This window comes from Silene latifolia, chromosome 2 (assembly GCF_048544455.1).
Source record: "Silene latifolia isolate original U9 population chromosome 2, ASM4854445v1, whole genome shotgun sequence".
In the NCBI taxonomy this organism is placed as follows: domain Eukaryota; kingdom Viridiplantae; phylum Streptophyta; class Magnoliopsida; order Caryophyllales; family Caryophyllaceae; genus Silene; species Silene latifolia.
This window is the reverse complement of record NC_133527.1, coordinates 24,897,731-25,041,909: the sequence shown is the minus strand read 5'-3', so window position 1 is coordinate 25,041,909 and position 144,179 is coordinate 24,897,731. Positions and strand designations below refer to the sequence as shown.

The window sequence follows — 144,179 nt, the reverse complement described above, 5'->3', positions numbered from 1 at the left end:
CATCCTCCATAGAATTCTTTCTTGTTTAAAGGGTATGCCTCAGCTCTAAAAACATATCATATGATGGAGCACCATATATACTTCAATTTCTTCGTCGTCTCTTTCTTCACCATTGATACTAAACAACCCTCTTTCTTGCAATTCTTCATCATATAATTTGTCTCGAATGACAATTGCTTCACATAGCGCTATACTTCTTCGATTAGGGCATTCACTTTGATAATGTCCTAACCCTTGACACTTGAAACATCGAACTTTGGTCAAGCTCTTCTCTTTAGACTCCTGAACAGGCTTAGAAACAGCTTCAACAACAAGGGCTGCTGAAACCATAGATTTCACACTCGTGCAAGAACTAGTTTCTCCAGATTCGATCACATCGGGTCTTTCCCAATGACTTGGCCTAGAACTAGTGTAATACCCCCATACATCGAAGTACCTTACCAAGGACCACCCCAGCGTATAAAGGTGATACCATATTGGTTACCCAATGTAGTATATCAAATAAACAATAGTAAAACATATATTAATTAGCTTTACACTTTACATCGTAGAACAACGTGATAAGATACAACATAAACAACTACAAGACTACTAAGCGTGACTGACGGCGACATCTACTTCGGTAGCGTGATGACTCAATTCCCTTCCAAGCCCCGCAAGCATCAAGACTAGCTCCACCTGCTAAACCAACTACTCACCATCCCTGAATGGATCACCACAGTTTTGAAAACACAACACGGGGTCAGTTCACTGCATAAACAAAATAACACAAGTACGATAAAGATAAACAGTTGTTCACAATACACCACCATCTTCCAATCACTTCTCATAACCGACTACACACTAAAGTGTGTAGCCCTGCCAGGGGGGACCGCAGCCTTGCCCACCTAAGCCCCCGCTCAACAATGAGCGGTAACCTTTTTCATTAATGTGCACATCCCCTCCTGTGGCGGGTTCCACAGAGGACGAAACTAGGGCGTGAAGCCACTCCCGCAAGTGACTTCACTCAGCCGAGGACGCACCTCGCGAACATCACCAATCATCTCAACACCAACACCAAACCCTAATCCAACAACAGCAGTTAATCACAATATCAATCGTACAAACAATCACAACACATATCTTAAATCAATTAAGCATTAAATCGAGTAGGGAAACCAGAAACCCTACCTTATCGCTAATCCATGAAAATGCATCCAACAACTAGTCAAGCAAGACTACGAGGCGAACCCTACAAGTAGTAACCATATCCTATTACTAGACTTCCCCAAAAACCTACTGAAAGAAAACAAAGAAACAACGACTTACCTTGAGACGCGGACCGAAGTCGACAACAATGACATCCCGACTTGAAGACTCCAAGCAAGAACCATTCTCCCTTCTTGGGTTAGTGTCTAGGCTAGATGAGAGAGTGTAGAGAGGTGGGTGATAGGTAGAGGAGAGAGAGAGAGAGAGAGAGAGAGAGAGAGAGAGATTAGGGTTAGAGAGATAAGTAACCGTCGAAATGAAATAAAATAAGGTTTATGATCTCGCGTTTTATAATAACGCGTTAACAGCCGAGAAACTCGCCCGACTAAGCCATACTCGGTCGAGTGTTACCACTATTCGGCCAAGTAGTCCCTACTAGATCGAGTAAACAGATACGTAGGTCCCTGATCCTCTCTCCTATCCCTGGCTACGGGTCTTCTTTGGTCAAACGGTCAGTCAAGGGGTACTTAAACAAGGCAGGTATTACAACTAGTTTCACACTCATTCTTTAGGTTACATATCAACAAATCTTTACATATTAGACCCCCTATTCTATTTTCATAATATTGTTATCATTATTCTTGAGGTTCTCTCGAGTTTTCTTATTATTACGACTTAATCTAGGGAATATCATCACCTCTAGTTAAGTCCTTATATGACCAGACCCGAGTCTGTAGCCTTCGATTGTAAAGGCCATTATCCTTATGTTGGTATCTCCGTTTTGGTTGTGTTATAAAGTGGGAAGGTCGCACAAAAGGAAGAACGGAATTCGCTGTTAGTAGCCCACATAGGTATGTTTCTTCTAATCCCGTAATAGTGCTTCATATTCATGAGTTGTGTGTGATTTAATGAGTTACATGGCTCACTTATAAAATCACTAAATCTTATATATTGATGAAGGTGATTTGTTTTGCTAAAAGAATCTATATATTTAGCCACCTGCGGAAACAAGCTTGATCGACATTGTAACCGTCTTATTTTATTAGAAAGGTGTTCCGATATGAAAATTTGTAGTTTCCCAATTTAGAAAGTAATCTTCTTCATTGTTTTTAGGAAAGACGGAGTTGAGCCACACTCACAACTAGATGTAAATTCAGCCGAGTTAAATTCGAATCGTCTCAATTCGGGTGTTTTACATATTGCAGGTTGGATCAACTCGTGTCATGTCGTGTCATTTTAATATTCAAGTTTTACGTGTTGTTATTATGTCATTCAGATATGAGTCACTTAAGGAGGGGTCATAATTAGTAAATGTTCACAAGAGATTTAGTAAATTTGAGATAAAATCGTGTTTTCCGAAATCACCTTTAGATAAGGGAGAGCACAAGAATTAGCCGTCCTTTATTTTAATGTATAATACTAATATGAGTCGTTTCATGTAGAATCAGATCATTCTCATTTCATATTTTACCATATAACCAACCATATTTCAAGAGATTGAGTGTTTGGTAAATTGTTGTAGGCTAAGACTCTATGATCGACATGATAATCCAACAAATGAGCAATATTGTGGGAGGACCTTTGGATTGAAGTTTGATATGGGAACATGCGAGCTATATACTGCTGATTCAAGCATCTATACATTGTTGATTCAACAATGGGTTTGATGAAGGTGGGTAGTAGGGGTAATGTCCCCACGTCAATTGATATGTGCATTTTATATAGTCCTTTTTGGTCTCTTATGCACGCATTTTCATGTAATTATCGTAATATTAAGCTACGAAATGCCCCGAATAGTCTACTTTGGTTCGTTTGGCTTTTATTGCAGGAATGGACCGGGAAGTAGCAGAATCGAGCCTTTTACTATCCTTTTAGCTTGCGTTTTGGAGATGAGTGGATTTGGAGCGGAAATGCTAATGCCTTGGGATGCGCGGAGTCATTTTTGGAAGCTAAATCAACGAGTCATAGATGGCTGCAGTGCTGAATATCGATCGAGAGCTTTTGCTGACCAAAGTAATCGATTGAATGGTTCCCTTACTCGATCGAGAAGTGCATATTTGAGGTTCTTCGATCGAGTAGCATGTTTACTCGATCGAGAGGTTTCTTCATGAAGTTGTTCGATCGAGGAGTTATAAAGTACTCGATCGAGTAACTAGCTATTAGACGCAAGATTTTCGTATCTTGTTTTGTCACTTAGGTCAAATAATTGTCTTTCCTATAAATAGAAAAGACGTCAATTAGGTCAAGCATCTTTTTCCCTACTATTTTTCCCTTGCTTTCTACACTGTTGAACGTTCCTTTGCTCTTCCTTTGCCGGATCCTAAGCTTCTGTAATTCCGTACTTATTTAATATAATTCTCTCTACATGTTTTATATCATGTTTGTTCTTATTTCCTTCATTGTTATTGCTTCACTTATTTTCATGAATAGCTAATACCTTAATGCTAGGATTAGGGGAGCCATGATAGTTAATCGATGATGCTTTATTTGGTTTAGAAGGTTTTGTTGTGAGAATTGTTTCATTGCAATATAATTTTAATTGTTAGGTTGAATGCATGCAACTGAATCAATTAAACTGGTTAAATTCAGACCTAGATCGAGAGATTGGAATGAATAGACCTGCTATGAACACTAGACTACACTAATGAGGGCGAAACTAAGTTAGTAGTATTTTAGGGCGGATAACGGACCGAGAGGACCTTTCCACTACCCTTCTCACATCAGACCGACTGACCTAATTTTAGCTGATTTGTGTAATATCATGGTGAACCGACATCCTGACATCTCTCTCTCTCTCTCTCTCTCTCTCTCTCTCTCTCTCTCTCTCTCTCTCTCTCTCTCTCTCTCTCTCTCTCTCTCTCTCTCTCAATCCTTGCTTTTAATTCCGTTCTTTAGTTTAGTTTAAACAACTCAAACCCCCGTTTTATGATCGTAGACAGACCGAATAACGAGTAGATAGTAACCGCCTCTCTGTGGATACGATACCCAACTTACCTCTGCTGCATTAGTAAAGCCAATTGATTTTATTTTTGATAGGGTGCCGTGTCATCAGTTTCTAGGGGTATCGCCGGAGTTTCATTCCGATTTCTAAATGCATTGGATATTAACTCCAACACCGAAGCTATTTATTTCACTAATACTAGTACCGATGGTAATTACTCCATATCTCTTTCCATTACGTTTGATAATTGATATTTTCGTATATAGATGTGGTTCAAACTAATTACTCCGTAGTAATGTGTCGCTTGTAAATTAAATTAACATAAATAACCTTGACTTGAGAAAGTTTTGTGCCATTTATTTTATGTATTACAATATCGACATAATGTATGTCAAATAGTTTGATCCCAATCCTAATTAAATTACCTTATTAGCATTAAAATTATCATTATGGCGAATTTCCCTTGTAGAAAAATATGTAATTTGTGTCGTAGGGAATATGTAGAACCAATGAACAGCTTCGATCACACAGGACGATTACTGAAGTATGATCCAAGGACCAAATGTGTCACCGTGTTACTTGATGGTTTGGCTTTTGCAAATGGGGTTGCCCTAAGCGAAAACAAAGACTTTGTGCTCGTTGCTGAAACAACTGCATCTCAAATAAAAAGGCTTTGGCTCGCTGGGTCAAAAGCCGGAACGTCTGAAATTTTCATAAAATTTAATGCATGCTCGATAATATTAGCCGGAACAAGAAAGTTGAATTTTGGGTAGTCAAGAATCCCTATAAGCTAAATTGAATCAATTCGATGAAATTATTGGAAATCTGGACACGCCAATGATCGTTGATTCAAGCGACGACATAGAATTTCGCAATAGCATTTGGATTGGATCTGTTGTTCAACCTTATCTTCAATATAGTTTAAAGTACTTTGTATTTAGGGTCCATTTGACATGTAAATTTTGTATACATCTGCATGGACGTTTTAATTTTGAATAATCGTTATCATTTTCTTCGCTCTTTAGTCATTGCAGCACTAATAAACAATAGTCATGGAGCGCAGTGAATAAAATAAATATCTTAATGGTGCTAAATTTTTAATTTGGTGTCATTAATAATGGCTAATGAGATATAAGATAAAAAAACCTAATCCTAATGTTTGATACTCCGTATAAGAAATCCTAACAATATATTTTGAAGGTGTAAAGGCAAAAACTTAATCCTAATGCCACGACCTAATTTGTTAATGCCACGAATTTTATTTCTGTATGAACAGTACATATTTTTTTTATTTGAGGCACTAAATGTCTTGGTATTAAAGGAAATGGCAGTGCAATTATCAATTCCCTATAATTAAGACCGAAGTTTGTTACCTATACTTAATTTAGACGTTTAACATTAACCAACCGACCTACACTAGGCAAAAAAATTTACTTTTTAAAAATTTTAAATGTTCACCTGAATGTATCCAATTTTACTTTTTTATAAGTGAATGTAAAATTGAGATTCTTGATATCTATTTTAAACTTTTTAATTGAAATGATCTTGATTGTTTTTTTTTTTTTTTTGTTTCGTTTATTAGATAAGTTGCCGAACTTCTATAATGTTTTTTTTGCGTTAATGAAGATCTTGTTTTTGCGATAATTTTGTATATCTATTGTTTTCTTGCTATTATTAACGCAAAAACAAGATATTCAATAACGCAAAAACATTATAGATTTTCGATAACTTATCTAAATAACGCAAGAGTACAATTAAGATCATTTCAATTGAATAATTATCCTAAATCTAAACCTAAACCTAAACATGTTAGTTAGATAAAGATGACATAATAAAATAATCACGGCTAAAAATCCTAATTATTCAACATTTCAATAAACATAATTCAATGAAAATAATGAAGGAGATGATGCGCTCTATTTAGGTCAGAAAAGAGTGTGGAAGCCTAAAATGAAATTGTTGTTGGAAAACTCATCAGTTGAAATTGATGAATGAATGTAAGTGATTAAAATCTTGGGTTTTGGAGTATATATAATAGGAAAAATTGTGAAGCTGTGGGGCTTAAAAATGAAAAGAAAGGGAGTGTTGGTATATAATCAGGAACTAGGCAAAAATATAGTGGAAGAATTGGAAGTAACAATATTTACACAAATCTTTATAAAACTAACCAAAAAAAAAGAAGCATTGTGAATTCACATTATACTAGTTTTAATCCCGTGCACGAAATGCACGGGTTGTCTTTTTAAATATGTTTTTGAGTATATGGTAGTCGATTCTTTAATAGTAAGCCGTAATTTTTTTTATTAAAATTTGAATGACACTGAATTAAAATGATATATCGTCTTATAGTTTCAAAGTTGTCCAAATCTAATTGAACATGAATAATTGTCCAATTGTTCATCTAAATAAATAAGTATTCAAGAGTTTTGTTATAGTGAATATCAACTGTTTAAATATATTACAAATATTCACATATTTATTTGTAAAAAAGATTTCCTTGTTGCTTATTTCGATAATAAACTTGAATTATAATATGCATAGTCTATTTCTCTATTTGTCCTCATCGTTTGTTTGTTTCTTTTATTCTTTGTGAGGTGTATTTTAAGCAAATGCAAATTCTGAAACGGAGGGAGTATATAATTTTAATGTCACGTCATTGTTGTATGATTAAATTTTTTATAATTATTTTTACAAAAGATTAAATTAACGAAACTGAAGTCTTAATTTGTAAACCGAGTAAATGATCTAGCCTCGTAACTAAATCAGCCCAAATGTCAACACCGTATCCGCTAAATACCAATCAAATAAAACAAAATCATCACAAATCGAGTTAATGAGTATAAAATTTATCCGAACCAAATAAAAACACATACTCCTTTGAGTAAGTCTCCTCTAAAATGGATACATCTTTTTAATTATTAAAACTGGTAAAATACCATCTCACTTGTGTATATAAGACAAATCTTATGTTATTCCCTATGCACTCTAGTCTCTACTTTTGTTTTATTCTAACTATACTTGACTCGTCTTAAGATAAAAACGGATATTAACCGTATTAACTGAGAAATTTGTGTAAATCTTTCACTCACTAAAAGAGCGCACATATATTTGGGTCAACTCATACATTTACGGTCCATATATTATATGATAATATTTAAGTCGACTCATTCATCTCATATAGGTCCATATTATATACCCTAAATTTTTGTACAATATATATACACTCCCTCATTCACTAATTGCCCTAAATTTAACACTTTCGATCACTCTCTTAGTCTTTCCACCGTTCCCCCTCTCAATAATCAATTTTATCTCATATTTTCATTTATTTGCTCCCTCGTCATTTTTAGTCCTTCCTCATCTCGTTGATTACCACCACCCGTTTTATTTAGAGATCTGCAAAGTTCTAATCTTATCATTCAATTTAATAGATATAACTATACTCCCTCTCAATATTTTGATCAATTTTTCATAAAATTATTTTTATCAAGTTTTAATCTTATCACCTGTTTTGGATGGCCATGCAATTAAGTATAGTTTATATATTAGCATGCATACATTATAGTTATAAAATTCTAGTTTTCATTGCCGGTTATAGACTTAAAAAGTTTAAAATAGGTATCAAGAATCTCAATTTTACACACATAAAAAGTAAAATTGGATACATTTAGGTGAACATTAAATTTGTAGGAAGTAAAAATTGTTGCCTAGAGTAGGTCAGTTGGTTAATGTTAAACGTCTGAATTAAGTATAGGTAACAAAACTTCGGTCATAAATTTAGCGAATTAATAAATTTCCGTCTTAAAAAAAATCAAAAACTGAAAAACACCTTATGTGAATACAGTATCTTTTTGAAAATCTTGATTTCATAGACATGTGTGCAGGTTGTTGAACAACCATTATATTTGGAAACATGCCTCCATTTAACAATAATACACGATTTAATTAAACAAATTACAATACATAAGCCATGTTCTTTCTGGCTTATTAGAGCTGAATAGAACTAAACTGTGCTGGACTAAACTAAACTGAATTAAACTGAATAGAGCTTAATTGAATTAAGCTGATTTAACATCTTTTTGATTGTTTGAGCGGAGTTGTTGTTGCTGTGTCGGATGATTTGATCGCCTTAATCACTCGGTGGTTAATCTTTTTCTAAAGGTTAGATGTTTGCAAGTTCTCGGTGAGTACATTGCTAGTGCTCCGTTCACCCCGCTTGCTAAATCAGGTGGCGGTATTCGTCTTAATGCCGTGGGTACGATTTCGAGACGACTTGTCTCTAAGGTTGGTGCTTTTTTGATTGGTCCGTCGAGCGGTTATTTTACCGGTCTCCATTTCGGAGTCGGCGTATCCAGTGAAGAAGAGGCTATTTGTAATACTACGATTTTCTTAGGCTAAGTACTCGACCGAGTAGAGCCTACTCGGTCGAGTAGTGTAGATTGTGTAGTCTGTTTGGCTACTGCCGAGGAATACTCGGCCAAGTATGATAAATACTCGACCAAGTAGAGGATACTCGGCCGAGTATACTCTATACTCGACCGAGTATCCGGTCTGGCGAGTAATATTTCAGCGGTTTGATGCGGGAGTGTTTAGGGATTATTTATTCGATAATCAGTTTCTAAAACATCATTTGCAAAACCTAAGCAAGCTTACGACGCTCTAATCACTCCCAAATCTCTCCTCTGTGTGTGTGGACGTTATAACAATCGTATCCAATCCTTCACCCATTCGCCGGTAAGTCTTTATCCCTATATTGTTGATGGTTAATTCTAGGGTTTGCCTTTAATCATGAATTTGGGGAAATGGGGTTTTGCAATTAGTAATTGTGTTATGTGATTATTGTTTAGGCGAGGACTTCGTAGAGGAGCCGTTCTAGTGATTGATTCCATCGTTGTTGATTGTTTCTAAGGTAGGGTTTCCCTACTCAGTCTCTGTTTGTTGATTTAAGATGTGTTTGCATTGTAATTGTTGTTATCTGCTGATCATCGGAGTGTTGGTGTTGTGGTGGTGGTTGTGATGTTGTGGTGTGGTGATGATTGTGATGGAGTCACTTGTGGGAGTGGCTTCACACCCTAGTTCGCCCTCCGTGGAACCCGTCACGGGAGGGGATCTGCACATTAAGGGACAGGGATATCGCTCGTTGATGAGCGGGATTTAGGTGGGGATTGGCTGCGGTCCCCCACTGGCGGCGAGGATTACCTATTGCGATGGGTAATCTGGCAGGGCTACACACTTTGGTGTGTAGTCGGTTACTGTGTGAGGTAGAGAGATTGGGGTTGGAGGATGATCAGATGGTTACCTCGTGTATTTGTCTTATCTTGATTGAACAGTACTGACCCCGTTGTTGTTGTTTTGTGGAATCTGTTGTGATCCATTCGGGGATGGTGAGCAGGCTGTGATATGTATTGCTTTTGGTGAGCTCGGGCGGTCATGGGAGAGTCGTCACACCAGTTGTAGTATCACAGTTGCGAGTCCTAGCTTATGATTGTGTAATTGTTAACATTTGAATTCACTTTTGTTGGATTTTGGATTATTGTAACCATTTACTTTTACATTACTTTTAATAAATGTGTTTGGGACAAACGCTTTTGATATATACTAACCTCGGACAACCGAGATGGTAACATCCTTTCATGTTAGGGTGGTCCTGGTAAGGCACCTTGGTATGAGGGGGTGTTACAAAGTGGTATCAGAGCCGACGATTCCGGCACCTAAACAAATGAACCCAATGAACTTAGGGAGTCTAAATAAAATGAACCCGGGGAGAGTTGTTTGGAGCTACCGCAAGGACTCGGGAGACGTCCCAAAGTCGCAATATGGCCCTCACTAACTCAAGCTGGTCACTGGGGAATGTGTTGAGAGTTGTGTAATGCACGTGTATATATGTTAAAGTCTAATGGTTGGAAGATGTGGTAGAAGGGGAATGTGTGTGTGAAATTGGTGAAAGAATATTGAGAATTGGTAACGAAGTGAAAAGAATTGTTATGTGAAATCTTGGAAAATAGTTTTAGCATCTAAATGATTGACATGATACATGTTTATTATGTGGCATTCAGATTACAACGTAATGTGTTTGATTTATGGGTAGAGAGCATGATAGGATGTATTCCTTATTGTTTATAGCTCGTTTTGGCATGACTCGGCCGAGAAGGGCAGGTACTCGACCGAGTAGGGGGTACTCGGCCGAGTAACCAGGCACTCGACCGAGTGTTAGTTGTATGGCAGTGAGTAGCTTTGGCTACTGGATGTGTTTACTCGACCGAGTAGGGCATACTCGACCGAGTATGGTTTATACTCGACCGAGTATGTTTCGTGTGAATTTGACGTTGGCTACTGGAGTGGATTACTCGACAGAGTATCAGTGATACTCGACCGAGTAGTCCTTACTCGACCGAGTATTGCTGCATACTCGGCCAAGTGCTTCTTTGGCGGAGGGTCATTACATTTTGAGCCATAGGCTTTTGTGCTTACGTTTCCTTCCTTCTTATCAGCTCAAAATGCCGCCAAAAAGAACAGCCGCGCAAATTCAAGCTTCTGAGATGACCATAGATGAGATTGCTCGTATGATCGAGAAACAAGAGGCTCTTCTTGAGGCTCTCAAGAATGTGGGAAAGGGGGCGGAGAAGCCTGTGGATGCTACTAAGCTTAGCATCATCATCGCCCGCTTCAACCCACCTACCTATGAGGGCGTTGGGGAACCTAAGTTGCTCGAGAACTGGCATCGTGAGATGGAAAGTCTCATGGAATTGGTCAAGTGTCCGCAAGACATGATAGTCGAGCAGGTAGTGTACTACCTGAGGGGCGAGGCCGCTGTTTGGTGGCAAAATGTCAAAGAGGACGCCAGAGCTTACTACCAAGCTGAGGGTTTAGGGGCTATACCATGGTCGGGTCTGAAGAGTGTTATGAGAGAGCAGTTTGTGCCGGAGCATATCCGTCACAAGTTGAGATCAGAGTTCGATTCCTTCACCATGACCGATGATATGACAGTCACCGAGTACTATCACCAGTTCCTAGAGTTGTCTCGTTATGCTGAGGACATGCAGCTGGTGTAGAGGAGTTTGGCTCTTCGTTTTGAGAGGGGTTTGTCCGCCAAGATCATGTACTGTCTGCCAGCTGGAGTCGTCAATGATCTTAAGGATGTGTACCTGAGAGCGGGTCAAGCTGAGAGAATGGTAGATCTCTCAAAAGAGGTTACAGAGAGGACTGCTGCTGAGAAAAGGAAGGCTGATAGTGGAAACAACAATCAGCCGGGTAACAAGAAGGGCAACTTCAACCATGCTAAGGCTTTTTCCGGTGGGGCTGGTTTCTCCGGGGGATCTCGTGGTTGGGGAAGAGGTGGTGTTCGGAGTATGAGGGATAACTCCAACCTTACATGCTTCAACTGTGGTGGCGTAGGCCACAAGAGGAGAGAGTGCACGAGTGCCAAGACTGGAGTAGGCTCGGGAGCTTATCAGGGGAACTTCTCTCAGGGGCTAAGTCAGAGCTTTGCTAGCAACCGGCCGAGTGGATCATGGGGCAATCGGGGAGGTCATAGCAGCAATGGCGGTTTTAACCGTAACAGTGGTGGATCTTATCAGCGCCAGAACAATAGTGTCACCCAGGATTCGGCAGCCAAGCCGAGGAGTACTTCCAATGCTTCGGTCCAAGGAGAAGGGCAGAAAAGCAGTGGAAAGCTCTTCATGATGGATAAGCAGGAAGCTCAGAATGATGCACATGTAGTCACCGGTACCTTTCTTGTTCATAATGTACCGTCTTTTGTTTTGTTTGACTCGGGGGCAACACATTCTTTTGTGTCTAGGAGTCATGCTTTGTCTATGGGCTTGGGGGAGTTTGAACTTGTAAAGAATGATATGTTCATACCTTCTGGGGAGTCTGTGTCTTGTGTTAAGTTTTACAAGGGAGTGTCTATGTTAATTGGAGGGGTAGATTTACCGGTAGACCTGTTAGAGTTTTCTATGGATGGGTTTGAGGTGATTGTCGGGATGGATTGGCTGGGTAAGTATGATGCCAGGATAGATTGTCGACAAAATAAAGTGTCTTTAAAGGGTCCTAAAGGTATAATGGTGTCTTATAAGGGGTTTGTTGTGGGACCTACGTGTAAGTTCATAGCTGTGATGACTTTAAAGTCATGCTTGAGGAATAAGTGCCCCTTGATTCTTTGCCAAGTAAGAGATCGTCGAGTAGAGCCGCAGACAGCTGTTGATATACCTGTGGTGGGAGAGTTTGAGGATGTTTTTCCTGAAGAGATACCGGAGTTTCCACCAAAGAGAGATGTTGACTTCAATGTGGAGCTTAAACCAGGAACAAGTCCTATATCCAAAGCACCATACTGTATGGCACCTAAAGAGTTATCTGAGTTGAAGAAACAGATACATGAGTTGTTAGGCAAGGGTTATATCCGGCCAAGTGTGTCACCTTGGGGAGCTCCAGTTCTGTTTGTAAAAAAGAAAGATGGGAGCATGAGGTTGTGTATCGATTACAGGTAGCTTAACCGTGTCACAGTGAAGAACAAGTATCATTTGCCTAGGATTGATGACTTGTTTGATTAGCTGAGTGGAGCAGGTGTGTTTTCCAAGATCGATTTGAGGTCAGGTTATCACCAATTGAGGATAGCAGATGAGGATATTCCAAAGACAGCTTTCCGGTCCCGTTATAGTCACTATGAGTATGTGGTGATGCCTTTTGGTTTGACCAATGCACCAGCAGCTTTCATGTATTTGATGAACCGGATTTTCAGTCCGTTTTTGGATAAGTTCGTGGTTGTCTTCATTGATGACATTTTAGTCTACTCTAAGACTAAGGAAGAACACGAGGAACACCTGAGGATAGTTTTGCAGACTCTGAGAGAGAACCAGCTTTATGCCAACTTATCGAAGTGTGAGTTCTGGTTAAAAGAAGTGGTTTTTCTGGGTCATGTCATATCTAAGAAAGGAGTGTCCGTGGATCCTAGCAAGATTGAGGCTGTGACTAAGTGGGAGTCACCGAAGAGTGTTGCTGAGGTTCGGAGTTTCTTGGGCCTTGCAGGCTACTACAGGAGGTTCGTGAAAGACTTTTCTACCATCGTACGACCTATGACTGCTTTGATGAGGAAAGAGACCAGATTTGTTTGGGATGAGAGTTGTGAGACGGCGTTCCAGACCTTAAAGGAACGTTTGACCACAGCTCCGATTCTAGCTTTGCCAGAGGGATGTGAGGACTTTGAGGTATATACCGATGCTTCAAAGAATGGTCTGGGTTGTGTTTTGATGCAGGCAGGAAAGGTTATAGCTTATGCTTCAAGGCAACTGAAGCCATATGAAGAGAATTACCCTACTCATGATTTGGAACTGGGTGCAGTTGTTTTTGCTCTTAAGATTTGGAGGCACTATCTTTATAGGGCAACCTTTAAGGTATTTTCAGATCATAAAAGCTTAAAATATATCTACACTCAGAAGGAGCTTAATATGCGGCAGAGACGATGGATGGAGCTGATCGGAGATTATGATATGGAGATCATCTATCACGAGGGTAAGGCTAGTGTTGTTGCAGATGCTCTGAGTAGGAAGAGCGTTCATTCGCTATGTAAATCTATGTCTTTGCCGAAGCTAAGGGATGAGATGTCTCCGATGGGGATCTTTATGATAAGGAAAGGGGATGCCATCGGGGATTTGACGATCGAGCCAGATTTGTATGAGAACATCAAGAGCAAGAAAGAGCTTGATCCTAAGATCCAAGAGTGGAAGTCTGGAGTGGAGAGTGGCTCAGTTTCCAGGTTTTCTATCCACACGGATGAGAGTGTTCGTTTTGATGGGAGATGGTGTGTTCCTGAGGATGCGGATTTGAGGAGAGTGATTCTGACAGAGGCTCATTGCACTCCTTATTCAGTTCACCCAGGTAGTGATAAGCTTTATAAAGACCTTAAGAAGACTTTCTGGTGGCCAAACATGAAGAGGGATGTAGCCGAGTTCGTGGCTAGGTGTTTGACCTGTCAGAGGGTCAAGGGTGAGTTGCGGAGACCACAGGGTAAGATTCAGTCTTTGGAGGTACCCGAGTGGAAGTGGGAGTCGATCTCTATGGATTTCGTTGTGGGGTTACCTAGGTCACAGCAAGGTAATAAGATGATCTGGGTAATTGTTGATCGGTTAACAAAGTCAGCTCATTTTGTTCCTATGAAAGATACCTGGTCTAAGATGCAGCTGGCATGTGGTTCGGTTACATGGTATACCTAAGGATATAGTGTCGGATCATGATGCAAGGTTTATATCCAAGTTTTCGCAAGAACTGTAACAGTTGATGGGTACTACCTTGAAGATGAGCACAACTTTTCATCCTGCAACTGATGGTCAGACGGAGAGGACCATCAAGACCTTAGAGGACATGTTGAGAGAATGTGTCATGGAGTTTGGGGGTAGCTGGGAGGACAAGCTTGATCTTATCGAGTTTTCATACAACAACAGTTATCATACGAGTATCGGGATGACACCTTTTGAGGCTTTGTATGGTCGGAAGTGCCGAAGTTCAGTGTGTTGGGATGACAGTTCTGAGACAGTGGTTTTAGGACCACAGCGCGTTGGTACAGGATATGGTTGAGCAGGTTCGGGCGATTCGGCAAAAGATGAGAGCAGCTCAAGATCGTCAAAAGAGTTATGCCGATTTGTACCGCAGAGACATAGAGTTCGCAATAGGTGACAAGGTTCTTTTGAAAGTGTCACCTATGCGAGGTGTGATGAGATTTGGAAAAAAAGGCAAGCTGAGTCAGAAGTTTATAGGTCCTTATGAGATTTTGGACCGCATAGGCGAGGTAGCCTACAGGTTAGCTTTGCCACCGGCTTTGGATAGAGTCCACAATGTCTTTCATGTTTCACAGCTTCGGAAGTATGTGAGTGACCCGTCACATATACTTGAGTTTGAGAATATCGAGCTTGATGAGTCCTTGTCATATACTGAGGTTCCTAAGGAGATCTTAGATCGCAAAATACGCAAGACACAGAATGGTGAGACCGTCTTACTCAAGGTACATTGGTCCAATCACAATGTGGAAGAGGCCACATGGGAACCAGAGGAGGCTATGAGAGAGCGTTTTCCTAACCTTTTTGATCAGGTATGGCTGGTTACGGGGACGTAACCGTTGTCTTTTTAGGGGGGGTAGGAGATGGTCGCATGTCTGCTTTCTCTTAGTTGAGTCGGGTTAGTTGGGTCTTGTAGTGCCTTGTGTTAGTTCTTTGGTGTTTATGTGTGTGTCGGGAAGTCGTTTTGGTTGTGTTTGTTTTAGGGTAGAGTGTGAACTTCGGGACGAAGTCCTTTTTAAGGGGGGAAGACTGTAATACTACGGTTTTCTTAGGCTAAGTACTCGACCGAGTAGAACCTACTCGGCCGATTAGTGTAGATTGTGTAGTCTGTTTGGCTACTGCCGAGGAATACTCGGCCGAGTATGGTGAATACTCGACCGAGTAGAGGATACTCGGTCGAGTATACTCTATACTCGACCGAGTATCCGGTCTGGCAAGTAATATTTCAGCGGTTTGAGGCGGGAGTGTTTAGGGATTATTTATTCGATAATCAGTTTCTAAAACATCATTTGCAAAACCTAAGCAAGCTTACGACGCTCTAATCACTCCCAAATATCTCCTATGTGTGTGTGGACGTTATAGCAATCGTATCCAATCCTTCACCCATTCGCCGGTAAGTCTTTATCCCTATATTGTTGATGGTTAATTCTAGGGTTTGCCTTTAATCATGAATTGGGGGAAATGGGGTTTTGCAATTAGTAATTGTGTTATGTGATTATTGTTTAGGCGAGGACTTCGTAGAGGAGCCGTTCTAGTGATTGATTCCATCGTTGTTGATTGTTACTAAGGTAGGGTTTCCCTACTCAGTCTCTGTTTGTTGATTTAAGATGTGTTTGCATTGTAATTGTTGTTATCTGCTGATCATCGGAGTGTTGGTGTTGTGGTGGTGGTTGTGATGTTGTGGTGTGGTGATGATTGTGGTGGAATCACTTGTGGGAGTGGCTTCACACCCTAGTTCGCCCTCCGTGGAACCCGTCACGGGAGGGGATCTGCACATTAAGGGACAGGGATATCGCTCGTTGATGAGCGGGATTTAGGTGGGGATTGGCTGCGGTCCCCCACTGGCGGCGAGGATTACCTGTTGCGATGGGTAATCTGGCAGGGCTACATATTTCGGTGTGTAGTCGGTTACTGTGTGAGGTAGGAAGATTGGGGTTGGAGGATGATCAGCTGGTTACCTCGTGTATTTGTCTTATCTTGATTGAACAGTAGTGACCCTGTAACGCCCCGTAAATTTCGGACCGTTAATATATTTCGAAAATAATTAATTAATCAAGTAAAATTTGACAATAATGTATTCAAAGTAAAAATAATTCAAAGAAATATAATTTTATTATATTTTGAAGAAAAGTATTTATTTTGATAGTTTTGAAATGTTTAAAAATAGTTTAAACCGTGTAAAATCTTTTATTTCGAAATAAGGGCGTATCGGGGGGAAAATGACAATTCGTTTGAACGTTGGGTAAACGAAATTGGAAATGGGTCGTATGACTACTCAATTTTATTGTAATCTCGTGTTTAAAAACTTTGGACTTGACGGAATTTGCATTTGACTTACGGATTTAATTATTATCGAAACGAGTCAAAACCGACTCGAAAAATCCCGACTCAAACCCGAATCCCGTCCTTTCTTTTCCTCTTACACGGCTCCCCTTCCCCTTTACTCTTTTTTTTCAGATTTTCCTGTGTTCTTCATCCTTATCTTTCCCAAAACACAATTTTCACAAAATTTCAAGCTGTTTAGGCCATAAAATCTTCGTTACTAGTCCGTTTTTCGCATAATTTACCTTTCCGGAATCCCCTCGCCACGATCTACAACTTAGTATGTTCTAATTTCAATTTTCATTAAGTTATTTTAAGACCAATTTTCGGAAATTCGGTATTTTTGCTTAATTTTTGTGTTTTTATTGTTTAATTTGGTGAAGGATTGGAAGACGAGTTCGGGGACTCGTATTTTGTTGAGGATAGCGGCTAGTTGTGGTTAGGGTTTCGGTTTTGAGGTGCTAATTGCTTATTTCCTAGCTTAAGGTAACATATTTCGAGTTACTCGACGAAAGATCGTCACATGTTTTTGATTTTTGTATGTTTGGTGATTTTTGTTGGTGTAGTAATTTTCACATGTTTAGTATAGTTGCATGCATGTCAATTGTTAGCTTAAATTATGCCTTTTGTTAGTTTAAATTATCAAAATTGAATTTGGGACGATTAATTAATGTTCAGACGGTCTTATAATGTATAAAAATGAAAAAAAAAGAAAAAAAAGAAAAAAAAAGAGGAGAAATGGTGCGGCAGCAGCCGGCAGGCCCACAGCAGCCCCGGCCGGTCTTGGGGTTGGCCCGGGTTGGTCCGTGCTTGTTTCGCGGGTTTTCGTACAATCTTGGTCTTTTCGGGTTAATTAATATTAGAATAGAATAAATAACAAAAGGGTAGTAATTTGAATTGAAGCATGCTAGTAATTAAAAATTATGTTAATGGAAAAATTGTGCTTATATTAATAGTTATCACATGTTAGGGTAGTTTACAAAAAGAAATTTGTAATTAATAGGCTCAAAATGAATTTTATAGCTATAATTGAAATGTTTTGTTGATTGTGCCGAAAACTGAGCCTTGGTCCCTTTGACTGATGCGATGTCAGTTAATTGAGTGATTGGTCACCGCAATTTGACCCGCACTGCCGCAGGGTCAGGGGTTGCGGGTAAAAATTCGGTTGAATGAATTAGATAATCGGCCTTTTTCTTGTTTTAGGCCATTTATTATATCTCTATTTCACATGTGTAATTAGTTGAATTTAAATAGTTTCTTATTTAGTTAGTTGAATTTAAATAGCTTCTTATTTTGTAGTAATGGCCCTAGTTTCCCCTAAAGCCTTTTATATTGTTATAATTGCTAGGATTGGAAATTAGTATTGAATTCTTATTGAGGAACTGTTGGGATTGTATGCTGTAAATAGACATTTATATGGCTTTCACATGATAGAATGTTAGAATTTATGTTGGTAAGTAGGACTTTTTGCCCTCTTAAGGTTAAGTGGGTGTCTTACTTGACTTGTGTGGTGAGTCTTGGGTGGTGTGGGCTAAAATATTCAAGTCGGGACTAGCCGTGACTAGGTCCTAGGTGAGTATTTCGGCCTTCATCATAGATAGGTCTTTATAGTCTTTGACGAGTATATGTTCACCGCTTGATAGCCTTTGTGTTCCTGACTAGTGGATGTTTATCCAAGTTGGGGCATGACCTCAGGTACTAATTTTGATAGTATGGGGTCAGCTTAAGTACTAGCCGACCCTTCGGTGGTGTCCTTAGGGTACTCACTTCACTTTGTTTTAAAAAAAATTGTGAGTCTTGGGTGCGGTGGTGTGTATCCGCATGTCTAGGTCTGCTCAGATTTTAGCTTAGGGTTGTGTTGTCTCTTGGCCATGTTTTCTTAATAGTAACCGCTGAGCCAAGATACCGGTTCGATTACCTTCCCTACCTCGTGGTATAGACTTGAGTTACAAAGTGACTATTGACCGTACTAAGAACTTATGCCTGTCTTTGATATATTGCCCTTTCTTGTATGGTGATTTTATGAACTGTAATAGGTGAGATGTAAGCCGGTTACAGTTGATAAAGTTTGGATTACTATTTGTTATCTGATTCACATGATAGTTTAGTTTGGTCAGTTTAGGGGTCATTTGTTAGAATACATGATAAGTAAATGGTTTATCAAATTGTTTACATGTTACATTACATGTTACATTAATTTTGACGATTCGTGGTCGGGAGGACTCAAGTTACTCCCCACGTAATTGTGGCTTTCGTGTTTGTATAAAATGCGATTGACAGGTTGTTGATGCTTAGTTGGGGTCATAGACGGCTAGTGAGCAAGGAACCTTGGACCTAGTTTTGGCTATTCTATTAGTAAACCTTTTATACTTTTGGTTTGTATATAATTTGAAGGGACATATGTCTCCCTTTCTATTTTTGGTTTGTATCCATATAATTCCGCGTCTTTAGTTATAAATATAAGTTAGTTTATCAGCTGTTGCAGGGTTATGACACTCTTCTTGAGTTGGAATTGGTTGTGAATGGTTTAGTTAGAAATTTTTTTTTGAAATTGCAGGTTTTTGGACTAGTTGAACCATTTACAAACATATCCTACCAGTTTTTCTGTAGAATTTACGTATATAATCAAGTCTAGATTTAAGGGTGTCACAGTTGGTATCAGAGCCTATTGCTCCCGATGCACGTTTGTGCACCCCACTTAGGATCACTTGATCTTTAAATAATAAACTTGAGAGATGGGTAGGATGGGTAGATTTAGGATTTTATGTGGTAGTCTGTTTGTGATTGCTAATTGTTAGGTTTGTTGATTGTTAGTTATTAGTTATTAGTTTTGGTGCCACTAAAGGTTGGTTATGCCAAATGTAGAATGCTTCCACTTTCTTGATATTTCTTTTCGTATTCAGTGTATCTTACCTTAATCTTCCATTTTCGTTGGTCATTCGTCTTTCAAATTCCTCTTATCTCGCCTAGGTAACTACCTTTCAATTCTTTCTCCCGTTTCATTTTAGGTTCGTTTTCTTCTTATAATAAAGTCCATGTGGACACCTACCTTTTATACCGTAGGATAGTTCCCTTGTTCAAGAGAACCCAGTTTTGAGAGAGTGTATCATTGGAGGGCGTGAACGAGTGGAGAAATTGATTGTTTAAGGTTTGAGTTGTATAGGAGAATATAATTTGGGATCCTTTGGTTAGTCTTGTTAGTTGTGCTTGATATGAGAATTTAGGGAATTGAGAAATACCTTGGGATTTATGTCTATAGAGAGCTTGTTTGTTATAGATGATTCAGTATGGGTACTACCTTAGAACATAGGATGGAATGAACCTAAGCTACTTCATTTGAGAGTCTCGATATTTCTTGTGGAGAATTAAAGGTATGATAGTTAGCCCTAATCCTTGTGGGCCTTGAAAGGAATACAATAGGACATTGATGTTGATTAATGGATTGGTATTGTACTTTGGAATTAGTTAGTTTGTTAAACCTTTTAAGTTGACCAAATCTAGTATAGAGTAGCCCTTGTTAACCTTATGAAACATATCTGAATTTGGGAATTTTGGTGGAATGTTGTTCGATATAGTTCGTGAGTTCAAGGATGTGATTCCAATTTATGGTATCGGAGACTAGAAGTATTAAGTGGTGAGATGATGGAATAGACAAGCCATGGTACTTGGGGATGACATAGTAAGTGAAGTTCGATGATGAGAATGGTAAAGGAGATATTTTGGGACATGGATGGTAACAAATGAATTTGTGTGGTGAATTGATTTTGACTTTTAGAATCAATTGAGTTGAGGAATACTTACCATTGTGGAATCCTTGTTAGTCCTACGATGTAGTAGACATTTAGGGCTTTGTTGAGCACCTTAGTGAAGTAACCTTATCATATCGATCATAAGCTTTGATGAGTGTTTAGTAAGCGGTAACCCTTTCATTGTGCCGCTTCTATTCTCCTTTCCTTCTCTTTAACGATCGTTGAACCTTGTCTTTATGCTAAATTTTACGTATCTTCTTCTTTCCCGAGATATCTTCTTAACTCGAATACCTCTTATTTTTGTCAACCGTTATCTTTACGGTCTCGACTCCTTAGTTTCCTAACTTGCGAGATGCATGCACCCTTCGTAAATGTTTTACTTTTTCTCTATTCTGTTATCACTCCTTACCTCCTTAGTATAGTTGGTACCCTGTTGACCATGTTTACAGAGTTTGTAAGATGTGATTTGAGGATATAGGTTTGACTAAGTAGCCGAGTTTGGGTTGGGCTTCCATAATCATTTTGGATATGAGGGTTTGATAGTGTATATGTTATCATGTGGGATTATTTGTTGGTGTTAGAGGGTGATATTGATTACTACTTGAAGTATGTTATGAGAGTGAGAGTAAGCTACATTGTTGGGAAGTCTTAGCACTTGTTTTGGTAACTAGAAAGGGTAATGGTATGGATGACACCAATTGTTAGGCTAAGGAACCTAATTTCAATTTATGGTTTTAGAAACTCTGAGGTGATAAAGTGTTGTTACAATTATGACCTTGTACCTTGAGAATTTGATGGTAAGTAAGTTTAGGATATCAAATTTGAAAGAATACTCCTTGGGGATGTTGATGACCAGAATAGTTTGGTGATGTGATTTGGCATTCTAGTTGACTCTTGAGAGTTCTTGAGTTTAGAGAGACTTAGTGTTGAGAAGAATTTGTTAATCCTATAGTTTTATAGACCTTGAGGTCGCATTGAGTGCTTGAGATGATGAGACAATGTTGGAGCTGGGTGTAGTTCTGCTTTTGAGAATCCTTAATAAGTAAAAGGATAGAGAAACTTGAGATCCTATTGATTTTTCATAAATTGAGGTTGGTATGTTACTACCTTGTTTTGAAGTGAGAACCTTGTGGAATTTTTGAGGAACCTTCTCTTGGAGTTTAGAGCATGGTATTGGGACTCTTGATTGAAGGTTTACTTTTTGAGGAACCCATAGTTGATACTAGTGGGATACAAATACAGCTTTGTTGGAAGTCTTGACCTTAGGCTTGTGAAGGTCGTTTCGGGATGTTTGAGAATTTGGAGCGTTGAGATCACACTTATAGTGAAATATCTTGTTCCAGGGAATATGTTAGGAAAAAGTAACATAAGCGATTGAGGAGACTCTTGGGAGTGATGTTGTTATTGGAGATATGAGTGTCTGGCGTTTCCTTGGTGTCTAATCTCCCTTCTTCCTTGATCATGAGCGTTACCGCTCATATCTCTCTTCCTTACATCATCATACTCCTCTCGTAAGTTTGATGTTGGTAACCTATGAAACTCTATCTTTGACATCCTTGTAATTATGACTTCAATTCTTACCCCATAAAATTCATCATAGCTCTTTTTGATCAGTTAAGCTTGAATCTTTTTAGCAGACCTGCTTCTATGATGTCTAAATTACTTTTCACTTCGGGGAATTTCTAAATATTTCAAGCTACTAGTTCGATTCATTCTTGAAAGTTTATGTCACTTCTGCAAACCTAACCTATTTTTAAGGATTTGAAAATGAAATTTTGATTTATTTCCGTAAGGTATTATTTTTCTTACTTTTTCCGAGTTACTAAGCCATATTTAATCACAATTAGTAAAGATATTATTTTTATTATAGAATTTTAAACTAAAAGTTTGAAAATGCTTTCATGATTTTCAATGGTTTTAACATTAGTGAATGTTAAATCTCGTTGTTGGAGACGTTCCAATAATGGGTTTTCTCATTTATTGGTGTAGAAATATTTTTATATCTTGATATGAATATGGATGTTCTTGTCTGATCAACAAGAGTATCACCGTTTCATTGAAAAGATACCTATATTTTCTTATTGCTATAATTTCTCCTTCTAAGTTTCGAGGGCGAAACTTTTTAAAAGGAGGGGTGATTGTAACGCCCCGTAAATTTCGGACCGTTAATATATTTCGAAAATAATTAATTAATCAAGTAAAATTTGACAATAATGTATTCAAAGTAAAAATAATTCAAAGAAATATAATTTTATTATATTTTGAAGAAAAGTATTTATTTTGATAGTTTTGAAATGTTTAAAAATAGTTTAAACCGTGTAAAATCTTTTATTTCGAAATAAGGGCGTATCGGGGGGAAAATGACAATTCGTTTGAACGTTGGGTAAACGAAATTGGAAATGGGTCGTATGACTACTCAATTTTATTGTAATCTCGTGTTTAAAAACTTTGGACTTGACGGAATTTGCATTTGACTTACGGATTTAATTATTATCGAAACGAGTCAAAACCGACTCGAAAAATCCCGACTCAAACCCGAATCCCGTCCTTTCTTTTCCTCTTACACGGCTCCCCTTCCCCTTTACTCTTTTTTTTCAGATTTTCCTGTGTTCTTCATCCTTATCTTTCCCAAAACACAATTTTCACAAAATTTCAAGCTGTTTAGGCCATAAAATCTTCGTTACTAGTCCGTTTTTCGCATAATTTACCTTTCCGGAATCCCCTCGCCACGATCTACAACTTAGTATGTTCTAATTTCAATTTTCATTAAGTTATTTTAAGACCAATTTTCGGAAATTCGGTATTTTTGCTTAATTTTTGTGTTTTTATTGTTTAATTTGGTGAAGGATTGGAAGACGAGTTCGGGGACTCGTATTTTGTTGAGGATAGCGGCTAGTTGTGGTTAGGGTTTCGGTTTTGAGGTGCTAATTGCTTATTTCCTAGCTTAAGGTAACATATTCTGTGACACCCTTACTTATCGCGGAAAAGTAAACACGTAATTCTACAGAAAAACTGGTAGGATATGTTTGTAATTGGTTCAACTAGCCAAAAACCTGTCATTTCAAAAATTTTCTAAACCAATCACAACATTTCCAACATTCCCAGAAGCGGGTGCCAAAACCTGCAATGCTAATGAACTACTTTACATACATAGCTAATGATAAGAAAAAGTAAAGATACAAACCCAAAATAGAAAAGGGAGACATATGTCCCTAAAATGTATGTGACATAAAAAAAAGTTTAAGGGTCACAATGAAATAAAACCAGTCTAGGTCCCAAGGTTACTTTGCTCGCTAGCTCGTCCATGTACCCCATATAGGCATCACCTACCTGTCATTCGCATTTTATACAAATACGAAGTCCCTTCAAATTATATACAAACCAAAAGTGTAAAAAGGTTTACTAATAAAATAGCCAAAACTAGGTCCAAGGTTCCTTGCTCACTAGCCGTCTGTGACCCCAACTAAGCATCAACAACCTGTCAATCGCATTTATACAAACACGAAAGCCACAATTCAGTGGGGAGTAACTTCGAGTCCTCCCAGCCACGAATCGTCAAAATTAATGTAACATGTAATGTAACATGTAAACAATTTGATAAACCATTTACTTATCATGTATTCTAACAAATGACCCCCTAAACCGACCAAACTAAACTATCATGTGAATCGATAACAAATAGTAATCCAAACTTTATCAATCAGAACCGGCTTACATCTCACCTATTACAGATTCATAAAATCACCATACAAGAAAGGGCAATATATCAAAGACAGGCATAAGTTCTTAGTACGGTCAATAGTCACTTTGTAACTCAAGTCTATACCACGAGGTAGGGAAGGTAATCGAACCGGTATCTTGGCTCAGCGGTTACTATTAAGAAAACATGGCCAAGAGACAACACAACCCTAGCCTAAAATCTGCGCAGACCTAGACATGCGGATACACACCACCGCACCCAAGACTCACAACTTTTTTTAAAACAAAGTGAAGTGAGTACCCTAAGGACACCACCGAAGGGTCGGCTAGTACTTAAGCTGACCCCATACTATCAAAATTAGTACCTGAGGTCATGCCCCAACTTGGATAAACATCCACTAGTCAGGAACACAAAGGCTATCAAGCAGTGAACATATACTCGTCAGAGACTATAAAGACCTATCTATGATGAAGGCCGAAATACTCACCTAGGACCTAGTCACAGCTAGTCCCAGCTTGAATATTTTAGCCCACACCACTCAAGACTCACCACATAAGTCAAGTAAGACACCCACTTAACCTTAAGAGGGCAAAAAGTCCTACTTACCAACATAAATTCTAACATTCTATCATGTGAAAGCTATATAAATGTCTATTTACAGCATACAATCCCAACAGTTCCTCAATAAGTATTCAATACTAATTTCCAATCCTAGCAATTATAACAATATAAAAGGCTTTAGGGAAACTAGGGCCATTTAATATCGAGACTCTCAAATGAAGTAGCTTAGGTTCATTCCATCCTATGTGCTAAGGTAGTACCCATGCTTAATCATCTATAACAAACAAGCTCTCTATAGACATAAATCCCAAGGTATTTCTCAATTCACTAAATTCTCATATCAAGCACAACTAACAAGACTAACCAAATGATCCCAAATTATATTCTCCTATACAACTCAAACCTTAAACAATCAATTTCTCCACTCGTTCACGCCCTCCAATGATACATTCTCTCAAAACTGGGTTCTCTTGAACAAGGGAACTATCCAGCGGTATAAAAGAAAGGTGTCCACATGGACTTTATTATAAGAAGAAAACGAACCTAAGATGAAACGGGAGAAAGAATTGAAAGGTAGTTACCTAGGCGAGATAAGAGGAATTTGAAAGACGAATGACCAACGAAAATGGAAGATTAAGGTAAGATACACTGAATACGAAAAGAAATATCAAGAAAGTGGAAGCATTCTACATTTGGCATAACCAACCTTTAGTGGCACCAAAACTAATAACTAACAATCAACAAACCTAACAATTAACAATCACAAACAGACTACCACATAAAATCCTAATTCTACCCATCCTACCCTTCTCTCAAGTTTATTATTTTGAGGTCAAGTGATTTTTAAGTGGGGTCCTCAATAAGTTTATTGTTGTTGTTTTGTGGAATCTGCTGTGATCCATTCGGGGATGGTGAGCAGGCTGTGACAGGTATTGCTTTTGGTGAGCTCGGGCGGTCATGGGAGAGTCGTCACACCAGTTGTAGTATCACAGTTGCGAGTCTTAGCTTATGATTGTGTAGTTGTTAACATTTGAATTCACTTTTGTTGGATTTTGGATTATTGTAACCATTTACTTTTACATTACTTTTAATAAATGTGTTTGGGACAGACGCTTTTGATATATACTAACATCGGGCAACCGAGATGGTAACATCCTTTCATGTTAGGGTGGTCCTGGTAAGGCACCTTGGTATGAGGGGGTGTTACACTATTTTCCACGCCTTTAATCAGTTTGTAGAGGATCGTGGGGATGATGTGGGCCTTTTCATGTTGCTGGTTGACTTTCAAAATGCTTTTAACTTGGTCGATCGTGAGATCATGTTACAAGAGGTTCGTCGTCATTGCCTTTTCTTTCCCGATGGGTGAAGTTTTGTTATTCTTGTTCTGCCCGTTTATATTATGGTGAGCACAGCTTGTAGTCTTGTTAGAGGGTCCAACAGGGTGACCCTTTGGGTCCTTTGCTTTTTGCGTTGGTGTTATATCTTTTTGTTTGTAAGATCAGGGACTTTTTCGACTTGAGTTTATCGGCTTGGTACTTGGATTATGACAATAAACTAATTAGACAAATATTAAGATGGATTAATAAAAAAGGAAGAGACTTTGATGACAAGTAAACTAAGGATTCAAATTTTGCTAGAAGAACTTAACTCACAAGCATGAACAAACAAACAGGAGAGAGAATTACTCTATTTTAGCAACAAACAAGACAATTTCCAACAATTAAACTAATATGCAAAACTAAATGAACGACAAATGTATCCAAATGAACAAGGGAAGGAAATTATATTAACTAGATTGCAAAAGTATGAAACTTGGATTGATTGGAAAAGTGAATCACTTCAATCTTCTTACAACCCAAAACTAGATCTAAAACTAGGCTAATTTTAGAGAAATTAAAGGCTAATTATGAAAGAATTAAGGAAAGATTAACAAAGTTCAAAACTTGGAAATGAAAAACTAGATCTAGGTTTTTTTTGCTCAAACATTATAAATTGGGGGTATATATAGTGTTTATGTAGATACCTCATTTCTACACCTCCCACCAAACACTCAGTGCATGTTTAGCGTATGTCGCGATTTTATAACGATTCGTAAATCGGTTAATAAAAGTTAACTCATACACTTGTGTCTACCTAGACCTGGCAAAACGAGTTAACGGGTCGGGTTCAGGTCAGGTCAATACGGGTCGGGTCAGTTCGGGTTTCTCATTGATTTCGGGTTAACTCGGCTCAAGACGGGTCATTTCGGGTTTCGGGTTTGTTGGTCGGGTCTGTTTTGGGTCAAGCAGGCCGGGTTGTTTTGGGTCGGGTCATTGAATAATCGAGAAATTGCCATTTCAAGTCTTTTCGGCTCAATTAGAGTTATATTTTGACGGGTCATTTTCGGGTTTGGTGGTTTCGGATCGGGACATTTTAGGGTCAGGCCAGTTCAGGTCAAGAAATCTCGGGTCATATTCAGGTCAGGTCGGGTCAATTCGGGTTTTCGGGTCACATTCGGGTGATGTAGTTCGGGTCACTTCGGGTCTTGGGTCAGCCTTTTCGGGTCGGGTTAATCGGGTCGGGTTGCTTTTGCCAGGTCAGCGACTACCTCATGGTTGTCATCTAGGTGCCATTACAGTCGTTTTGACAGTAATTAGAGTCAAATCGGAGTCCGGGGAGGGGGAGGGCAAAACCGTCCTTTATTGTCCCAGAACCGTAAATCCCGAGTCAAAGCGATATGTAGTCGAACTGTTAGAATTCATAATCACATTAATTTGACATATTCATATATGTAATAATTTATTTAGTCATAAAATAAATATTAGATCTTATGCATGCAAACTACAACAAGATAAGTGAAGAAATCGTCTTTCTTACTTTGGGATTTCGGATATAAGGGCACCAACAAATTCACCTATTTGTTAGTTCTTGAGCTTTCCTTAAAATGGATGAACAAGGTTCAAAATAGAACCTCTCCCAAAAGTGTATACCCAAGGAAACCTCTTAATAACTAATATTATTATGATCTAGTAATAATATAAGTCTTACTATAAAAACTGACACAAAAATATTAATTTGTTCTCTTGAACATTTCGGTCAAGAGAGGAGTGATTTGTGTGGTTTTTGTGGTTTTTGTTTCTCTAAGTATTCACAAATTATCGAGAGAATTCATTTTCTTACACTAGAAAATATAAGTTGAAGTTGTGAATGAATGATAGAGAAAAAACTCTATCTTTTCTCTTGGAAAAACCGGTTGGAGGAGAGAGTAGAAGCCAATGCATGAGCTTGTTTTTCTACCCAAGAAAAATAGGCATGCAAGGCTACAAGTAGGGTTTGATCATTGTGTTTTCCACTTAAAAATAAAAACACAATATAAACCTAATACTCCCTCCCTTTTTCGGCACACTTAAATAAAATGGGTAGTCCATTTTATTTTGTCATTTGTCAATTGTGACAAATGTGACATGTTACTTGACATGTGAAATTGTAATGTATTTTTAACATATTAAAAATCAACATAGTCATAAAATATGTCATACACAAAATCGACTAGTAATTCGTAATTACTTGTACCAAAACGGTTCATCAAATTATAAATTACAACGTCTTGTATTTATAATAAATCATTTATTCAATTTCAATTTTAATTGTTTCGTAAACAATAATTTTATCCAAGTAATAAAACAATTCGATTACTTAAACCGTATCCAATTTAATCGAATTATAATAAGACACGTTAATCTTACTCACAAATCATCCGTCAATTTTAAGCAGTTTAATTAACTCGTATCGACATACGATTAATTAAATAATCAATTAAGAGTATTTCCCTATAGGTATGACCTAAGGGGATCAACTGATCACCACCGTCGCACGACAGTAATGTCAAACTCTAGTCAGCCAATCATTAACGATATGTGTGGACCAGTTGACTGTAAAATATTACATCCCGCATGTACTCTTAAAATGAGATTTAAACATGTGATCATCATGATCGACAGTTGTGATCGCATTATTGTCGGAGGACACATATTCCAACAATCTCCCACTTGTCCTCGACAAGTGTGCGTCACCAATTCTCTTGTCCTATTACTATCTCCCACTCAATGCAAGGTGTCTTTCAGGTCGTACTTGCAAGTGATCATATCAAGAGTGGTTTCCTCGATCTGGAGAATAACTAATTGACCGGAATTATCTACCATAGATATCTTTCCGAGCGTGGCCACGCATTTCCAGTTCATTACTCCTCGAGTGGCCCTGAGATATTGTTATAATCCTGACAAAGGGGTGGACAATTCCTATCGCACTATTCCCTTCGACTAGCCACAGCCATCATAACCCAAAATATGCCCATTTGACCCCATTTACGAAGGTCGTAGTAACATAAATCAAAGTTAATCTGAAACTGTGCCACCTTGGGCGAACAGTCTTTAGTCAAAAGAATCGACTCATTAGAATACTATAGTAGCTCTCGCCACGACCAAGCTATATAAATTTGCCAGAACTCTATAAGCGGTCATAAGGCCCGACAAAGTGTTCCTAACAGTCTGCCTATGTGATCGACTAGTCATTTCACATTACTCTATGGCACTTGAACTTGCCATCAATCGCATCACACTCTAGTCACTTCGAGACGTCACCTCATACAAGTGACTATGGGCGAATACCATGTTAATCCGGATTCACTTTAACGGGGTTCAATGTTGTCTCTACAACCCGTTTGGATGTAACAAAGTATAAAAGGAGTTTTATAAAAACTCGAACGACAAATGTGATTATCACATATGAATAGTCAATGCCTGATTACTATTTCATATTCTATAATCTAATTTGATCTTGTATGTAGTTATTCATCTCAATCCAATTGAAATGACATGACTCATCATGTTAAGCCTATGAAAAGGCTTTGGTTAGTAGGTTTTATCAACTTCTTGTACCTTACTCAAACTTACTACATACTCGTTTTCCTTTGTAATGTAAACATTTGCATTACAAAACTTTCTGAGTACGTGTCTAGATCCAATCTAGACATAGGCCCTATAGCCTTAGAATAGCTCCCACTGTTTTCACAGTGTGCGGGACCCATCCCTCTCGCACATCTCATGATTGCAAGTGTACTCAATTTCCGTTGTGAGCATCCTCATTGTTCTTTATCGCTTAGAACGATTCTAACAAATCCATTTCTTAAATAACATAGCCACAATGGTTCCTTAACCATCTTTAGGTGTTTTGAATACGGTTTTTGTCCAAAACCTTATGCAATCTCAACAGTCATTAGTGTAAGCCCTTACACAAATTTGTGAATTTCAAAAACACTTAACTTTGCATTTTTAATGCTTCTTCAAGCACTTAAGAATAATCAATATGGCTATTTGGTAACTATTACTTAAATTCGATTTGAAATAATTCATCATACTCAAAGTATATGAAGTGCTATACATCATCACTCATTTGATTTATCCGGCAGCGGAAGCAAATGGAATCAATCAAATATGTTCAACTTGATTGAACTAGTCATGAATCTTATCAACATAAGACTTCTTATTTGACGCTAATATCATGTGGATTTATCTACATAAATCTGGATATTAAAGATGTATTATATTACTCCAAGTCTTAAATCATTCCCAATAATTAATATGTCATCCACATATAAAACTAATTAAAATTTTCGTAACTCCCACTAAACTTCATGTATAAACACAACTTCTCGACTCATCGAGAAAAGTTTTATAACATGATCAAAACATTGATTCCAACTTATTGATGTCCTACTTAAGATCCTCTCTTAAGTTTCACATTATCTTAGGATTGCAAGAATCTACAAAACTCAAGACATGTATTGAATACATTCCTTCTAATTGAAGAAGTAGGTTTTAGATTCACTTGCTATATGTATATCATAATGAAACACAATCCCTAAGAAGATCCAAATAGACTTAAACATTTCAACTAGTGCAAAACCCTTTGCTACCAATCAAGCTTTGATATCTAACAATTCACTTGGAATTTATTTTGGATTTTCATGGCTCTAAGCCTTGTATTGAGTTGTGACTTAAACACTCTAATGTAAGTCATATGTTCATTACTTTCCAGAAGTAATTTGAATCAAACAATTTCTTTGTAAGTTGCAAACTCTTTACTTTCTAAAAGTAACACTAATTCATCAACTTCAACAAGTGATGACTTTAACCTCCTAGGTTTTGAAGAAACAACGTCTTACACAAAACGTCTCATGTAGCCAAGAAAGACCAGTTTCTTGCGACATAACATTCTTTGTGGCTCTTGAATAATTTCTCCCACTCTGTCTTCTAGAAATAAACTTGTATTCTAGAAAGACAGCTTCACGAGCCACAAACCGGTTGTACTCGTGATTATAGTAAGGAAAAATGAGCATTTGTTTCTTTTGAAAAACTTACAAACATGGTACCCTACCATTTCATATCTCATATGATTCGTTTTAGATTTAGTGGAAAAATAATTTAGACAAAATCATAAAATCCCCAAAAGGATCAAGTAACTCAAAGTAACTTGATTGAAGTCCAAACCATATCGAATGGCGTTTGACTTCTTTATCCAACCACACATTATCCCATAATGCGTGGTAAGAGAGATTAATTTGTGATACTATATCACATTTCCTTTGGCTTATATCAAAGTCTTCACTTTGATAATCCCATCACGACTAAATCGTGATTCTTTGAACTCTTTGAACTTCTTCAAAGATTTCTCTATTTACCTTATTAAGTGAACACATTAGCGTCAACTTAAATCGTTGGTAAAAGAAAATGATCAACCTATTTTGGATCAATGATTTACAACCTCGATCTCCTTTTCAACCAAAAGGCACGAGACATCTTGCTTTGAATACAAGATACACATATACCATAAGATTAACAATCTAATGGTTCCAAGAGTACTCGATAACTCTTTGCGTTCATCATTCCAGAATTTAAGGTTTAATCTTTGGTTACCAATTTGAGTCTTGCATCATCTACATGATGTATCATTCTAGTTTGGTTTAGAATATATTCACCTTGATAATGGGCTAGACATACATCAAATCGTGGTGTATAGGGTCACAAAAGTGAAACCTCTTTTGTATCTTAACCAGTTTATATTCTTATTTAGAGTTTATGCACTTAATAGTCATAATTAAGTACAACTATAAACCCTAAACTAGATTGATTACACAATGACTCTATCTCTCGGGACATTATTTGATGCTAGTCGTCATATTCTAATCATCCTATGTATCGCATACAATGATGAAAACCACCATCGGTTTCTAATATTGACGAAATGGTACTAGCAAAACTTATGTCAATCAAATAAATAAAGAACTAAGTTTTTATTAGATGTCCCACAACTAACTTGCTTATTCTTTAACAACTTGGGGTAGTTTCCTTTCTACTGTCCAACACTTCCAAAATGGAAACTTTTATCGGTCGAAATTGATAGGTTTAATAATGTTATTCCCAATAACATTACTTTTGCCTTTATCTTGTCAATTCCTTTCCAATCTTTACTTCCTGAACCTCGTCCTTTCTTAACGATTAAGAGAATGCTCCCACTCATTTCAATGAATCTTTGCTTAGAGAAGCAAAAATTTAATTTCATGAAGACTACTCTTCAATTTATTCGTTTAGTCTTAAAACTTTCATTGAAGTGGTTGGGTTATTTTTGGTCAATTACGATTTCTTACAAATCTAATTACCAAAACAATTTAACGTTTCAAAGTACTTAATTCAATTAAGTATATGAATAACTATCCATTGTAATTAGACATGTTAGTCAATAATCAAAAGCCTTTTTGATAATGAATAACTTCTATCTACACTTTTCACAAAAAGATCTTTAGCAATGGTTCATATGAGGTTTTAGAAGCAAATTCATATTTGTCTTTAGTTACGATGTTTTAATGGAGATTTGAATCAAAAATCGAAATGATATCGTATATGAATTGTGGTAAAGAAATAGAACAATATGATAACGGAATAGTGGAAAACTTAACATTTATCGTTTTATTAATACTTGTAAATAACAAGTAAAGCATTTACATAGTGACCTCTACCCAACTATGATAAATGATTCCAAGATCCAAATTCATATTAACTTGGACATCGGTAAAGCCGAATACAACCCTCATCAATATAACTCGGTGGATTAACTCTTTAATCGATTCTACTTTTAGAACTCTTGGTCGATAAAATTACATTAATTTTTATCTTTAGCCCGAAACACATCCGGCAACCGTCGAGAATACTTTCGTTGAGTTCAACCCAAATTTCGAATAAATGTGTCCATGATCCAATTTACATCAACTTGGGTATCGGTAAAGCCGAATACAACCCTTATCTTTATAAATTCGGTGGGTAGACATTTATCACCCACTTCCCCTACGTAGCAAGGTTTGTACCCCGATAAGGCCGAGCGCACTCCCTCACGAAATAGGTTTTCATGGTTTCTAATTTTTGGTAAGGCTAAGTCTCAATTGTTTATTTAGCGAGAGGTCATGTCAATTTATTATCTATCACGTTTTAAGTGAACTAAAGCGGTGAACTACGATAATTGTAACTGACACGGTCGATTAACTCGATTTAAAATGCATGTTTAGTTATGGCGATTTAGCGATGCATGCAACATATAAATAAAATGCAAAGCATAAAGATAAAATCCTAGTATGGCCTTCCTAAAATAGTAAATCTAATAAACTATTATAAATTCGGAAACCAACTCCATTGGTCCCTTGAAATTCGGTCTTGGCACGCATTTCAAGGCAATACTTTCATTGATGGATCGCCTTCTCGAATGGCACCGTCTTCAAGGAACTCCGGAATAATTAAGTTACAAAATGAATTACATAATTTCCTATTATACATTTGTAATAAAATAAAATAAATCTATTAAATTACAAAATAGTAATACGAGATCACAAAATTACAACCGAATCGATATTCCCATACATTTCGGGTAATATTAATTAAAACTAAGGTCATACTAAGTAAAATTACATAATTCAAAAATTATATAAAATAAAAATATGACAATAATAAATAAAATGCAGCATTATAATATGTATGAACATGCTAGATTTTATGCTAAATCGCCTTTTAAGAGCCAATATCATATATTAATTGGTTTTTATGGATTCGCGTGATTTAACCCTTTTAAAATCACAATAATTACATAAATTCATATTTATGTACAAGTTAATTACCCTAACCACTTAGGACTCAAAATTAGTCTCCACTAACATTTTGACAATAATTAAACTTGATTTCTTAATATTGTTCATAAATGGACCCAAAATACAAAATTATGCTATAAACTTCAAATTAAATCATAAAAATTTCAAATAATTTCAAAATTTGAAATTTAAACTCATGAACATTCTAGAAAAATACCATGACACTCATAATGTTCAAAACTTAGGTTAAAAATTTCGAAAATTTATCGAGAAAAACAATGTTGCGGTTTATCGGTTTTAACAATTATGACCATAAAAATATGAGAAAAATTATATTCATTAACTTTTCACTTTTAGATCTGAAATATATGATAAAATTCAATATGTGACGTTTTTCCTTTAGTCATAAAGTATGTTTTAGCATTATTACTAATTATAGTCACTATTTATGTGATTTTTCATCAAAAAATTCATAAATCGTGCATAAAGACTTCATTATAGACAAATATTTTACACACATCTTGTAAAATTTCATGTGACAACATACTAAATTTCCATGACCAGATTCGAAATATAACTCATATTAACCTATTTACCCATTTAAATACGATTTTAATTAGAAAAATCCATATTTCGAACAAAACAACTCATTTTATCATAAATATTTATAGGCCATCAGTAGATAATATATGTGAAAACATATCCAAAAAACACTGAAAAATTCGAAGTTTAGCTATTTTTCGTCCAAAAATGACATTTTTATCATAAAAATCACATTTTAATGCCAATATTATATAAAATGAACAATAAAATCCATAAATAAACCAAAATGTCCTTAAAATCACTTAGGACCAGAAACTTTTAACATGCAAGGTTATTTTTAGGTTTATCTTCATAAAACCAAATTAATTAGTTTTGTATGTTAATCATATAACTCGGAAAACTATAAACCGATTTGCATGCAAATAACCTAAGGGTCATAATATCGCTTGTTAGAATTCATAATCACAATAATTTAACATATTCATATATGTAATAATTTATTTAGTCATAAAATAAATATTAGATCTTATGCATGCAAACTACAACAAGATAAGAGAAGAAATCGTCTTTCTTACTTTGGGATTTCGGATATAAGGGCACCAACAAATTCACCTATTTGTTAGTTCTTGAGCTTTCCTTAAAATGGATGAACAAGGTTCAAAATAGAACCTCTCCCAAAAGTGTATACCCAAGGAAACCTCTTAATAACTAATATTATTATGATCTAGTAATAATATAAATCTTACTATAAAAATTGACACAAAAATATTAATTTGTTCTCTTGAACATTTCGGTCAAGAGAGGAGTGATTTGTGTGGTTTTTGTTTCTCTAAGTATTCACAAATTATCGAGAGAATTCATTTTCTTACACTAGAAAATATAAGTTGAAGTTGTGAATGAATGATAGAGAAAAAAACTCTATCTTTTCTCTTGGAAAAACCGGTTGGAGGAGGGAGTAGAAGCCAATGCATGAGTTTGTTTTTCTACCCAAGAAAAATAGGCATGCAAGGCTACAAGTAGGGTTTGATCATTGTGTTTTCCACTTAAAAATAAAAGCACAATATAAACCTAATACTCCCTCCCTTTTTCAGCACACTTAAATAAAATGGGTAGTCCATTTTATTTTGTCATTTGTCAATTGTGACTGTTCCGGGCGTAATTCCAGAGCAAGTATTGTTACCACCCGTGGCTTGTAGAATGATGTCTCGAATTGGGTTCCTCGCGCCTCTATCGTTCCTCTCGGCCTCTCCTGCAACAATGAACGAACTGAGGGCTTGGCTTTGTGCCAAGCGTACTCACTCCGACGCTCAAGTCTGTGAACTTAATGGGATAAGTTGTTATTACTTGCTTAAGGATATATTGTAGAGAGATGAGGGAGATATTACCAGATGAATAGTGATTCTTAGGTTAATTTGTGGGATCCCCTCCTCAATGAGGGTTGAGGAGTATTTATAGACTTTCACCTTTTGTCACGTAGTGGCCAAGTGGCCAAGTGGCTAGCAGGTGGAAAGACCGTTCTACCCTCGGCCGCTGGACCCATGGCAGGCCGGCCGAGGGTCTTGGATATGAGTACGCGGATATGTGTCCCGGCTGATCGCAGCCGGCCGAGACCAGTGTGACAGCCGATGGGTTGCATCGGCTAGGCTGTCTGAGTCGTTGACTTGTTGTGGATATCTTTGACCTTGCCCAATATGTTGACTTGGTCAGCGGTGCAGAATATGCCCCATCAATTTGCCCCCAGCGTAGTCTATGCCGTGGTATGGGCTCCGATGTATGCTAAGCGTATATTCTGCGAAAGTAATTTTTGAAATTTTTCTGTATCGGCTTCTTCTGTCTCGGCCTGGTTCTTATCAGGCCGTACCATATATATCCCCCCTCCGCATGGATGTGTAAAGGACATCCGATGTGGAAAAGGAAGTGACGCTGGCCGAGACCAGGGTTGGGAGTGCCGGTTGCTCGTGATTGCCCCCATGCCGGTGCTCCTTAGCATGGTTGATCTTGTGGCCGGCGGAGAGCAGATACCTAGGAATTTGTTGAGGAAGATGAACGGGCAGAGATATGAAAGGGCGTGTTGAAGACGCTTGATCACTGTTGCGTTGATTGACGTTTAACTGTTGCGATGATTGACATTCCGTGGTTGCATGTCCGCCACGTGTCTATTCGCTGATTGGCTGACGCTTCATGGGCTGTTCCCTGATTGGTCCTTCTTTATGGGCTTTTTCCTATAAATAGGGCAGTTATCCCGTGAATTTGGCCACCAATTTCATTCTCCAAAATTTTCCTCTCTCTAAATTTCCAAGGCCTTCTTTGTCTTCTAATTTTCAGGGTTGCTGCTCCGGCGAGTGTTCTTCTTGAAGGTAAACAAACAAATTTCCTTTCTTCTCTTGTTAAATAATCATTGCTATCATGTCTTCTGCTGATGCTGGGACTAGCGCTTCGGCGATGGGTGGCTCCCCGTCGCGTCTTGATGGGGAGGGGATACTAGAGGCCATCCCGATGAGGTATGGGGGCCCTAGGTCTCCTTCTCCTGAAGTTGATCCTCGATATTTGGAGGAATGGGATGACGATGATGAAGTCGATGACGACGCAGACGATTTTGGTGGTGATGCTGAAAAGGCTCGTCCTAATGAGGAGAGGCAGTACGTTATGGATCACGGCGACGCCTGTAAGGTCCGCCTTGACCGTGCTTGGACCCATAAGCTCGCCAGTTGTTCAGGCGAGAAATTTTTCGAGGGCCATTTTTTCTTTGGCAGGGGATATAAAATTGTTATCCCTGAGGAGGGTCAGGCCGTCTGTTGCCCTCCGCCGGGCTACACCGGCGTATACATGCGGCACTTGGAGTACGGGCTCCGGTTTCCGCTGAATGAGTACGTTATGGCCATTATTAGGGCCATGAACGTTGCTGTTGCCCAACTTCACCCGTTGGCTGTGAGGACCATAGTCGGCTTTGTCTGGCTTTGTCTTTTCAAGGGAGAGGCCCCAACGGTGAATTTATTCCGCCGGCTTCACTCTCTCCGGCCATCAATCTCTGGCCGTGTCGGATGGTACAGTGTGCAAACGGAGCAGGGTTATGTCTCTGTTGATAAGCTTTCTTCCTGCAAAGGCTGGCAAGGTCGGTGGGTGTATGTTAAGGTGCCGGATGACTACCCGCCGCCCGTTCTTTTCAAAGACCAAGTTAATTTGCGGTGTGAAACCAAAGCGGAGCACGACGGATGGGTCACCCTAAGAAGCTCAAGATGGATGCCGGCAAGGTCCTTCTTAAGGAGGATGAGAAGTCAAGCGGCGATGAGGCTCTTTGAGGCGGACAAGAGTGGGGTGCCGAAAAGATGGATTCCCCCAACGCAGATCATCCTCCAGGATGAGCCGCTCTGTCATGTCGGCCTCATACCGGCCCTAGCACAGGGTGAGTGGGGTCGGTGCGAGGCCTATCGCCGCTCTCAATGTTCCTGTTTCTCGAGTTTCAATTCATTTCTTCTATTTAATTCTTTCTTTGCTTCCTTCGCAGACCACTTCGGACCGGACACCCGAGAATATTCTCCGAGAATGGGGCTGCACAAAGATAAAACCGTCGCTAACTTGCACCCCAAGGCTCTTGCCCATGATCGCAGGACGTCGCCGAATGATCTCATGGATCAGCGGCTGAGGAGCTTGAATGTGGTGGAGGCCCAGGCGAAGGTTGTTAGTAACGTGCCGCGCCATACGCGAAAAACAAAGTCTTCGGCGGCGATGGCGTCGACATCAGTTCCACCTCCTACTCCCCCTGTTCAGAAGGCAACGGTGGAGATCGTTGATATCACCAATGGGGAGGACTCTGACGAGGAGGGGCCTCCCCTTGTCCGTAAGAGGAAGGGTACAGCCTCTACCGCGGTTGCTGCTTCTGCCGCCGGCGAGGAAATGCGTCCTCCGGCCAAGAAGGCCAAGCATGGTACTGATCTACTCTGTGGCTTAGATTCGGCCGGCTCATTAGGCGCTGCTGATGACGGGTTTTTCGGCGTGTCCGTATGTTTATACTGATGCTTTCGTTAAATTTTGCAGATCAGCTGCTGTCGGCCGTCGCTCTTAATGAGCAGCAAGTGGAGGAGAGACCCGCGCGGGCCGGTGATCATAACGTCACCGTTGACTCTTCATCCCAGAAGGCTTCCCCCTCCCGGCTGCAGGCTGGTGATCGAAACGTCACCACCGACTCTTCATCCCAGAAGGTTTCCCCTTCCCGGCTGCAGGCTGGTGATCGAAACGTCACCGCTGACCCTTCATCCCAGAAGGCTTCCTCCTCCCGACTGCTTGCAGCGGAAGGCGCGAGGTTGGTCGAGGAGCTGGCGAGATGGAACAAGCTGGCCGGTGCTCGTATTATAGAGCGGGAGGAGGCCGTGGCTCGGTCCGCTTTTGAGCTTGATGCCACTAGGAAGGTGGCCACGAAGGCAAAGCTGGATCTCCTCAATGAGCAGAGGCTTAGGGTAGATGCTGAGAAAGCGCTCTTGGCTGAGAGGAAACTCAGGGAGGACGCTGAAAAGGAGATCCTTGCTGAGAGAGCCAAGGCCGAGGCTGCTGCGGCCGAAGTTGCAAAATTGCTGGATAAGTGCGACCTTGTTCAGAGGCATGCCGACCTTTATCTCCAGCAGAGGAATGAATTCAGGGGCAGATTTCAGATCCAGGGGAAGGTGATTCGGAGCAAGGAGGTCATTATTAGACAAAAGGAGGACGACATCGAGATGCTCCAAACCGAAATGCTCCCTAACCTGTGCACCGAGTTCCGGGATCTGGCCGAAGAAGCTGCCAGGGAAGTGATTGAGGAGCTCTCCCCCCTTCCTGGTTCCTTTCTGTGGGCCAAATTTGACGAGCTGTTTGACGATAAGCTCGAGGCCAAGGAGAAGGCCTTGGAGGAGAAGGCCAAGGAGGCGGTGAGGGTGAAGATAGAGAAAGAGGCGGCCGCGGAGAGTGCAGCCCTTGCTGAGAAGACTAAGGCGGCCAAGGAGGAAGCCGAGAGGGCAAGGGCAGCTGAGGCTGCCGAGGCTAAGGCTGAAGCTGCTGAAGCTGAGGCTGCTAAGAAGGCCGCTGGGTTGCCCATCAAAGAAGATGCTGCTACCGCTGCTGATGGCAAGCAGCAACAGGCATAGGGAGACGGGCGGTCGCCACCAGGCTCACCCGGCGTCTCGGATAGCTTCAGTTGTTCGGGAGCCAATTATTAAGCCTTCCCTCCCTGCCATTTTTGGGCGCTTCAAATGACCTGTGATCTTCTGTTTTTCTTTTCCTTGTATTTTGTACAACTTTGGTAGGTTGTGTTTTGGCTTATCCTTATGGGGACGGCCGTCACCTGTATTCTCCTTATTTGTAACTTATCATTTTTTTTTAATAAGAGTTCGTTTCCTTGGTCTTTGGCTTGGCCGAGGCCTTTACCTCACTTTGAGTTTCTTTGCGCTAATAGTTGAGCATATCAACTGTACTTAGCGTCTTCACTTTGCCTCTGGCTTGGCCGAGGTCTTTTTGATTAGTTGCCTTTTTTGTTTTCGCCTTGGCCTGGCCGAGGCATTCTAGAGTGCGCATCCCAACTGTGTTTAAACGCTTTTAAGGCGTTTTGACCGTTTCTGCGGGTATCGACTGGCATCTGTTTCTTGATGGCGGCCGTAGCGTCTACCACTAGGAGTGACTGCGACGGCGCCTGCTTCTTTATAACGACTGCCGCTCTTGTTGGTATGACAGTGTGAGTCGGCGTCGGCTTCTTGGTAGCGTGTTACGTGGCGTCTACCACTTGGAGTGACTGCCAAAGCGTCTACTACTTGGGGTGACTGCGACGGCGCTATATTTCTTCATAACGACTGCCGCTCTTGTCGGTATGACAGTGTGAGCCGGCGTCGGCTTCTTGGTAGCGTGTTACGTGGCGTCTACCACTTGGAGTGACTGCCGAAGCGTCTACTACTTGGGGTGACTGCGACGGCGCTATATTTCTTCATAACGACTGCCGCTCTTGTCGGTATGACAGTGTGAGTCGGCGTCGGCTTCTTGGTAGCGTGTTACGTGGCGTCTACCACTTGGAGTGACTGCCGAAGCGTATACTACTTGGGGTGACTGCGACGGCGCTATATTTCTTCATAACGACTGCCGCTCTTGTCGGTATGACAGTGTGAGCCGGCGTCGGCTTCTTGGTAGCGTGTTACGTGGCGTCTACCACTTGGAGTGACTGCCGAAGCGTCTACTACTTGGGGTGACTGCGACGGCGCTATATTTCTTCATAACGACTGCCGCTCTTGTCGGTATGACAGTGTGAGCCGGCGTCGGCTTCTTCTAAATAACTGATGGGAAAAATGGACACTTTGATGGAAGACTTGGACGATTTTTCATTAGGTATAAACATGCGTTGGGGTGTCCACAGCTATTTTGGACACCTCCGCCGCTATATAAAAGTTTCTCGTGATTACCAACGCCCTAATGGCTCATCACAGGCACACCTTCCCAGTTAGCCACTAGTTGCATCCATGAGGTCGCCCTCCTGCTGTAAGGACGGACTTTTTCCTTTTTCGGACTTCTTCGCCTCTTTGAGGGATTGCATGTTGCATCCTCTGGCAGCTATCTGGACGTTGACCACTTCATCCTTCTCGTCTTTGGAGACGAGCTTATGCGCTTCCCCCCGGTCCGAGACATACATCAGTGTTAGGGCCCGGATGGACATCACTGCGTCGGCCTCGCTCAGGGTGACCCGGCCTATGAGAACGTTGTAGGCGGACGAGCCGTCGATGACCACGAACTCGGCTAGGACATTCTTAGCCGCATTCTTTTCGCCGAACGTCACCGGGAGTCTGATTGATCCCAGTGGTACCAGGCCGGCCCCAGAGAAGCTGTATAGTGGGTTGGTGCAGGGGCTCAAGTCCTTGATTTTCAGGCCGAGGCCGAGGAAGCACTCCCTGAACATGATGTTCGTGTATGCGCCTGTGTCAACCAGGCACCTCTTGACCAGGTGGTTGGATATGTCCAAATTGACTACAAGCGGGTCGCTGTGAGGGGCGATGACTCCTTCGTAGTCCTTCCTTCCAATAGTCATGTCGGGGATGTTGGCAGAGGGGATCCCTGCGTTGGGCACAAAGTTGATGGCCTGATATAGCTCGTTCAGGTGTCGTTTGTGCCCATGAGCGGACCCTCCGTTCTCGTTGCCCCCAATGACAACATGGATCACTCCTATCCGTTCGAAGACGGACTTCTTATCTGAACCGCCGGCGTCAGTCCCTTGGCCTTTGGCAACGTACTTGCCGAGACTCCCCTTCCGGATCAGCTCCTCAATGGCATTTTTCAGATGGCGACAGTCGTTTGTTAAATGGCCGGTGTGGCCGTGGTACTCACAGTACTGGCTCGTGTCACCGTCACTTTTTGGCTTGGGGGGTCTCTCCCACTTCTGGCCCTCGTTTTTGCTCAGGGCGAAGACCTCGGCGGCTGATACGACAAGAGGGGTTTTATCACTATACCGCCTCTGGTGGTACGTTCCCGAACTCCACCCGGCGCCTGTCGAGTCCTGTTTCCTGGCGGGTTTGTCCGATCGTGACCCATTATTGTCACGGCGTCTTCCATCGGACCGTGACCCGTTGTCATCACGGCGTCTTTCATCCGGGTTGCCCTCCCGGCGGCTCTTCTTTTCTGAGTGCTCGGCCTCGCTGGGATCTACCCAGGTCTTGTGATAGTCCTCTACCTTGATGGCTTGGTCAGCCATCTTCCTGGCGGCATCCAAACCCAGGCCTCCGCTCTTGATGAGCTCATTTTTTAAGGCTCCCCTTGGGAGGCCCTTCATCAGCGCGAAGGCCGCCAGTTCGGGATTAATTTCTCGAATCTGCTGGACCTTTCCATCAAACCTCTTCACATAGCTACGGAGAGACTCGCCTCCCTCCTGTCTGATAGTCAGGAGGTCCGATGTCTCCACGGCTCTTCTCTTGTTGCAGGAATATTGGGCTAGGAATGCGTCCTTTAGGTCGGCGTAATAGTATACCGAGCCGTCGGGAAGCCCCTTGTACCAACTTTGAGCCATCCCATGCAAAGTTGTTGGGAAAACTCGGCACCAGACCTCATCGGGCTGCTCCCATACCGACATGTAAGACTCGAAAGCCTCGGCGTGGTCGGCTGGATCACTATCTCCTTTGTATGATATGGGTGGCAACTTGAGCTTAGTTGGCACCTGGACTTCTAGGACGTAGGCGTTGAGGGGCTGTCTGACCACGTGTCGAACGACACGTGGCGATCGGCTCCTCGCATTCCTAATCTGGCTCCTCCCCTCGTAGCGGGAGGGACTCCTTCTTCGACTCGGACTTCTTCTCCAACTCTGCTGAGTCGGACTCCTCTGGCTTCTTCGGGGTAAGCCTCGTTCGTGTTGCGGGGACGCTGTCCTCCCATGAGTATGGGAAGGACTTAGGTCTACCACGCCCACTTTGGGCTCCCCCGGCGACCTGACTTGGTCAGCTTCTCCTAGTGCTCCGTTCAAATTTCTCGGAGTCACATTTCGGGTCCTGGTCTCCCGGATTGTTTCCGCCGCTCTTGTCGTCGTGACAGTGGGAGCCGGCGTACTCCCAATTAGGTCCAGGAGCATTTTTAGTTTTGCTACGTCAACCACATGTCTCATGATGGTGACCTGGTCGGCAGGCAGCGGAGCGTCCGGTATTATTGGCATCCCGTACTCCGGTTGAATCACTTGACCGGCGGAGGGTTGCACAACTCCAGATTTGTGGACGGTATCATCTTGGTAGAATTCGGTTTCGTCAGTCACGAATGCCTCTTGTTCTTTCGACATCTTCTTAGCTTTTTGGGTGGGTTTTTGTGTGTGTGTGTTTTTTTTTTTGTTTGGGAATGAATGTGACTAGCTTCTAGTGTCTTTCCCCACAGACGGCGCCAATTGTTCCGGGCGTAATTCCAGAGCAAGTATTGTTACCACCCGTGGCTTGTAGAATGATGTCTCGAATTGGGTTCCTCGCGCCTCTATCGTTCCTCTCGGCCTCTCCTGCAACAATGAACGAACTGAGGGCTTGGCTTTGTGCCAAGCGTACTCACTCCGACGCTCAAGTCAGTGAACTTAATGGGATAAGTTGTTATTACTTGCTTAAGGATATATTGTAGAGAGATGAGGGAGATATTACCAGATGAATAGTGATTCTTAGGTTAATTTGTGGGATCCCCTCCTCAATGAGGGTTGAGGAGTATTTATAGACTTTCACCTTTTGTCACGTAGTGGCCAAGTGGCCAAGTGGCTAGCAGGTGGAAAGACCGTTCTACCCTCGGCCGCTGGACCCATGGCAGGCCGGCCGAGGGTCTTGGATATGAGTACGCGGATATGTGTCCCGGTGATCGCAGCCGAGCCGAGACCAGTGACAGCCGATGGGTTGCATCGACTAGGCTGTCTGAGTCGTTGACTTGTTGTGGATATCTTTGACCTTGCCCAATATGTTGACTTGGTCAGCGGTGCAGAATATGCCCCATCAGTGACAAATGTGACATGTTACTTGACATGTGAAATTGTAATGTATTTTTAACATATTAAAAATCAACATACTCATAAAATATGTCATACACAAAATCGACTAGTAATTCGTAATTACTTGTACCAAAACGGTTCATCAAATTATAAATTACAACGTCTTGTATTTATAATAAATCATTCATTCAATTTCAATTTTAATTGTTTCGTAAACAATAATTTTATCCAAGTAATAAAACAATTCGATTACTTAGACCGTATCCAATTTAATCGAATTATAATAAGACACGTTAATCTTACTCACAAATCATCCGTCAATTTTAAGCAGTTTAATTAACTCGTATCGACATACGATTAATTAAATAATCAATTAAGAGTATTTCCCTATAGGTATGACCTAAGGGGATCAACTGATCACCACCGTCCGCACGACGCAGAATGTCAAACTCTAGTCAGCCAATCATTACCGATATATGTGGACCAGTTGACTGTAAAATATTACATCCCACATGTATTCTTAAAATGAGATTTAAACATGTGATCATCATGATCGACAGTTGTGATCGCATTATTGTCGGAGGACACATATTCCAACACGAACATCCATCCATTCTAAGTTTATTGCCCCCCTTTTCCCCCAAATTTAGGGAAATAATAATGCAATTACACGATTTGTTAATACAACAACAATACAAACTAAAGTATAAAGGCATGTTACTGTTCTTCGTCTCACAAATATGAGTGATATTAATTATTTTGGAGTGACATTATGCCTTCCCCAAATTTATCTCAAAATTAGGAAGCACAAAAATACACTTGTAAAATGTACTGGGACACTTTATTTATATGCAATAGACAAAAGTACCCTTAAACTTATGTTTTGGGGTCCTTAACAAGTGGAATGACATAAGGGCACCTTTGTCTATTTCATATAAAATAGATTGTCCCAGTACATTTTAAAAGTGTATTTGTATGCTCCCCAAAAATCCTCTTTCCAAATTTAGCAAGTATTTACAATTGCGCAAATTCTTATTTTAAACGGGTTGTTTTCCCGTCTGAAATAAGACCGACAATCATTTTCACTTTATTAGATTTTCTTAAATCCACCAAAAATAGAAAGTTGAAAGTAAAATAAAGGTGAGAATATAGGTGGCAATCGCGTCACTCGGGTCGGGTTAAAGCGGGTCGGGTCATATCGGGTTCGGGTTATGTCGGGTCAGTGACGGGTTCAGGTCGGTTCGGTCCATGTCGGATCATCTTCGCGTCGGGTCATCAACGGGTGACAAGTCGGGTCGGGTCATTAGCGGGTCAGTGTCGGGGGAGGTTATCGGCATATATTTTATCTTATATATTTAGTTTTAGATGATAGTTTTATGTTTAAATAATGGGTAGGTGTATTAATTGTAACTACTATTAATCTCGTGCAATATATGCACGGTATTTACAGAATTTTACCTTTTAGTATCTTATTATTATTTATAAATTATGACATTATGTTATACCATTTTATTATTATTATCCAACATTTCTCATCATTGTGTTTTGATTTGAGGAAAAAAATTAAAAAATAAAATTAATAAAGAGATTAAAGTGATGACATGAAACATGTATTTTAATGAAAATAATTTGGGGTTTTTCTAACCTATGCCCACTAGGCATAGGATAAGAAAACAAAAATGGAAAGAAATAAATGTATTTATTGTAAAGAAAAGAATGTAACCTAGTGGGCATAGGTTAGAAAAACCGAAATATTTGTTTACATAAAATTAATGATACTAGTTTATTAGTTTTTTTACTAAATATCTTTTAGTTACGACTTATCTTATAGAGCGAATATTTCATCACAAAAAAACCTAGAGGCGAATCTTAAATAGTAAACGAATCTTAAATAGTAAACTATATCAAAATCAAAGCGTCTTGCTTGTGACGGAAAATATCCGTCACAAGCTGAAGACCTCTCACAATAAAGCAAGTGGATTGACAAGTGGGAGGGAAAATGGAGCATCCATGCATATTGCCACTTGCATCTTGTGAGAGGGGCACTATCCGTCTTCGGCTTGTGACGGATAGTGCCCGTCTTCAATGAGATTTTGTGTATCAAAATAGGAAAGTAAATAAAAGATCATATCAATTAAGGGGATTGTTTTAGGCGAAAAAACATTGACTACTTCATATTCTTTTAGTATATAGAGGATTTTAAGTGAAAGAAGTTAAGATGAATGTCAATTTGGTGTATCCATCATTAAACTAGTTCATTATCAGGTAATCTATCGGTTGAGAATATATCAGGTCACAAGTCGGATTGGGTCGGTTCAGGTCGGGTTTGGATTGGAAATAATAAGGCTGCTATCAGTTATCGGGTCGGTTCAGTTTCGGTTCGCCCAATTTTCGTGTTGTATCGGGTCGGGTTTCGGGCGGGTCGGGGGCGGGTTCCTCGGGTCGGGCTAACTTTTGCCAGCTCTAGGTGAGAATAACAGAAGGTTGTGAGATGTCTTAAAGTAAAACGATTTTAAGCAAGACTAACTGATAAAAATGGGATAAAAGGGGTAGTATACATATCTTTAGAATTGCCTAATTCCATATTTCAATCATATATCAGTTCCATAAATATCAAAATTGAGTTTTGGAACTAAATTTGCACAAAAAGTTAGAGGGAGTAATATAGGGACTCCCTCTTATCTTTTTTTTTTTTTTTTTTAGGGGAGATACTCCCTCCCATCTAAATCAAATGTAACATTGTATTTTTTGTGGTCAAACTTTAAAAATTTTGACCAAAAATATCGTTTAAAGTATGAAAATTTGAACGACGAAACTTATATTTATAGATTCGTTATGGAAAAGTCTTTCAAAATATTTAATTTTTTGTAGAAAAATGTTACGTATAAGTGAAACAATTGGTCTCCCTTGTGACGGGTTACCATTTGTGACGGATATTTTGTGAGATAAAATGGTAACAAAATGGGTTAGTGGAGAAAGGGGACCACATGAATAGTGTTGCAGAGAGAGAAAAAGTGGGTACATTGTGAGGTAAAATGGTATCCGTCTTCAGCTTGTGACGGATATGTCATGTCTTCAATGAGAATTTGTGTAAGTGAAAAACAAGTGTTACGGTGTTACCTCTAATTTGGATAGAAGACATACTTTTTTTGTAATCCAAACAAAAGAAAAATAAGTCAAAGTGAAGTAATCCGTGTGATAAGCGTAGGAACTAGGAAGACACAGATTATTGAGTAAGACAGGTTTGCAAGCTTAACTAATACGCACTCATCTAATTTTTAAATTAAAATTAACACAAATACCTTTCCTAACTTGCTACTTTTCATTTGGGTCGCCATTATTCCATTCAAAATCTTCCCTAAAAAAAAGAAAACCCCCCAAAAATCCCAGAAAAATAGGGTGAATCATCATAATTTGAATAAATTCAATCCAAAAAAATGGGGGTTTTCTCCAATAAAATCTCAAAGGATGAACTTAAACCAGCTGATCATATTTATTCTTGGAGGAATGCCTACCTCTATTCTCATCACGGTCTATTTCTTTTCTATTTTTGCCTTTTTTGCTTTTTTTTTTTTTTTTTTTTTGCTTTGCTAAAAATGCAGTATTTCTTTGTTTATGGTAGTTATTAATTTGATCAGATTTAGAAGTTTTGTAATTGGTAATTTTTGGTAATATTTGGGGGTAAATTGGGTCTTTTTAGTATGTTGAGATTCATGGGTTTGATTGTTTTAATTGACGAAAACCTAAGTTTAGGGTTCTTAGTATCATATTTAATTTGTGAACATGATTTAATCATATATTTGGTGTTGAATTTTGAATGAATTTGCAAGGATAATGAACTTTTGATTGCAATAAGGTGAAAACGACAAAGAAAATTGAGAATTTGTTTTATTTCAAACAAGGTTTTATGGGATTATTAGTTAGTTTTCGACTTGGGTTACAGTATTTGCTCAACCTTGACAAATTGCTTATGAAATGTGGCATATCGGATTAACCTCGATGTGAAGTTGTGAACCAAAATATATGGAATATGACAGTGATATGTGAGTCATTAACTCACATTTCTAAAACATTTATAGAGGTACAATGAGAATTTTCGTGAGAGAAAGGCTGTACTCTGTATTTGATAAATGTTGATTACGGTTTTGTGCATTTTAGAGCAGTCTTTTCAAATATTAAGGTAGTATAGCATTTGAAGAACTTTGGATGAAATTCGTAGTTTGAAATTGCAACTTCTTTTTCTGTGTGACGGTAGATGTAGTTTGAAATTCGTAGTTTGAAATTCGTAGTATTATCCTGTTCTGTACAAGATAATACTTGCTTTTCCTTCTTGCATTGAACTCCAAAGGTACTATTTGATCACCTTTGTATTGAATTTCGCTATCAAGCCATGTCTTTATCTGACTATCAGGTACTGAGAATATTAGTATACAGCAGTTCTTAATGCTTGTTGAACAAGTGAGATGTTAGAATGGAACATCGAATTGTTTCCTTAAAGAGTCCCGGGTTCATTTATGATCCCAGCAGACGTCTAACATTGCCTTTGAAAAATTACTGCAGAAGAGTAGATTGTTTGCCTGCTTAAATTTGGCAGGTTGAACTCATTGGTGTGATACTTGTTTCTTAGCAGTGCTCACCTGAATGACGGTTGCTTTACCTAGATCTTTGTTTAGTGAGTCTTTCATGACACGGTTTTACACTCCTGAGATCAATTCAAATCGTTTATGTATTCCTAATATGTGGATCTTGTTATATGATGATTAATGGGTTGGTTTTGTAGTTACTTATACAATACTCCATATTTATTATTTATCAGGCATATATGCTGGTGATGGAAAGGTAATACACTTCACAAGAGGACCAGGTCAAGAGGTAGGTACAGGAACCGTCTTGGATCGAGTCATCTTTAGCTCCTCGCCTTCCTCTGACAAATCCCGATCCCCATGCCCAGTATGTGGCGACCAATCAGAACTAAGTGGGGTTATCTCATCCTGCCTCGAATGTTTTCTTTGGGAAGGTGAGCTTTACCGTTTCGAGTATGACGTCTCAGCCCCATTTTTTCTAGCCAAGGCACGTGGTGGTACCTGTACACTGGCCCGCTCAGACCCACCAGAAGATGTCCTCCGACGTGCTTCTTTTCTCCTTGAGAAAGGTTTTGGCGGGTACAACCTGTTCAAGAACAACTGTGAAGATTTTGCTATTTATAGCAAGACGGGCCTGCTTGTAGTTACTGATCTTAGTGTGGGAAGAAGTGGACAAATGACTTCTATAGTGGCTGCTGTCAGTGCAGTTGTATCTTCCCCTCTAAGATTCCTGACCACTAGCTTTAGTGGTTTGGCCGTTGTGAGTTGTGGTATGTACTGTGCAAGTCGACTCGTCTCTGACATTGGAGTTAGACGAGATGTGAGGAAGATCCCTGTGGAAACGCTTGTCAGTCCATGTGTCATAGGTCAAGTGGTCGACACTTTAACTCCGGCCAAGCTCCTGTGTGACTTAGATCAGCCAGCCGAGACTGCAACCTTCAAGGAGGCTCCTGCTGAAATAACTCCGACAGCCAAGGCTGCAGGTTGTAAAGAAGACTAGTATTTGTCCATTTTTATGGATCAATGTCGATGTTCCTGTGTAATTTGTTCACTTCTTTTCCCCTTTTTTTTCTGGATAACGTGGAACCTAGCCGTCGTTATTTTGAGTGCTCGTAGCCTCGTGGTTACATATTTCTGGCTAATTGCCTTGTTAAGGATTTGAACTTGAGACTACGAGATCCATGAATTGTAATTTATCTTTATCGATCAATGGTGTTCATGTGTAGTACTAGTGTTGTGTGCTACAAATTTTTCTCACTTGGATTCTTTGCTGTTCTCTTTTCGGATAACGTCAAATACATAGCCGGTAGGATCCATAACTAATTATTTCTTGTTCTAACCCCCACCACAAAGGAGAAGCTGTCTTAACTTTTTTTTTTTTTTTTTTTTTATTGAGGAGAAGCTGTCTTAACTCTTAAGTAAAAAGTATTGCAAAAAAAAAAATGTTATAAAGTAGAATGAATAATCTGTGAGTAGAGGTGAGCATCGACCGGATCTCATCAAAGCCTGAAAAGTGAAAAGTGAAAATGTAGATTTTGTGAAGGAAAACCGGACCTAAAAGTTTCAATCTTGGACAGGATCAAAACCGAATATCTGGTCAGGTCCGATATTAGACTTACATGGACCGAATACTACTACTATAATTTATCGCTTAATAAGTTTGGTCACTAATATTATATCGGATTCCAAAAATCTGCCGTAAAAAAAAAAACAAAAAAGCCCAGAAAAAAGGGTGATCATAAACTAAATTAAATTAAATTAAATCAATCCAAAAAAATGGGGGTTTTCTCCAACAAAATCTCAAGGGATGAACTTAAACCAGCAGATCATATTTATTCTTGGAGGAATGCCTACCTTTACTCTCATCATGGTCTGTTTCTTTTCTATTTATACACTTTTATTTTGCTAAAAATGCAGTTTTTCTTTGTTTATGGTGCTTATTTATTTGATCAAATTTATAAGTTTTGTAATTCGTAATTTGTGTGTAAATTTTTTTTTTTTTTTAGTATGCTGAGATTCATATTCTGGGTTTTCAGCATTTTTACTGATTTGTGATTTGTAAACATGATGTAGTCATATACTTGGAGTTGAATTTTGAATTAATTGCATGGATAATGAACTTTTTAAGTGCGATTAGGGGTAAACGACAAAGAAAATTGAGAATGTGTTATGTTTCACAGAAGGTTTTAGTGGGTAATTAGGGTCTTTTGCCCAAATAGCCATTTAACTATTTTCCAAAATTACTATTTCTTGAATCTAATTACAAAAGTGACCATTTTATAAATCTAATTACCAAAATGACCATGTAAGTTAATAAAGTTGCCATAAAAAAGATAAACTATAAAGTTTTTCAAATTTATTATATTCCCTCAAAATAGTAAAAATATATAAAAATTATGAAAAAAATTCAACAAAACTGAAAAATAGTAATATTTCAATAGTATTTTCATAAAATTAAGAAAATTATTTAATCAATAGGCCTATGGATCTACTTTTAACTTTTGAGTGAAGATCACCTGTGATTTTTGTTTTTAAGTTTCAAATGAACATGAGATTTATAAATACTTTCATAAAATATTGTGAAAAAAAAAAAGAACACCCGGTTTTTAAAAAAAAAACAAAAGAACATGCAATTTTCTTTATCATTGCCAAAGCTTTTAATGAAGATTTTATAGATATATATTTTGAAATTGTACAAAGATTGTACAAATTTCCTTCTTTTTTCTAACTTAAATTTTCATATATAATGAAAGTGAATAATTATTCCTATATCATGATAAACTTAAATAATTTTTTACAATTAAAGTTTAGATATTCATTTACAATGTTGTATGACTATTTTGGGAAATATAATGGACATATGGTCATTATGGTAAATAGTTTTGGCCAAATGGCTATTTTGGCAAAAGACTCGGGTAATTAATTATTTTTGGACTTGGGTTACCATTTTTGCTCAACCCTTGACAAATTGCTAATCGAGCGTATTCTATTTCCTTTTTTTTATTAGAATCTGTATATTGGAGTATTAGACACTAATATACTCCATCTGTCCCGGTCATTTGTTTATCTTTAGTTTTGACACAAAGACCAAGAAAAGAGGAGGGGGTCAAATGAGTATGGATAATCAAATTACCCTCGTCCCTTAAATAAAAAGGTAAACAATTGATTGAGACACCCAAAAATGGAATTGGTAAGAAAATGACCGGGACGGAGGGAGCATCGGATTAACCTCGATGCATCAAATGTGGCGTATCATGTGTCAAATGTGGCATATCGGATTAACCTTGATGTGTACCAAAGTATATGCATTATGACAGTGATGTGTTATGTGTGTTTGATACAACGAGAATTTTCGTGAGAGAAAGGCTGTGCTCCGTATTTGATAAATGTTGATTATGGTTTTGTGCATTGTAGAGCGGTCTTTTCAAAAATATTAAGCTAGTATAGCATTTGAAGAAATTTGGATGAACCTTTAGGAGTTTGAAATTGCAACTTCTTTTTCTCTGCAGCAAATTGTTGATGTAGGGACTTGGCATTTCTTTCTTTGTTTTGTGCTGTATCTCGACATGTCAAGCCTGCAATGGGCCTGTTCTGTACAAGATAATACTCCCTTCCCCCTGTATCAATAAACTGCAACGGCACTATTTGATCACATTTGTTAAATTCTCGCTTTCAAGCCACGTCATTATGTGACTATCTGGTACCGAGTATATTAGCATACAACAGTACTTCATGCTTGCTCAACAAGTGAGATGTTAGACGACCACACATGAAAATGGAACATCAAATTGCTTTCTTAAAGGTCCCAGGTTTGTCGTTTGTCTATGATCCCAGTAGACGGCAAAGACTGGCTTCGACACATTACTGCAGAAGAGAAGATTGTTTGGGTGCTTAAATTTGGCATGTTGAAGTCACTGGTTTGATACCTGTTTCTTACCAGTGTTCACCTGAGTACGACGGTTGCCATACCTAGTACTATACTCTTTCCGATTCACATGGTTGTTGAAGAATCAAGTGAATCGGAGGAAGTATTTGTTTAGTGTGTCTTTCATGACACGGTTTTACACTTCCGAGATCAACTGAAATCATTTATATATTCCTAATTTGTGGATTTCTTTATATGACTCCATACTTCTTATTTTTCAGGCATATTCCTAATTCAAATCGTTTATGTATTCCTAATATGTGGATCTTGTTATATGATGATTAATGGGTTAGTTTTGTACTCCCTCCGTTCCAGTCATATGTTTACACTTCCTTTATTTCCCCCTCACAAAATAAAGGAAGTGTAAACATCTCACTGGAACGGACGGAGTAGTTCCTTATACAATACTCCATATTTATTATTTATCAGGCATATATGCTGGTGATGGAAAGGTAATACACTTCACAAGAGGACCAGGTCAAGAAGCAGGTACAGGAACCGTCTTGGATCGTGTCATCTTTAGCTCCTCGGCTTCGTCTGACAAATCCCGACCCCCGTGCCCAGTATGCGGCGACCAAACAGATCTAACTGGGGTCATCTCATCCTGCCTCGATTGTTTCCTTTGGGATGGTGAGCTTTACCGTTACGAGTATGGCGTCTCAACTCTTTTTTATCTAGCCAAGGCACGTGGTGGTACCTGTACAATTGCCCGCTCAGACCCACCAGAAGACGTCCTCCGACGTGCTTCTTTTCTCCTCGAGAAAGGTTTTGGCAGGTACAACCTCTTCAAGAACAACTGTGAAAGTGTTGCTATTTATATCAAGACGAGTCTGCTTGTAGTTACTGAGCGTAGTGTGGGAATGAGTGGACAAATAACTTCTATAATGGCTGCTATTAGTGCAGTGGTGTCTTCCCCTCTAACATTCCTGACCACTAGCTTTAGTGGTTTGGCCGTTGTGAGTTGTGGTATGTACTGTGCAACTAGACTCGTCTCTGAAATGGTAGTTATACGAGATGTGATGAAAATCCCTGTGGAAACTCTTGTCAATCCATGTGTCATAAGTCAAGTGGTCGAGACTTTAACTCCGGCTAAGCTCCTGTGTGACTCGGATCAGCCAGCCGAGACTGCAACCTTCGAGGAAGCTCCTGCTGACATAACTCCGACAGCTGAGGCTGCAGGTTGTAAAGAAGACTAGTATTTGTCCATCTTTTTATGGATCAATGTCGATGTTGTGTATTTGTACTCTTCTTTTCCCTTTTTTTGGGGATAATGTGGAACCTAGCCGTTGTTATTTTGTGGGCTCGTGGGTGATATATTTCTTGGCAAATTGCTTTGGTAAGGATTTGAACTTGAGAATATGAGATCCATGAATTGCAATATCTTTATTGATTGATCAATGGTGTTCATGTGTAGTACTAGTGTTGTGTACTACAAATTTTCTCACTTGGATTCTTTGATGTTGTCTTTTCGGATAACCTCAAATACACTGCTTCCTCAAAGGTTGGTATTTGTTCTAGGCCTGAGACTGCTTCGTTCCTTCGCTTTGGAAAGTAGGTACTATTTGTTCTCCAGTCTTTATTTCTACTGTTAAAGTTTGTCCTTTTGTTTTGGTTGAGTTGTTGTAGGGTTTTGTGATAGTTGAGTTTTACGGTTAGTCGGGGTGGGTATTAGTAGGGCGTCGAGTGGAGGAGTAAAGTAGGCATCGTGTTAAGGAAAAGGCTGATGGTTCTGTGCTGTCTTATGCGGAGGTGTTTGATTAAAACTCGGGTAATGACTATGCAGGGGATGTTAAGATGGGCTGTGTCTGTGTGTGGCCGAATGCTGAGATCTTTTATTGAATGCAAACTTTTATGCCCCTAAACAAAGTTTAGTTTAGTTTAGTTTTATTCAGTTTGTTCAATCCACTTCAGATAATTTCAACCAAAAATAATTTCAACTAAGAATAGAGCCTTGTCATTTAATAAAATAACGCAATTGCTAAATCCCGCACACATTTTTACTCTATCCCACACTCTGTCTCACTATTCCATTATTACCCTTCATTTTAAAAAAAAAAATTAAACAAAAACCGTATCATACTATCTCCTCACCATCCCCAACCACCCATCCCCCAGCCCCGACCACCCATATCCCAACCCCGACGACCGGCCTGCGTCGTCAAAATTTCCCTTCACCATCGACCACAACCTGTCGACCACTCATCTCGTATTAAAATCAAACCCGAAACGTCAAGCCTGCGCCGTCGACCACCTTGTCCCTTACCCTGCGGTGTCGACAACCCTCCTTCCTTACCCTGCCCTGTCGACCACCCTCATCACTTACCCCCATCCATGCGCCATAGACAAAACCCTAGCCCCGTCGACCCATCCCAACCATCGATCCAACAATCTTATCTCCTTAGCACTGACGAACCTTGTCCCTCCATCGCCGACGACCTAATAGCATTCCCCTTTCTCCGTCGTCGGTCAGTTTATGGGTGGCGGGTGAGGCGGCTGATGGAATTTCTAGGGTTTTGATTATTGGGATTTATTGGGTTGTGTAATTTGTCCTCTCTTTGTGTGTGGGAAATGAGAGGGGTAACTGCGGAAAAAGACGGAAAAAGTGTGTTGGATTAAGTAATATGTGTGTTGGATTTAACACGTCCCTAAAATAAATTATTTAGGGACTTGTAAACATTACCTCCTACGATAATATTTGAAGGGACATGCTAAATACCGCATACCATCTTCTTAAATTCCGCACATTTTTTTCCTTATTCCGAGTATACTCTCATTTTTCACTACCGCCGGCGCCAAGAGACAATTGAAAAAAACCGAAAAAATACAGTTTATAGACTATATATCAGATGTAGTACATCTGATTGTGTACTTTCTGAGTTCTATTATAAAGTTTTTGAGTTTTGCTTTAAATATTATTGTTCCGGGTGTAATTCCAGAGCAGTTATTTGTTACCACCCGTGGCTTGTAGAATAATGTCTTGAGTTGAACCCTTCTTGCTTCTATCGTCCCTCTCGGCCTCTCCTGCAACAATGAACGAACTGAGGGCTTGGCTGTGTGCCAAGCGTACTCACTCCGACGCTCAAGTCAGTAAACTTAAAGGATTAAGCTGTGTTACTTGGCTAGATATGTATTGTAGAGAGATAAGGGAGATATTACCAGATGAATAGTGTATTTAGGTTCTAGTTGTGGGATCCTCTCCTCAATGAAGGTTGAGGAGTATTTATAGACTTTCACCTTTTGTCACGTAGTGGCCAAGTGGCCAAGTGGCTAGCAGGTGGAAAGACTGATCTACCCCTCGGCCGAGGGACCTATGGCAGGCCGGCGGACAATGATGACTCACCGCCGAGGGGTCTTGGATATGAGTACGCGGATATGTGTCCCGGCTGGCAGGCTGTCATGCCGAGACCCAGGTGACAGGCCGATGGGATGCATCGGCTAGGCTGTCTAAGTCGTTGACTTGCTGTGGATATCTTTGACCTTGCTCAGTGTGTTGACTTGGTCAGCGGTGCAGAATATGCCCCATCAATTTGCCCCCAGCGTAGTCTATGCCGTGGTATGGGCTCCGATGTACGTTGAGCATATATTCTGCACAAGTATTTTTTAGAAAAATTTTCTGTAACGGCTTCTTCTTCTGCATCGGCGTGGCTCTTGTCAGGCCGTACCGTATACCATATCCCCCCTCCACATGGATGCGTAAAGGGCATCCGATGTGGAAAAGAACATGACGCTGGCCGAGTCCAAGGCTGAGAGTGCCGGTTGATTTTGATTGCCCCCGGCCGGTGCTTCCTAGCTTGGTTGATCGGTGGCGGCGGAGACCAGATACCTAGGAATTTGTTGAGGAAGATGAATAGTCGAAGAGATGTGAATGGGCGTGTTGAAGACGCTTGGTCACTGTTGCATTGATTGACGTTTAACTGTTGCGACGATTGACATTCCGTGGTTGCATGCTCGACACGTGTCTGCTCGCTGATTGGCTGTCACTTCATGGGCTGTGCTCTGATTGGTCCTTCTTTATGGGCTTTTTCCCTATAAATAGGGCAGTTTTTCCGTGATTTTGGTCACTAATTTCATTTCCTCAAATTTTCCTAAAATCTTCATCTTTATTAAACTTTCAAGGGCTTCCTTTTCTTCCAATCTTCAGAGTCTTTGATCCGGCGAGCACTTTTTCCTTTTAAGGTAAACAAACGAATTTTTCTTTTATCTTGCTAGTAATCTGTTGTGAACATGTCTGCTGCTGACGCCGGGACTAGCACTTCTGCGCCGGGGGGTTCCCCGTCGCGTCTTGACGAGGAGGGGATACTAGAGGCCATCCCGCTAAGGTTTGGGGGCCCTAGGTCTCCTTCTCTCGTGGCTGATCTGCCCCTCCTGGAGGAGTTGGAGGATGAGGACGATGTTGATGATGATGAGGGGGCTCCCGGTGATGGTGGGAGGATTACTACTCCGGATCATGGTGAAGGGGCTCCCGTCGATGGTGGGAGGATGACTATTCCGGGTCATGGTGAGGCCTGCACGACTGGCCTCGACCGTGTCTGGACAAATAAATTCGCAAGCAGCTCCGGAGAAACTCTTTTCGGAGATCACTTCTTCCTTGGTGAGGGGTATAAAATCGTTTTCCCTGGGGAGGGTCAGGCGATCTGCTGTCCTCCCCCGGGTCATATCGGCGTGTACATCAGGCATTTGGAGTATGGGCTCCGGTTTCCTTTGAACGAACACGTCGTGGCCATCATCAAAGCTATGAATCTTGCCGTGGCCCAACTGCATCCGTTGGCCATGAGGACGATAATCGACTTTGTGTGGCTCTGTCTCTTTAAAGGGGAGGTCCCTACTGTCAACTTATTCCGCCGACTTCATAGTCTTCGGCCGTCATTCGCCCGAAAGGTGGGGTGGTACATCGTGCAGACGGAGCCAGGATATGTCTCCGTAAACAAGCTTACTTCCTGCAAAGACTGGCAGGAGCGGTGGGTGTACGTCCAAGTGCCGGAGGACTACCCATTGCCTCGGTCTTTTCAGAGCCCCGTTCACTTACGGTGTGAGACCCGGGAAGAGTATGAGAAACACGTCTCCCGGGGTAGCAAGGTTAAGATGGACGCTTCTTTTGTCCCCCTTACTGCGGATGAGAAGCGGGCAATGCGGCTATTTGATGCTGAGGAGGGATGGCTGCCCCCGACTCAGATTATCCTTCAGGACGAGATGCTCTGCCGCGTCGGCCTCATACCGGCCCTCAGCCGTGGTGAGTAGGGTCGGTGTGAGGCCCACCTTTGCTTGTTATGTTCCTGTTTGGAGCTTTCTTACTTCTTTCATGTAACTCTTGTTTGATTCCTTGCAGATCGGTTTGGTCAGGATCTGTCAGAGAAAGACTTGGAGAGGCTGGGGCTTGATAAGGACGGAAAGGTTCTCATCCGTCATCCTACGGCTGAAGCGCGTGATCGCCGACTGTCCCCTAACGAAGTCATGGAAAAACAGACGAAGGCGTTGGATCAGGAGACGGCTCAAGCACGGGTTCTCGGCAACGTGCCGAGAAGATCGAAGAAGGCGGCGTCCAAGTCGGCGGCTGTATCAATGGCAACTCCCTCTTCGACCCCAGTGGTCGAAAAGGATCGTGTGGAGGTGATCAACATTTCTGAGGGGGAGGTGACCGTTGCTAAGGTCCCTTCTCCGAAGAAGAGGAAAGACCCACCGTCTGCTTCCACCGTTGCCGTGGAGGAGCCTGCTTCCACCAGCCCTCCAACTAAGAGGGTTCGAACTGGTACGGATTTAACTTGTGGTTCGGATTTAGCCGGCTCGTTGGGCATTCCTGATGACAGGCTTTCTGACGTGTCAATGCAAGGTGACATGGATGCTCTCTGTAATTTTTTTGCAGTTCCATCGTCGGAAGCCGCCGTCCTCACTGAACGGCAAGCAGGGAAGCAGCCTGAGAAGGCGATTGAGAGAGCGGGTGACAGAAATGTCATCGTGGACTCCTCACCCCAGAAGGTTACTCCCACCGAGCTCGTGGCGGAGGGTGAGAAAATATACAAGAGGTTGGGGAGATGGAGCCGTCTAGCCGCCTCCCTCATCATAGAGCAAGAAAAGGCCACGGCCCAATCTGGGCCGCTGATTGCAAAGCTCAAGCTTGATCTTTTTGCTGCGAGGGGGTAAGCCGGGAAGGCTAAGCTGGATCTTCATGCTGCTGAGAGGCGTGCGGAGGAAGCTGAGAAGTTGCTGAGGGGCGAGAGGGCCAAAGTTGAGGATGCTGATGGCGCCACGGCCAAGATGATGGAGGAGCGGGACAGGTATAAAGGTGCCTACGACGCTGTGGTTGCCAAGAGGGACGAGTGGGAGGATCGGTTCCAGAAGCAGGCGGAGGTGCTCAGGGACACGCAGGCTATCCTTGCTCAAAAAGAGAAGGATATTGAAATGCTTCAAGATGATCTTCTACCTAAAATGTGCGTCCAGTTCCGGGACCAGGCCGAGAAGGCGGCCAGGGAGGCGATAAGAAGACTTGTCCCCGAGGGCTCTTTCCCGTGGGATAAATTTGAACAGCTTTTGGACGAAATGGCTGATGCTGAGGAGGCAGCGGCTGCAGAGAAGGCTGAGGCAGCGAAGGCGGCTCAGATAGCTGAGGCCAAGGCGGCCTATGATGCGAAAATGAAGGAGGGTGAGAGGCTGAAGATGCTCAGCCTTCCCCAACGCCGGCCACCGAGGATGCTGTCGCTACTGACGGAGGGGAGCATCAGGCATAGGGAGACGGGCGGTCGTCACCGGACTCACCCGGCGTCTCGGATAGCTTTAGCTGTTCGGGGGCCAATTATTGAGCCTTCTCTCCCTGCCATCCTTTTGGCGCTTCAAATTCCAAGTCTGTACCCTTTTGTTTTTCTGTTTCCTTGCTTTTTGTAAAGCTCTGGTAGGTAGAGTTTAGGCAATCCTTATGGGGACGGCCGTCGTTTGTACAGACGGCGCCAATTGTTCCGGGTGTAATTCCAGAGCAGTTATTTGTTACCACCCGGGGCTTGTAGAATAATGTCTTGAGTTGAACCCTTCTTGCTTCTATCGTCCCTCTCGGCCTCTCCTGCAACAATGAACGAACTGAGGGCTTGGCTGTGTGCCAAGCGTACTCACTCCGACGCTCAAGTCAGTAAACTTAAAGGATTAAGCTGTGTTACTTGGCTAGATATGTATTGTAGAGAGATAAGGGAGATATTACCAGATGAATAGTGTATTTAGGTTCTAGTTGTGGGATCCTCTCCTCAATGAAGGTTGAGGAGTATTTATAGACTTTCACCTTTTGTCACGTAGTGGCCAAGTGGCTAGCAGGTGGAAAGACTGATCTACCCCTCGGCCGAGGGACCTATGGCAGGCCGGCGGACAATGATGACTCACCGCCGAGGGGTCTTGGATATGAGTACGCGGATATGTGTCCCGGCTGGCAGGCTGTCATGCCGAGACCCAGGTGACAGGCCGATGGGATGCATCGGCTAGGCTGTCTAAGTCGTTGACTTGCTGTGGATATCTTTGACCTTGCTCAGTGTGTTGACTTGGTCAGCGGTGCAGAATATGCCCCATCAATTATGATTTCTAGTATAACGTTTTTGAGCACGTTTACTTTAAACATTAAACTAAAAACATACAATATTGTTCAAAAACTGTACATATTAATTCAAGTATGCTTAGTAAAAATGCATGTATGCTCAATAACTAAAAGGGTTTGAGGTAATACATCAGATGCGTAATCTTTTTTCTCCAAAAAAATAGGAGAACACACCCCATTCCTCCCTTCATCCCACCGCACAAACACCGTCCGAACAAACAAACGCCGGAGCCAGCGATGAATTTGATTATGCCGTCCGAACAGACGAACACCGTATTCCGGCGATGAATTTGATTGTGTGTATGATTAAAATTATAATTGAAATTGGGGAATAGCCTTAGTTCTTACTGAATCTTCAATGCACACTTATAAATCTTACTCCCTCATATTCTCCATTTTGTTCCCCTTTGTTGTGGGCACAAGATTTTAGGAGGAGAATAAAGTATAAATTGTGTGGGTTGGGTGGGGTTTGGTGAATGAATAAATAGGAATTAAATAAGGAATTGTGATTTGGGTGGATTTAGTGATAGGAAAGAGGAATGGATAAATAAGAATTAAATAAGGAATTGTGAGTTGAGTGGGGTTTGGTGATAGGAGAGAAGAATGAATAAAATAAGAGTAAAAGTTTTCCAAAAAAGGAAAGGGAAAGAAAACCTGAATAATCCGTTTAAGAAAATAGGGAAGAAAATGGTGAATAGGAGGGAGTACAATCTAGCAAATGAATCTGTCAAATGCTTCTGTACTTATTAGACGAGTTATTGATGCCTTAGTTTGTAATACATTTTAGGTGTAATCTTAGTAAACAATGTGCAGTTAAAGGAAGATGACAAATTGAGAGGAATCCTAATTGCATATTTCCTTTTTCTTTAAATAAATATTCATTAAATCAATATTAAAGCGTGTATTAATAAAATTGTTGATAAAACAACAAAATTACTTCTAATATGTGCGAATTAAGATTCATAACTGACGAATTATTAATGAACTAGTATTGGTGCCCGGCTTCGCCCGGGCTACCTCTACTCACCAATATTTTTTTTTTTCATTAAATAAAATTACTTAAAGTTGCATAACCCATAAATTTATCATTAATATATTTTTTATAACACATCCTAAAATTACGTTGAAATAAATTTTGAGACAAATTCACTACTCCCGCTATTAATATTTTTCTCTTATTAATGAAACAATAGTAATAATATTTCACTACTTGCCCGTAATCATTGTTACTTTCACTACTTCCGCCGTAATTATTGTTACTGTCAGTCTGTCACTACTGCCACATTAATATTGATAATTTCACTATTCTCGTCGTGATTATTGTTACTTTCACTATTGTCGCATTAATATTGATTATTTCACTACCCTTGTTGTTTCTACCACTCTCACTAATCTCGTTGATAATATTGTTACTTTTACTATTCAAATGAGTGATTATTATTATATAACTATATCCAATGTTACTACAATTCTTTTCTTTACTGACGAAATTACTTTTACAACTTAGGCATGCAATTTTAAGAGGATTATATATTTATATAAATATATTACATATATGCATTATTAAATCGAAAGAATTATGCAATATTATATATTATGGATTCTAACTTGAATTATTTATAACCTACTTATTATATTTTTGTATGTTAAATAATTAACATCTTTATACATCTAATAAACTATAAAATTTAATAAAATTGCATAGATTTTAAGTTTAATATATAGTTTTATGATGATAATAATTAATGCCATAAGTGTGCATGTTTATACCAATTAATTATTTTATTTTAAGGAAATTGACCATCTTCTAGTCTTTTATAAATTTAGGAAAATTACCAGCATCTTCTTTATTTTAGTTTCCTTGAAATTGACCATATTAATTATTTTATTTTAAGGAAATTCACAATCTTAATTAATTATTTTATTCTAAGGAAATTGACCATGTTTAGGAAAATTGCCAAACTTCTATATAATTTAATTTTAACCCAAATTGTGTAATATTTGCATTGAGATCCCTTAATCGGGTCCATCACACGGTGCTAGTGATTTAAAACTATATAGTATAATTAATTTGTATAACTTTCTTTAATTACATTGAAGTCCCTTGGTTTCTGGATTTAATATATAGTATTGATTGATTGGTTCAGTTTTGCGAGGGAGAAAACATTTTAAATTTGTTTTTAAGAGAAAGGGTAAAATTGGAATACTATAGCAAAGTGTGCGGGATTTAGTAAAACCTTGTGCGGGATTTAGTAAAACCTTGTGCGTATTTGAATTATCTTCAAAAGTTAAATGGTTATGGCCCTCTTTGGTAAACAACATATTGAGTGAAGTTAGTAGATTTCGATTTAAATAATAGTTTGACCAATCTATCTATATATATATATATATATATATATATATATATATATATAGAAGTAGGATCATATGAGTTTGGTCATTGTTGGTGAGTTACCTCTCTAAACCTAGACCATTGATCTCATCTAAAATGGATGGTTGAGATTAAATATTGCCCAACCTATAAATACTCACTTTTCTCTCATTCCCCTCATTATTAGAGAATCACTCTCTCTCTCCTCTCTCTCTCCCTAAAAGACAGAACAAAAAAACAGAACGGCGTACATCATCTCTTCAAATTTGTCAAATTCCGTCTTCATCAAATTCGTTCAATTTCGTTCAAATTGCAGGCTACAAACTCAATCTTCATCATTCTCGTTCAAATTTGTCATCAATTAAGGAGATTTCGTTGTCTATTTCGCTTCATCTTCGTATGTCTCTTCAATTTCATTATAGGTAAGTACTAATTTTTTTTCTAGATCTGACTGGTGCGTTTCCATTATCGTTCTTATCTAATATCCTTTTCATTTTTGTTGATTCATTGTATGTCCGTCTGCACTTATGTTTTGTTGTTAAATTGCTTTTTTTCTCATTTTTTTCCCAATAATTTATAGGATTTTGAGTTTGATATGAGAATTCTAAACGATCTTGTGCATTTTCATGTTGTTTGTAAGTTGTTTGATAAGTTTCTTCTTATTCAATTGTGTTATTTTGTATCTTTGATAATTTTTAGGGTTTTTGTTTTAGTGTGTTACCACCACGAACTTTGTCTGCTGCTGTTAGTTATTGTATTGCTTTAACCGAGTTATTGTATTATTCAAACTCAGTTATTGTATTTTGTAGTTATTTCTTGTTTATTATGTTAATCAGAAATAACTTGATTATTGTATTACTTTAACCGAGTTATTGTATTATTCTAATTCAGTTATTGTATTTTCTAGTTATTTCTTGTTTGCTATATATGTTAGTATATATTCTATTAATAATAGTTATTGTATTGCTTTAACCGAGTTATTCTATTATTCAAACTTAGTTATTGTATTGTTTTAACTTAGTTATTTCAATTTGGAGTTAGTGTTGTGGGCTTATATAATAATTTTTTATAACTTACCTCCTTTTTTTGCTTTTAGATCTTTCAGGGAGCTTTTATTTTTGCGGATTCAGCCCTCATCAATAGGCAAAATATGGTTCTCGTCGGGAAGAAATATTGGCGGACAAATGGTGAAAACAACGACAAGACGTGATTTTCGTTAGAAGAAATATTTTTAGACGTAGTATCGGAGATAAATATATGTAATATTTGTGATGTTACCATTGTTAGATGTATTATTTAAAACGCTTAGATGTAATGATAATGATGCTTAGATATAATTTGTTGGAGATGTTTAAATGTAATGGGTTGGAAAGTTTTATAATGAAAGTAAGTGGTTTTTTTAACCTTGTTATATATTATTATTTCATTTTTCTGATTTTGCTATTGCATTAACCAATCTCTATTATTAATTGAATAAAAATAACTAGTTATTAAATTAAACAACATGAAAACAAACACAAGATAAAAATTTGATTATATTTGAGTTTCATCTCAATACAATAACACGATTTACTCATTACAATAACCGAGTTTCTGCATTACAATAATTACAAATATCAAAGTTTTACATTGCAATAACTGAGTTTCTACATTACAATAATTGAGTTTGTACATTTGAATAACTACAAATATCAGAGTTTCTACATTACAATAACTGAGTTTCTCTACATTAGAATAACTAAGTTAATCAATTAAACAAGATGAAAGCTAACAAAAAATGACCAAGTATATACATCAATTTTTCCATTAAACGTCAATTATCCGCGTATATCGTGACTCAACCTGCAAATCACCAAAAAGCAGAATATTACTTACCATAACATCCAAGAAGTAACTACGAGATACAATATCTGAGTTTTAATAATAGAATAACTGGGTTTAAGTAATACAATAATCGAGATGTAATGTTACAACAACTAACGAGTGAACAAGAAATTTGAATATATTTGAGTTTCATCTCAATACAATAACACAATTTATTCATTACAATAACTGAGTTTCTACATTACAATAACTACAAATACCAGCGTTTCTACACCACAATAAGTGAGTTTGTACATTACAATAACTGAGATTGTACATTACAATAATCGAGTTTGTACATTAAAATAACCGCTTTTCTGCATTTAAATAGCCACGTTTTTTCATTACAATAATTGAGTTTCTAAATTCAACTAGACATTTTAACAAACAGTTGGTGTGCTAATCTAGGTTACCAACAAATTTTCAGCATTATGATAATAAATCATCAATCAAATGTCAACGGTATGATAAGCAAGCATACTAACGGAGTAGCAATTGAAATAACTCACAAAATAACATATATTGACTTATATAATCTACTCTTACCTTCGTTTTGTCGATTCGAGCTAGGGTTTCTGCAAATTTCGAGCAAAAATTGACAATTGATGCATGTATAAATCAAATAGAACGAAAATAATGAATTAATTTGTGTTTTCGACTTGAATTACTCCAGTTTCTGTGATGATTTGATTGAATAGTGTTATTAAATTGAAGAAATTAGGAAAAAAGAGAGAAAGAATAAAGAAAATAAGATAGAGAAAAAAGAATATGAAGAAAATATGAAAAAAAGAGGGGAAGAATGAAGAAGCAGGGAAAATGTAGCATGAGGGGAAGAGAGAGAAAAAAATGAGTGTGTGTATTTTTTTTGGTCTAATCTCAGCCCTTGATCTTGTTAGATCCAATGGTATATAAATGCGGGGGTAACTCACGAAAAGTGCCAAACTCACCTGGATCTTGCCTCTATATATATATATATATATATATATATATATATATATATATATATATATATATATATATATATATATATATATATATATATATATATATATAAAAGAGAGTTTTTTCGAGCGATTCTAGAGCGTCCACATCATCAAAAATTAATTTAGGAAAGTTTCATAAATAATATTTTCCACATAAAAAATAAAGTGGAGAATCTTTTAATTATTATAATATCTATATTTCCTATTTTATATTCATGAGAAGTTTCTAATTTTTATATAAAAACTTTGACATTTCATTTGGCAAAAAAATGTTGTTATAAAAATTATGAAGATAATATAATTAGATTCGGGGTGAAAAATGCTTTCATTAGAGTATAGATTTGATATGATTTGCACATACGAGTATTAAAGATGGTGTACTTCTTTTAATATGTTATATGTCCCACATCGAAAAACAATGTTAGTGTGGTGATTATAATAAGTATAAATTATAAAATTGTCCCACATCGAAAGATTAACATAAGGTGGGTGATCCTATGATTATAAATAGGAGTCATCATTGGAACCTATATACCAACCAAAAACCTTTTGAGTCTCATAAGTATTGTTTTGGAGAGCTCTTAAGAGTTTATATCATTATCTTCACAGTATGATATATACATATTTTTTCTATATTATGTATTATATTCAAGTGATGTTTATAATCTTTATATAAAAACTTATACATCTCATTTGCCAAAAAAATATTATAAAAAAAATGTACGAATATTAATAAATAGTACTCGCTCCCCCCATTCAAGACCAAATACAACATTTTCATTTACACACTTGCCAAGAAAAATAATGTAGATGTGGTAAATATACTACATATAAATAGTTGAATTGTCCCACATTAGAAGATTATCATGAGGTGAGGTATCACATGATTATAAATATGAGTCATAACTTAGGGGTATCAACCCAAAATCTTTTGAATCGCTTAAAAATTATCTTAGAGAGTTCTTATAGGAGTTTGTATTAATGACAAACCTTAGTTACAACAATACCATACAAATATTAATCATGTAAATATTTATAAAGCGATTATATATTACTATATTAATGATATTATAATGTTTATTTTAAGACAATCGATAGTATAATAATTTTATTTAAGATAAAATCATAATAAAAAAAATAAAATGGGTGCTAAATATACATAAATTGGTTATTAATGTGTCATATAATGATAATCTCTGCACTAAAATAGAAAATTTAAGAATTATAATACAATCAAGTGCTGCATAAAAAGATCTTGAATCCACAAACAAATCAATAATGAGCTTTTTTACTTTGATAAATAGTAGAATTAAATCTTTTTAACTTTCAAATATAGGTAATATTATGCCTCATTACATTTGAGTAACTATAACACATCATAATTTTTAACCACTAATAAAAATCGCACCAGAAAAAGAAAATATTTTGCATTTGTTTATACATTCTATTGCCCCCTCAATTACATCTTAAAAGTCGTGTTAGGAAAAAATGTAATTTAAATCATATCATTTGTACATATTTTAATTGTGACTGTTCCGTGTGTAATTCCGGAGCAGTGATTAGTTACCACCCTTGGCTTGTAGAATAATGTCTTGAGTTGAATCCTTCTTGTTCCTATCGTTCCTTTCGGTCTCTCCTGCAACAATGAACGAACTGAGGGCTTGGCGGTGTGCCAAGCGTACTCACTCCGACGCTCAAGTCAGTAAACTTAGAGGATTAAGTTGTGTTACTTGGCTAGGTATGTATTGTAGAGAGATAAAGGAGATATTACCAAATGAATAGTGTATTTAGGTTATGATTGTGGGATCCTTTCCTCAATGAAGGTTGAGGAGTATTTATAGACTTTCACCTTTTGTCACGTAGTGGCCAAGTGGCTAGCAGGTGGAAAGACTGATCTACCCCTCGGCCGAGGGACCTATGACAGGCCGGCGGACAATGTTGACTCACCGCCGAGGGGTCTTGGATATGAGTACGCGGATATGTGTCCCGGCTGGCAGGTTGTCACGCCGAGACCCAGGTGACGGGCCGATGGGATGCATCGGCTTAGGCTATCTAAGTCGTTGACTTGCTGTGGATATCTTTGACCTTGCTCAGTGTGTTGACTTGGTCAGCGGTGCAGAATATGCCCCATCAATTTGCCCCCAGCGTAGTCTATGCCGTGGTATGGGCTCCGATGTACGTTGAGCATGTATTCTGCACAAGTAATTTTTAGAAATTTTCTGCATCGGCTTCTTCTTGTGCATCGGCGTGGCTCTTGCTAGGCCGTGCCGGTTACCATATCCCCCCTCCACATGGATGCGTAAAGGGCACTCGATGTGGAAAAGAATATGACGCTGGCCATGACCAAGGCTGAGGGTGCCGGTTGATTTTGATTGCCCCCGGCCGGTGCTTTCTAGCTTGGTTGATCAGGTGGCCGGCGGAGACCATATACCTAGGAATTTGTTGAGGAAGATGAATAGTTGAAGGGATGTGAACGGGCGTGTTGAAGACGCTTGGTCACTGTTGCATTGATTGACGTTTAACTGTTGCGACGATTGACATTCCGTGGTTGCATGCTCGACACGTGTTTGCTCGCTGATTGGCTGTTGCTTCATGGGCTGTGCTCTGATTGGCCCTTCATTATGGGCTTTTTCCCTATAAATAGGGCAGTTTTTCCGTGATTTTGGTTACTAATTTCATTTTCTCAAATTTTCTTCAAAATTTCATCTTGCTAAACTTAAGGGCTTCCTTTTTCTTCCAATCTTCAAAGTCTTTGATCCGGCGAGCACTTTTTCCTTTTAAGGTAAACAATCAAACTTTTCTCTTATCTTGTTAGTAATTTGTTGTGAACATGTCTTCCTCTGATGCTGGACCCAGTAAACCTGTGTCGGAGGGTCCTAGGTCTCCCTCTCCTGAGGTTGATCCTCAAATTCTGGAGGAATGGGAGGATAACGACTCTTGGGGTGATTTTGGTGATGACTTCGGTGAGGAGGAGCAAAGGTCTCGACCTAGCGAGGGGAGGCAGTACGTCATGGACCACGGTGACGCCTGTAAGGATCGCCTTGACCGTGTTTGGTCCCATAGGCTTGCCAGTTGTTCCGGCGAGAAATTTTTCGAGGGTCATTTTTTCTTCGGCAGTGGATATGAAATTGTCATCCCTGGGGAGGGTCAGTCCGTCTGTTGTCCTCCGCCAGGCCACACCGGTGTGTATATGCGGCATTTGGAGTACGGGCTCCGGTTTCCGCTGAATGGGTATGTTGTGGCCATAATTAAGGCTATGAACGTTGCCGTTGCCCAGCTGCACCCGTTGGCCATGAGAACCATAATCGGTTTCGTCTGGCTTTGTCTCTTTAAGGGAGAGGCTCCGACGGTGAATTTATTCCGTCGACTTCATCATCTGAAACCATCAATCTCCGGCCGTGCTGGGTGGTACAGTTTGCAAACGGAGCAAGGTTACGTCTCTGTTGACAAACTTTCTTCCTGCAAGGACTGGCGGGGTCGGTGGGTGTACGTTAAAGTGCCGGACGACTATCCGCTGCCCCGCTCTTTCCAGGACCGGGTTAATCGGCGGTGTGAGACTAGGGCGGAGCATGACAGATGGGTCACCTGGAAACATCCGAAAATGGATGCCGGCAGGGTCTATCTGAAGGAGGATGAGAGGCTGGCGATGAGGCTCTTTGAGGTGGACAAGAGCGGGATGCCGAAAAGATGGATTCCCCCGACGCAAATCATTCTTCAGGATGAGCCGCTTTGCTATGTCGGCCTCATACCGGCCCTAGCGCAGGGTGAGTGGGGTCGGTGTGAGGCCCATCGCTGCTCTCAAAGTTCCTGCTTTTTGAACTTCAATTTATTTCCTTTACTTGACTCTCGCTTTGTTTCCTTTGCAGACCACTTTGGACCGGATCTATCTGAGGATCTTCTTCGGAGAATGGGGCTGCACAAAGATAAAACCGTTGCTAACTTGCATCCCAAGGCTCTAGCCCATGATCGCAGGGCGTCGCCGAATGACCTTATGGAACAGCGGCTGAAGGCCTTGAGTAAGGAGGAAGCGCAGGCGAGGGTTGTTAGCGGCGTAGTGCGTCGGACGCGGAAAACGGCGTCGACACCGGCTCCAACTCCCCTCTCCTCCCCTAAGGAGGTGGAGATTGTCGATATTCCTGATGAGGGGGACTCTGATGCGGAGGGATCTCCCCTTATCTGTAGGAGGAAAAGGACGGCTTCTACCGTCGGCAAGGAAGTGCCTTCTTCGGCCAAGAAGGCCAAACATGGTATCCGTCTATCCTGTGGCTTAAATTTAGCTGTACCATTAGGTGTTCCTGGTAAGTCAATGTTGATACTGATGCTTTAATTGAATTTTTGCAGACCAGCCGCAGTCGGCTATCGCTCACGTTGGGCAGCAGGCGGTGGGTTTCTCTGCGCAGGTCGGTGATCGGGGCGTCACCATCAATTCTTCATCCCAGCAGGTTTCCTTCCCCCGGCCGGAGGCTGGTGGTCAGAGTACCACCGCCGTTCCTCCCCCCCAGAGGGCTTCCGTCTCCCAGCTTATAGAGGAAGGCACAAAGCTGATTAAGGAGCTGGCGAGGTGGAGCGTGGCTACCGGGGCTCGCCTCATGGAGCAGGAGAGGACCATTGCTCGAGCTGTTTCCGAGCGCAACGCCACTAAGCAGGTGGCTGCGTCGGCGAAGCTGAATCTCCTCAATGAGCAGAGGCTTAGGGGAGATGCTGAGAAAGCGTTCTCGGCTGAGCGAAAGCTTCGGGAGGACGCCGAAAAGGAGGTCCTTGCTGAGAGAGCCAAGGCCGAGGCTGCGGCGGCCGAAGCTGCGAAGCTGCTGGAGGAATGTAGCCTTGCTCAGAAGCGTGCTGATCTCTGTCTCCAGCAGAGGGATCAATACAAGGGCATGTTTAAGGCCCAGGCTGAGCTGATTCGTGGCAAAGAGGCCATCATCAAGCAAAAAGAGGCGGACGTCGATATGCTCCAAACCGTCATGCTCCCCAAACTGTGCGCCGAGTTCCGGGACTTGGCCGAAAATGCTGCCAGGGAAGTTATCGGGGAGCTTTTCCCTCTTGATGGCTCCTTCCCGTGGGACAGGTTCGACGTGCTGCTTGATGACAGAGTCGAGGCTAAGGAGAAAGCCGCGGTGGAGGCGGCCAAAGAGGCGGCGAAGGCGAAGATGGAGGGGGAGGCGGCCGCGGAGAAAGCGGCTCTTGCTGAGAGGGCTAGAGTGGCTAAGGAAGAAGCCGAAAGGATGAGGGCAGCTGAGGATGCCGAGGCCAAGGCTGAGGCTGCTAGAGAAGCTGCTGGGTTGCCTACTGGGGAAGATGCGGCCGCCGATACTGATGGCAGGCAGCAGCACGCCTAGGAGAGCAAGTTTACAGCAGATCTGTTTCAGCTCCTCACTAACATGTGCTGCTTGATGAGAACAAGTTTACAGCAGATCAATTTCAGCTGTCCGTGGGCCAATTACTCAGCTCTTCCTTCCCGCTGTCTCTTGGTATAACTGTAGCTTTTGCTTTTTGTACAACTTTTAGTAGGTTGTGTTTCGGATTATCCCTGCGGGGACGGCCGTCGTCTGTATTCTTCTCACTTGTAAATCTTGTAACTTATCTTCTAATAATAGTTCATTTCTTTCGCCTTCGGCCTGGCCGAGGTCTTCATCTCATCTTTGTCAGAGTTGTCTTCCTGTATTCCTAATTGAGCGCCCCTTTTATTTTCGCCTCGGCTTGGCCGGGGCCGTTTTAGAGTGCGTATCTCAACTGTGTTTCAACGCTTCCAAGACACTTCGAATACTTTTGCGAGTGTAATGTGCGATGGCTCTTGTCGGATTGACCGTGGGAGCCGGCGTTGGTTTCTTGATGTAAACTGCCGCTCTTGTCGGTATGACAGTGTGAGCCGGCGTCTGCTTCTTAAATAGCGTGTTACGTGGCGTCTACCACTTGGAGTGACTGCGACGGCGTCTACCTTTTGGGGTGACTGCCGTGGCGTCTACTACTTGGGGTGACTGCGACGGCGCTGTAGTTCTTCATAACGACTGCCGCTCTTGTCGGTATGACAGTGTGAGCCGGCGTCTGTTTTTTTGATAGCGTGTTACGTGGCGTCTACCACTTGGAGTGACTGCAACGACGTCTACCTCTTGGGGTGACTGCCGTGGCGTCTACTACTTGGGGTGACTGCGACGGCGCTGTAGTTCTTCATAACGACTGCCGCTCTTGTCGGTATGACAGTGTGAGCCGGCGTCTGTTTCTTGATAGCGTGTTACGTGGCGTCTACCACTTGGAGTGACTGCGACGGCGTCTACCTCTTGGGGTGACTGCCGTGGCGTCTACTACTTGGGGTGACTGCGACGGCGCCGTAGTTCTTCATAACGATTGCCGCTCTTGTCGGTATGACAGTGTGGCCGCGTACGCTACGATAGCGTGTTACGTGGCGTCTACCACTTGGAGTGACTGCGACGGCGTCTACCTCTTGGGGTGACTGCCGTGGCGTCTACTACTTGGGGTGACTGCGACGGCGCTGTAGTTCTTCATAACGACTGCCGCTCTTGTCGGTATGACAGTGTGAGCCGGCGTCTGTTTTTTTGATAGCGTGTTACGTGGCGTCTACCACTTGGAGTGACTGCGACGGCGTCTACCTCTTGGGGTGACTGCCGTGGCGTCTACTACTTGGGGTGACTGCGACGGCGGCTTGTAGTTCTTCATAACGATGCCCGCTCTTGTCGGTATGACGGTGTGAGCCGGCGTACGCTACGATAGCGTGTTACGTGGCGTCTACCACTTGGGTGATGCGACGGCGTCTACCTCTTGGGGTGATCTGCCGTGGCGTCTACTACTTGGGGTGATGCGGCAGCGTGTAGTTCTTCATAACGATCCGCTCTTGTCGGTATGACGGTGTGAGCCGGCGTACGCTACGATAGCGTGTTACGTGGCGTCTACCACTTGGGTGGCTGCGACGGCGTCTACCTCTTGGGGTGGCTGCCGTGGCGTCTACTACTTGGGGTGACTGCGACAGGCGCGTAGTTCTTCATAACGATTTGCCGCTCTTGTCGGTATGACAGTGTGAGCCGGCGTCTGTTTTTTGATAGCGTGTTACGTGGCGTCTACCACTTGGGTGAGCTCGACGCGTCTACCTCTTGGGGTGACTGCCGTGGCGTCTACTACTTGGGGTGACTGCGACGGCGCCGTAGTTCTTCATAACGATTGCCCGCTCTTGTCGGTATGACGTGTGAGCCGGCGTACGCTACGATAGCGTGTTACGTGGCGTCTACCACTTGGAGTGACTGCGACGGCGTCTACCTCTTGGGGTGACTGCCGTGGCGTCTACTACTTGGGGTGATGCTAACGGCGGCTGTAGTTCTTCATAACGATCGCCGCTCTTGTCGGTATGACGGTGTGGCGTACGCTTCTTGATAGCGTGTTACGTGGCGTCTACCACTTGGGTGATGCGACGCGTCTACCTCTTGGGGTGATCGCCGTGGCGTCTACTACTTGGGGTGATCTAACGACGGCGCTTGTAGTTCTTCATAACGATTGCGCTCTTGTCGGTATGGCAGTGTGAGCCGCGTCTGTTTTTTGATAGCGTGTTACGTGGCGTCTACCACTTGGGTGATCTGCGACGGCGTCTACCTCTTGGGGTGATGCCGTGGCGTCTACTACTTGGGGTAATGCGACGACGCGCTGTAGTTCTTCATAACGACTTTGCCGCTCTTGTCGGTATGACATGTGAGCGGCGTACGCTTCTTGATAGCGTGTTACGTGGCGTCTACCACTTGGAGTGATCTGCGACGGCGTCTACCTCTTGGGGTGATGCCGTGGCGTCTACTACTTGGGGTGATGCGACGGCGTTGTAGTTCTTCATAACGATTGCCGCTCTTGTCGGTATGACGTGTGGCCGGCGTACGCTTCTTGATAGCGTGTTACGTGGCGTCTACCACTTGGAGTGAGCTGCGACGGCGATCTACCTCTTGGGGTGACTGCCGTGGCGTCTACTACTTGGGGTGACTGCGACGGCGCTGTAGTTCTTCATAACGACTGCCGCTCTTGTCGGTATGACAGTGTGAGCCGGCGTCTGTTTTTTGATAGATAACTGATGGGAAAACTTTGCTTTAATCGAAGGCTTGATGGTTTCTCATTAGGTGAAAACATGCGTTGGGGTATCCACAGCTATCTTGGACACCTCCGCGGCTATATAAATTCTTACGAGATTACCGATGCCCTAACGGCTCATTACCGGCCACACTTCCTCGCCGGTTCTAGTTGTGTCCATTTGGTCGCCCTCTGCCGCAAGGACGGACTCTTCCCCTTTTCGGACTTTCTTGCCTCTTTGAGGGATTGCATGTTGCATCCTCGGGCAGCTATCTGGACGTTGATCACCTCATCCTTCTCGTCTTTGGAGACGAGCTTATGCGCTTCCCCCCGGTCCGAGACGTACATCAGTGTTAGGGCCCGGATGGACATCACTGCGTCGGCCTCGCTTAGGGTGACCCGGCCTATGAGGACGTTGTATGCGGACGAGCCGTCGATGACCACAAACTCGGCTAGGACGTTCTTGGCTGACGTCTTTTCGCCGAATCTCACCGGGAGCCTAATTGACCCCGGTGGTACCAGGCCGGCCCCGAAAAAGTCAGTATAGCGGGTTGGTGCGAGGGCTTAAGTCTTTGATCTTCAGGCCGAGGCCGAGGAAGCACTCTCTAAACATGATGTTCGTGTATGCGCCGTGTCAATCGGCACCTCTTGACCAGGTGGTTGGATATGTCTAAGTTGACTACGAGCGGGTCGGCGTGAGGGGCGATGACCCCTTCGTAGTCTTTTCTTCCAACATCATGTCGGGGATGCTTGCGAGGGGATCCCCGAGTTGGGCACAAAGTTGATGGCCTGATATAGCTCGTTTAGGTGTCGTTTGTGCCCATGAGCGGACCCTCCGTTCTCGTTGCCCCCGATGACAACGTGAATCACTCCTATCCGTTCGAAAACGGACTTTTTATCTGAACTGCCAGCGTCAGTCTTTTGGCCTTTTGCGACGTACTTGTTGAGGCTTCCCTTCCGGATCAGTTCCTCTATGGCATTCTTCAGATGGCGGCAGTCGTTGGTTAAATGGCCGGTGTGGCCGTGGTACTCACGATCGGCTCGTGTCACCGTCACTTTTTGGCTTGGGGGTCTCTCCCACTTCCGGCCCTCGTTTTGCTCGGGCGAAGACCTCGGCGGCTGATACGACGAGGGGGGTTTTTTCACTATACCGCCTCTGGTGGTACGTTCCCGAATTCCACCCGGCGCCCACCGAGTCTTGCCTCCGGTCAGATCTGTCCGACCGTGATCTATTATTCTCACGGCGTCTTCCATCGGACCGCGAACCATTGTTGTCGCGGCGTTCTTCGTCCTGGCTGTCCTGCCGGTGACTCTTCTTTTCTGAGTGCTCGGCGTCGCTGGGATCTACCCAGGTCTTGTGATAGTCTTCTACCTTGATGGCCTGGTCGGCCAGCTTCCTGGCGGCGTCCCAGCCTAGGCCTCCGCTCTTGATGAGCTCGTTTTTTAAGGCTCCCCTCGGGAGGCCCTTCATCAGCGCGAAGGCCGCCAGCTCGGGATTAATTTCTCGAATCTGCTGGACCTTTCCATCAAACCTCTTCACGTAGCTTCGGAGAGACTCGCCCCCCTCCTGTCTGATAGTTAGGAGGTCGGAGGTCTCTACGGCCCTTCTCTTATTGCAGGAGTACTGGGCTAGGAAAGCGCCCTTCAGGTCGGCGTAATAGTACACCGAGCCATCGGGAAGCCCTTTGTACCAGCTCTGAGCCATCCCATGCAAAGTTGTTGGGAAAATTCGGCACCAGACCTCGTCGGGCTGCTCCCATACCGACATGTAAGACTCGAAAGCCTCAGCGTGGTCGGCTGGATCGCTATCCCCCTTGTATGATAGGGGTGGCAGTTTTAGCTTGTTTGGCACCGGGACTTCTAGGACGTAGGCGTTGAGGGGTTGCCTGACCACGTGTTGAATGACACGTGGCGATCGGCTCCTTGCATCCCTATCCTGGCTTCTCCCCTCGTAGCGGGAGGGGCTCCTTCTTCGACTATGACTCCTTCTCCAACTCTGCTGAGTCGGACTCCTCCGGCTCCTTTGGGGTGTGCCTCGTTCGTGCGGCGGGGACGCTGTCCTCCCGCGAGTGTGGGAAGGACTTAGGTCTACCGCGCCCACTTTGAGCTCCCCCGGCGTCTTGACTGGGTCAACTTCTCCTAGTGCTCCGTTCAGATTTCTCGGAGTCACGTTTCGGGCCCTGTTATCCTGGGCGGTTTCCGCCGCTCTTGTCGGTGTGACAGTGTGAGCGGGCGTGTTGCCGATTAGGTCCAGGAGCATTTTTAGCTTTTCTACGTCAACCACATGCCCCATGATGGTGACCTGGTTGGTTGGCACCGGCGCGTCGGGTATTATTGGCATCCCGAACTCCGGTTGGATTACCCCGCCGGTGGAGGGCTGCATGACTCCGGAGTTGTTGAAAGCGTCATCTTGGTAGAACGCGGTTTCGTCGGTCACGACTGCGTCTTGCTGTTTCGACATTTTTCTCGGCTTTTTGGGTGGGTTTTTATTTTGAGTTTTGTTTTTGTTTGGGAATGAATGTGACTAGCTTCTAGTGTCTTTCCCCACAGACGGCGCCAATTGTTCCGTGTGTAATTCCGGAGCAGTGATTAGTTACCACCCTTGGCTTGTAGAATAATGTCTTGAGTTGAATCCTTCTTGTTCCTATCGTTCCTTTCGGTCTCTCCTGCAACAATGAACGAACTGAGGGCTTGGCGGTGTGCCAAGCGTACTCACTCCGACGCTCAAGTCAGTAAACTTAGAGGATTAAGTTGTGTTACTTGGCTAGGTATGTATTGTAGAGAGATAAAGGAGATATTACCAAATGAATAGTGTATTTAGGTTATGATTGTGGGATCCTTTCCTCAATGAAGGTTGAGGAGTATTTATAGACTTTCACCTTTTGTCACGTAGTGGCCAAGTGGCTAGCAGGTGGAAAGACTGATCTACCCCTCGGCCGAGGGACCTATGACAGGCCGGCGGACAATGTTGACTCACCGCCGAGGGGTCTTGGATATGAGTACGCGGATATGTGTCCCGGCTGGCAGGTTGTCACGCCGAGACCCAGGTGACGGGCCGATGGGATGCATCGGCTTAGGCTATCTAAGTCGTTGACTTGCTGTGGATATCTTTGACCTTGCTCAGTGTGTTGACTTGGTCAGCGGTGCAGAATATGCCCCATCAGTGACAAAAAATGGAAAAGAACGTACGAATATAAATAGATAGTATAGTATTTTCTCATTATTATTAAATCGGGTTGGATATCGAAATAGGTGCAAAAAAGATGGTGTACTTTTTCGTGTGTTATTTGTCCCACATTGAAAAATAATGCAGGTGTGGTAAATATACTACATATAAATATTTGAATTGTCCCACATCAGAAAATTATTATAAGGTGGGGTGATCTTAAAAATTAATTTAGTAAAGTATCATAAATAATATTTTTTGATGTAAAAAATAAAGTAGAGAATCTTTTAATTATTATAATATATATTTCCTATATTATATTCAAGTGATGTTTCTAATTTTTATATAAAACATTTTTACATTTCATTTGGCAAAAAAATATCGTTAAGAAAATTATGAAAATAACATAATTTGATTCGTGGTAAAAATGATATCATTAGCGTATAAATTTCATATAATTTGTATATATATAAAATTGTGTATTTCTTAGTATGTTATATGTCCCACATTGAAAAATAATGTAGGCACATTGAAAGATTAACATAAGATGTAGTGGTCTTATGATTATAAATATGAGGCATCCTTGGAACTTAGTTATCAACCTAACATCTTTTGCGTCTCTTAAATAAGATGTTTTGACTTTTGATCTATCTAAATAAATGATAAGACATAAGATGTAAATATTAAGACCTTATAACCAATTTTTGTTTACTAAGTTAATTACCCCGTTGCAACGCACGGGCATCCAAACTAGTCAATCTACTAATTTTATGTGTTTGGCTAATGGCATATTTAGATAACATATTGGTCGGAATCTACTGTTTTTGAATATGCTGCTAATAGCAGCATATCGTAATAGCATATTGAGTTTATACATGAAAATGATAAATTACCAAACATGTTTCCTTAATACTGCTAATTTAATATGATGATCAAACCCGCTACTAAAATCTGTCAACTGTATTCTGCTAACGCAATCTGCTATCATAAATCTGCTTTTGCCGTTTGCCAAACAAGGCGTATATACTAATATCCAACTTGCAATACAAAAGAGAAGTGACAATGCTTTTATTATGGAACATCAAATTTCCAAGCATTATTCCACTAATTTTTAATCGCTCTGTTTCAATTAATAGTTTATATTTGCTTTATTTTTTCCTTACAAAATAAAGTAAAAGAAAACTATTCACTGAATCTGAGGGAGTATCAATTTAGCAAGTAATGCGGAAACAAGAACACAACAATATATGATAATAGTAATGAACACATGATCCAATCTATTCTCTTCAACATTTTTTTTTTTTTGGTGACGAGGGGTTGAATCCCCCCGGGCACATGCAATACCCTGCAAACCACGTGTGCCATGTAAGACATCCTTTCAGATGACAGGTAACCGCAGCACTCCCGTGTAGGGAGTCGAACCCGGGACCTCTCAATTCTCTTCAACATTGATCAGGCAAAGTTAGCACTAAACAAGCTGGCCACCCTGAGAGGAAGATCTTCAAGTTTGTTATAAACCTTTGCTTCTTGACGAAGTAATCCGCCCACGGTTGCGAGTTCTCGAGCCACTCTAATAGTTTCTTCGTCGACATGATTAATATTAAGATCCTCTGGCTGAATTCCCTGGTTACGGAGAACAGATTTGATCTCTTGAATAACAACACTTAACTGGGGAAACCTAGGTGGCATCCTCTCTAGACCAAGTACAAGGTCGCGAACCTCCCGATTGCGCCCGTCAATGACATCGAGTTGAACCGAGTTATCTCTGGCCAATTTTAGACCATTCTTTAAAGCTATTGCTTCAGCTAACGCCACGTTACAGCCCGGATATCTGTTGTCGAGGTTGTAAGCAGCCGCCACCACGAATTGTCCTTCGTTTCTTATAATGCATCCGGCCCTTGCCTTTTGTACTTGGTTTCGATCCGATCCAAAATACTGCAGGGTATAATGCGCATTGATGTTGTTCAGTAAACGCATTATATTTGGAGCTTGAGTAAAAGCACCCCATAAAGCTGCGGCCCCTGCAGCTACAAGGCCGACAGTGCGAATGCCGTTAGCTAGACGGTTGTCCTCTCCCCCATTCCTCGCTGCTACATTGCGGACATTGCGAATGTCGTTATCTTGATGGCTGTCTTCTTCGCCATTCCCCGCTTCTAAGATGGTGACATTGCGAAGTCCGTTAGTTGAACGGTTGTCCTCTCCCTCATTCCCTGCCTTTTCTTGATTTATCAAGTCAAGTATCTGATGCACCCACGTTAATATTAGTTTTGATATCACTCTGTTCATTTTTGAAAAATTTGTACCATTGAATTTACCCTAAAAATTCATATTGCTCTCGAAATTTAAATGTGAACAATATAAATGAGACGGGTCGATACTACAACGGAGTCACTCACATATAGGTACCTTAACTATTTGTCTATTTCCCCTTAACTATTTCGTTTTCTATGGTATACCACTCTTTTATGCATAAAAACTTTGATTGTCAATAACTGTGGCCTATGACTTCAAAAACTCGTAATTTTTTTAACGATTATTCGTCTTTATGATACTTTCGGTTTGAAAAAAAAAAACCGACTTTCCAAACTTGTAGTCAGAAATTATGATTTTGTGTGTGTGCGGAGAAGCAGGATTATAACCCAAACAAGAAAACGAACAAACAAAAACAAGAGGAAAAACGATCCATTTTCTCTTACAAAACATTATTATATTATATATTACAATCTCATTCATTTACCTTTTTATTTTCAGATAAATCTACTACCATCCGATCGAGCTCAGATTTAATCGGAATCGTTGAGAAGTAATGGGCCCTCATTTCTTTTTGAGAAATGGAGAGAATCCTTACTCGGAAAAAACTACTAAGTTACAAACAAAACAACGGAAACTACGAGTAAAAAGGGACAACTCTTGGCTAAATCTTTTAATTAAAATATAAATAATATAAATAATACTCCCTCTTATTATCTTCCACATTACCTTTTGGGGAGTTTTTAAGAGGATGGAGATTTGTAGTGGAAAATAGAGGAAAATAAAAATAAGAGAGAGAATGTGGGAATCAGTGGGATCACAAGTCATAAAACCACAAATAATAGACTAATAAGGAAAGTGGAAGAAATTAGTGAATTTGCCATTTTGGGAATTGTGGAACATCTTAGTGAATAGGAGGGAGTATACAATTTAGTCTAGATCACACACAATGCATACGCGGTATCTATAGGGTTGTTATTTTTAACGTGTTTTAGTTATAGGTTAAATCGACACGTTATTAATTTTCATATTTCACGCCAAAGTATTTTTGTTGGAGTGAAAAAAAAAAAAGAGAAAATGTGTATTTTAATGATTTTTTTAACTCGAAACTATTGATGTCTATTTATAAATTTTCTCAAAAAAAAAAAGTTATCGTATAAGCTAATAATAAGAGCTTATAGTTTTAATTATGCGCGCAAATCATTAATAATAGCTCCAAATGAAAAATTTAGCAATATATAATTTATGGGTTTATATCAAATTTATTTTATTTCAATCAATAGCTTTATTTGAGAGTTTAATAATAAAATTATACTTTGATGAAAAGAAAATATGTTAAAAAGATAATGGTTTAATGGAAGAAAATCAATCTTATTTGTTTCCTTAGTTAACGAAGTGCTTTTGGAGTGAAAACATTTCATAATCCTTATTCTTTTAGTATAAGGGGGATTATAAATTGTTAAATCTTTTATTAATGCTATTATTTGAGAATGGTTTTACCTGTACTACCTAAAACAAAACTACAAATCGTTTTTATTACTTTCTTGACAAAAAAATTAAGATAATTTATAAACTGGAATCATTAACTTTGTGGTATAAAAAAATATTTTTTTAGAAAATATATTTAAGCGATTTTAATTTTTTTTCTTTGAAACAAAATACAATAACGAGAAAAATGAACAATTAGTGAAATATTACTCCCTCCCAGTCACTATAATGTTCTCTTTTTCCCGAAACGGATTATTCAACTAATGTTCCCCTTTCTATTTTTAGAAACTTTTACTCTTATTATATTTATTCCTCTCTCCTATCACCAAACCCCACACAACTCTTTTACTCCTATTTTATTACTTTTCTTCATGTTTTGGCCCCACAATTCCTTATGTAACTACTAATAATTCATCCCTCTCTCCTATCACCAACCCCAAACAACTCTTTTACTCCTATTTTAATACTTTTCCTTAAGTATTGTGCCCATATCAAATGGGAACAATATAGTGACTAGGAGGGAGTACTATATTATTTAAATATCTTATTAAAATAAAAAATTATGTATATTTGCATTTATTGCAAAGGTTCTACACTAATTGAGAAGTACTCTCTCTCATTCAAATCAAAAGTAACAGTGACTTTATCACGCTTGTCGATGTGCAACGTAAATATCTTTAGTTACACATTATTAAAAATTATAAAAATTTGATATTCTTATAGCATTTATGACGATAAATCAAGCAAGATTTCACATGTCTATATTTTGTCCTATAGATTAAGAATAATATCAAAGATTATCTACGATCATAAATAATGTCAAAAAGCAAGTATTATCTTTGGTGGATTGGTGGCTAAGGCCTAAGAGTTATGTTCGATTAAACTTATCGTACGCCTTACAATACGAAATGTTCTAGTGAGAAAATCTTAAAATATACCGAAGAAAAATTGTGATTAAAATACCGTCTCGAGTAACTTTATCTATCTATGACACCTCTTCTAGAGACTACGATTAATATCATTGAAGACAGACACTATACGTTACAAGGTGAAGAAGGATAGTGTCCCTTTCACAAAATGCAAGTGACATTATTCATGGGGTGCTCCATTTTCCCTCCACTTGCCTTATTATAAGAGGGACATTATCCTTCTTCAGTTTGTGACGGATAGTGTCCGTCATAAGCAAGACGCTTTGATTTTGGAAATACCTATATGAAGTTATGTTGTGTACACCCATTGATAAAAAAGTAACGAGTACCTGAGTAGGAACCTCGTCATGTCTCGTAAAAACCTTACTCTCCGTCGTCACAAGCGAAGATCCCATAGAAGCGAGCTTATCAGCCACTCTATTAGAAGCACGATTGATCTGCAGAAGCGAAGCATGACCTAGATTTCCCTGTTAAATGACAAAATTAAAATTTATTTTATCTCGTATTAGTTATCAGTACAAGTCTAGTTATAATTACCTTAATCTCTTGGATGATACTGGTTAGCGGTGGAGGTTGCGTCCTACCTTGGGCACCGCGGACAAGTTCAATGACTTCCTGGCTGTCACCCTTGATAACACTTAGGTTCAAGTTACGCTCCCTAGCCAACCGTAGGCCGTTTCTTAGACCGACCGCTTCGGCTATAGCCACATTGCATCGGGAAAGGTCGGGTCCGACAAGGTTGTATGCAGCCGCAACAACAAGCTCACCGTTATCATCTCTAATGATACATCCTGCGCCTGCTCTTTGTTTCTGGTTGTTGTGTGACCCATCGAAGTTTAGAGTGTATAAATCTCTTGGAAACATGGTGACTTTTGAGTCTATTTAATATAATTTGCTTATGATTTGAGTCTTAAAACTAAGTAGTGTAGTATTAAGTGCTCGTATTAACCTTATTTTATACGGAGAAAAAAACCTTTTTTTCCTTTTAATAAATTTTAATTTATTATTTATTAAAGATAGTATACAATGACGTTTTACCCGTTGATGGTCATGCAGTTAATAATTTATCAATAAACAAATCGGGTCAATTTAAATGTCTTTTTTTTGCGATATCATTTGGTCACTATTAATTCGTCATCTCTTATGCATGATTTGTAATGAAAAATCATCTAATCCAATTAGGTTTAGTCTCGAATCAAAATGGTTGTATTACTTGTATATATTAGTATCAACTATTACATGGAAATGTCTTTTCACAAGAACGAAAGAAACACACTATCGAGTAGAAGGGGACATAAGGTGAAAGCAACACCAAAAGATGCTCAATAATAGTATCATTGGTGGGAATTATTAAAGGTCTCATGCATAATCTTTGAAGATTGTCATTGAATCTATCTAGGTATGCCAATGTCGTTGCGGATGCACTTGCTAGGTTTTCTACTAAGAATGGTGGAGCTAATTAAGGAAACTTCAATTGAAAAGAAGCTTACTTTTATTGAGAAGCTGTGTAATTTAGACTCTATTAATTGTAATTTGAACTCGATAACTTGTATCGAGATCTCTCCCAACTCCCTACTCTGGCTAATTAATTTAAGCTCCAGTTTAACAAATATAAATACTCATGTAGCCCTGTGATTTGCACTTTAACTTCAATTGATATAGTCTGGATTTGAGTCGGTAAATAATGCAGTGTAATTTAAAAAAAATGGTAACATGAGCCATAAGTTAAAAGTAGGGATAATTCTCATGGTACCTCTAAAGTTTGCACTTTTTTTCCAAATACACCTACTTTGTCGAAAGAACGTTTGACTGGTATTTCTCTTAGTTACGATATCAGAATGTTGTGATTTCTTTTCCTAATAAGTTGATCGTCTTTGTGAGATCTTCGATTTGAAAAAATAAATCGCGTTTTTCAAATATTTTAGACTGGCGTTACGACTAGTTAAATTTATTCGTTCAAGAAATTTTGACCGGTTATAACTTTTGACTATCCGTTCATAAAATGATGTTTTTTCCCCAAATGATTGATTGTCTTTCTCGGATTTACAATTTCGAAAAAAAAATTGCAGCTTTAATTATAAACTGGTGACTAGGAGATATGAGCAGTTAAAGTTATTTTGGTGAAAAATAAGGATATTTGGGGAAAAATTGCAAACCTCGGGGATAGTCTGGATTTGAGTCGGTAAGACTACTAGGGCGATAAAGCTCTCCCTCATAAGTTTTAACACTGCTATATTTCCAAGGCTAGAACACGCGACCTCTAATAAAGCTAAAATATTTCCGGTTGATGTAAGGGTTCATGGGGATGTAGTCAAATTTTGTCATGTGAAATCTCTCTCTCTCTCCAACTACGCTTTACTCGTGATAGTCGTGAACTCGTTATCACGGGAGAACTGTTATAAAAAATAAGGCTGTGTTTGGCAGTACATTTCAGCTACCTTATTTGGTCAAAGTAGCTTATTTCACCAAAATTTCAGGTGCTTATATTTTTGTATATGTTTGGCAAGTAGCTTAATTGCTCAAATATGCTACCTGAAATAAAATGCTACATAGGGTAGCATTTGGGATTTTAGCTACCTGATCCTAGTGAATATTCATTTTTTACTCCTTCAATCTATAATATAAAATAATTGTTATATCCTTTTACGTCATTTCACCACAATAAGCTACCTTTTTCAGTTAATTTGCCAAATAATTTTTTATATAATCAGTTACCTTATCAGCTCTTAATTTTCAGTTACTTTATCAGCTACATTTTCAAGTTTCAGTTAACTTTTCAGTTTTCAGGTACCTTTTCGTTTCAGCTACCTTTTCAAATTTCAGTTAACTTTTCAGGTTTCAGTTAACTTTTCAAGTTTCAGCTACCTTTTGAGCTAGTTTTACCAAATAAAATCTAAAACTCACTATTTTGAGCCCATTCAATTATTTAAACAAGCTCCTATTAGGAGATAATAATTAAATTATGATAATATTAAGAGTCGCAATGGACATAGAACTCGACATGCTTATCGTCGTATCAGTGTATAACATAGAGACTAACTTCATACAATAAAAAATAAAAGTAAAAATAAAATAATAGTAGCCAATTTGGAGCCTGAAAGGTTATGACTAAACTAGTCTGAAATCACCAAAAAATAATGAAAATGTATTAATCAGTAATCGGTATGTTATATATGAGTTGTGATCCTCTTCATTTCCTAACAGAAATGAATGATTCATTCCTCTCTCAGCAATTTCATATTATTTTTTTCCTTTCATGTTATGGTGGGTAGGAATGCCATCGCTATGTAAACTTGTGGGTGTGCTGAAGAAGTGTGATTATGCTGATAAGAGATCCTCCAAACTCACTCAAAATGAGTTCATACATCTACTCTCAATATTTAACCAGGCTGGTATTCACTTTACAAGCAGTAAATAATGGTACTCTGCCACTCAACCATGTTAGAGCATTATTTCGACCAGGTTAGTTTTTGTATGGTGTTTTTCAAGCTATTTTCGAGTGGCGTTATGACTACCCTATATTATGTCGACAATTCAACGTATGTTTGTCTCTGTCAGAGGCTGTTCTCAATTTTGTTTCATGCTTTGCTAGTGTATTTTGATTATTAATTCTATTTAGCAGCTCTATATCGAAAATTAATTCCTTTTTCTGTTCTCGACTCTCGGTAAATAAAAATACAACTTGTCTTACGTGATTGTCTTGCGTGATTAAGTGATTAATAGTATAGGGTAGATGACTAGAGGTTAATAGATCCTCTAATATCAATAGGAGAGTAGAGATGTAGTGTCTTTAGGATTCATTAGTTAACTCCTAGATAGAATTTTATTTTACCTAAATATACTCCGTATAAGATTTCCAAATTCCACCCAGTTTATTAATTATTCACTTAGCTGTTATATATATTCATAGATGCACACTAAAAATTAGAAAATTTCCGTATAATGAAGAGAAAGACGAGTATGGTTGTTGATGATCCCATAATGAAGAGTAAGACGAGTATGGTTGTTGAAGCTGTTAAGGACGAGCGCCATCCCTTGATGTATTCATGCGTAGTGAGGCGGCCTCATAGTTTAAGGAAACAACGTCGATCAAAAGAGATTCATGATGTTAGCACGACTCCAGAATCTTATACCTGCTTCCATGACGCGATTCCCTACAAGAAGATAAAGCGGCCATGGTGGAAGAAATTATTGTCCCGCCCTTCTCCTGATTTCGCAACAAATATCGTCTCAATCAACGACTTGACCTCTACAAAATCGTGTCAGCCGACCGCAAAGAAACCACTAGTTCGTTTCAAGTCTTTTTTTAGAACTGTTTTTGGGTCTTGTTTCACCGGCTCGGCGCATTGACGTCACGGTTAATTATCAGCTTAGCTATAACTTAGTGATAGAATAGAATGACGACACGGCTGATTATTAGCTTAGTAATAACTTAGTGATAGAATAGAAATCAATTGTATAGATTGATAGGGGTGGAAATTTACATCTAAGCCATGTAAAAATTTCACCGTGTTAAAATCAATTAGAGAACAAATCTAAATAAATGGTGACAGTACTATTCATATAGTATTATGCACGCGGTGCCCTTGAGCTTATGACCTCATAAAGTTTTTCGGATAAAAAAATTGGGTATATCGGACAAAATTTCAAACCTCAAGGACAACGTGTGCATTTTCCCAAGAAATTATGTTGCTTCCTTGATTTCGTCTCTTAAAGAGTGACATCATCAACGACCATGGGGATAACAGTACATGTACATCTACATAATGGTACTCTGCCACATAATATTTTAATAAAGCCCTATTCTTTTGGACTTAAAGTTACTTAATTTCAGTTCACTTCAGATCATATAAGTTAAGTTCAGTTCAATTCAGATCCTATAAGTTCAGTTCAGATCCAATAAGTTCAGTTCAGTTCAGATCCTATAAGTTCAGTTAAGTTCAGATCCAATAAGTTCAGTTCAGATCCTATAAGTTCAGTTCAGAAAAATTCAGATCCTATAAATTTAGTTCAGAAAAGCTATAGACGGAGTATTATTTTTAAAGACCGATTCAAAAACATTTGACATTAATTATTCGATACATACATTATTATTTTAAAAAAAATCACTCCTCTCATTAATAATTTCAGCGTCACAATAGATTTGGGCATGTTTGATAAAAAGCGGAATAAGGCCATGTATTAGGTACGAAACAATATAGTCAAAAACATTTGGCGAGGCAATGGATCTATTGTTGAGAGTGATAGTGAAGATGAAAGTGATGAGAATTATGATAATATGGAAATAAATGGTTAGAAAAAAAAGATATAATATGTGATTTATTTGTTATCGTAATGTAATCGTAGTATAATGTATGAACAAACCAATGCATATAAAGCGGAAAAATGTTATTATTTTACCTTGTGTTTTAGACTATAATTTTTTTTTATCAATGTTCTCTCTTGGCAAGTGGTGGTGGTGGTGGTGGTGGACTGGTGGTGGTGGTGGTGGTGGTGGTGGTTGTTAAGTTAAATAAAATAAAATAAAATAAAATTAAGTTAAGTTCGGCTCCTATATGTTCAGTTCAGAAAAGGTCAGATCTTATAAGTTCGATTCGATTCGATTCAAATCCTATAAGTTCGATTCGATTCGAGATCCTATAAGTTCGATTCGAGATCCTATAAGTTATGTTCGATTCGAGATCCTATAAGTTCGATCGATTCGATCCTATAAGTTCGATTCGATTCGATTCGATCCTATAAATTCAGTTCAGTTCAGATTCATTTCAGTCCAAAAGAACAGGGCCTAAATTCCGTTTTTCGTCACGAAATTTAATAATAGGAATAACAATTTATGTATAGATTATATTTTTATACTAATTTTGTTTTATTTTTATTAAAAAATTAGACTTTTAAGTTTAATGCTAAAAATATTAGTTTTTAATGAAAAATTACTTTAATAAATGATATCTAATTTGTTTTCATATAAGTTTTACTAGATTTCATGCCCGGGCGTTGCCTGGGTAATATCGTAACAATGGCTTTCAATAGTTATCACTTTATCATAATATTTATTAAGAGATAACTTGAGTTATTAATTGTTAGATTGTCTAACAGTAACATTATAATACTTGGTTACACAATGATCAATACGAAATCAATGTAATTCACAATTCAATTATTTTGCGAATTTATCAACTATTGTCGACATTTTTATCTAAACTATTAAAATTCGAGCAAAAACCATAAGCCATAGGGAGATTATCTTCCTTTTCCTAATCAAACGGCTTCCGTCAAATATAATCCTATCTAGTCTTGTCTTTAATAAACGAAGGTAAGTTTTGTGATTGATTTGCTGATTATTGCCTTATCAAATTCTATATTATATACTCCTATGTGTTATAGTTGTATACAAATTGGTTTTGACCTCACATAGATCTAATTAGTTTCAATGTTTCATACATAATGTTTGTTGATGATGGACGTAAAAAATGGTATGATTTAATAATCTTAAAATTAACCTGCCATAATTATATACGATTAAGTGTGCACTTCGTTAAATACGAAAGAAATATAGAAGACCAAGCCACCTTTGTCTCTAGATTACATAAATACAATAACAAATACTTATTTGAGACGGTTATAAGCCTAAGAGAGACTTACTAATAAAAGAGAGATTAAAATTTAAACACCATGTTCTCAGTTTCTAAGCTAAAAGGAGGATAGTTTCGCATACTCATATTGTATTCGCCAACCTATCATCTTCTGGCTAGAGTTTGATGTAGATCTTTAGTGGACATCTAAATATATAAATAAAGGGATGATCATAAACAAAATCTTAGATATCAATAGAAGTATACACACAGAAAAATACTACGAAGCACATAAAAACGGCATATGTACGTGGTATATCTGTCTATATTATTGATGCTTCAGCAGGATTCATTAGTATAGAATAATAGAATGAAACACACCTTTTTTCACTACACAAGCACAAAATTGAATGGAACATAGGAAAATTGATGAACTCGCCATAATGATGCATACATAGTGTCACAGTTACACATCACAACTGAACAAAGTATTCTTATTAGTAGAGTAGGATTATGATTTATTAGGATTTCATTAGTATACTATTGTAATGGGTATGGCTTTTATATATTATATACTACTAAGTTATTGAGAAATCACTTTTTTGTACCTCTTTATATATTTCGTGATCCCATTATTGTTGATCGTGACCTATAATCTAAACTACCATTAATATCCAGTGTGACTATTATTTAAGAGAAAGAACGGCGGCTACCAACTACTTACTTATTATGGCATGGGTTGATATTGTTGGCTTTTTGATGATCTGAACACACACACAAAAAAAAAAGCATTAATACCAATAATTAAAGTACATATATTTCCAATTAAAACACTTCGAGTAACTAAAGGAGCATCAAACGAAGAAGAAAATACACCAAAATAAACCTAGCAATAATAAAATTCAACAAACTAAAGTACGTAAAACTAAGAGCAAATTAAATCGCATCATAAAGGGGGGAAAATAAGTCACAATAATTCATGAAAACTAATACTCCGTACATGACCAGATTGTATTTATGGTTTTGTGCTATTTAAGCATCCTATAATTCCTACCAAATGTAGTTTTTTCAAAGGAAAACTCTCCTAGGAGTTTCTACGTGAGTGCAATTAATGTTGCATCAATTCTTATCTTAATCAAATATATATTAATTAATTGAATATTTTTATCTTTGTATATATTTTATCTATTTATTGATATACATAATTTATTCAATAAAAGTAATACCCAATGAAATCGCTCTAAAGTAATAGCCAATGAAATCGCTTTAAAAGTTCCTCTTTTAAGTATATATATTGATTCTCTTAAGGGGCGTTTGGTTAGAGAAGGAGAAAGGGAAAGGAAATTAGAAAGGGTAAGAGAGGGGAAAAGGTAAGGGATTACCTAAAACTTAACTAGTTGTTTGGTTACGTCAAGAAAATAAAGTGTGGTGGGTTGTGGTTTGTTTTGGTGTGCGGGTGGTGGTTTAGGTGGGGTGGTTGTGGTGGTGGTGGCGGTGGCGTCGTTGTGGTAGTGGTGGCTGTAGGGTGGTTGTGGTGATGGTGATGGTGGTGGTGGGGTCATGGTGGTTGTGGCGGTGTTGTGGTGGTGGGTTAAGTGGGGTGACTGTGGTGGTGGTGGGAGTCGCAAGTGTGGTGGCAGGTAAATTAGGTGGTTAAAGGGTAACAAAGGTAATAAAATCTCATACCTTGGGGGGTAAGGAAGGGAATTTCATTCTCTTTGTTTGTGTCAAACAAAGACCAACAAAAGAAATCAATAACTTTATTTTCCTTTCCCTATCTTATAGACCTCCAACCAAACGTCCCCTTAGTATATAGGGGGATTTATCGTGACGTTAAAGATACTCGCGTGGAAATATCAGTCCCCAAAATTTACGAGGTTGGAATTACTTTTGAACCCACTAGTAAGAGCATTGTTCCCTAATATAGGTGATAATTTTGAACCATTCTTTTTTCACAAATTCTCATTTGTGACGGAGATATCCGTCGCAAGTTTATGGTGGTTTAAGTAATACCCATGTGAGGTAGATAAGACAAAAGCAAATTGTCTAAGGAGTAGCAATTTGTTTTATTTTATCTACCCACATGGGTATTACTTGACCCATTGCAAGCTTAAGACAGATATGTCCGTCACAAAAAAGCTTAATGTTCTTTTTCATTGCTGAATGATACTAGCACCCATCTAGTAACATCAAGTTTGAATTTCTTGAAAAGTAGGAAATAAATGATATTCCTCTTCGTGTAACAAGTCTAGTAATATCACATACAGACTTCACAGTACGCTATCAAACATTTTACTGGCAGTGACATTATGCCATTGTGCCGGAATTGATGAGAATAATCTCTTATTCTGCTAAAGAGTACATAAGGTGGGTTGCCTTAAACACTTTGTCCAATTAGTAAAAATGTGCAACTAATTGTATGACTTGGTGAGTTGCTTTACAGAGGTACCCGATGATGAGGTTAAAACTAAAAGTCTACTATGAAAATTGACAATGTCATAATTAAAAGCTCTTTACGCATATTTTCCGTAAAATTGTTTAGGATAGCATAAAACTACCATTAAGCCCTTATTTTCTCTGTCCACTCGACAAGCTATGTTTTTCATATCCTCCTTGTTATCCATATTTCAAGGTAATTAGTGAATTAATTAGTGTTGGCAAATAACAAGTAAGAATCGATGAACCATTCGTCAATTAAGAAGTTACAAATCCTAGTGGAAGGGTGTAAGAGCATGTACATTGTGGAGTATGTTATCATCCTCTTATTTTTTCCATCTTCTTCTATCTTTTTGATACATCACCTTCTCTTTCATCCAACTCATTTTCCACTATCTCCATCCTCCTCCTTCTCTTCTTCTATTTTTCCTCCCATATCAAAGATGATCCTCTCTATTTCCTCTTTTATGTTTTATTTATTTTTTCTATTACAAATTAAATAAAATAATGTCCACATACAATATTTTTATAGGTGAGTGGAGAAAGTTGGCACAAGGGCCTAGGGTTGTACTTCCTCTAAAAATAGAGGAAGTCTTCATCTTCCTACTTCAAAGAGGATGTTCAATATTGGTTCCACATTGAAGAGGACATTAGTGTTGGAGTAAGTGTCCCCGACAATAATGCGATCACAATTGTTGATCATATTGATCACATATTTAAATCTCATACCAAGAATACGAAAGGGATGATACATTACATATATAGTCAACTGGTCCACACATATCGGTAATGATTGGCTGGCTAAAGTTTGACATTCTTGTCGTCGACGGTGGTGATCAATTGATCCCTTGAGGTCACACCTAAAGGACGATTCCCTTAATTGAAAAGGTTAATTAATTGTATGATGATACAGATTAATTAATTCCTTAAAATTGAACAAATTATTATAAGAGAGAAAAATGACATCTTATTATAATGTGATTAAATGAGATTTTATTTAGTAATTTAAGAAGTTATATTACTAAAATTAATCGGTGTTTGCGAAACACACGAGATGAGAATGATAAGTTAGTTATAATTACAAGATGTTGTGAATTATACTAACTAGTAATTAAATGACCATTTTATGAGAAAGTAATTTTAAATTACTAGTCAATTTGTTAAATATGATTTATTTAATTTGTAAATGATATTTAATTTGTTAAATATGCATTTTAAATTAAAACATGACATAAGACATGTCACATGTCACATGACATACAATTGTACAATTGACAAAAATAAAATGGACTCCATATTACTACATATAAACCGAAATTAGGTGGGCATGCTTAGAATTTTGTCTTTTTCCATTTGTCTTATTCATTTGTCTATGACACTTGATAGTGACATGACTATGGACAAAGCCTTACACTAGTTTGTCTTGTGAAGACAAAAAGCAAAAAGAATAGGGTCCTATATACTCCACCCCCACCGGTTTTGTCATGAAATTATAGAGAGTTTTCTCTCAATTTTTACTCATTCTCTTATGTTAAAACAAAACATAAACATTCTCTCTCTTGTTCATCATAAAATCAAGTTTGATGAATCTAATTTGTATGAATCAATAACTAATAATACTAGTAGTAGTATATGAGTATTAGTAATCAAGTTTAAGGTAAACCAAATTACAAATATCTAGTACATATTAGTTTGTGGGATTAAGGGATAGTCTTGGGTGCTACTTATTGGAGGGCTTCTATTTTGAAGTCATGAATGTTCATCCATTATTGGAAAGCTCAAGAACTAACAAGAAGGAGATCTTGTTGGTGCCCATTTGACCGAAAATTAGATGGTGAGAAATTGATTTTCTTATCTCTTCTTATTTAGTTTGCATGCATAAGATTTGTAATTAATTTTATGACTAAATTAATTTGAAACATATATGAATATGTTAAATAATGAGATATAGTTTCCTAACAAGCGGTATCATGAGCCTTGTTGTTTGTATGCAAATCGGTTATAGTTTTTCCGAGTTATACGATTAACATATAAAACTTATAAATTTGTGTTATTATTGATATATCACGAAATATATTTTGCATGTTTAAGTTTCTGGTCCTAAAATGTATTTAGGATATTTTGGTTAATTTATGGATTTTTATTGTTCATTTTATATAATAATGGAATTAAAATGTGATTTTATGATAAAAATGTCATTTTTGGACGAAAATTAGCTAAAACTCGAATTTGCCAGTGGTTTTTGGATATGTTTTCATATATATTATTTTTAGATGATCTGGAAATTTTCAAAAATTTTGGAGTTCTTATGCTCGAAATATGGATTTTCCATGATAAAAATCGAATTTAAATGAAAAATAGGTTAATATGAGAAATATTTCGAATCTGGTCATAGAAATTTAGTATGTTGTCACATGTAATTTTACAAGATGTGTGTACAATAATAGGCTATAATGAAGTCTTCATGCATGATTTATGGATTTTTGATGAAAAATAGCATAAATAGTGACTTAATTAGTGAAAAATTGCTAAAACATACTTCATGACTAAGGAAAAACGTCACATGTTGCATTTTATTATCTTTTTCAGATCTAAAATTGAAAAGTTGGTGAATATAATTTTTCTCATGTTTTTATGATTATAATTGTTAAATCCGATAAACCGCAACATTGTTTTTCCCGATAATTTTCGAAATTTTTAACCTAAGTTTTTGAACATTATGAGTGTCATGGTATTTTTACAGAATGTTCATGAATTTAAATTTTGAATTTTGAATTTATTTGAAATTTTTGTGATTTATTTGAAGTTTATAGCATTTTTATTGTAATTTTGAGTCCTCTAATGAACAATTTTAAGAAATATAAGTTAATTATAGTCAAATTGTTAGTGGAGACTAATTTTGAGTCCTAAGATGGTTAGGGTAATTAACTTGTGCATAAATATGATTTTATGTAATTTATTGTGATTTTAAAAGGTTGAATCACGCAAATCCGTAAAAACCGTTTAATATACGATATTGGCTCCTTAAAGGCGATTTAGCATAAAATTGGGCATGTTCATACATATTATAATGCTGCATTTTATTTATGATTGTCATAATTTTATTTTATGTATTTTTGAATTATGTAATTTTACTTTGTATGGCCTTAGTTTTTAATTGGTATTACCCGAAATGTATGGGAATATCGATTCGGTTGTAATTTATTGTGATCTCGTATCACCGTTTTGTAATTTAATAGATTTATTTTATTTTAATTACAAATGTATAATAGGAAATTATGTAATTTGTTATGTAATTTATTTATTTCGGAGTTCCTTGAAGACGGTGTCACTCAAGAAGGCGATACATAAAGACGGTGTTACCTCGAGATGCGTGTCAAAGCCGAAGTTCAAGAGACCAATGGAGTTGGTTTCCGAATATGTAATAGTTAATTAGATTTTCTATTTTACGAAGGTCATACTAGGATTTAATTTATGCTTTGCATTTTATTTATATGTCGCATGCATCGCTAAATCGCCATAACTAAAACATGCATTGTCATTTTAATCGAGTATTTCGACCGTGTCAATTACAATTATCGTAGTTCACCGCTTTAGTTCACTTAAAACGTGATAGATAATAAATTGACATGACCTCTCGCTAAAATAAACAATTGAGACTTAGCCTTACCAAATATTAGAAACCATGAAGTATCAGTTTCGCAAGAGAGTTGAGCCGGCTTTACCGTAAGACAAACCTTGTTACGTTGGTGAAGTGGGTGATAAATGTCTATCCACCGAATTCATGTTGATGAGGGTTTCATCGGCTACCCCGTGCCCAAGTTAATGTGAATTTGGATCATGGACACATTTATTCGAAATTTGGGTTGAACTCAACAAAAGTAATTGATAAGGGTTTCATCGGCTACCCCGTGCCCTTGGGGTAAAGATAAATATTAATATAATTTTATCGACCGAGAGTTCTAAAAGTAGAATCGATTAAAGAGTTAATCCACCGAGTTATATTTATAAGGGTTTCATCGGCTACCCCGTGCCCAAGTTAATATGAATTTGGATCTCGGAATCATTTATCATAGTTGGGTAGAGGTCACTATGTAAATGTTTTACTTGTTATTTACAAGTATTAATAAAACGATAAATGTTAAGTTTTCCACTATTCCGTTATTATATTGTTCTATTTCTTTACCACAATCATATACGATATCATTTCGATTTTCGATTCAAAACTCCATTAAAACATCGTAACTTAAGACAAATTTGAATTTTCTTCTAAAACCTCAAATGAACCATTGCTAAGGATCTCTTGTAAAGAGTATAGATATAAGTTATTAATTATCAAAACGGTTTTTGATTCTTGACTAACACATCTACTTACAATGGATTGTTTTTCATATACTTAATTGAATTAAGTATCTTGAAGCGATAAATTGTTTTGGTAATTAGTTTTGTCAAGAATTCATAATTGACCAAAATAACGCAACCACTTCAATAAAAGTTTTAAGACTAAAACGATTGAATTGAAGAGTAATCTTCATAAGATTCAACTTTGCTTCTCTAAGTAAAGATTCTTTTAAATGAGTGGGAGCATTCTCTTAAACCGTTAAGAAAAGGACGAGATTCAAGAAGTAAAATTAGAATGGAATTGATACAAGGTAATGTTAAAGGTAAAGTTGTTGAGAATGACGATACTAAACCTATCAATCCCGACCGATAAAGTTTCCATTGTCTTAAATGTTGGACACTAGAAAGGAAACTACCCCAAGTTGTTAAAGAATAAGCAAATTAGTTGTGGGACATCTAATAAGACTTAGTTCTTTATTTATTTAATTGACATACATTTTGCTAGTACTACTTCGTCAATATTAGAAATCGGTGGTGGTTTTCATTATTATGTTTGATACATAGGATGATTAGAATATGACGACTAGCAACAATGAAGTCGAGAGATAGAGTCATTGTGTACTAAATCTAGTTTTCGGGTTTGGAGTTGCACTTAATTGTGACTATTAAGTACATAAACTCTAAATAAGAATACAAACTTGTTAAGATACAAAAGAGGTTTCACTTTTGTGACCCTATACACCACGATTTGATGTATGGCTAGCCCATTATCAAGGTGATTATATTCTAAACCAAACTAGAATGATATATCATTAAGATGATGCAAGACTCAAATTGGTAACCCAAGATTAAACCTTAAATTCTGTAATGATGAACGCAAAGAGTTATCGAGTACTCTTGAAACCATTAAATCTTATGGTATATGTGTATCTTGTATTTAAAGCAAGATATCTCGTGCCTTTTGGTTGAAAAGGAGATCGAGATTGTAAATCATTGATTCAAAAGAGGTTGATCATTTTCTTTTACCAAAGATTTAGGTTGACACTAATGTGTTCACTTAATATGGTAAATAGAGAAATCTTTGAAGAAGTTCAAATGTTCAAAGAATCACGATTTAAGTCGTGATGGGATTATCAAAGTGAAGACTTTGATATAAGCCAAATGAAATGTGATATAGTATCACAAGTTAATCTCTCTTAACACACATTATGGGATAATGTGTGGTTGGATAAGAAATCAAACGCTATTCGATATGGTTTGGACTTCAATCAAGTTACTTTGAGTTACTTGATCCTTTTGGGGATTTTATCATTTTGTCTACATTATTTTTCCAGTAAATCTAAAACGAATCATATGAGATATGAAATGGTAGGGTACCATGTTTGTAAGTTTTCACAAGAAACAAATGCTCATTTTTCCCTTTCAATTATCACGAGTACGACGGGTTTGCGGCTCGTGAAGCTATCTTTCTAAAATACAAGTTTATTTCTAGAAGATAGAGTGGGAGAAATTATTCAAGAGCCACAAAGAATGACACATAGAATGTTATGTCATTTTTCCCTTTCAATTATCACGAGTACGACGGGTTTGCGGCTCGTGAAGCTGTCTTTCTAAAATACAAGTTTATTTCTAGAAGACAGAATGGGAGAAATTATTCAAGAGCCACAAAGAATGATACAGAGAATGTTATCTCGGAAGAAACTGGACTTTCTTGGCTACATGTTTTGTGTAAGACATTGTTTCTTCAAAACCTAGGAGGTTAAAGTTATCACTTGTTAAAGATGATGAATTCATGCTACTTTTAAGAAAGTAAAGAACTTACAACTTACAAAGAAATTGTTTGATTCAAGTTGATTACTTCTGGAAAGTAATGAACATATGACTTACATAAGAGTATATAAGTCACAACTCAATACAAGGCTTAGAGCCATGAAAATCTGAGCTAAAAAAAAAGAAAAAAAAAAAAAGGCTTGATTAGTGACAAAGGATTTTTGCACTAATAAAGAGAGATTTCAAAGCAAGATTGGTGGCAAAGAGTTTTGCACTAGTTGAAATGCTTAAGTCTATTTGGATCTTCTTAGGGATTATATTTCATTATGAGATATATAGCAAGTGAATCAAAAACCCACTTCTTAAATTAGAAGGAATGTATTCAATACATGTCTTGAGGTTTGTAGATTCTTGCAATCCTAAGATAATGTGAAACTTAAGAGAGAATCTTAAGTAGGACATCAATGAGTTGGAATCAATATTTTGATCATGTTATAAAACTTTTCTCGATAAGTCGAGAAGTTGTTTTTATACATGGAGTTTAGTGGGAGTTACAGAAATTTTAATTAGTCTTATATGTGGATGACATATTGATCATTGAGAATGATTTAAGACTTTTGGAGTATTATAATACATCTTTAATATCCGAATTTATGAAAATAAATCCACATGATATTAGCGTCAAATAAGAAGTCTTATGTTGATAAGATTCATGACTAGTTCAATCAAAATTGAACATATTTGATTGATTCCATTTGCTTCCGCTGCCGAATCAATTAAATAAGAAATAATGTATAACACTTCATATACTTTGAGTATGATGAATTGTTTCAAAATCGAAATCAAGAAATAATTACCAAGTAGCCATATTGATTACCCTTAAGTGCTTCCAGAAGCATTAAGGATATAATGCAAAGTGTTTTTGATGCAATTTTGTGTAAGGGTGTTACACAAGTGACAATTGACAATTGAGATTGCGCATGGTTTCCGACAAAACCATAATCAAAACACATTAAGATGGTTAAGATACCATTATGGCTATGTTATTTAAGAAATAGATTTTCTAGAATCGTTCTAGGCAATAAAGAACAATGAGAGATATTAATAACGGAAATTGAGTACACTTGCAATCATGAGATGTGCAAGAGGATGAGTCCCGCACACTGTGAAAATAGTGGGAGCAATTCTTAGGCTAGAGGGCCTATGTCTTGATTGGATCTCGACACGTACTTAGAAAGTTTTGTGATCCAAATGTATACATTACAAAGGAAAACGAGTATGTAGTAAGGTTGAGTAAGGTAAAAGAAGTTGATAAAACCTACTAACCAAAGCCTTCTCATAGGCTAAACATGATGAGTCATGTCATTTCAATTGAATTAAAATGAACAACTACATACAAGATCAAATTAGATTATAGAACATGAAATAGTAATCAGGCATTGACTATTCATATGTGATAATCGCATTTGTCGTTCGAGTTTTACTTTAAAACTCTTTTATTATACTTTGTTACATCCAAACGGGTTGTAGAGACAACATTGAACCCCGTTAAAGTGAACATGGATTAGCATGGTATTCGCCCATAGTCACTTGTATGAGGTGACGTCTCGAAGTGACTAGAGTGTGATGCGATTGATGGCAAGTTCAAGTGCCATAGAGTCATGTGAGATGACTAGTCGATCACACAGGCAGACTGTTAGGAACACTTTGTCGGGCAGTGACCGCTTATAGAGTTCTGGCAAATTTATAAAGCCTGGTCGTGGCGAGAGCTATTATAGTATTCTAATGAGTCGATTCTTTTGACTAAAGACTGTTCGCCTAAGGTGACACAGTTTCAGATTAACTTTGATTTGTGTTACTACGACCTTCGTAAATGGGGTCAAATGGGCATATTTTGGGTTATGATGGCTGTGGCTAGTCGAAGGGAATAAGTGCGATAGGAATTGTCCACCCCCTTGTCAGGGTTAAAACAATATCTCAGGGCCACTCGAGGAGTAATGAACTGGAAATACGTGGCCACGCTCGGATGGTATCTATGATAGATAAATCCGGTCAATCAGTTATTCTCCAGATCGAGGAAACCACTCTCGATATGATCACTTGCAAGTACGACCCGAAAGACATCTTGCATTGAGTGGGAGATAGTAATAGGACAAGAGAATTGGTGACGCACACTTGTCAATGACAAGTGGGAGATTGTTGGAGTAAGTGTCCCCGACAATAATGCGATCACAATTGTTGATCATATTGATCACATATTTAAATCTCATACCAAGAATACGAAAGGGATGATACATTACATATATAGTCAACTGGTCCACACATATCGGTAATGATTGACTGGCTAAAGTTTGACATTACTGTCGTGCGACGGTGGTGATCAGTTGATCCCTTGAGGTCACACCTAAAGGACGATTCCCTTAATTGAAAAGGTTAATTAATTGTATGACGATACAGATTAATTAATTCCTTAAAATTGAACAAATTATTATAAGAGAGAAAAATGACATCTTATTATAATGTGATTAAATGAGATTTTATTTAGTAATTTAAGAAGTTATATTACTAAAATTAATCGGTGTTTGCGAAACACGCGAGATGAGAATGATAAGTTAGTTATAATTACAAGATGTTGTGAATTATACTAACTAGTAATTAAATGACCATTTTATGAGAAAGTAATTTTAAATTACTAGTCAATTTGTTAAATATGATTTATTTAATTTGTAAATGATATTTAATTTGTTAAATATGCATTTTAAATTAAAACATGACATAAGACATGTCACATGTCACATGACATACAATTGTACAATTGACAAAAATAAAATGGACTCCATATTACTACATATAAACCGAAATTAGGTGGGCATGCTTAGAAGTTTTGTCTTTTTCCATTTGTCTTATTCATTTGTCTATGACACTTGATAGTGACATGACTATGGACAAAGCCATACACTAGTTTGTCTTGTGAAGACAAAAAGCAAAAAGAATAGGGTCCTATATACTCCATCCCCACCGGTTTTGTCATGAAATTATAGAGAGTTTTCTCTCAATTTTTACTCATTCTCTTATGTTAAAACAAAACATAAACATTCTCTCTCTTGTTCATCATAAAATCAAGTTTGATGAATCTAATTTGTATGAATCAATAACTAATAATACTAGTAGTAGTATATGAGTATTAGTAATCAAGTTTAAGGTAAACCAAATTACAAATATCTAGTACATATTAGTTTGTGGGATTAAGGGATAGTCTTGGGTGCTACTTATTGGAGGGCTTCTATTTTGAAGTCATGAATGTTCATCCATTATTGGAAAGCTCAAGAACTAACAAGAAGGAGATCTTGTTGGTGCCCATTTGACCGAAAATTAGATGGTGAGAAATTGATTTTCTTATCTCTTCTTATTTAGTTTGCATGCATAAGATTTGTAATTAATTTTATGACTAAATTAATTTGAAACATATATGAATATGTTAAATAATGAGATATAGTTTCCTAACAATTAGTACCCTCTCTCATCTAAGAGGATGGTCAATCCTCTTCAGAGCATACATTGAAGAGTATGTCATCTTCCTCTTATTTCCTTTCTTTCCTTCTATTTTTTTGACACCTCATTTCTCATTATCTTCATCCTTCTCTTAACATTTTTTTCTATTTTTTTTTTCACACATCAAAGAGGATCCTCTTATTCATCCTCTCTCAAATTTTTTATGACCAAAAAATAAAAAATAAACAAATTTCATTTCATCACACATGGTAGATGAGGGATGACTAGTGGGCACAAGGGCCAATGTTGTACTTCCCCTAAAAAGAGGAGTCATCCTCTTCCTCTTCAAAGAGGATGCTAAGAGTATATACCCACATTGAAGAGGACATCCTCTTAGATGAGAGAGAGTGATAAGAGAATGATTCATCCTCTTCAATGTGGAGGCTCTCAATGTGGATGTACTAAGGCTTGATGCTTTAATTTTAGGGTTGATTGATCTATTACGTGTTTAGAGCTTCCACATTGAAAAGGATTGACCATTCTCTTAGATGAAAGAGAGTGTTAAGAGGATGTCCTCTTCAATGTGGCAACATACTCTTTACATCCTCTTTGAATAGGAAGACATCCTCCATTTATAGAGGATGTCCATGCCTTGGCCCTTATGCCATATAAGAGAGAAAAATGGTGGTTGGATCCTACTTAAATGGTGGGAAAGGAGAGAAATTGATCATTCTCTTTGATGTAGAAAAAAAATAGAGGAAGAGGATGAAGAAATTAGAAATTGGGACAAAAAAAATAAAAAATATTGTGTCCAATGAAAAAATTAGAAAAATTAAAAGAGAGAAAGAAGATCTCCTCTTCAATGTGTATGCTCTTAGCCAAGTGCAAAGCTCTTCAAGTGCTAATTAAATACAAGGGCCCATGTGTTGTCCACTATAAATTTCAATTTCAAGGAGTACAAATGGTGCAACCAGCAACAAATAATAAAAGCAACAAATAATAAAAGCAGAGATACAAGTCTTGAGCCGGGAGATATAAGTAATAAGGAAAACGAGACGATGGGTTAAAATTTGGAGATTACGGAAAAGACGAGATAGCAAAGCAAACCTCAAACTCTATCGTCAAAGATTCCAAATTGGACCAAACTGCAACTCCATATCAAAATAAATACCATTCGATCATATCAAACAGAGGGACGGACAAAATTATTATCAGAGGATGAAATTTACCAGGTGATACACGAACACCCGATCCATATTTTAATACTCTTATACCGTCTCAAATATTCTACCCCGGTTTCGAATCAAACCATACACACATAAATCGTCCCACTTTCCATACAAGCGACAAAGTCGAAATTTATCAATAGTCAACATCCAAATAGGCTCACCAATTTAAATAAGTTTTCTTTACTTTGCTCTTTCAATTATTTTCTTTATTTCTTTATTTATCGTATAATTTGTATAATTGTATAACCTCGTAACTTATCCTTGTAAATATAGTATGTATCATCTTGTATAAAAAAATTTATGGTTTTTATGTTTATGAAATAAAAAGACATGTTTTTGTATTTTCCAAAAAAATTCAATTTTTATCATTTTTGTTTTTAAGAGTCATGTTAGAATTTCCCATCCCCACACTAGTATGGGCATTGTCCTCAATGGCCAGTACGATAGGAAATTATGCAAGCTATATGAAATGCATGATTTCTAAACTAAATGCAAACTATATGACATATAAACGAGTGATGCAACTATACTAGATTATATGATGCATGAGTTTTTGTTTGGTTGGAGAGCATAATTTAAATTAACTCCCAATGCATATGCATAAACTTCCTCAAACCAAAATAGACACTATTTCTAATGTCAAAAATGGGGGAGTTCATGCATAAGGATGCTATGCATGAAACTACAATTGTCATTTTGGATTTTCATGTTGGGAACAATTAATTTAGCACCTTTAATATTGTCAGGGTGAAATAATAGTCCTTCACTTTTACAAAGACACCACAAAGATGGAACAATAAACTATGAAACAAGTTAACAAAACATGAAATTCTTGTCATGAAAAAGAAATGAGGGGAATAAGAGAAACTTCACTTTGGCCTTGATGGGTGCCTCGTGCCCGCTCCATCTAGCTCATGAAGTGCTCTTCAAAGGTTGTCATCGTCCCCTCCCAAATCACTATCCCAAGCTTCCATCGATGCATCACTTTCATGGAAATCCATAAACTCATCCCCTTCGCTATCTAGCTCCACCGTGTCTCCACCACTTGATTTTTCACTCCCTTCACCTCCTCGACCATGTGCCCCATCATTAGCTTTCTCCGAATTCGGGAAAAGGATATGCATTTGGGCCCAAGAGGGAAGCATTCCCTCTTCGCGAATGATTCCTTGCCGAGCCATTTGGTGAAATTGTGGATACAAGACATAATAATTATCCACATTGGCTTCAAATTGTCGGAGATGCATGTCTTGAAGTATTCCCGTCACAAAATCATCCCTAGGGAGGATGAAATGATTCGGGTGGTTGTAAGGTTGGTATTGGAAGGGGTAAGGTGGTATCACAACCTTTTCATTGTCATTCTTTTGTTGTTCATGTTGTTGATGTTGTGTTGGAGGTGGTGCTTGGTTTGCTTGATTTGCATGATTCGTGCTTGTTGGAATAAGATAGGATGATATTGGAGAGAGAGGGCCTCGTCTTGGTGAAATTCTTGCTAACCCTTCTATTGGTAGGTAAATGGGAGTGTTCCCCTTAGTAAGCCATTTGATTCTCTTTTCATACCCTTCAAGGGTCATCCAATGGTGTTGCCGAAAGATTAGCTCTTCATTGATCCTTGTGTTGCCCGGAAGGGGTACATATTCATTGTTTTCATTGAATTTGGGGTTGAAAAACTTGGCAAGCCTTGTGATAAGTCCCCCATTTACAATATGTTTTACACCATCATCGTCCCCATTCTGGAATTTAGCCCATTTCTCGAGAAGAACAAGGGGGCGTTAAAATGGTACCCGCTCCTTCCTTGAATTTCGAGGTAAGACTCCATGAAGACAAGGTCAAGCTCATTCACTATTGCGGGATCTCGACGGGCAAGAAGAATGCCGGCTAGAAATCGGTATGTGAGCCTAATGATAGGATTTTGAATGTGAAAAGCTAAGCATTCTTTGATGTAGGAAAAATCCCGACCCGTCATTGCTCTCCAAAGGGGTGCTATGCTATACTTTCTTGGTTTCGATGTTCGGGTAGGCGAAACATCAAGCCCTAGTACATTAGCGAATTCAACAAGGGTCATCATCCGGGTGGTGTTTTCCAATCTAAATTCCACACATATGGTCTTGTTCAAGGTAGTGATTTTCAAGAAGCTCAAGAATTCAAGAACTAAAGATCGGTAGGTACGCTCATGCATGTGAAATAAGGTTGAAAGACCAAACAGTTCAAAGAGAGCTTCGCTTTGATGAAAGATTTCAAGTTTCCTCAAAGTCTTATGGCACATAAATTTAGTGGGTAGAAGGTTCTTACCAAGAAGACGATGGAAAACAAGCCTTTGGACATCATTAACGAACTCTATGTTGGAGAACTCATCAAGTTTTGTAAGATCAATTATCTCTTCATGTTCCCTCCTCAAAGTATTAAGGTGAGAAGTAGATGAGCTCCCCATTACCCTTGGTCTTCTTCTCTCTCTATGTAATGATCCTCTTGGCCTCATTCTTGAATGTAGATCTAGAATTGGACTTGTTGAATATGGAGACGTTCCTTGTGATTTAGATCTTCTTTGAAACTCTAGCTCTTGGGGGGTTTTTTGTTTTTAAGGGGTAAATGAGTGCTTGAGATATGATTTGAGTTATATGAGAGGGGGTTTTATGTTTTATAGTGGAAGGAAGGATGAGGTGTCACGAAATGTGTGGTGGGGAAGAGTTTTAATTGGCGAGAAAATGGAAGAATAGGACGGCAGGGCGACGAGCGGCTCGAGCACGGGACGCTCGGATCATAGCTCCGGGAGACGAGCGGATCTTCTTGGAGACGCTCGGATTCCAGGTCAGGGAGAAATCCCAGATTTTAACACAACCATGACGAGCGGATCTTCATGGAGACGAGCGTCTTGGTTGAGACGAGCGGATCTTTCTGAGGACGCTCGGATCTTCAGTCAGAGAAAAATCCTATATTTCAGAGTAGCCAGGACGCTCGGATGTCGGATGAGACGAGCGTCTCACTGTAAGGAGACGAGCTTCTTAAGGTCGAGACGCTCGGATTCTTTGTCAGCGCAGTTTCTCCAACTTCTAGGCACTCCAAGACGAGCGAATTATATCCAGGACGCTCGGATGCTTTCCTAGACGAGCGGCTTCTTATTTGGACGCTCGGGTTGCCTGGAATTTCTTCCTTCTTCGTCCTCTTCTTTCTCAATTGGTGAAAGTGCTTCCCGACACTTGAATTTCTAATTCCTTCATTCATCAAAAAGGGTTAGTGACCCTCCCTTGCTTACTCTCGTGCCAAGAATCATGCTTATGATGAAAATGCAATAAAATTAAAAAAAATACAAGTAAGAAGAGTTAGTATATTTACAAATGGTGGTTTGGAGAGGACTCCACCAAACTCTCTCTTTGATGATCTTCTCATGGAGGGGGAGGCCCGAGGTAGGTGACCTCGACCTCTCCAATGAATGCTCCTTCATAATACGATTTCAATCTTTGGCCATTGACTTTAAATTTGCTCCCATCTTCCGACCTTATCTCGAAGTCTCCATATTTTCCTACCTCGGTGATCACATAGGGACCCATCCATCTAGAGTTCAACTTCCCGGGAAAGAGTCGGTATCGGGAGTTGAATAGAAGGACTTTGTCTCCCTTGTGCAAGGCCTTTTGCTTGATTCTCTTGTCATGAAGCAACTTTGTCCTCTCTTTGTAGATTTTGGCATTTTCATAATATTGTAGTCGGAATTCCTCCAACTCTTGGATGCATCATCCTCTTTTGACCACTTAGTTTGAGATCAAGGTTTAGAGCTTTGATTGCCCAAAAAGCTTTGTATGCTAGCTCAATTAGCAAGTGGCATGCTTTCCCATAGACAAGTTTGTAAGGGGAGGCTCCTATGGGAGTCTTATAGGTCGTCCTATAAGCCCAAAGAGCGTCATCAAGTTTCATGCTCTAATCCTTACGAGTCTTGTTGACAACCTTCTCGAGAATTTGCTTGATCTCTCTATTTGAAACTTCAACTTGACCGCTTGTTTGAGGATGATATCCTAAGCCGATTCTATGTTGAACACCATATTTGGTCAAAAGGGATGTGAGCTTCTTTTCATGAAAATGTGTCCCTCCATCACTTATGATTGCTCTAGGGACTCCGAAAGATTATTTTCTTGAAGAGTTTAGTGATCGTTTTGGCATCATCGGTTAGGGTAGCAATTGCCTCTACCCACTTTGAAACGTAGTCAACGGCCACAAGAATGTATTTGTTTCCTTTGGATGTCACAAACGGTCCTTGGTAGTCGATTCCTCAAACATCGAAGATTTCTACCTCCAATATTCCTCGTTGTGGCATCTCATTTCTCCAAGAAATATTTCCCGTTCTTTGACAAGCATCACATTGGAGAATGAATTCTCTAGCATCTTGGAACATGGTAGGCCAAAAGAAGCCCGATTGAAGGATTTTAGCAATAGTCCTTCGTGCTCCATGGTGTCCACCATAAGGTGATGAATGACATCCTTCCAAAACACTGTGAACCTCCCATTGTGGTATGCACCTTCGGTAAAGTCCATCATTACACTCCTTGTAAAGATTGGGGTCATCCCAAAAGTATCTCTTTACCTCGAACAAGAATCTCTTTCTTTGGTTGTAGCTCAAATTCGGAGAAAGAACTCCTCCAACAATATAATTGGCATAATCGGCGAACCATGGAGTAGTATGCTTCTCAAGTTGTGAATGAATGGTCATCATAATATCATCGGGGAAAGAGTCATTGATCGGTGTCTCTCCCTCTTCATCATGAAATCGGATTCTCGACAAGTGATCCGCTACCACATTCTCGGCCCCCTTCTTATCTCTTATTTCTAGGTCAAATTCTTGGAGTAGCAAAATCCATCTCTAACAATCTTGGTTTTGCCTCTTTCTTTATTAAGAGATGTCGAAGAGCACGGTGATCCGAGAAAACAATCACTTTTGATCCAAGCAAATAGGAACGGAATTTGTCATGTAGTGATTTTCTAACCCCGATTGCTTTCGGTTGAGGCGGAGACGAACGAGCCAGGAAGATGTGAAAATTAGGCCATTGGATGAAACTTCCAACCGCATCTGCCAGAATGGTCATGTCGTCACGAACTGGGACGGGCAATTGAAATTTTTCATGGCCTTCTAAGACTCGAGTTATCTTCACTTTTCTATGATTTGGCAAAATTTGTTCGCCATGAACCAATAAAGTTTCCGCTGATTTGCTGGGCAAGTCTACGAGACCCCGGTCAACACGCACAGGTTTCTCGGATTTAGGGTCAGGAAGAATAACTACCTTCCTGTTTACGGCATGAAGAATACACATACATTATATATTATATCCCAAAATTTAATAGAATTCATATAAATTTCACTAATTAAAGACTTCATGCATACCTTGCCGAAAACTGTGAACTGATTTGAAGGGGATGTATGCTGCTGTTTTCCATCAGCCGTCTTCTCAAGTTGCATCCCCTGATTATTGTCAGCTGTGGCGGATAACTCAAGTTGCATCTCCTTTTCAGACTCATTTACCGAATAAAATTAACCAATGGCATGATGTCAGAAGTTATAGCATTAGAGCTGGCAGGGAACACACCCCCCGATCTTACCTAAAAAAAAGAAAAGAAAAATAAGGAAGTCATATATTTATCTTATCGGCTTTGGTTGTTACAACTTCAGAAACATTAGGTACCTGATCTTTCTAAATCTCGTTGACTAAATCTCGTTGACTGATACTTCCTTCTCATGTATTGCCAAGGTAGTAGTGTTCTTGGCCTCTTGACCTATCTGTTGTACCTTACCCCCTTTAATGACATCCTCCATCCTCCATCCTCCATCATCTTCAATTCTTCTTCGGAAGGCTTGCCTCCAGAATTCATCTTTAGTATCACGGATGCCAATAACTGAACCTGCGTGCGAAGAATGTAACGTTTCAGCAATTTGTTTAAAACAATAACATGTGAACTTAAATGAAAATAATAGAATAAATGGTACCATGTCAGCCTTCTCAGCCTTAGCCTTCCTTTTCTTCTTTTTCGGGCCAGTTGTCCCATAATATTTCGCGACTCCAACCTGTAACGGGACGCCCCTCAATCGACCTGGATGTTCGGGTCGGCCGATCGCTCTAGCAAGAACGTCATCACGACCATTGGGAGTGAATTTCCCTTCTTCTACCTCCTTCAATACCTTCTCCTATAATATATTAAATAAACTTCAAATTATATTTGTGACTAAAATAATAAAGTTAGTAATGAACTCGTCTTAATAAAATAATGCTTACTATGTTGGCCAACACTTCCTGATCATATTTGTCACACGACCGGGATCCTTTAGGCGCGTGCCCTTCTTTATAAGTTACATGCTGATTCAAGTCGGTCACTCCATTTGCCACCAACACATTAACATGGTAATAGTTATATATATAAATGTGTATCAAGTCCAAGTGTGATTAAAAAAATCAAATAAACAGGGGGATGCATGCTACTTACGAGTTGGTCTTCTATCAATCTGTAACTGCCTCGAGAACCATACCATTTCCCCTTCTTGCATGAAATGTTAGCACGATTTCTTTTGCTAACGACCTTCAAATTATATATAAAAGCGCAAGTAGATGAGATAATAAAAAGATTATAGAGAACTCATTCATTAAAAAAAATGATAGGTAAATCATTAAAAGGCGAGGATATTTAATCTCAAACTTCTCACTAGTTTGAATCGCTTTGAAAAGATCTCATTGTTCCTGAGTGATGGGGGAATACTTGTTTGAAGGTGGGTTCTTACGCATCTCCCCCGTCTCCTTGTCTACATACAACCAATACTTACCAACGTCACACTTCCACTGCCTTAAGACACTCTCTGCCTTATGTATTAAATACTTATCATAGCATTCGGCAATATCAAAGGTTTCCTTTATACGATCCAAGAATAACTGCGCTAATTTTTGGATTCAAATTCCGAATTTCATCTAAATGGATAGGCACAAACTGTCTTGTGCAACATCTAATCCAAGTGGATAAATCCTTCGCATTTGGATCAGTAGGGAAACCTTTCGCGTTCCATGTTATTTTAAGCGGCTGTTTAGCCGCTATAGCTGCAGAGCTGCAAGGTCTGGTGAGAGGGGTGATACGAAGTGCCCTGCAGCCCTTGCAGCTATAGCGGAAACAGCTTCCTGCTGTCCAGCCACGATGCATTTTTTGAAAAACAGGCCTGGAAATTACTGACGTAATTTCCGTCAGGATTTTCGAAAAACAAGCCTGGAAACAGCTTCCTGCTGTCCAGCCACGATGCATTTTTTGCATCGTTTCAAATACAACCACGATGCCTATTTGGATCGTTTCCAATATAACCAAAACCTGCAAAACACATACAATCGTCGACCGCCAAGCGGGAATCCATTTTCACGTCGACCGCTAATGCGGGAATCAATAGACAACAAAAGAGAATTGAACGCAAAATGTTTTACATAAAAAGATAGTCAAATTCGTACATTGTCTTACTAATTAAACACGAAAGAGAATCGTCTTATCATGTTTTTCATACTCCCTATTATACGACAATACTAACCAAACTAAAGGTTCTAACCTAAAGGCTCTAACTTATTATAGGCTCAATAAAACTACCACTACCTCGAAACCCGTCATCACCACCCCCAAAGTCATCCCGCCTATGTGGAGGAAATTGTGAACACGTGTTTGGGGGTTGAGATGCTTGCATATCAGCCCAAGCCTTTTGCATTGCCGCCATTTGTTCAGCCTGTTCACGAACCTGTCTTTCAAGAGCAATTCGAGCGGCTCGCTCATCATTCATTTGGGTGGAAAGCTGTGAAATCATGCAAGGAGCATAAGAGAAAGACCGTCGGCCAGCTTTGTTAGGAGGAAGATCATACCATATTTCGGCCCCTTTATCTCCGGTCCCAAACATTCGGTTCTTCTCGTCAAAGCCTTCTACAGCCTTGTAGTAGGCCCGAATCTCGTCGGGAGACTGTCCAGGTGGCAATGGTTGACTCATCTCCGCTTGGAAATCACGCTGAAAAAAGAGAAAATCGTCAGAAATGATATATATATATATATATATATATATATACCTATCTTTATAAAAAAGATATTATCATTCTTTGTAATAAAAATAAATATTAAATTAAATACAAAAACTTACCTCAATCTCAGCCGCTCGAGGGTTAACCCACTCGCCCTTCTTATTTTTCTTCGTCTTCATGAACAACTTGTGGGGGGTGGCCTCTTGACCCTGAAATTAGTATGGAAACAAGTAAAATCAAGTATATATTTGTCAATCATATATATTAACCACTTTTTAAAAGCAATATAAACAATACTTACCAATTCCTTGAAAGCATCGGAGCAACTCTTCCGACCAAGAGTGTGGGTGCCCAATGCTTTCCCATCTTTCCCACCCGACTTCCTATTTGCCGTGTTGATTTTCGAATGTTTGGCAAAAGTAGGATCATTTGGCCTATTCCTAAGGTTCTCCCACCAAGTAACAGGCACCCACTTTGGCTTTTTCTTATTATATTTTAGTCCATTAATAAGAGTGGTAATCCGCCTCGTTACCCTCGACTGCCACTCAGGCACAGGATCATAGCCAGGATCTTACATGAGTCTGTTTCAAAAACAATTGTGAAATTAGTTATATAAAACTTATGAAAATTCTTATAAACTTAAGAAAATTATTATAAACTTAAGAAAATTATTATTGAAAAACGTAATTACCGCAAAGTAATTCCACATCTTCTGACGCTGTGCGTTACTCGCTTCACCCCACCTAGTGAAGTACTCATCTCCTGTGTTGCGGGTGAACGACCAAGTAACATATTTCTTGATTGGTTCGTCATCCCACCTGAAAAACACATATAAATATTTGAAATTAAAACTGTAAATGTTAAGTTTTAAAAATAAAAAAATTAACATAAACTTACCAAAAATGATCTCGCCGAGCACGGGCCGATGAGAGAGTCACCTGCATGTTCTCCTGTCTTGTTGATGGAGGGCCAGGATCTTCCTCATCCTCAACCACCTCGTCCTCCCGATCATGTTCAGTTGCATTACTATTGCTCCCAAAATAATGGCGAAAAATGTTCGGCATAATCACTGCATGAAAACAATTCAAATTGTTAGTTCAAAGAAAAAATCGTTAGTTCAAATCAACCATTTCTGCCGGGTATATATAAACAATTGAAACAAACACTAACTATGGAAAACAGGGTATATGTCGTTTTAACTTGATTCTCACAAACATATACCCTGTTTTCCATAGTTAGTGTTTGTTTCAATTGTTTATATATACCCGGCAGAAATGGTTGATTTGAACTAACGATTTTTTCTTTGAACTAACAATTTGAATTGTTTTCATGCAGTGATTATGCCGAACATTTTTCGCCGTTATTTTGGGAGCAATAGTAATGCAACTGAACATGATCGGAGGACGAGGTGGTTGAGGATGAGGAACATCCCGGCCCTCCATCAACAAGACAGAGAACATGCAGTGACTCTCTCATCGGCCCGTGCTCTGAGATCATTTTTGGTAAGTTTATGTTAATTTTTTTATTTTTAAAACTTAACATTTACGCTTTAATTTCAAATATTTATATGTGTTTTTCGTGTGGGATGACGAACCAATCAAGAAATATGTTAATTGGTCGTTCACCCGCAACACAAGAGATGAGTACTTCACTAGGTGGGGTGAAGCGAGTAACGCACAAATACGTAAGATGTGGAATTACTTTGCGGTAATTACGTTTTTCAATAATAATTTTCTTAAGTTTATAATAATTTTCTTAAGTTTATAAGAATTTTCATAAGTTTTATATAACTAATTTCACAATTGTTTTTGAAATGACTCATGTAAGATCCTCGGCTATGATCCCGTGCCTCGAGTGGCGTCGAGGGTAACGAGGCGGATTACCACTCTTATTAATGGACTAAAATATAATAAGAAAAAGCCAAAGTGGGTGCCTCATTATTTGGTGGGAGAACCTTAGGAATAGGCCAAATGATCCTACTTTTGCCAAACATTCGAAAATCAACACGACAAATAGGAAGTCGGGTGGGAAAGACGATGGAAAGCATTGGGCACCCACACTCTTGGCTCAAGAGTTGCTCCGATGCTTTCAAGGAATTGGTAAGTATTGTTTATATTGCTTTTAAAAAGTGGTTAATATATATGATTGACAAATATATACTTGATTTTACTTGTTTCCATACTAATTTCAGGGTCAAGAGGCCACCCCCCACAAGTTGTTCATGAAGACGAAGAAAAATAAGAAGGGCGAGTGGGTTAACCCTCGAGCGGCTGAGATTGAGGTAAGTTTTTGTATTTAATTTAATATTTATTTTTATTACAAAGAATGATAATATCTTTTTTATAAAGATAGGTATATATATATATATATATATATATATATATATATATATATCATTTCTGACGATTTTTTTTTTTTTTCAAATGATTTCCAAGCGAGATGAGTCAACCATTGCCACTGGATCTCTCCGACGAGATTCGGCCTACTACAAGGTCAGAGAAGGCTTTGACGAGAAGAACCGAATGTTTGGGACCGGAGATAAAGGGGCCGAAATATGGTATGATCTTCCTCCTAACAAAGCTGGCCGACGGTCTTTCTCTTATGCTCCTTGCATGATTTCACAGCTTTCCACCCAAATGAATGATGAGCGAGCCGCTCGAATTGCTCTTGAAAGACAAAAGTTCGTGAACAAAATCGAACAAATGGCGGCAATGCAAAAGGCTTGGGCGATATGCAGCATCTCAACCCCCAAACACGTGTTCACAATTTCCTCCACATAGGCGGGATGACTTTGGGGGTGGTGATGACGGGTTTCGAGGTAGTGGTAGTTTTATTGAGCCTATAATAAGTTAGAGCCTTTAGGTTAGAACCTTTAGTTTGGTTAGTATTGTCGTATAATAGGGAGTATGAAAAACATGATAAGACGATTCTCTTTCGTGTTTAATTAGTAAGACAATGTACGAATTTGACTATCTTTTTTATGTAAAACATTTTGCGTTCAATTCTCTTTTGTTGTCTATTGATTCCCGCATTAGCGGTCGACGTGAAAATGGATTCCCGCCATTGCGGTCGACGATTGTATGTGTTTTGCAGGTTTTGGTTATATTGGAAACGATCCAAATAGGCATCGTGGTTGATTTGAAACGATGCAAAAATGCATCGTGGTCGACAAAGAAAGTCAAGCTTTCGAGCTTGTTTTTCGAAAATCCTGACGACGAAATTACGCCGAATTTCCAGCCCGTTTTCAAAAAATGCATCGTGGCCGGACAAAGAAGTCAAGCTTCCGCTATAGCCGCAAGGGTCATAGGCACTTCGTATCACCCCTCTCACTGCACCTTGCAACTGCTGAGAATGATAGCGCTAAACAAATGTACCGCTTAAAATAACATGGAACGCGAAAGGTTTCCCTACTGATCCAAATGCGAAGGATTTATCCACTTGGATTAGATGTTGCACAAGACAACAGTGCCTATCCATTTAGATGAAATTCGGAATTTGAATCCAAAAATTAGCGCAGTTATTCTTGGATCGTATAAAGGAAACCTTTGATATTGCCGAATGCTATGATAAGTATTTAATACATAAGGCGAGAGTGTCTTAAGGCAAAGGAAGTGTGACGTTGGTAAGTATTGGTTGTATGTAGACAAGGAGACGGGGGAGATGCGTAAGAACCCACCTTCAAACAAGTATTCCCCATCACTCAGAACAATGAGATCTTTTCAAAGCGATTCAAACTAGTGAGAAGTTTGAGATTAAATATCCTCGCCTTTTAATGATTTACCTATCATTTTTTTTAATGAATGAGTTCTCTATAATCTTTTTATTATCTCATCTACTTGCGCTTTTATATATAATTTGAAGGTCGTTAGCAAAAGAAATCGTGCTAACATTTCATGCAAGAAGGGGAAATGGTATGGTTCTCGAGGCAGTTACAGATTGATAGAAGACCAACTCGTAAGTAGCATGCATCCCCCTGTTTATTTGATTTTTTTAATCACACTTGGACTTGATACACATTTATATATATAACTGTTACCATGTTAATGTGTTGGTGGCAAATGGAGTGACCGACTTGAATCGGCATGTAACTTATAAAGAAGGGCACGCGCCTAAAGGATCCCGGTCGTGTGACAAATATGATCAGGAAGTGTTGGCCAACATAGTAAGCATTATTTTATTAAGACGAGTTCATTACTAACTTTATTATTTTAGTCACAAATATAATTTGAAGTTTATTTAATATATTATAGGAGAAGGTATTGAAGGAGGTAGAAGAAGGGAAATTCACTCCCAATGGTCGTGATGACGTTCTTGCTAGAGCGATCGGCCGACCCGAACATCCAGGTCGATTGAGGGGCGTCCCGTTACAGGTTGGAGTCGCGAAATATTATGGGACAACTGGCCCGAAAAAGAAGAAAAGGAAGGCTAAGGCTGAGAAGGCTGACATGGTACCATTTATTCTATTATTTTCATTTAAGTTCACATGTTATTGTTTTAAACAAATTGCTGAAACGTTACATTCTTCGCACGCAGGTTCAGTTATTGGCATCCGTGATACTAAAGATGAATTCTGGAGGCAAGCCTTCCGAAGAAGAATTGAAGATGATGGAGGATGGAGGATGGAGGATGTCATTAAAGGGGGTAAGGTACAACAGATAGGTCAAGAGGCCAAGAACACTACTACCTTGGCAATACATGAGAAGGAAGTATCAGTCAACGAGATTTAGTCAACGAGATTTAGAAAGATCAGGTACCTAATGTTTCTGAAGTTGTAACAACCAAAGCCGATAAGATAAATATATGACTTCCTTATTTTTCTTTTCTTTTTTTTAGGTAAGATCGGGGGGTGTGTTCCCTGCCAGCTCTAATGCTATAACTTCTGACATCATGCCATTGGTTAATTTTATTCGGTAAATGAGTCTGAAAAGGAGATGCAACTTGAGTTATCCGCCACAGCTGACAATAATCAGGGGATGCAACTTGAGAAGACGGCTGATGGAAAACAAGAAGATACATCCCCTTCAAATCGATTCACGCTTTCGGCAAGGTATGCATGAAGTCTTTAATTAGTGAAATTTATATGAATTCTATTAAATTTTGGGATATAATATATAATGTATGTGTATTCTTCATGCCGTAAACAGGAAGGTAGTTATTCTTTTTTTTGGGAAAATGTAAGTTCTCATTAAAATAATCAATAGTCCCATACAACCATACTTTCGAGCCTTACTTGAACCAGACTCAATTACAACTTATATGCTCTACCCATGCTAATACAGACGCATTTTTAGTACGAATGCTACATTGTGATAAACGATTTTGAACATCACACTTCACCCTTCCCGCAATAACCTCGAGGTCTAAACACATATCCCTCTATCCTCGCTACAATTCCCGCTATACCGATATGGTACATCAAAGCTAGCTAGAATCATGGCAATAATTTTCTTTCTACAAGCGAGGCTTGTCTCCACTCGATCCACCACCGATAATCTGCGCATGGAAGTCCGTGACACCATGCAGACCATATCACTACACCGCTAAATGTACATTCAAGAAACAAATGATTCAAACTTTCCTCCCGCAATCCACATAAGAAGCACTTATTTTCGAAATGATGTGCATCCCGATAAGCTCTGTCTGTGTCGAAGCTTCATGAGCAATTAACCAAACAACAAAAGCTTGTCTAGGAATCAACCACTTATTCAAATCCAAGGGTACCATGGCACCGATTCCCATCCGGTTTAATCCATTGATACCCCGCTTTGATTGTGTATCTTGCTCCAAACCGGATAAAGAAAGAAAAAGAGGTTTCATAATATGCTTGACCTGGCAAATTTTACGCCAAGCCCAGTGCCGCCACTACCAGTTCATAGTCCATCCAATTGCGCTTTTGATGTAAATTGAGTGAACCCACCGCACCCATAAATGGTCGACTTTTTTAGCCACCCACCACACATATTTCCCTACAAATTGCAACATTCCAACAAAGGAGATGTTTAAAACCTAAGCCCCCCTGTTTGATGGGTTTACAAGCATTCTCCCATGAAACAAGTGCAGGGCTTTCATTTGATTCACTGCCATGCCACAGGTAAGATCTACAAATTGCTTCAATTTTGGATATCACGATCTTTGGGAGGATAAAAATCCTGCCCAAAGAGCTATGAAGGGTGCTCAACACAGATCGGATCAAGACAGTCCTCCCAAAGATAGGAGAGCTTCCTAGAGCCAAGCCCTCGAATTCGATCCACAACATTGTCCACTAGCTCATTACGGTCCATCACGGATAAACGTTTTGGTGAGACAAAGGACCCCAAGATAAGTGAATGGGACTTGTCCTCTCTTCATCTCGATGATATTCTCCAAGTCCCCGAGAGCCCGATCAACTCCATTACAAAGACAAGCTAGATTTACCTTTATTCATCACTAGCCCAAAAGAGTCTTAGAGAACAAGAAAAAGCTTTAATCATCAATCCCACAGAATCCTGTCGACTTTGCAAAGAGAATAAGATCATCTCGCAAAGCAAAGGTGAGAAAGCTTTACCCTCGGGCAGAGGGGTGGAATTTGAACCTGGAATGCTTTTGCACCACCATAAGCACCCTACTCAAGTACTCAAGGCACACAGTGAACAGGAGGGGGGAGAGAGGGTCCCCCTGCCTGAGTCCCCTTCTACCTCTGAAAAACCCAAAAGACTCCCCATTCAAAGATAAAGAGTAAGAGGGTGTAGTGATACATTGCATCACCAACCTACAAATTTTCTCAGGGAACCCCAAGGCTTCCAACATATGACCCACAAACTCCCATTCAACAGAGTCATAGGCTTTTTGCAAGTCAATCTTCATCATGGCTCTAGGAGAACAACTTCTCCTCTTGTAAAGCTTTATCAAGTCTTGACAAATTAAAATATTGCCAACAATATCCCTCCCTTTGATGAAAGCTCCCTGGGAAGGGCTAACAATGTCAGGTAAGACCATACTAATTCTATTGCAGAGGACCTTGGATATGCATTTATACACGATGATTGCAAAGATGCAATAGGTCCGAACTCATGGACGCTTTCAGAGCGATCACTTTAGGCACCAAGGTAATTGTAGTGGCATTGCATTGCTTCAAAAGTTTCTCATAGCAAAAGAAATTCTTGATGCAGAATAATAATACCCCCTCCAACCAAATCCCAATTATCCTTAAAGAATTGACTACTATACCCATCGGGGCCGGGAGCTTTGTTCCCTGGGATATAAAACATAGCCTCTCTGATTTCTTCACCAGTAATAGGGGAGGTTAACCTCTCACAATGAACAGCATTCAAACAATTCCCAGACTGAACAATTCTTCTATTAATAGGTCTTACATTCTTTGAGGTTCCCAAAAGAGATATATAGTAGTTCTCAAACGCATGTTGGACTGTCTCAGAGGTAGAACATACCAGCCCATTCATATCCTTCACTTGGAAGGAAGGTAGTTATTCTTCCTGACCCTAAATCCGAGAAACCTGTGCGTGTTGACCGGGGTCTCGTAGACTTGCCCAGCAAATCAGCGGAAACTTTATTGGTTCATGGCGAACAAATTTTGCCAAATCATAGAAAAGTGAAGATAACTCGAGTCTTAGAAGGCCATGAAAAATTTCAATTGCCCGTCCCAGTTCGTGACGACATGACCATTCTGGCAGATGCGGTTGGAAGTTTCATCCAATGGCCTAATTCTCACATCTTCCTGGCTCGTTCGTCTCCGCCTCAACCGAAAGCAATCGGGGTTAGAAAATCACTACATGACAAATTCCGTTCCTATTTGCTTGGATCAAAAGTGATTGTTTTCTCGGATCACCGTGCTCTTCGACATCTCTTAATAAAGAAAGAGGCAAAACCAAGATTGTTAGAGATGGATTTTGCTACTCCAAGAATTTGACCTAGAAATAAGAGATAAGAAGGGGGCCGAGAATGTGGTAGCGGATCACTTGTCGAGAATCCGATTTCATGATGAAGAGGGAGAGACACCGATCAATGACTCTTTCCCCGATGATATTATGATGACCATTCATTCACAACTTGAGAAGCATACTACTCCATGGTTCGCCGATTATGCCAATTATATTGTTGGAGGAGTTCTTTCTCCGAATTTGAGCTACAACCAAAGAAAGAGATTCTTGTTCGAGGTAAAGAGATACTTTTGGGATGACCCCAATCTTTACAAGGAGTGTAATGATGGACTTTACCGAAGGTGCATACCACAATGGGAGGTTCACGGTGTTTTGGAAGGATGTCATTCATCACCTTATGGTGGACACCATGGAGCACGAAGGACTATTGCTAAAATCCTTAAATCGGGCTTCTTTTGGCCTACCATGTTCCAAGATGCTAGAGAATTCATTCTCCAATGTGATGCTTGTCAAAGAACGGGAAATATTTCTTGGAGAAATGAGATGCCACAACGAGGAATATTGGAGGTAGAAATCTTCGATGTTTGAGGAATCGACTACCAAGGACCGTTTGTGACATCCAAAGGAAACAAATACATTCTTGTGGCCGTTGACTACGTTTCAAAGTGGGTAGAGGCAATTGCTACCCTAACCGATGATGCCAAAACGATCACTAAACTCTTCAAGAAAATAATCTTTCGGAGTCCCTAGAGCAATCATAAGTGATGAAGGGACACATTTTCATGAAAAGAAGCTCACATCCCTTTTGACCAAATATGGTGTTCAACATAGAATCGGCTTAGGATATCATCCTCAAACAAGCGGTCAAGTTGAAGTTTCAAATAGAGAGATCAAGCAAATTCTCGAGAAGGTTGTCAACAAGACTCGTAAGGATTAGAGCATGAAACTTGATGACGCTCTTTGGGCTTATAGGACGACCTATAAGACTCCCATATGAGCCTCCCCTTACAAACTTGTCTATGGGAAAGCATGCCACTTGCTAATTGAGCTAGCATACAAAGCTTTTGGGGCAATCAAAGCTCTAAACCTTGATCTCAAACTAAGTGGTCAAAAGAGGATGATGCAAATCCAAGAGTTGGAGGAATTCCGACTACAATCTTATGAAAATGCCAAAATCTACAAAGAGAGGACAAAGTTGCTTCATGACAAGAGAATCAAGCAAAAGGCCTTGCACAAGGGAGACAAAGTCCTTCTATTCAACTCCCGATACCGACTCTTTCCCGGGAAGTTGAACTCTAGATGGATGGGTCCCTATGTGATCACCGAGGTAGGAAAATATGGAGACTTCGAGATAAGGTCGGAAGATGGGAGCAAATTTAAAGTCAATGGCCAAAGATTGAAATCGTATTATGAAGGAGCATTCATTGGAGAGGTCGAGGTCACCTACCTCGGGCCTCCCCCTCCATGAGAAGATCATCAAAGAGAGAGTTTGGTGGAGTCCTCTCCAAACCACCATTTGTAAATATACTAACTCTTCTTACTTGTATTTTTTTTAATTTTATTGCATTTTCATCATAAGCATGATTCTTGGCACGAGAGTAAGCAAGGGAGGGTCACTAACCCTTTTTGATGAATGAAGGAATTAGAAATTCAAGTGTCGGGAAGCACTTTCACCAATTGAGAAAGAAGAGGACGAAGAAGGAAGAAATTCCAGGCAACCCGAGCGTCCAAATAAGAAGCCGCTCGTCTAGGAAAGCATCCGAGCGTCCTGGATATAATTCGCTCGTCTTGGAGTGCCTAGAAGTTGGAGAAACTGCGCTGACAAAGAATCCGAGCGTCTCGACCTTAAGACGCTCGTCTCCTTACAGTGAGACGCTCGTCTCATCCGACATCCGAGCGTCCTGGCTACTCTGAAATATAGGATTTTTCTCTGACTGAAGATCCGAGCGTCCTCAGAAAGATCCGCTCGTCTCAACCAAGACGCTCGTCTCCATGAAGATCCGCTCGTCCTGGTTGTGTTAAAATCTGGGATTTCTCCCTGGCCTGGAATCCGAGCGTCTCCAAGAAGATCCGCTCGTCTCCCGGAGCTATGATCCGAGCGTCCCGTGCTCGAGCCGCTCGTCGCCCTGCCGTCCTATTCTTCCATTTTCTCGCCAATTAAAACTCTTCCCCACCACACATTTCGTGACACCTCATCCTTCCTTCCACTATAAAACATAAAAACCCCTCTCATATAACTCAAATCATATCTCAAGCACTCATTTACCCCTCAAAAACAAAAAACCCCCCAAGAGCTAGAGTTTCAAAGAAGATCTAAATCACAAGGAACGTCTCCATATTCAACAAGTCCAATTCTAGATCTACATTCAAGAATGAGGCCAAGAGGATCATTACATAGAGAGAGAAGAAGACCAAGGGTAATGGGGAGCTCATCTACTTCTCACCTTAATACTTTGAGGAGGGAACATGAAGAGATAATTGATCTTACAAAACTTGATGAGTTCTCCAACATAGAGTTCGTTAATGATGTCCAAAGGCTTGTTTTCCATCGTCTTCTTGGTAAGAACCTTCTACCCACTAAATTTATGTGCCATAAGACTTTGAGGAAACTTGAAATCTTTCATCAAAGCGAAGCTCTCTTTGAACTGTTTGGTCTTTCAACCTTATTTCACATGCATGAGCGTACCTACCGATCTTTAGTTCTTGAATTCTTGAGCTTCTTGAAAATCACTACCTTGAACAAGACCATATGTGTGGAATTTAGATTGGAAAACACCACCCGGATGATGACCCTTGTTGAATTCGCTAATGTACTAGGGCTTGATGTTTCGCCTACCCGAACATCGAAACCAAGAAAGTATAGCATAGCACCCCTTTGGAGAGCAATGACGGGTCGGGATTTTTCCTACATCAAAGAATGCTTAGCTTTTCACATTCAAAATCCTATCATTAGGCTCACATACCGATTTCTAGCCGGCACTCTTCTTGCCCGTCGAGATCCCGCAATAGTGAATGAGCTTGACCTTGTCTTCATGGAGTCTTACCTCGAAATTCAAGGAAGGAGCGGGTACCATTTTAACGCCCCCTTGTTCTTCTCGAGAAATGGGCTAAATTCCAGAATGGGGACGATGATGGTGTAAAACATATTGTCAATGGGGGACTTATCACAAGGCTTGCCAAGTTTTTCAACCCCAAATTCAATGAAAACAATGAATATGTACCCCTTCCGGGCAACACAAGGATCAATGAAGAGCTAATCTTTCGGCAACACCATTGGATGACCTTGAAGGGTATGAAAAGAGAATCAAATGGCTTACTAAGGGGAACACTCCCATTTACCTACCAATAGAAGGGTTAGCAAGAATTTCACCAAGACGAGGCCCTCTCTCTCCAATATCGTCCTATCTTATTCCAACAAGCACGAATCATGCAAATCAAGCAAACCAAGCACCACCTCCAACACAACATCAACAACATGAACAACAAAAGAATGACAATGAAAAGGTTGTGATACCACCTTACCCCTTCCAATACCAACCTTACAACCACCCGAATCATTTCATCCTCCCTAGGGATGATTTTGTGACGGGAATACTTCAAGACATGCATCTCCGACAATTTGAAGCCAATGTGGATAATTATTATGCCTTGTATCCACAATTTCACCAAATGGCTCGGCAAGGAATCATTCGCGAAGAGGGAATGCTTCCCTCTTGGGCCCAAATGCATATCCTTTTCCCGAATTCGGAGAAAGCTAATGATGGGGCACATGGTCGAGGAGGTGAAGGGAGTGAAAAATCAAGTGGTGGAGACACGGTGGAGCTAGATAGCGAAGGGGATGAGTTTATGGATTTCCATGAAAGTGATGCATCGATGGAAGCTTGGGATAGTGATTTGGGAGGGGACGATGACAACCTTTGAAGAGCACTTCATGAGCTAGATGGAGCGGGCACGAGGCACCCATCAAGGCCAAAGTGAAGTTTCTCTTATTCCCCTCATTTCTTTTTCATGACAAGAATTTCATGTTTTGTTAACTTGTTTCATAGTTTATTGTTCCATCTTTGTGGTGTCTTTGTAAAAGTGAAGGACTATTATTTCACCCTGACAATATTAAAGGTGCTAAATTAATTGTTCCCAACATGAAAATCCAAAATGACAATTGTAGTTTCATGCATAGCATCCTTATGCATGAACTCCCCCAATTTTTGACATTAGAAATAGTGTCTATTTTGGTTTGAGGAAGTTTATGCATATGCATTGGGAGTTAATTTAAATTATGCTCTCCAACCAAACAAAAACTCATGCATCATATAATCTAGTATAGTTGCATCACTCGTTTATATGTCATATAGTTTGCATTTAGTTTAGAAATCATGCATTTCATATAGCTTGCATAATTTCCTATCGTACTGGCCATTGAGGACAATGCCCATACTAGTGTGGGGATGGAAAATTCTAACATGACTCTTAAAAACAAAAATGATAAAAATTGAATTTTTTTGGAAAATACAAAAACATGTCTTTTTATTTCATAAACATAAAAACCATAAATTTTTTTATACAAGATGATACATACTATATTTACAAGGATAAGTTACGAGGTTATACAATTATACAAATTATACGATAAATAAAGAAATAAAGAAAATAATTGAAAGAGCAAAGTAAAGAAAACTTATTTAAATTGGTGAGCCTATTTGGATGTTGACTATTGATAAATTTCGACTTTGTCGCTTGTATGGAAAGTGGGACGATTTATGTGTGTATGGTTTGATTCGAAACCGGGGTAGAATATTTGAGACGGTATAAGAGTATTAAAATATGGATCGGGTGTTCGTGTATCACCTGGTAAATTTCATCCTCTGATAATAATTTTGTCCGTCCCTCTGTTTGATATGATCGAATGGTATTTATTTTGATATGGAGTTGCAGTTTGGTCCAATTTGGAATCTTTGACGATAGAGTTTGAGGTTTGCTTTGCTATCTCGTCTTTTCCGTAATCTCCAAATTTTAACCCATCGTCTCGTTTTCCTTATTACTTATATCTCCCGGCTCAAGACTTGTATCTCTGCTTTTATTATTTGTTGCTGGTTGCACCATTTGTACTCCTTGAAATTGAAATTTATAGTGGACAACACATGGGCCCTTGTATTTAATTAGCACTTGAAGAGCTTTGCACTTGGCTAAGAGCATACACATTGAAGAGGAGATCTTCTTTCTCTCTTTTAATTTTTCTAATTTTTTCATTGGACACAATATTTTTTATTTTTTTTGTCCCAATTTCTAATTTCTTCATCCTCTTCCTCTATTTTTTTTCTACATCAAAGAGAATGATCAATTTCTCTCCTTTCCCACCATTTAAGTAGGATCCAACCACCGTTTTTCTCTCTTATATGGCACAAGGGCCAAGGCATGGACATCCTCTATAAATGGAGGATGTCTTCCTATTCAAAGAGGATGTAAAGAGTATGTTGCCACATTGAAGAGGACATCCTCTTAACACTCTCTTTCATCTAAGAGAATGGTCAATCCTTTTCAATGTGGAAGCTCTAAACACGTAATAGATCAATCAGCCCTAAAATTAAAGCATCAAGCCTTAGTGCATCCACATTGAGAGCCTCCACATTGAAGAGGATGAATCATTCTCTTAGCACTCTCTCTCATCTAAGAGGATGTCCTCTTCAATGTGGGTATATACTCTTAGCATCCTCTTTGAAGAGGAAGAGGATGACTTCCTCTCTTTTTAGGGGAAGTACAACATTGGCCCTTGAGCCCACTAGTCATCCCTCATCTACCATGTGTCATGAAATGAAATTTGTTTATTTTTTATTTTTTGGTCATAAAAAATTTGAGAGAGGATGAATAAGAGGATCCTCTTTGATGTGTGAAAAAAAATAGAAAAAAATGTTAAGAGGAGGATGAAGATAATGAGAAATGAGGTGTCAAAAAAATAGAAGGAAAGAAAGGAAATAAGAGGAAGAGGACATACTCTTCAATGTATGCTCTGAAGAGGATTGACCATCCTCTTAGATGAGAGAGGGTACTAATGTCCTCTTCAATGTGGAACCAATATTGAACATCCTCTTTGAAGTAGGAAGAGGAAGACTTCCTCTATTTTTAAAGGAAGTACAACCCTAGGCCCTTGTGCCAACTTTCTCCACTCACCTATAAAAATATTGTATGTGGACATTATTTTATTTAATTTGTAATAGAAAAAATAAATAAAACATAAAAGAGGAAATAGAGAGGATCATCTTTGATATGGGAGGAAAAATAGAAGAGAAAGAGGAGGATGGAGATAGTGGAAAATGAGTTGGATGAAAGAGAAGGTGATGTATCAAAAAGATAGAAGAAGATGGAAAAAATAAGAGGATGATAACATACTCTACAATGTACATGCTCTTACACCCTTCCACTAGGATTTGTAACTTCTTAATTGACGAATGGTTCATCGATTCTTACTTGTTATTTGCCAACACTAATTAATTCACTAATTACCTTGAAATATGGATAACAAGGAGGATATGAAATACATAGCTTGTCGAGTGGACAGAGAAAATAAGGGCTTAATGGTAGTTTTATGCTATCCTAAACAATTTTACGGAAAATATGCGTAAAGAGCTTTTAATTATGACATTGTCAATTTTCATAGTAGACTTTTAGTTTTAACCTCATCATCGGGTACCTCTGTAAAGCAACTCACCAAGTCATACAATTAGTTGCACATTTTTACTAATTGGACAAAGTGTTTAAGGCAACCCACCTTATGTACTCCTTAGTAGAATAAGAGATTATTCTCATCAATTCCGGCACAATGGCATAATGTCACTGCCAGTAAAATGTTTGATAGCGTACTGTTAAGTCTGTATGTGATATTACTAGACTTGTTACACGAAGAGGAATATCATTTATTTCCTACTTTTCAAGAAATTCAAACTTGATGTTACTAGATGGGTGCTAGTATCATTCAGCAATGAAAAAGAACATTAAGCTTTTTTGTGATGGACATATCTGTCTTAAGCTTGCGATGGGTCAAGTAATACCCATGTGGGTAGATAAAATAAAACAAATTGCTACTCCTTAGACAATTTGCTTTTGTCTTATCTACCTCACATGGGTATTACTTAAACCACCATAAACTTGCGACGGATATCTCCGTCACAAATGAGAATTTGTGAAAAAAGAATGGTTCAAAATTATCACCTATATTAGGGAACAATGCTCTTACTAGTGGGTTCAAAAGTAATTCCAACCTCATAAATTTTGGTGACTGATATTTCCACGCGAGTAATCTTTAACGTCACGATAAATCCCCATATATACTAAGGGGGCGTTTGGTTGGAGGTCTATAAGAAAGGGAAAGGAAAATAAAGTTATTGATTTCTTTTGTTGGCCTTTGTTTGACACAAACAAAGAGAATGAAATTCCCTTCCTTACCCCCCAAGGTATGAGATTTCATTACCCTTGTTACCCTTCAACCACCTAATTTACCTACCACCACACTTGCGACTCCCACCACCAACCACCATCAAGACACCACCAAAACCACCACCACAGTCACCCCACATAACCCACTACCACAACACCACCGCCACAACCACCATGACCCCACCACCACCATCACCATCACCACAACCACTCTACAGCCACCACAACGCCACCGCCGCCACCACCACAACCACCCCACCTAAACCACCACCCGCTTTTCAGTTAAAATTGTTTTGTACGTTTTTTTATAAAACCTACACCATACTAGTATTTATTTTCAAAATTGAGATTTTCCGTTAAAATTGTTTTTGTACGGTTTTTTTTTATAAAACCTAGACCATATTATTTATTTTCAAAATTGAGATTTTTTCATGGATCTCACAATTCACAAACACCCATATTGAAATTTAAAAAACCCAATTATCCTCCATGCTAATTGCTAAATGAAAACTCCCCATTATTGACATCTGCAAAAGTCAGGGTGTCAAGCACTCAAGCAGCCTCTGAAAATCATCAACGCTTATTCAGTGCTAGTGCTAGTCTTAGTCTTGCTTGTGACGAAAAAGGACTGCTTGACATGTCACAACCACCTCCCTTTTTCAACATTATTTTAACCGGTTGTGAGGCGTCACAAAGCTTGTGACGCGTCACAAATTTGTGATTCTGGAAAGCCTTGTTTGGATGGAAAAGGGAGAAAAACGAAGGCAGGAGTAGGGCTGTAAATGATGTAAATGAACTGAGCCTGCTCGACAAGCCCTCGGGATCGGCTCGGTCAAAGCTCGGCTCGAGATCGGTCAAACTGAGTTCGAGCTCGGGCTCGAACTAAGCTGAGCCCAAACCGAGCCGAGCTTGAGCACACTAAGGCTCGGCTCGGGAGCTCGTTTGAGCTCGTTATTTTTAAAATTACTTAATGTTTTTCGATATATTTACTTAAATTGTATCAATTTTAAAATAAATAAATTAAAATATTAGTTTATAAGATAAAACTACATAATATCTGTTATTATAAGCTAACAAAAAAATAATATTCTCGTTTGAATTTGAATTTTTAAATAAAAAATTACTTTATAATTAAAATAATGCTTGAAAAAATAGTACGCAAACAAAACTCGGGCTCGGGTTCGGGCTCGTAAAATATTATATGAGCCGATCCCGAGCCTTGATTTCAAGAGCTCGGGTTCGGGCTCGAACTCGACTTTTACAATATGAGCCGAGCTCGATCAAAAGTAAGCTCGAGCTCGGCTCGGCTCGTTTACACCCCTAGGCAGGAGGAAGGAGAGAAGGGGAGGGCGAAAGTGGAGAAGGAAAGGGAGAATTTCCCAACGCGCTAAATCCTTTGACCTTCATCTTAACGACCAAACAATGAAAATCACCTCTCTCCATTTCCCTCCACTTGCTTTTTCCTCGAGATATAGAAGGGTGTCTCAGTTTAGATTCCTTTCCACTATAGAAGTCTGGACATGGTTGATATGAAGCATGTTTTAATAGCCGGGCTACACTTGACATTGGAGAGCAAATTGGATAAACCTATGACGTGAGGCAAGAGAGCAATGTGCGGACTTTGTGTTTACAGAATAAGAGAATAAGAGAGACAGGCATCTAAGCTCATCACTAACATTGACTAAGAGTGCTTTTCTAAGAGCCCTCAAATACTTCGGGATGAAATAGCGAAATATCGTAATTGGGTAAAAAAAAAAAAATCTGATGTTTGCTTAGTGAATTGCCTTTTGTTTTTAAAAAAACGTTTAGCCGTGACCGGCCACTTCTAAAAGAATATAAACAAAAAAAAAAAAAAAACTCTGTGATAAGTACTCCCTCCGATCCAGACCAAAGGTAACATTGACTTTTTCACACTTGTCGAGGCACGTTTTGCAACGTAAATATCTTTAGTTACACATTATTAAAAATTATAAAAATTTGATATTCTTATAGCATTCATGACGATGAATCAAACAAGATCTCACATGAATATATTTTGTCTTATAGATTAAGAATAATATCGAAAATTCCCTACGACCATGAATAGTGCCAAAAAGTCAATGTTACCTTTGGTCTGGATCGGAGGGAGTAAATACCTATTGAGTACGGGTAATAATGACCTGAATAAATGTATGCGTATTTATTGTCGTAAACACTACAAATGAAATCAAAACCTTATAAAACTTGTTTTTTTAAATACTAGAAATAAGAGGCTATTTCACATCGCATGGGCTAGCACCGGGATTAGATAGCCTAAAAGCTAAGGAATCTGAAAATTAAATGATGACGTAAAGGTGGAAAATAAATGAAACCCCCATCTCCCATATTGAAACGTGGGAGGCTAGAGAGCATTGAGCTTCCACACGAGCTAAAAAGTATAAGGGCACACCTGAGAGTCTGAGACCAGCAAGCTGCATTCCCTGAGTCAACTTCAACCTACTTCTACGCTCTCCGACGCTTCCCCATTCTTGACTTGGCATATCTGAAATACGTTAAGGTGATTGACTGACCACCCCTTCTGTTATTAACAAGTTAGCAACACCTTTTCTGGACAAAACATTACCCCGAAACGGAAAAAAATATGGTGAACCTTATCTAAAGATGGCCAAAAAAAAAGGAAAATGTGGCATTGTTCCACGCCTTTTCCTAGTGGATCAGGCCACTCACTGGCTAACAGCCTTTATGTTTATTTAAAGTAAAATACACACTACCATCAAAAGGATACTCCAAATGCATGCCTTCACCTGCTGGAGAGGAATGAAGAATGGTTCCTTGCAGTTGAGTTAAAGCCTCGGTTGAACAAGCAATATCCTGCATTGAAAGGAGAATAACCTAACCTGAAAAACCTTTTAAGGATAAATGGCTTTTGGTGTGCACAAAAACTTGAATGAGACCAACTCAACAACAACATTAACCTTAGTGCCTCAATGGCTCCCGCAAATTACGAGGTAAGGGAGGGGATTGGATGTACGAAGCCCTACCCTTGTGTTAGCAACACAAAGAGGCTGTTCCGAATGCCCCAAGATGAAAATTGAGTCGAGAACTGCATCAAAGGACCGCTACTTCACGAGAGAAAGAAGGGCAGCCACTTAAGTGAGCCATTTTGATTTATTCCATCATAATCCAGAACCAAAGATTAAAAAGTAATGAGACCAGCTCGTTAATCATATTTTTAAATGCAGAATAAGTAATGACTTGGGGTTAACTATCTCATCATACAACAGACACTAGAAGGCCCAACTGCCCAAGGCACTCCCCAAAAGTATATTCTCTCTGATATCTGGATTATCTTTTGCCCTTACCCTTCTCGGCTCGACTGTCAGAGACATACAACAAGTACAGCACACTCTAATCAAAGAACAGAGAGAGGTCATGTTCACAGAGATGCAGATGGAACCATTAGAGTTTCCTACTAGTCTAGATTGATGCCTAACAAAAGACACTGTAGATAGCAAGTACAAAGTTGCAGTAGTTCTACCTTAATGATGGTGCTTTTTGTTGTTTTCGGGAGGATATGATTTAAAAAAAACACAATCATAGATTGGACTAGGAAGAGTAAAGAATATCCCGCAACAGTAGTACCTCAAAGTCAACAAAAGCAACTGGAGCTCCACGTGCCCTCTGAAGCTTCAACTTCAAAAATCCCCGACATCTGTTAGCAAGGTGAAAGCACAAACTCAACTACAACTTCTGAAATCACACCCCACAAAAATGGACAGTAAATGGGAAGGGGTGTATAGCTGCAATTACTAAACGTCAGTAGGTGCAACAAACCTTGAGAAGATTTTCTGTAGACCTTGCTCTGAGCACTTAGGGTCCAAGTTAGCGACAAAAATCGTTGGACATGGAGATTTATCTTGTGGAATAGAGGAAGAGATACTTTTGCTCTACGTGAGTAAGAAAGTGACGTCAGAACCATTTCCAGGCAATTATTTAACATTGGAGAAGTCTTCTCTGATAATGGCAACAAGGATAAGATGGAAAAGAAAATGATATGTAGAGAAGTTATATAAGACATCTAGTAGAAATGATGAAACAAAGAACAAGCAGACATGGTCATCGTTCATCAGCAGATAGGCTGGTGCAGTAAACCACAAGCTGCTTAGACCAGAATGCACGACTGCAAACCTCTTTATTTTATCTTGATATATAATACTTTCTCCGGCCACTTTTACTTGTCTTGTATACTAGTTTTAGTTGTACCAGAATATATGTCAAAATGTGAATTTAAGTCCCACTTTATTAGGAAAATCACTAACTAGTCTTACCTGGATATTCCTTTACTTATGTAAACTCCCTCCATCCCACTCATATTATCACATTTTCCCTCTTGGTTTATCCCAAATTGAGATTTGAGAGTCCCCTTTTTTAAAACTAGTACTAGTAAGAGAAAAATTGAGCATCCAATATTGTCCCCCTACTTATAACTACATTCTACAATCGCCTTCCATCACAATTAAAATTTTCCATATTTTTTCTAAGTTAGGGGTAAATTTGTTAATTTTTATCACTTTTCTTTAAAAGCTTAAACATCCCAAAGGGCAAGGAAAACAATAAAAATGGATGGAGGGAGTATAATCTTAGATTTCCTAACGTTAACTAGCTTTCCTAAGCACTCATCAAACGGGTAAGAGCCAAATCACCATTTTCAGAGTATTGGATCAGATTTTATAACAAATACTCCGTATGTGACACTACTAAACAGACACCATCAAGAAGGTTTAAAGAGGAAACTGACTTGGGGTCCAAGGAAGATTTATAACAAGTATGTGACCAGACCTATCAAAACCTGACCCGACCCGCAAACCCGACCCGTTTTTAGAGTCAAATACCCGTAAATCTTGACCCGTGAGGCGTGAGCCAAAATGACCCGAAATGACCCGTTATTTTAGGGTCGAAACCCGACCCAACCCGTTCGACTCGTTGGGTCAAAGATAAATGAAGAATATTACTAAAATATTAATATTTTTAATTAAAAAATTAATTTATAATTCAATTTTATATACGGAGTAACTTTTATCATTAAATAATAAAATAATTATTAAAATAATGAATATAATAATAATATTAATATTAAAAATAATTTAATTTCAAAACGTACGTTTTTTCGGTTGAAAAATGATAAAATAAAAGACGTTCATAAACTTTTCTCTGTCCCGTATTCTGACCTTAACCCAACCCAAGACCCGTATAACCTGACCCGCCCGACCCGTTTGACAGGTCTATATGTGACACTTCTATATATGGCACAATGCCAAATTCCAAAAAAGCAAGATATGGTTATCATTGACCAACCAACTGAAATAATGTCAACGAAAAACCAAGATATGGTTGGCATTTGTTGAAGTTCAACTTACACGAAGCAAACAACTTTCAACTATTTGTAACTATATATACTCCATAAAATGCTACATCGACTCTACTGCATATGTCGATGAAACATGTTGGAAGGAGAGCCGCATGACCGGTGACACGCAAAGTGAGTTCGCAAAGTAACATAGTCAGTCGATACCCAAACCTACGAATGGCATAGGAACATATTGACTGAACAACCAATCTTGGCAACATAATGAGGAGTGAGGGAGAGGCAATGACTCTAGTCCGATAAAATTCCAGCTGACACAATCACACGATATAACTTGGTAAAAATGAGCAGAAAAGAAGCAAAGCAAAATGGTAAATGTGAATTATAAGTACATGACTTACTGATTGAGCAACATTTGCGTCAACCATGCCTCCGCTATCAAAGCTCATATGACTAGGTGACAAAAAAAGGGAACATACGTCAGGAAACCATCTTTAAAGATTGAAATTGTGAACACCGAAGAAAAACAAAGTCTCCTTGACTCAAGAAAGCATTAAAGTCCATTAATTTAGAAATTCAACGCAAGACCGCAAGTCAATACTGCTCTGAATTTGAGATAAATCAAAGAGTGCCAGCAAAGTATAGGTGTTGAGTTAGTTCTAGGATATTTGGTCCCAAGTAAAAGAGATGTGCGGTGTGCAAATGACCTTTGTGCAGATGGATAACCAACGATGTTGTAGTGAGAATTATCCATTCCGGGAATGTGTAAGCTGCCAACACCTGCTAGTGCCCAAGCGTGGGAAAAAATGTGCAATGTGAGTTTGTAGACAAGAGTGCTCTCAGTGTCAACTATACACCTAGTTATGAGACACTACGATCATCAGATAAAACGCGCATAAGAAATTAACTTTTATCCAAATTTCCTTAAAATATCACAGGGTGCCAAAATGTAGCTCCTTATAAGAATAAAAAAGAAAAGAGATCGACGAGGCATAATACCTGACTCATAACCATCCTTTGGAAATGCTCGGGAAGCCTTCTGCTTCTTACCTGAACCAGACCTTTCATTGCCTGCTTACAAAACACGCCACCATCAATGTGGTCGTAATTTGCAAAGGGAAATTCCATATAAGAGTAAATGGAAACGGAATCTAAAAGGACAGAACTACCAACCAGTTCTCTGACGCTTGGATCGTGAATTAGATTTTGCAAGGTCAATGTACAAGGTTGAGCCTTCTTCTAGATCAAAAACCATACCCTAAGCAGCAATGAATAAACGAGCTTAAATTTGGAGATCATACACAAGAAATTGATTGTTCCGAAAGACATAGGTTTCAGTTCAACAATCATAGATTGATTACCGCTCACATACCATTACTTCCACATGAAAACACAACTGACGAGAGATATCGCATCCGAAATAATACTCCTCCATAACTAGTCATAAACATCTCAATTGACAATAACAGTAACAGTAATCAAACAGCAATTCTTACATTGAATGCGTGCATTGCAGCAACGGCCGATTGTTGATTCGCAAATACAGCAAACGCAAATGCCTGCCATCGCCATCGCCAAAATAAGTTCAACACTATGATTAGATACGTTATCTCAGAGTGATCAAATTCCAAAACAAAACAAACAGAAGAAAGAAAGAAAGGGACCTGAGAATTGCCAGAAGGAGGGCGGAGATTGGTGGAAATAAAACCGGGGAATTCGCGAAAAAGGTGATAAATTTCGCGGTTTTTGACATTGGCGGGTAGACCGGCGATAAAGAGGGTTCGAACCTCGGAGTCATGATCAGGGCGGGAGGGCGGAGATTGCGGCGTGTGATGGTGAAGCGGCAGCGGGGGTTGCGGTGGATGGCGAGGAGGTTCAAAATAGGAGAAGCGAGGAGAATAATGAGAGTAAATGTCATGTGGTGGTTGTTGCAGCGGCGGCGGTGGTTGTTGAGGAGGATAGTAGCCTGACATGTCGCCCATTCTATATTTCTTTGAGGGGTTTTGCCTGACCACTACTGCCTTAAGTTACATTTGAATGTTACACCCCTATACTGTTTTTTCCTGCTTATTTTCACCTTTTCGATTTGATCAAATTTCTTATTCGATTGATTGATTCGATTGATTCATTCACTCCATTCATTTGATTGATTCGATTCATTGATTGATTCAGTGATTCATTTTCAATTCCATTAAATTTCAGCTTTACTAATTTAAATAATAGTTATTATTAATTTTGTTAACAATAATACTATTTTTTTAATATTAATATTATTTATATTTATTATTATTATAATTATAATTAATAATATTGTTAATAATTTATTTATCTATTATTATTACTATTATTATTATTATGATGATGATGATGATGATGATGATGAATATTATTATTAAAATGAATAGTAATGTTATTAATGTTAATGTTAATGTTATTGTTGTTGTTGATATTATTATTATTATTATTATTATTATTATTATTATTATTATTGTCGTTGTTATTGGTATTATTATTAAAATTCATAACATTTATTAGTATTACTATTAAAATTCATAACATTTATTATTAATATTATTAATGAGGCACACCGAACCGACTTGACTCACTTGCCAATACGGGGTCTTACAAGTCAACACGCTTGCCAACATGGTTACAAATTCGCTTGGTACCCTACGAATCACAAATCGTTAAAAGTGAATTCTATCAAGTTGATTACTGAAAATACATGTAACACATTTTCTATAAGCGAATCGCGAATCGGTAAGGCGTATTCATAGCGAATATGGTAACCGTGCTTGCCAAACCATCATTTGAGGTACACATAAAACCTATAAATATCTCACTATTCACCAATCAATGGTAAAAACTTCTCACCAACAACTTCCTCTCTCTAGAAGTAAGACTACTTGAGCTACTACAAGAGAGCACAGAGACCTTAGCTTCAAGCAAGGTCCCGACTATCCACCATTACCGTAAGGCATCGAGAAAGGACCTTTTGCATACCCTCTGGGGCCTTTGTTACGCGTGAAAGATCCATCCGAAGAGAGCAAGCATAGGCTCGAGATGCCATATGAGAGTAGGGCGTTGACTCGACCTGAATTCGAGCAACGCTAGTGTTTTTATTCTAAACAATTATTTTACTAATATCATTATTAATATGACCTTATTATTTATTATTGTTATTAAAAATATTATTAGTAAAAAAATATTATTTTTTCATGATTATAATTTATGATTATTCATATATAATATTATAATTTTTTTCTTATAAATATTAATTTTAGTATTACTATTATACTATGAATATTAATATATTATAGTTGATAATAACAATAATATTGAATACTATTATTATTATTAATATGATTATTTCAGTTCAATTCAACTCAATTCAGCTTTATTCAGTTCAGCTCAACTCCATTCATTGATTGATTGATTCGATTCGATTCGATTCGACTCCATTCGATTCGATTCGATTCATTCACTCCATTCGATTCGGGCCTTTCAGCTCACTTTAGTTCGATTCACTCCATTCGATTCGATTCGATTCGATTCACTCTAAAAAGCCGTAAAAAAACAGGGCCTATCTCCCAGTCATTTACCGTCTTTTTATTATTATCTTTTCTAGAATGAATTTGAAGAACAATTTGATCATTTACACTCAAGGGGGCGTTTGGTTGGGGGGAATAAGGAAAGGGAAAGAGAATAAAACTGGTTGATTCCTTTTGTTGTTGTTTGTTTGACACAAAGAAAGGGTAACTCATACCCCCCTTACCCCCAAAACCATTCTCATCCTTACTCCTCCCCCCTTGGGTAAGCCCATAACCCCATAATCCCTTCTTCCTCCTACTCCCTATTTCCACCACTCCCACCAACACCCACCACACCCTCTCACATCGTCAACCACTGCCACCTACACCCTACACCCACCACACCGACACAACCACCACCAGCGACGCCGCTTGTCCACGCTACCCCATATCCTCAACCACTAAACACCACACCAACACCTTCAGTGACTCTCCCACCCCCACCAACCACCACCAACACCTTCCTCGGCCACACCACTGCAACCGCCCGATGCCGGCCACACCAGATCTGGTGTTTTAAGGGGTGGGGGAGGGGTTTTCAAAGGGTTGTGGTGAATTTTTTTAGAACGAATAAGGTGTTTGGGGTCGGAATTGTGGTGTTTGTTGAGGGCGTGAGGCGCGGTGATTAGGTTCGCCATGAGGTACCGTGAGGAAGATCGTCGGCGCCGCTACTTGTGGTGGTGTCGGTGTAGATAATGGTGGCAGGTGGTGGGTAATGGCGGTGGGGGTGGTGGATGTTGGCTTTTAATTCCATTTTCCTCTAATTGTTAACCAAACACCCAAGTATAATATGGGTGATCCCATTCATTTCCCTCTCTTACCCTTTCTTGATTTCATTCTCTTACCCTTTCCCGTACCAAACGCCCCCTCAATTTATTCCACTTGTCATTTAGTAATTGGCTCATCCCTCTTTTCTTGGTATTTGTGCCAAAACCAAATAACAACAATTAACCGAGACGGATGGATATCTATTTTTACTTGCTCCTACAAAGTACGCTATCAAACATTTTACTTAGTGCTCGTTTGGTTCATCCAGGCATTGAATTCCCGTGTTAATTTGCAACTCACGGGATTTTAACTCCCTTATACAATTCACATGAAATAGCAAAAAGATGTTTGGTTGCCTTAAGGGAGTTTGTTTTTCCCATAAATTAAATTCCAATGTCTTGTTTGGTTACACTATTTCAATTCACATGATTTTGATTTATAAATACAGATATACCCTTATTTAAAATAAATAATATCTAACTCCTTTTTTTTCTAGGGGCAAATGGGTAAATTTGAAGGAAAATAGATGGGGAAATTTCCAATTACCTAGAAGGGGGTTGGTAATCAAACTCCTACATCATGCAGGAGTTGAAAACTCCGTGGAGTTGTCAATTCCCCCATTTTGCAATATTTGTGGCAACCAAACAAGTTACAAAAAACTCAATTCATGGGAGTTTAGAATTCCCATGAATTGAATGAGTAACCAAACAAGCACTTAACATTAGTGATGCTTTTAGCTTTTAAGGCATTCAATTAGGCATTAGACCTGGCCAAAATCAAATTTCCTACCCCTAAATGGAAATTAGACTCAAACTGTCGTACCAAGATGACTGAGACACAAATCACATAACTCGTAATTGATATGATTCTAAAATTACCAAAATTGATTATTTGACGTTATACCTATGTTTATTGACATTATAAGTGACCCATAAACATCAATAGATAGGTGCTAAAGTGAATGTGTCGACCTGCTGTACTGACCTGATAATACACCCAAAACAAACCATTGATAAGTTTTTCCAATAATGGTCAAAAACTTATCTCAAGATTCATACTCGTACAAGTTTTATCAAATCATTGCAAGGTCCGCCACTAAGTTTCATGAATCAAAATTCGCCATAGGCAATGTTTATTTTATGCATCTCTTTTTTATCTCAGATTCGTTGTTAAGCAGATGATTTTTTTAACTCATCGGTTGTGTGTATTTGCAGATTTTGATGAGTGAACTGGAAGATAAGGCAAATTGTTGGAGGCATCCTTTAAAACAAGTTGAAGTTCCAGGTGGTAATTGATCGAATGATGGACAGTTAAGATTGCATTGGTTGGCAATTTGGTTGAATACAATGGGGTAAGATAAACACCTTCCTCTATTTTAGAAAAATTGTTAAATGATTAAATCTATAAAGGTCTTATTTCCTATGATTTTGTGGTTACCAAACGTGTTAAAATTACTTGGGGGTGATCCCGCTTCTCTACCAGGTCAGGACGTGGGCATGGATGATATCTATATCTGACACTCTGGTATGCCTCTGTTTTAGTGTATTGCCGAAGAACTACAGATTTGTACTTGATATGGACGACTATGGTTCGTTGCTAGCAGAATTTATGGTTCGTTGCTAGCAGAATTACTGAGGGTGAATTATTGTTAGTCTTGAGACGAGTCTTGAGTGAGTCTCGTCTCAAGACTTACCAAAGTGAGTCTCGTCTCAAGACTTACCAAAAGTCTTATCTCACGACTACCAATAATCCTACGTAATCCAAAATATACAACGCATGTACTTTGTAGTTTGTATACTACTAATATTGTTTGAATAAACAAAGCGTTCATTTTACATGACGTCTTTGAATCGGTTTACAGTTTCGCAAAAAAAAAAAAAAAAAAAAAAAAAAGTTGGACCGCACGCGGCTTTCTAGCTAGTAATGAAAATGAAAATATAGGGATGGGTGTAGAAAGTGTCTCAATTAATTGAACCCATTCTAAAATGTTTAGATTTCACCAATTTGACATTCAGATTTTGGAGTGGACATCAGCCGTTTCACCAAGTGCAGTATCTTCTTTGTAAACGAACGTCAGACATGATGGGTTCCGAGGAAGAAATGTCTCCTGCGCATATAATTACGATGTCATCCATGTTTGTGTTGATTCCACAAATGGAAAAAAAAACAATAAAATGAAGAAGAAGAAGAAGAACGTACGGAGACATAAGAGCAAGTAGGGGAGACTAGGAGGGAGTGAGTGCGGGCGTGGTTGAAGGCAGCCACACAGAGGTGGGAAGCTAGACCAAGGCCTCTCTTGGAAGGAGGTACGTAGGTGTGAATCAGGTCTATGACATGATGAGTACCCTCGACTTTGAAGACGCACTCCAGATACGCCTTTTTGTCTTCTGTTTCGAATCTCTGCTGATTTTCGTTCCACACTATCTTCATCGCTGTTCCTCCATCATCACCGCTCCCACCCATGTTTCTTTTCTTCCTTTCGTATAATAATAATAATAATCCAAGTATAGTAACGAAATTCAAAGGTAAAGACTAAAGATTAAACAACATTACTTCTTCTATGCACTGCTTGGACATGAAAAGAATCACAATTAGATTAATAAGTCAGTAAATATAAAAAAGAAAAAAAAAGATTAATTTCAGAAATGAATTAGGTGGGGGCATAATATAAAAAAGAATCACAACATTCTTTCATAGAGAACTTGTTTTTGAGTTCATGAATAATATCAGTAAATAAAAAAAGCAGCAGCATACAAACTACAAAGCAATACATACGCTGAAGTTGTCGAACCCTAACAGACTAACAGTGCCTAATCGACTCACTAATCGAATTTGATACACATCATCTCTGAAACATGGTATGAAAACGCAAATTGGAACGATAGTAAATAAACTCAAATAACGTATTAACGAGTATGGACCAACACAAATTCTCATTATACACGGGCATATCCGTCTCTAACACAAAGAGTCAAGTGAGAGGGCAAGTGGAAAACCAAGTGGGTTACCATTTGGCCTCCCAAATGCCTCTTTGTGAGAGGGATCCGACCCGTCTCTCATTATAGTGAGACTTGAGTCACCAAAATTGATCAGCACAAGGGCAAGAGTGGGGTAATGGGTGTGTGGTTGATAAAGCACATTAATATCGTCTGAATTAATCTGGACAGAACAATGAAAATCATCTGAATTTGCATAAAACCGTATAATAGACATAATCTAATCAAAATTGTCCAAACCTAACCCTAAACAATCAACATCTTTAAAATATTAATTTAATTAGTCAAAATAATAATAATTCATTTTGTAATTCAGTGAAAGGATCTTGTAGTTTAATTAGTCAAAAATACCTCTGCGTTTGGAGTTGCGGGACGAAAAAGAGTTGAGCGAGAAAGGAGAGAGAATATCGTCGACGTTGGGAGTGCAGGTCGAAGATTCGTCGGCGTTCAGAGAGCAGGTCGTCGGCGTTCGGAGAGCACTGTAACAGGTCGTCGGCGTTGGGAGGTTATATAAAATGGAGATGTGAATTAATTATAAGAAGTAGCAGTATCTTTTGTTTTTTAAGTAAATACTCCCTCCCATTCACTATATTGTTCCCATTTGATATGGGCACAATACTTAAGGAAAAGTATTAAAATAGGAGTAAAAGAGTTGTGTGGGGTTGGTGATAGGGGAGAGGGATGAATTATTAGTAGTTAAATAAAGAATTGTGGGCCAAAACATAAAGGAAATTAATAAAATAAGAGTAAAATAGTTGTGTGGGGTTTGGTGATAGGAGAGAGGAATGAATAAAATAAGAGTAAAAGTTACCAAAAAAGGAAATGGGAACATTAGTTGAATAATCCGTTTCGGGAAAGTGGGAACATTATAGTGACTGGGAGGGAGTATGAATTACAGCCGTAAATCAGTCTCAATTCTCAAACATAGAAAACCGCTCACCCGGTCTCAATACTACTAGGGTTTAGCAAAAAAAAAAAAAAAAAATTATCCAATCTAAGTTGTTTTTCCCGAATCCGAAAAAAAAAAACGAATATATGGATACCATTAAATTGGATATCCGATCCGATTTTTTCCGAATCAACTGAATCGGATGTTGATTGTGACTTTCTTAAAACCGGATATCTGAAATTTAAAATTTATCCAATCAGATATCGATTGTGAAAACTTTATGTTTGCGATACCATTATAGGAAATCTCGTCGTTTCTTATGGGGAGGGGATGAAGATAAAAAATCTATTCATCTTATTAAATGGGAAACGATACAACAACCTAAATCAAAAGGTGGTCTAGGTATAGTTTCAGCTAGACAAGCTAATGCAGCCTTTCTTACCAAACTGCGATGGAGGTACTTGCGAATCCTACTAGCTTATGGTCACGGGTACTTCGTGCCAAGTACTGTAATAATCGCTTGGACATTGATATTTTTCAACCTAAGCGTAATATGTCTAATGTTTGGGCCGGTATAACTTCTCAAGCTAAAACTATAGTGAGGGGAACAGCTACAACAGTTGGTAATGGGAGACGGACGCTTTTCTGGGATCATGCTTGGGTGGATGGCACTCGCCTTTCTGATGTCAATATAGCTCCGATACCGGAATCTATGCTTGGAGACACTGTAAGTGATTTGTGGTGTGAACAAAACGACTGGAAATGGGACCGTTTCACAGATTTGTTACCGCAAGTTCAACTTCAAAGAATAGCATCTATATCCCTTATTAATGATCCGGACTTAGAAGATACTCTCTATTGGCAAGGTACGATCTCTGGAAATTTCTCTCTTAAATCAGCTCTAGGTTTTCTAAAAGACATGGATACTACAGACGAGCCGGAATCTATCATTTGGAGAACTATATGGCGCCTTCCAGTCCAACAACGTATCCGTATGTTCCTTTGGTTAGCTGCTCATGGTCATTTAATGGTTAATGTGAACCGTGTTAAACGAAATCTGGGTGACAATCCCATGTGTACTCGGTGCATCGACAATGAAGAAACGACGGAACACCTCTTGCGCTCTTGCCCTATATCCCGTCAGATATGGGACCTAGTTGGTATACCTCCCTCTAATAATTTTTTCTACACCTCTCCCTTCTTCGAGTGGCTCTCTAAATGTGCTACTAACGACGTTAAAACTACCGTTGAGGATTGGCCGATTTATTTCGCTGTCACATGCTGGTGAATCTGGAAGTGGCGAAATAATATAGTTTTTGGCCGTGATAATGAGAATCCTTTGGACCCGCGTAGCTTCCTCTATCGGCAATTCGAAGTAACCAAGCAAGCCTTCGATCGTTTTAACATATTTATCCCCCAGCCAATTAACCCAAGAGTTGAAATTTTTGTACGTTGGTCCCCACCGGCTCATGGGTGGGTTAAATTAAACACTGACGGTGCCTCTAAGGGCAATCCGGGTCCAGCAGGAGGCGGAGGTATTTTTCGAGATGAGACGGATAATTTCATTACTGCCTATTATTTCTCTTGTGGGGAGTGTACGTCTATGAAGGCCGAATTTCTTGCTCTACTAGCTAGGGGTGTTCAGAATAAACTGAACCGCAATAACCGAACCGAAAAACCGAAAAACCGTCCATTTTTAAGGTTCGATTAACCGAACCGTTTCGACAAAGCGGTTCGTTGAACCGAACCGTTAACTTTATTATGGAAAAGATTCGGTTAAGGTTCACAATTCTAGATAACCGGTTAACCGCGAACCGAATCGTTTCACAAAAAAGTAAGAAAAAAATGAAAATATTATATAAAAAACCGTTCTTTCGTTTAATTTTCTTAGTGTATCCAAATTTAAAATTTCTTAAATTGATTAATGCTAAAGTTGAGCTTATTAACTTTATTGTTGGGTATAATATATAATGAAAATTTAATTAAACTATTAGAAAAAGTTAACGAAAACTGAAAAAAAAAAGTAATATAGAACGATTATCGGTTAACCGGTAACCGAACCGCTAATAACCGTTTAAAGTGGTTAACCGAACCGTTTATAACCGTTTCTAACGGTGTGGTTTAGGTTCGGAGTTTTGCCGAACCGAACCGTGTGCGAACCAAATTAAATTAGAGTTTGGTGAACCGAACGGCGAATGAACACCCCTACTACTAGCTGGCTTGGAAAGGGCAAAATCACTTCGCTTAAATAAAATAATTATCCATATGGATAATTCTCCTTGTGTTGATATTATTAATGAAGAGCCGCTGGTGAGCAACCGTTTGAAGTTCATAGTTAAAAGATGCCGGGATCTAATCAGAGACAGTCAATGGATGGTTAAGCTCGCGCATACCTATAAAGAAGCACATAGAGCCGCAGATTTACTAGCTAATAGAAGGATTTCCTCTAGTACTTTACCTATGCATTTAGACGGTTCATTTTAATGCTTTGATCGTTCGTGAGGATATATTTGAGGTTGCTATTCCCCGTGTAATAGCGAACAATTAATTTACGGGGGTTGCCCCTCTTCTGCACAAAAAAAAAAAAAAACACGTAGTCCGAGTCCGACGACTCCGACGCGAGGAACCAATCGCCGATTTGCTTGCGACAAACTAGTAGAAGCTGAACAATCGAACACAAACAAAAACAACAAGAATGAAATCAAAAGCATCAAAATGTCAATTAATTTGGCCATTCTTCTTCATCCTCATAATCCACATTATAGGTATACTCCTGTTTACTCGAGGCTTTCTTCTTACTCGTACTGAACTCCCCCATTTCAGCACGTGCGCCGACATCTCGCAATCCCCTTGCTCTCCACCTTCACCTTCATCTTCTTCGCAAAGTATTGGTAATGGTAATGGAACTTGCTGGACTAAGCCGGCTATTGATCGCCTCGTTATCGTCGTTTTCGATGCGCTTAGGTGATTTTTTCGGTTAGGTTGATTGATTTGCGTTATTGTTTGATTTTTGAAATTAGGTTTTTCAATTGTGTAATGTTTGAATTTTGAATTTTTCAGGTTTGATTTTGTGGCGCCGAGTAGCTTTTTTCCAGGTTAGTTTTATCGTACTGATAATCGGAATAATTGTGCTAATCTTATCACATTAGGAAGAATTGTGCTGAATTTATGTTGATTGGAAGTGAATTTGTTCTGGACTGTGGATATTAGATGAGTATTTAGAGGATACGATCTGCCGAAAATTGTTGAAATGCCAATGTGTCGTTGAAATCATTTGCTTAGGATTCTAAATATACTCAGACGGTGTTTTAAGAGCGTAATTTAGATTCTTGATGCATTTGGTGATTATGTAAATTTGTAATTCTATTGTCAATACAGAGAAATAGCCAATAGATAACGGCTGCCCGTTCTGTAACAGTGATTTATTTTCTATGATTACTATGAATTTCATACGCCTATAGGAGTTAGACCTGGCCCTTAGTTGTTTTCGGTAATTTCAAGTCACTTCGAGTCAATTTCAGATTTGGTGGAACCGGTGGTTTTAAATTGGGTCAATTTCGGATCCAGCAAATTTCAGATTGGGTCAGGCCGGCTCATTTCGAGTTATACGTGAAGTTTGTGTCTTAACCTTGTAAGGTAGGGTCAGTTTGCCAGGTCTATGTGGAGTATATGCTTATCTGTCAAATTGTCCATCTAAGTTGAGTTGATTGTGTTACTCAACTCTTCACACTTGGTGCTTTTGATTAGTAGAAATCATAAGTTACGTTGACAAGTACCTTGGTTTCTTGCATCTAGTTTGATTTTTTTTCTTGCTTTATGTGTTCTGGCAACAACATTTTTCTTGCACTGTCAAATAAAAACAACAATTTCTCCCTTGCAGAGAAGAAACCATGGATGGATAAGCTACCGGTTCTACAAAAATTAGCTGCTGAGAATGGAACATCAGCTAGAATTTTCAAAGCCATTGCCGATCCACCTACAACAAGTTTACAGCGTTTAAAGGTAAAGGTCTTCTGTTGCTGACTTGCTGTGTCCGGCGGACACACCTTCAACAATATGGCATAGATTTTGGGACACCAAATTTCTTGTTCGGAAAGTGCAATTTCTGTGCTATGATGACAAAATTCGTATAATGCTCAAAACTACTCCAGATATATTTTTTGCACTATTTTTTTTCTAGATCTGCTGCTGGTTGTGTCATCTCTTCAATAGTGTTTCATTATGTGATACATTGTACTCTCATAGTTTGCACGTGTCATCTGGCATTTGTTTTTTGTTAAATTAGTTAGTGGATGGAATCCCCTTGAGCGCAAACAATTATTGCTCACTGTTGTCCGGTTTTCTTGTTTTTACTTAGGGATTGACAACTGGTGGATTACCAACATTTGTCGATGTGGGGAACAGTTTTGGCGCTCCTGCAATCGCTGAGGATAACTTTATCCAACAGGTTTAACTGTCCTCTCTGTTTTTTGTCCTTTTCCAGTTGATTCTTATTTCTATTCCATTTCCAAATTCCTATTGGGCCTGAAGGCTCGCTATTCTTTGGCTTTGGAACATGATGTATTGCCTTAAAATGGCTCACTGAGCTCTCAATGCTCCTTGTTTGTGTAGTAACAAAATTATCAATTCATTTTACAATGCAAATTTTCTACTAAGTTATTTGAAAGCATACACTGAGCTTCTAACACAAGGGAAGGGCTTAAGATTACGTACACCCGAGCCTTCCCTGCCCTGCCACATGCAGGAGTCACTTAGGTCACTGCAGTTATGTTGTTGTACCGGACTACCGGTTGACTTATGTTTTAAGTTGTTCATTCAGTCATAGGTTACTTTAATACAATACTAGGCGAAATGAGATCAGCACGGTGCTACTGCTAATGGTGTACTGATGTTCCGATTACTTCAATGCAATTGTCAATTGGTGCCATCTCTGTGTTTTGTTTATGTGTGCAGCTTGTGGAAAATGGAAAGCGAGTGGTGATGATGGGTGATGATACATGGTTGCAGCTGTTCCCTCACCACTTTGAGAAATCTTTCCCGTATCCCTCTTTCAATGTTAAAGATCTGGATACGGTATTTCTTGTTATATTATGTCACATTTTTTCAATTGTTTTTCTAGATTATGCAATTAGTCAAGACGTGATTCTCAAATCTTGCAATTTCATTTCTTCTTTGTAGGTTGACAATGGGTGTATAGAGCACTTGGTTCCATCTCTTAATGAAGGAGAGTGGGATGTGCTGATTGCTCACTTCCTTGGAGTGGTATGTTAGTCTAATTAATGCTTAAAATGTTCTCCAATCCATTACCTGCAAATTTGTATGTTCAATTGTTCCAGAAGAAGGTTTATAGCTAACAGTTGTGTTTGAATTTATTTATATTAATATGTACTTGTAATGGCGGATCGGCGTTATAATGACTGGGGTCCTTGCACATAGAATTTTTTTTAGTAATTGTCTGCTCTACACATGAAAGGGCACCCGGAGTTAAAAAGTAGGACACCCATTTATCTCATGTTTGTAAGAATGTAACTTCAAGAGTAAATTCAGCTTTTATTTTTCGTAGTCATGCATTACGATAGGAACTCCCAATTCTCTGGCAAATACAGCCCTTTTAATCATTTCTTCACATGTACCCGCAGTGGCATTCAAGTAATGCCCTTTGATTTCACCTGTTTCAGCCTGTGCTTTATAAATTGCTTCGGCACAAAATAAGAAGCGGTCTCTCCAATGCATAAATGGTTGGGAGTTCATGTTTTCATCATCTTTGGTAAAATCAAAGAGGAGTCCATGTGTTGGTGACTATCACATTAGATTACTAGGTGTATAAACTTCTGCATTACTGATTACTCCATTGATGGTTTAAAAGTAGACTAATTTTGAAATACTAAATATGTACAATGGTCTCAAGTAACAAAATAAACAAATACACTCCAAGAAAAAATGAATGAAGTGCTATTCTTTTACTCCCTCCATTCATATCCAGACATACGGTTCACTTTTTGGACACTATTCATGAGCGAATAGAATATTCGTGATTCCTTGCAATGTATAAGAGAAATACAATTATGTAGGATCTTGTTTGATTATCAAACTTATACATTTTTTATTATGTAAAATTGAAGTTATTTACGTTACAATTTGTGCATCTGCAAGAGTGTAAAAGGGAAATGGTGTACTATATGGAATTGAATAGAGGGATGTTTTCTTATTGTTTACGTCCCACTCCATACTAAGAAAATTACTACAATTACAACACTTCAAAAATAAAAATGGAAAAAATTCTCCCAAGTCCCTCATGACGAATATAAAATATACATACTCCTTTCGTTATTTTTTATTTATCGGTTTAGAAGATTTCACAAGAATTAAAAATTGTTG

At 38.9% G+C, this 144,179-nt stretch overlaps 9 protein-coding genes and 1 long non-coding RNA gene across 21 annotated transcripts in view; 4 read left to right on the top strand and 6 right to left on the bottom strand.

Annotated features, from left to right (window-relative positions):
• The first annotated feature begins 47,145 nt into the window (after positions 1-47,145).
• LOC141642475 (protein LEAD-SENSITIVE 1-like) lies at positions 47,146-49,720 on the top strand. Its single transcript, XM_074451292.1, has 2 exons — positions 47,146-47,411; positions 48,697-49,720. Exons 1-2 carry the CDS (start codon positions 47,318-47,320, stop codon positions 49,461-49,463), a joined length of 861 nt encoding a protein of 286 aa, XP_074307393.1. The 5' UTR covers positions 47,146-47,317; the 3' UTR covers positions 49,464-49,720.
• A 354-nt stretch (positions 49,721-50,074) lies between these two features.
• LOC141642474 (protein LEAD-SENSITIVE 1-like) lies at positions 50,075-53,786 on the top strand. The gene is made up of 2 exons (XM_074451291.1): positions 50,075-50,333; positions 52,818-53,786. The coding sequence occupies exons 1-2, from the start codon at positions 50,240-50,242 to the stop codon at positions 53,582-53,584; spliced, it is 861 nt and encodes a 286-aa protein (XP_074307392.1). The 5' UTR covers positions 50,075-50,239; the 3' UTR covers positions 53,585-53,786.
• Positions 53,787-77,695: 23,909 nt separating this feature from the next.
• Positions 77,696-81,934, bottom strand: LOC141628899 (uncharacterized). The gene is made up of 3 exons (XM_074441987.1): positions 81,601-81,934; positions 81,393-81,530; positions 77,696-78,637 (listed from the first exon to the last, which is right to left on the bottom strand). The coding sequence occupies exons 1-3, from the start codon at positions 81,925-81,927 to the stop codon at positions 77,849-77,851; spliced, it is 1,254 nt and encodes a 417-aa protein (XP_074298088.1). The 5' UTR covers positions 81,928-81,934; the 3' UTR covers positions 77,696-77,848.
• A 3,188-nt stretch (positions 81,935-85,122) lies between these two features.
• On the bottom strand, positions 85,123-131,599 carry LOC141642471 (polyadenylate-binding protein 2-like). 9 transcript variants are annotated; one of them, XR_012543314.1, is made up of 12 exons: positions 131,223-131,599; positions 131,055-131,117; positions 130,732-130,816; positions 130,558-130,629; positions 130,266-130,341; positions 129,960-130,011; positions 128,028-128,140; positions 127,836-127,905; positions 126,979-127,064; positions 126,643-126,735; positions 88,360-88,399; positions 87,528-87,842 (listed from the first exon to the last, which is right to left on the bottom strand). XR_012543314.1 is itself a non-coding variant. In XM_074451288.1 (10 exons), exons 1-10 carry the CDS (start codon positions 131,538-131,540, stop codon positions 126,696-126,698), a joined length of 975 nt encoding a protein of 324 aa, XP_074307389.1. In that variant the 5' UTR covers positions 131,541-131,599; the 3' UTR covers positions 126,371-126,695. The 9 variants fall into 9 exon arrangements, 2 of the variants coding, with proteins under 2 accessions (XP_074307389.1, XP_074307390.1); XR_012543317.1 differs by having other exon boundaries at positions 130,266-130,338; XR_012543315.1 differs by lacking the exons at positions 87,528-87,842; positions 88,360-88,399 and adding an exon at positions 85,123-85,217.
• LOC141642472 (uncharacterized) lies at positions 102,263-107,449 on the bottom strand. The gene is made up of 6 exons (XM_074451290.1): positions 107,359-107,449; positions 107,155-107,252; positions 106,869-107,066; positions 106,567-106,783; positions 106,269-106,483; positions 102,263-106,171 (listed from the first exon to the last, which is right to left on the bottom strand). Coding segments are annotated over exons 1-4 (423 nt in total). The 5' UTR covers positions 107,360-107,449; the 3' UTR covers positions 102,263-106,171; positions 106,269-106,483; positions 106,567-106,657.
• Positions 108,317-110,142, bottom strand: LOC141637491 (uncharacterized). Its single transcript, XM_074446962.1, has 5 exons — positions 110,121-110,142; positions 109,829-109,978; positions 109,211-109,479; positions 109,029-109,118; positions 108,317-108,899 (listed from the first exon to the last, which is right to left on the bottom strand). The coding sequence occupies exons 1-5, from the start codon at positions 110,140-110,142 to the stop codon at positions 108,465-108,467; spliced, it is 966 nt and encodes a 321-aa protein (XP_074303063.1). The 3' UTR covers positions 108,317-108,464.
• On the top strand, positions 113,069-113,896 carry LOC141628896 (uncharacterized). The gene is made up of 3 exons (XR_012537204.1): positions 113,069-113,357; positions 113,443-113,659; positions 113,743-113,896. It is a non-coding gene; the product is annotated as an uncharacterized LOC141628896 (long non-coding RNA).
• LOC141637481 (secreted RxLR effector protein 78-like) lies at positions 115,450-115,884 on the bottom strand. The gene has a single exon (XM_074446953.1). The coding sequence runs from the start codon at positions 115,882-115,884 to the stop codon at positions 115,450-115,452; it is 435 nt and encodes a 144-aa protein (XP_074303054.1).
• A 4,096-nt stretch (positions 131,600-135,695) lies between the features above and the next one.
• On the bottom strand, positions 135,696-137,501 carry LOC141642470 (acetyltransferase At1g77540-like). Of its 2 annotated transcripts, none has more exons than XM_074451287.1 (3): positions 137,264-137,501; positions 136,116-136,392; positions 135,696-136,023 (listed from the first exon to the last, which is right to left on the bottom strand). In XM_074451287.1, exons 2-3 carry the CDS (start codon positions 136,377-136,379, stop codon positions 135,928-135,930), a joined length of 360 nt encoding a protein of 119 aa, XP_074307388.1. In that variant the 5' UTR covers positions 136,380-136,392; positions 137,264-137,501; the 3' UTR covers positions 135,696-135,927. The 2 variants fall into 2 exon arrangements, with proteins under 2 accessions (XP_074307388.1, XP_074307387.1); XM_074451286.1 differs by having other exon boundaries at positions 136,116-136,481; positions 137,264-137,500.
• A 2,909-nt stretch (positions 137,502-140,410) lies between these two features.
• The window catches only part of LOC141642468 (uncharacterized), a 15,794-nt gene continuing 12,025 nt past the window's right edge, over positions 140,411-144,179 (top strand). For all 3 annotated transcript variants that reach the window (XM_074451283.1, XM_074451284.1, XM_074451282.1), the window contains exons 1-6: positions 140,411-140,765; positions 140,862-140,896; positions 141,682-141,803; positions 142,159-142,248; positions 142,755-142,874; positions 142,980-143,063. In XM_074451283.1, coding sequence (XP_074307384.1) covers positions 140,497-140,765; positions 140,862-140,896; positions 141,682-141,803; positions 142,159-142,248; positions 142,755-142,874; positions 142,980-143,063 — 720 coding nt within the window. In that variant the 5' untranslated portion in view covers positions 140,411-140,496. The remainder of the gene's footprint in view (positions 140,766-140,861; positions 140,897-141,681; positions 141,804-142,158; positions 142,249-142,754; positions 142,875-142,979; positions 143,064-144,179) is intronic.

What these genes read in the sequence shown, in the direction of transcription:
- LOC141642475 (XM_074451292.1), top strand. Translation starts at nt 47,318, where the DNA reads ATGGGGGTTTTCTCCAATAAAATCTCAAAGGATGAACTTAAACCAGCT. An exon ending in CTACCTCTATTCTCATCACG is followed by an intron (nt 47,412 to 48,696) that starts GTCTATTTCTTT and finishes ATTATTTATCAG; the next exon opens with GCATATATGCTGGTGATGGA.
- LOC141637481 (XM_074446953.1), bottom strand. Translation starts at nt 115,884, where the DNA reads ATGGTCTTACCTGACATTGTTAGCCCTTCCCAGGGAGCTTTCATCAAA.
- LOC141642470 (XM_074451287.1), bottom strand. Translation starts at nt 136,379, where the DNA reads ATGGGTGGGAGCGGTGATGATGGAGGAACAGCGATGAAGATAGTGTGG. An exon ending in CTACTTGCTCTTATGTCTCC is followed by an intron (nt 136,024 to 136,115) that starts GTACGTTCTTCT and finishes TTATATGCGCAG; the next exon opens with GAGACATTTCTTCCTCGGAA.
- LOC141642471 (XM_074451288.1), bottom strand. Translation starts at nt 131,540, where the DNA reads ATGGGCGACATGTCAGGCTACTATCCTCCTCAACAACCACCGCCGCCG. An exon ending in CTGCAATGCACGCATTCAAT is followed by an intron (nt 130,817 to 131,054) that starts GTAAGAATTGCT and finishes ATTGCTGCTTAG; the next exon opens with GGTATGGTTTTTGATCTAGA. An exon ending in CTACAGAAAATCTTCTCAAG is followed by an intron (nt 127,906 to 128,027) that starts GTTTGTTGCACC and finishes CCTTGCTAACAG; the next exon opens with ATGTCGGGGATTTTTGAAGT.
- LOC141628899 (XM_074441987.1), bottom strand. Translation starts at nt 81,927, where the DNA reads ATGTTTCCAAGAGATTTATACACTCTAAACTTCGATGGGTCACACAAC. An exon ending in GTATCATCCAAGAGATTAAG is followed by an intron (nt 81,531 to 81,600) that starts GTAATTATAACT and finishes GTCATTTAACAG; the next exon opens with GGAAATCTAGGTCATGCTTC. An exon ending in ATGACGAGGTTCCTACTCAG is followed by an intron (nt 78,638 to 81,392) that starts GTACTCGTTACT and finishes TGGGTGCATCAG; the next exon opens with ATACTTGACTTGATAAATCA.
- LOC141637491 (XM_074446962.1), bottom strand. Translation starts at nt 110,142, where the DNA reads ATGGAAAACAGGGTATATGTTT. An exon ending in CCGATGCTTTCAAGGAATTG is followed by an intron (nt 109,119 to 109,210) that starts GTAAGTATTGTT and finishes TACTAATTTCAG; the next exon opens with GGTCAAGAGGCCACCCCCCA. An exon ending in CTCGAGCGGCTGAGATTGAG is followed by an intron (nt 108,900 to 109,028) that starts GTAAGTTTTTGT and finishes CTCTTTTTTCAG; the next exon opens with CGTGATTTCCAAGCGGAGAT.
- LOC141642474 (XM_074451291.1), top strand. Translation starts at nt 50,240, where the DNA reads ATGGGGGTTTTCTCCAACAAAATCTCAAGGGATGAACTTAAACCAGCA. An exon ending in CTACCTTTACTCTCATCATG is followed by an intron (nt 50,334 to 52,817) that starts GTCTGTTTCTTT and finishes ATTATTTATCAG; the next exon opens with GCATATATGCTGGTGATGGA.
- LOC141642472 (XM_074451290.1), bottom strand. An exon ending in AGGAAGTGTTGGCCAACATA is followed by an intron (nt 107,067 to 107,154) that starts GTAAGCATTATT and finishes AATATATTATAG; the next exon opens with GAGAAGGTATTGAAGGAGGT. An exon ending in AGGCTGAGAAGGCTGACATG is followed by an intron (nt 106,784 to 106,868) that starts GTACCATTTATT and finishes CTTCGCACGCAG; the next exon opens with GTTCAGTTATTGGCATCCGT.